The following is a 126,742-nucleotide window of genomic DNA, read 5'->3' on the forward strand; positions in this document are numbered from 1 at the left end:
GACATGAGAGATAGATTGCATATGATTCCTCTTTAGTGACAACAACTAGATCAGAGAGCATTAGACTGATTTGGATTTCCAGCTGCATGTCTCCTCTCTCCTCCCAGGCCTCAATCAGAATCTCTATATTCTTCAAACAATTTAATTCTCTCTATTTGAACATTAAACTATGTTATCTGAATAGTTATTTCTTCCTTAGAACAAAAATTTTCCTCACTTATTTTTCCATTAAGAATTGAGTTTAGCTGTTTTCTCTGGTAATGCGTTTATTCATAGTAGCCAAACCAAACGCATGATGTGGGCAAACATGACACTCATCCTCCTATTTTCTCTTAAACTTCTGTGTCTGTATAAAATTCACTTGGATCTTCATCCTTTTGTTGAAGCTGACCAGGGAGTAGTAGCTTGAGATCAACATTGGCTCCTTTAGTAGATATCTGATGCTCTTCCATCACTCATTTAAACTGAACATATCTAGCTATGAATATGAATTTTTGTGGAAACACTTGAGTAATACTTGTGTCCCGCTGTGGTCACCAATGGATGCTAGTAAGCAGTTAACATTAGTGTTTTCATTACTTCTCAATAGTAAGAATTCTATTAGATTATATTTGCAATGGGAAAAACAAGCTTGATTTTATCACCAATATTTTTTTTAATTGCAACTCAAAAATTAATTTTGATCACTCTCAACAACAATCCTTTCTTCATAGCTACATAATCACCAATAATCTTTTAAAATCTAGGAAACTTGAGGTCTACAGCCTTGTAAAGTACAAATAAAGGAAAACTCTTACAGCCATAATAAGTTAGCACCACTCCCCGTACAAAGAAAACTAGATTTGTTATGAAGGTTTTTGGGAAAAAAAATTCCAGGATAGTTACCAGCCATAACCTCTCAACCATAATAACTTTCTGTTGTAGTTTGTGGGAGATTTGGGAGTGCTGGAAATTATTTTAGCACAGGCGGTGCTAGGAAATATTAATAAAGCACATATAAAGCATTTGAATGAACAGCAGATTTATTCTGAGTGCTGTGGATAAAAGACCAAGGTCAACACGGTAAGATATATGCCATGGGCGCAACGTGCACAAGAGGGATGAACGCTCGGCTGGGGTTGAGAAGTGACTGGTCCTGCATGGGTCAAAATGCTTCCTCCTGGGTTGTGCCTAGGGTGACACCTCGCGGCACACCCCTGAATCGCACAAACAAATGAAACGCTACATCATCAAATGAACCGCCACAGGATAGTTACTCCCTTGCCAGTGACCAAATACACACACACACAATCAACCCAGATGGAATCCTACACAGGGTTAAAGGGACTCAATTAAGGATACCTAGGTTTATGAACACACATAAAACTATCTGTGGCTGTTTATGGGAATAAATTCCACACCAGGGACAACCACAGAGCTAACACACTCAAAAGCACTCAGAAAAACAGGAACTTTCAAAAAGTTGAAAGTTGGTTACCAATGAAAACTTACGACTCAAAAAGTTATAGGCTGCTTACAACTTTTTGTTGTAAGTACCTATTTTTTTCAGTTTGCTGAGGAAGGCCACTTTTTGGCCGAAATATGCAAACTCTTGTCTTTCCCTGTTTGTTGCTATCTCTTGATGCTGCTCAATGAGGGTAATATTCTCCCATTAGTTAGGTCCTTTTTGAAAGTGTGAGTGAGTGTTTTCCTGAGTGCTTGTGGGTGTGTCAGCTCTGTGGTTGTTAATTAATACAGAAAAAAGGCATCATGGCCCTTCTATAATATTTAGCCGGTAATGATAATGACAGAAGAAACATGCAATAATTCAGGCAGTTGAGTTCTAAATGCATACATGCTCATAATTTATATATGCATGCCTCATCAGATATGTGGACACAGATTAATAATGTGAACTTCACATCCCAATACTACACTTATAATCTTATTTGCAGTGAAGGAAAGTTTGATAATTGGAGTGACTGTAAATCTAGAGAAATTACATAGAAGGTGTACTTAGGTACTTAACCATTGTTATAAAGGGAAATAACTGAATGCATTACACTTCACTCATAGTTTAACCTTCAGATAAAGTAGACATGTTATTCTGGTGCTCCTGCATCTACGGGAAATTACCAAATATGCCTAATTTGACCAGCATACAAGTGTTCATTGCATCCAGTTCATTAACACCATTCATGTTTTTTGCACAAAATCTACAAATGGCAGATTGAGGAATGTGTCAGCTAAGCATGTAAGAGGTCTGTTAAAAAAGTATCACGAATTTTGAATTTTCGCGGGTTATGTGTATTTGATTTTCGTTTCTTTTGGCGTTATGTTGGTACTTGTCTCTCACTTATGCCGAAAAGTTGGGCCAATTTGAATGTTCAATTAGTTGTTCACAGCTGTTTTGCTTCGACTTGTTTTGGCTTCTCTTCGATTTTTGCGGGTTCCAAAAAACGGATCAAAGAATCTGTATCAAAATTTTGCGTGAAAAACGAAATTAAGGGCGCGGACGAATTCCAAATATTGACTGTGGCACATGGAGAAGCTACCTTGGACCGAAGCAACGTTTATCAGTGGTAAAAAATGTTCTCAGAGGGCCGAGAAGATGTGAACGACGGAGACCGTGCCGAACGCCCGAGAACGTCAGCAACAGAGTAAAACATTGATGAAGTGAAGAAAATAGTATTGGCAAATCGTCGAATCACCGTCAGAGAAGTTGCGGAGGACCTAAATACATCGGTTGGCTCGTGCCATTCGATTTTTACCAATGATTTGGGCATGACGCAGGCCGCCGCGAAATTCGTACAAAATCGCTCAATTTCGACCATAATCAGCCACGCATTAACATTGCTAATGAAGTGTTGTACTCTGTCCGCTACGGCCCATATTTGCTCCAGAGGGTCATAACTGGTGAAAAATAAAGGGTTTATGGTTATTGCGTGTGAACTAAAGCTCAGTCATCCCAATGGAAGCTGCAGCACGAGCCAAGACCAAAAAAAGCGCGTCAAGTTTGATCGAATGTGAAAGTTTTGCATACAGTTTTCTTCGATTGCAGGGTTGTGGTGTATCATCAGTTCTTGCCACAGGGTAGAGCGGCAGCTAAGGAATATATTTCCTGCAAGTTATGGGCAATTAGTGGAAGAACAAATATTGGTTTTTGCACCATGACAACGCCCCTGCTCACACATCGTTACTTTGGCGGAATATTTGGCCAAAAACAACACACTAATGATGCCGCAGCCACCGTATTCCCCAGATCTGGCCCCCGGTGACTTTTTCTTGTTCCAGAAACTGAAGCGGCCCATGAAAGGACGACGCTACGCTACGATTGACGAGAGGAAAACTGCATCGGAGGAGGAGCTGAACAAGATCACAAAAAATGATTTTTTTAAGTGCTTCAAGAATATTTTGAAAAAACGTTGGCATAAGTGGATAACATCTAATGGGGATTACTTTGAAGGAGACAGAATAGATATTCATGAATAAACAAATAATTTTTGAAAAAATACAAAAGTCTTGATAATTTTTGAACAAATCTTGTATATGCCATATTTTAGATTATTTGCAGTTCAGTGCCACACAAATTGAATTAAATGAGCAAAGTCGGTATATAGTTTACCATTTCAGAAAAAGAAGTTTGATGTTGCTCTCCTTGTTTGGGGGAGAAATGCAAAAACATGGCTGCTACTGAATCATTGAAATCTGGATTGGCAGGGATTTCTCGAGAAATTTTCATGTGCATAGAAAATATGAAGGATAGCATATGAGAGAGGTTGTAAATGATACAATAAAGATTATGGATTCAAAGAATTGATGATAGCAAGAATATTTTGTAAGAAAATGCTGCTCAAATAAGTGAGAGTCTAAGTGAAATGAGGACACAATGGGGGTCAGTAAAAGAGTGGGGGCTGCCCTTGGGATTGAAATAATGGAGAATAGGATGAGTGCAACTGCATAGGAAAGAAACTTCATAAGGGAGTGGGCCATGAGGGGTCATAGTCAAATTCATAGAAAGTAGCACTAAGGTAGAAATTGTCAGTAAGAGGGGAGTGACCATTGCTACTTGGCACTTAGGCAGGGTGACTGACACTTAGATCTAAATCATTAAACCCTGAGTCCAGGAAAAAGGACTCTTTGCAGCCACATGTAAGATGGCAAAGGAAAACTGCTACAAAATACCTCTGGATGCAACAATTTTAATAGGAATGATCCTGTAATGGCACTTAAATTTAAGGATGATCTCCAGTAAGTGTAAGCATTCATTGACCTGGTTATATTATGTGTACCAAGATTATTTTTTAAGGTGTAATGCCTTTTTGTATATTGACTGCTTTTAGTGGAATTGCTCCTAAATGCTGGGCCTGTGGACTAATACGGATTGGACTATTGTGGCATCTGTAGCCATATCAGTCCTATTTCTTGTATGAGTATCGGCTCTTTTAGTTGAGAATTTGCTTTAGAGAAAACATTTATTTCAGTGGTTGGGACTGCCAGACCCAGTATAAATAAGCATTTTGCATTTGTAAATTTTGTTTCCTGTAGTCTGTATTATCTCCAATTACATGAATTTGTGGAATGATATTTGATTTGAAAAAAAACAAGTAATATAGAAGGTTGTGGTGTGCAGAGGAAATGAAAAATCCAAAAATTAGTTTTTCGGCTACCTCTCTTAATTCCCAAAAAGAAGACATTAATATTGCTCAAATTTATATGAAAGATCAAATTCAGGAGTTGAGGCGAGGAGAAGAAGAAGCAATGTTCCAACCTACTTTGTGATTACCAAAATATATTCTCACATAAAATATATCCAGGGGAAAAGTGCAATACTTCTTTGTGTTTGAACAAGCATTTAAGAATGACAATGCAAAGTTAGTGACCTCTACAAAGTGGGCTTTGCTGTATGCAAGATATAGGTGCCACCTTATGTACTACCACTGCAAAGTATTAGTGGCTTGTTGTTGTTTTTGTTATAAGAGCTCTCTATAATATTTGTATTAAGGTCCTCAGTGTGATGTTATCGGCTTATTGTTTGTAGATAACTTGCTTACCCGAGTTCCTGAGAGCATATAATTGTAATTAAGGCAGAAGGATACGGTTGAGACTGTGGTTTCTTAAGATGTCAGATATAAATGTGGCAGGGAAAAATTGAGTTGTAGCCTTAGGCTATTTTAATTCTTCTTGCCTGTCACTAGCTGGTACCAGAAATAGATTCAGCTCAATGTTAAAATTAATTTTTGTGGTTGAAAAGCTGAAAGTGATGCTCTTTGAATCAATAATCAGACCAATGATATTTTATGCGTAACCTGGATAGTAATAAAAAATTGTAAAGTAATATTTTAGAAATAGTTAAAAAAATACTGGCAAAGGAAAAAAATACCATGGTAGAATTGGACAATGCCGCTAAATACAAATGAGGGAAGGATTGCATTCCAATGAAAAAAGCAACTTAACAATCCCTTAAATAAGCCATGGTGAAAACCTCGAATGAAAGTCATAATAATGAAAACAAATGTAGCTATGGCTACGTCATAAAACCACTGATTAGGCTGTAAAATTGCTGCTGATGATTTCATATAATGCCAGCCCTTATTCTAATTAAGAATTACATTAAATCCACTATGGATGGTAGAAGGGTATCAGTGCCGTACGGTAACATTACTCTGAAATCATTTATTCAGTGGAATGTGGTTGGAAAAAGGAAAGTATACCTGGTAGAAAACCTAAGAAGATTTCTATTATAATTTTAGCCTGTAAATAAACCATCTAACACTACAGACTTTTGCAATAAAATTTCCTACATTTCATTTACACATATGACGGATATTTGTGGTGCCAGGGATATTGTTCTCCTTTATTTCCATTATCATGCAAAAAACATATCAAAAATCCTTTTAAGAATTCAGTAGGTGCTGTAGCCTAGTCTTTGTTATTATTAGATAATATTTGTATTTATGTATGGTTTATTAAAATAACCAATATTTTATCTTTTTGATATGAATTTGTTGATCCTTAAAGCAATACCAGTGATATGCACAATTATTGTCACATTTAGATAGAAAATATTTTGGTAAGGTTAGATTTTTGGGTGGATACAGGCTACCAAATTATTCTCCTTGTCTCCCAACAACACGCAACCCAACCTCTTCCCTAAACTAAGCCCGTCTTCAACTTCAAGCACTTTCATACACCCTTCATTTCGTCTATCATATCATATCTTATTCCTTCCCCTTTCTTGCTTGCTTTACATTCTCCCCTCAATCACAATCTGTGGCATTCATTAGCCAATTAATCAGTTTTGTATCCATTTTCTCTTTTCTGTAAGGATCTCTCTCAGCAATCCCCTCTCCTCGCCCACTATGCACAACACCCCCTCTGATGCTTTTCTCCCTGTCCACTTTGCCAACCTATCCTTCTCCACGCCATTATTTCAGAAGCCTTCCATGTCTACCTATCCTCCTGCTTCAATTGCTATTCAAATCCACAGGTACACTGGGGAAACGCATGAGCAACTTCATAAACAGTGTTCTTGTCGTTGTTGGATTTGAAATTGGTAGCTAATTTAACAATAATTTAATATTAATATTCGAACAATTTTTAAAAATGTTTACTGTATTAATGTGACAATGGAAGAAGACAGCATAATTATTGAGGTAAATGATAAACTTCATTGATAAAATTATTTATTTTGGTTACAGTTTTGACATTTTATTTTTTTGTAGGGAACACCGCTTGCCAACTTCTGGAAGGATCTGGGTTTAGAAGAAGAGTTAGAGGACAGATGTGTGGAAGTGGAGGAACCCGAGACAATAAATAATTGAAGTCAATGCTACTTTTATGTACAAGATTGTTGTTTTCCAGTGGTATCTATGAAGAAAATATTGAATTCGTTTGCCATATTTTGTGGATTGCTGATTTCTTTTCCGTCAATTGTTATTTAGAAGCATTTATTTTTTCTGGGCTCTGACTTTTACTGGAATTCTGATTATTAACTATAGACCACAACGCTTTTGCTTGATTGGGAAAATTCAAAATAATTTGTTTGACATGGTGATTTTTTGCTTTCCTACGCAGCATCCTATACTTGGAATTCAGTTTATTTCTTAAAGACATCAGACTGACATCCACTTTACTAGACTTAGTTAAGTAGTTAAGCCTTTTTTTAGCTCTCAGAACCTTATTTGTTATCCATTTATATCCTTTATTTGCAGATTTATATTTTTTATGGCTAGCTCTTTCAACATAAAGAAAATATCCCAGTAGTACTTAGTAATTGATTGAGATTCTTTGGATTTATTTGTAACAAAATTTGCATTTAGTGCTGCTGCCCAGTCAACACTCTTCAATTCCCATTTAAATAAATTCATATTTTCATGTGAGCATGGATACTTAATCTTCGATTCTCTCACTTATATCTTTTAAAGTGTGTGCATTAAATTCAACAATTTGAGCATGGTGGTCTGAGATTGTAGTTTCTTTAACTAGAGATTTGAAGTTATTCTCAGTGAGATTTGTAGCTGTGTTGTCAATAACAGTTTTGAGTGAGATGACTCTCTGGTTGGGGTATAAATAGTTAGCTGAGCACTATAGCAGAGAAGTATTTCTTTTGGCTTCTGAGTAGAGCTGTTATCTTATGAGACATCATATCAGGTCCCCAGCAATGATAATTTTCTATTTTTCTTGACAACTTTCTGAAGTATTTTATCCATTTTTTTGAGGAATTAATCGACTGGTGAACTTGGAGATCTGTACAGACCAATAAAAAAATAAGTTTCATTTGTCTTGGGCCAATTGCTTAGGGTTATTTCAAATCCCTTTTCTTTGCAATTTTATTTTTAAAGTTTTTATAAGCTCTAAATACTGATTCAGAACAAGTTAGGCAAAAAATGTAACACCACCACCTTTGTTTTTTTCCCTACAGAAATGATCGACAAGAAAATAATCCCTTAGTTTTAGACTTTTCATTTTATTATCTTTTAGGCCATGCTCCGTTATGCTAAGAAAATCTGGCCTCTCTTCCTTTAATAGGATCTCATTTTCAAGCATTTTATTTGCTATGTATTGAATATTTTGATGTAGAAGCTTCACAGGGCATCTTTTTGTGCAACCAGCTATCTTTTTTGTTTTTTGATTGGGGTACTGGTTATATTGACTTGGGCTACCTCTGTTTTCCGTTTCCCTTGTATGCACAAATATATGCTACATTTTCAATTTGCTTACCTAACAGATATGTCCCTTTGCAATTGAAATGCAGGCCATTTTGAGCTAAGCAGCGATCATTTTTATGTTTGTTTATGTCACAGAATACAATCTTAAGAGTACTACAAGCCCATCTGAGATTATCATTTACTTTTTGAATATAATTAAGGTCGATATGTCGTCAGTGTAAAATACTGGTTACATAACTGATTTTGGGAAATGTTTCTTCATACACTTGATAAGCTCGTACATTTCTCCCATTACTTCATCAGGTGATCTTGAGCTACAAAGATTGTTTATTCCTACATGAAGAAAAACCATATCTGTCTGGCTGATTTTCACATTTTGAGCGATTTCTTCCACCTTTCAACTCATTTACTCTGCTTTGATTCCACAGAACACTTTCTTTTTCACTCCTTTAATATGGACATTTTTCATAAAGGATTCACCTATTAGAATAACTTTTCCAGGTGGAAAAACACTTGGGGAAGCACAGCTTGTTTCAGCGTGGATCAAAGGGGTCACAGAAGCATTTCTTTTCACATTTTCTCATTCTTTTGGAATAACTTTTCTGGGTTGAAAAACACTTAGGGAAGTAGAGCATGTTCAAGCGTGGATTAAAGGGGTAACAGAGGCACTTTTTTTCACATTTTCACCACTTTTAATGTTATTTCCCTTCGTATTTTCCCATACAAATTTGGATTTGAAAGGGACAGTTGTTGTTGATTTAACCAGCTTCTTATCAACAACCGTAGAACCATTTTCTTTGTAGAACACAAGTTCCATTTCCAATTTCTTAGTTTCCAGTTCCCAATTTTTATTTTTCTCCTGGAGCGCGACCAAATCCTTCATTAAAATGCATATAACTTTGTCCTTAGATTCAATCTCCTGCTTATGTTTGGCAAACTTTTCTTCTTCTGAGCAGGAGGTACACATCCAGTCACTGTCTTCTGAGATTTCATACCTTGCCACTTGGGCACACTTAGTGTGAATCCATGAAAAACACTTATCACATCTTATATCCCTTTTTATACCTAATTGACAGAGCTTGCACTTATTCACGGAATATTTTTTGTGTTTTTGAGCGGGCTCTACAAGATGAGTTGTCAAAGTGCCATTTTTTTTGAAGAACCTCAATTATTATTCCCAAGATTATTAAGATGGCCAGTAAAAGGAAATTGAGTCCTGGCAACTATTGGACTCAGCCCAATCAGCCATGTATCTTGCCCAGTAGTGATAATTGAAGGTTTTCTTTTTGGTCTTCTAATGTAAGTCCTGCAAAGAAAAACTGACGGCAGCAGCACAGATGACTCAAAAGAAGAAGATGTAATTAATTAAATAGGGACATGGTACGTTAGGACAATGTTGAGCTAATAAAATTAGAGAATATAAAGCGAGAGATAGTAAAATGAAATATAGATATTTTAGGTCTATGCGAAGTGAGTTGGAAGGTTAGTGGAGATTACTGGAGGAAGAGTTATGGATTAATATAGGGCGGAAAGGATGAAAGCCAATGAGTGATTGTGTAGTATATAGTGATTATCGTTGTGTGTTTGTTTATGTGCATAACGATTGTCAACTGTTTAAATAAAGAAAGTCAAGGCACCGCCATTTTGGCGGCAGTCTCTCTCCTGCCTTCAAGCACGTCGTTTCATTCCAAGACACCACAATTGGCGACGAGGGTGCCGGATTTAATGGAGAAATTTATTCCCGAGGAGGAAAGTTGGGATGCGTATGAAGAGCGGCTGGACCAATATTTTATTGTGAACGATTTAATGGGGGAGGAGACTCATGGGGAAAAAAGGAAGGCCGTATTATTGTCGTCGATGGGGAAATCGGCTTACGACGTACTTGAAGGCAGGAGAGAGACTTCCGCCAAAATGGCGGTGCCTTGACTTTCTTTATTTAAACAGTTGACAATCGTTATGCACATAAACAAACACACTACGATAATCACTATATACTACAGATTGCCATAATATTGAATGAAAAGTTAGAAAGAAGCATAGTCAGCACAAGCAAGCAATGGATAGTGTCACTAGTAAAGGTAAAAGTAAAACCTATAAACTTGACCATTGTTCTGTTATACATGCCACCAAGTAATAGTATAGAGGAAGAAGTCAAGAAGGTATATGATCTTGTCGAGGACATTATTGTCGATATTCCAGCAGGGAAACATTTGATAGTGATGGGTATTGGAATGTGACAGTAGGGAAGGAAATAGATGGTAATGAGGTGGGAGACTATGGTTTAGGTATGCAGTTAGTCTGTGGGCAGAAAGCAATTGAGTTCTGCAGGGGTTACATAAAATGAGCTCTTGATTTCAACACGAAAAATGTGTAAGCACACTAAAGTTTTAGGAAAATGTGGGAAAAAGAATTTTTATGGAAATTTTCATAGTATTTAAGAGAAAGAAATTTAGCCAGAAGGCTTTGTCAGATCAGTTATAGTTAATATCCCACAAAGTGGAAGATAGCCAAATATGATTAATAATAAACTATATGTTTATTTTGGGCACAAATAAGATGATTCTCAATATCATCATCAAGAGGATGGGGATCAGGGCAAATAATTACATATGGAATGATCAGGTTGGGTTCAGGAAGATTAGATACAAGCATGATGGCATAGCAGTTATGAGATCACTAATGGAGAAAAACATATAATACGATCAAGATGCATTTATCCATACTGTGGATTAAGATGGACTGTTTAATAGAGTATCTAAGTTTAATTAATGCATGCATTGCATAGTATAGGAGCAAAATATAAAGAAAAGAGACAAATCCAAAATCTGTACATTTCTTAGATTGCTCAAGTGCAAGTGGATGACAAAGAGTTGGAATGGGCAGTGCCAGGGAGAGAAGTTAGGCAAGGCTATCCATTATCACCTGTACTGTTCGAAGTATGTGCTGAAGAAATAATGAAGAGGGAATAATAATAATACTATATTCATTTGAAAAATGGTACAACCATATTATGCCATCAGTATAAATATTATTTAACATATAAACTTAAGTTCTTAAATGTGATGAAGATTGTCACAAAAGAATTCATCCAAAGAATAAAGTGGGTGAGACAGAAACCAGATATAAACCCTATCCTTGAAACTCTGGATAAAGTCTGATGCAGATAGTTATGCAGTCATATGTTCATGCTATGAAATGTGTTGTAAGTTGATGATAATCTACAATAAGTAATATTTAGATTTGTTTTACCTCTTGTGGAGTAGTTATGGATGTTAGATCTTAATTGGTAAGTTTGTAGATTAACTTTCACATGAATCAGAGCCTTAAAGATACATAAACTAAATACAGTCATGATAACATACCTATAAAAAAAGGTTTCTGCAAATCATGTGGTTTTCTATTAGAAAGAGAGCGAATAGCAAATATTTCTTTTGTAGAAGCAAAATTTGTTAAACATTTGGGGAATGACCCCATTACTCAATACCACAATTTGAATTACATTGAAAGGAGGCATGGTAAAGCGTTAAATGATACTCATTTGAAATGAGAAAGTTGAGGTTTTTTAAAATATAAAATGGTTTACACGGTTTATTACATGTCTGACTGATGTGAGTCTCTGATTTAAGTTTTGTATCAATATAAATTCCTAGTATTTTACCAGTTTCAACATCAGTTATTTTTGATTTAAGACTGCTCACAATATGCTGAGTTTTGTTAGTATTTAAATGCTAATGATTAACATCAAACCATTCCTTAGCCTGTATTTGAGTAGTGCTAGATAGTACCTACCTTTGCATCTGCAAATAAAACAGATGTAGGTTTCATATAACAGGGAAAATCATTAATCATGATGATGAAAAGTACTGGGCCAAGGACAAGGCCCTGTGGTACACCACATTTTACTTTAAGAGCTGATGATGGACAGCTATCAAGTTCAACCAATTCGTAGGGAACATCCAAATACATTTCACATTTCATTTTCCATTTCACACGGTTGAAAGCCTGACTAAGATCACATAGCATTACAGAGACTGATTCCTTATCTTCAAATGCATTAAGGACATAATAAACTATGGATGCTACTGGCAAAATTGTAAATTTCTCACATCAAAAGCCATACTGTAATTTTGAATAGAAATCATTTGACTCAAAAAAATACAAATTTGATCTTTCATAGTATATTCAAAAATTTTACCAAAAATGGGGACTATGGAAATGGGGCATTAGTTAGTTAAATCATCTTTATCACCTTTCTTATAGATAGGTACTCTTTTGGAATATTTTAGAGCTGTTGGAAAATTTCCTGTGTCAAAACATAAGTGGACTAATATAGCTAATGGTTCCGCAATGAACATAATCCCTGAGTAGGGAATTATACAGGCCATAAATATCATTACTGCTGGATTTAAAAAATTTTAAACAGTCAATATAATATAATATGGAGAATCAAAATTCCATTTAAAATATAAATTATTCGGTGAAGATTTGTCAGCATATTACCAACATTGGCAGTGTCAATGTTTCGAGAGAACAAATCGTCTTAAATAGATTTCAAGTAAAAAAATGTTTACAGCATCTTAGATAAAAAGTAAATTTTGTTTTCCATTGACATGAACAAATTCTTGATCAATTACTTTCCATGCTGCCTTTTGTTTATTTTTTGCATTGAATATAAACTCTTTATTAGCTTTATTTTTTGCACACCTATCTGAATTATGATAATTTCAATTATATTTCAAGTAAGCCTCTTTGTCATGCAGGCTTCCTCTGGTTTTGTAAGAGTTGTAGTAAATATGGTCATTATTTGTAAGAGCTAATAATTTCCCAGGATACTTGAGATAACTTTTATTTTCATTGGGCATAGAGTTTAATATTTTAATAGGAAAGCATTGTTCAAAAACATAAAGGATATTACCTAAAAAAGTTGAAAAAAAATTTTGGTCTCATGGTTATAGTTTTACCTCTATTGGAGAATGCCTTTGAATTATTTGAGTCCTAAAAGTGAAGTTCATAACTCGTTGGTCATAAAGGCGATTGTAAATAACACTTATACACCACTGTTCAGGACCATAATTGGAAGAGAAGAAAGCATGTACATGTAGCTGAAGGAGGGTTCCCATAATCATTAAATAAGCTAGTTAACATGACCTTATATATGCTGTAGTAAAGGGCTCAGAAAATAGCTATAGCAGTGTATACCAGTCCTGGTCATTTTGGATTTTTGAACTAATGTTCAATGTAAAAACCACAAGTAATGGTTTGAAGTCTACCAATTTTCTTGTTCTCATTATGTGGATTTGAATTACACCCTCATGGGTGGTGGTAGTGTGTTTGTTAGGTGAAGTGAGTGAGTGTTAGTTAGGATTTTCAATGGCACAAAGAGTGAACATTATTGTTTTGATGGTCTCCTGGCTCTTTTTACAACGAGTATCCCATCCACCTGTCTCCACAGTTGGCCCTTCTTTAACTATATGCATGTTTCTATCCACTTCATTATATCAAACTTAATTTTCCTGTTCTTGCTGCTTTTTAGCTTACCTAACATTCTCCCCTCTATCAAAGCAAGTGCCAAAGTTCTATTGCCTGTCAGCATGCCCTGCATCTAATTTTCCGTCCTATGTTTTCTCTCAGGAATGACATTTCCTCCTACTCTGTGCACAGCTCTTTCTGGGCACTACAATTGGCCTTCACCTCTTTGCATCCTCACATGTGAAACAGTCAATGTACATCTATCAGCCTGTTTTGATGAAAGCCTTTCTCTTTTGTTTATAAGTACACTCAAAATGAAAGTTACAAGTGTTTTTTTACGATTCTATTAATTGCCCCTGTCAGTGATTCTCCATGCATTTTTTGCTCGGACGAAGCTTTTCAGCAGCAATCCCTAAAAACAAGATCGTTTTTGAGCTAATGCATATTAGGAATTGGTGCATGGGGGTGTTTTTAGGTCAGATTCCCCACCACTAAGCCTTTGTGGGGCAATTATGATGTGACATATAGAGTCTCCATATAGACATACATATAAATGTGTCTATACATTAGAAAAGAATTTTTTTGATACTTATTACATAAACCTTATAGCAGTTAATGTCCAATAGGTTAGCGATACTTGGAATGCTATGGCTAATTTAAAAAATAAAGCTTGATCATTAAGAAACTGGACTAATTCTATAATTTTTTAACATTCTTTCAATTTTCTCTTGAGTTCTTTTTCTGCCTGTTTAATCATTTCATTCACATATATGTTTACCAGCAGATGTGATTATGAACAACTTTGCCTTACTTGTCTTCCCAAGGCATCTGGGCTGTCCTTCCCCACTCCTACCTGAGCGGTCTGAAAAATATACTGGTTATGGATTAATTTCTAATCCCTCCAATGTACTCCTATTATCCTAAATATATTCTATCTCGTTTTAATTCACTCTTTTAAATGCCATTCCAAATTCTCTAAAACAGGCAAATACATCCTCAAAAATTCTGATTTCTCAGGATGAACCTAGGAACACTTAAATCTACATTATAAAACGATATGAGCACTAGGGATAAACTGACTCCTCTACTTCTTATATTTTAATGTCAATTGCCTTTTTCTTAGTACTACGTGAGGTCTTTCTTCATCTTTCGAAATGCTCTTTTGGTTTATATCTGTGTTAATGGTGACACATAATAATAATAATAATACATTTTATTTGTCCAGCAATTAAGTAGTTAGAACTGTTATACTTGATATAAGACAAGTCAGCTAAAAGTTTTTAAAATACATTCGTGGATACAAGGTATTATCATTAAATTCAGCAATTGAGTGGGGAACATCCTAATACAGCTTCATTAGTTTCAGTGCAACTCCCTGAGCACCATAATATTCTAGCTTTGTTAGTAATGTTGAATGATTAACATGGTTGAAAGCCTGACTAAGATTACATAGCATCACAGAGACTGATTCCTTATCCTCAAATGCAATTATGTCATTATTAACTTTACCCGCTGCTGCCAAAATTGTAAATTTCTCACTTCAAAAGCCATACTATAATTTGGAATAGAAATCATTTGACTCAAAAAAATACATATTTGATATTTCATCATAGATTCAAAAATTTTACCAAAAATGGGGGCCACTGCCAAAATTGTAAATTTCTCACATCAAAAGCCATACTGTAATTTGGAATAGAAATAATTTGACTCAAAAAAATACATATTTGATCTTTCATAATAGGTTCAAAAATTTTACCAAAAAAGGGGACTATGGAAATGGGGCATTAGTTAATTAAATCCTCTTTATCACCTTTCTTACAGACAGGTGCTCTTTTGGAATATTTTAGAGCTGTTGGAAAATTTCCTGTCTCAAAACATAAGTTGACTAATGTAGCTAATGGTTCCGCAATGAACATAATCCTTGAGTAGGGAAATATGCAGGCCATAAATATCATAACTGCTGGATTTTAAAAATTTTTCGACAGTCAATATAATATACCTAATATGAAGTAACAAAATTCCATGTAAAATATAAATTATTCGGTGAAGATTTTCTCAGCATATTACCAACATTGGCAGTATCAATGTTTCAAGAGGACGAATTGTGTTCAATAGATTTCAAGTAAAAAAATATTTACAGCATCTTGGATAAAAAGTAAATTTTCTTTTCCATTGTCATGACCAAATTCTTGATCGATTACTTTCCATGCTGCCTTTTGTTTATTTTTTGCATTGAATATAAAATCCTTATCAGCTATATTTTTTGCACACCTATCCGAATTATGATAATTTCAATTATATTTCAAGTAAGCCTCTTTGTCATGCAGGCTTCCCCTAGAGCGAAGAGTTGTAGTGAATAAGGTTATTATTTGTAAGAGTTAATATTTCCCCAGGATACCTGAGATAATTTTTATTTTCAGTGGGCATAGAGTTTAATAGGAAAGCATTGTTCAAAAATATCAAGGAAATTACCTAAAAAACTTGAAAAAAAAGGTTTGCTCTACAGTGTCAGTGAAAATAACATACCATTTCAGACAAGATAGAAGCAGTTGGAAACTCTCTAAAACTTCTATGTTTATGGGCCTCATGATTATGGTTTCATCTCTATTAGAGAATGCCTTTGAATAATTTGAGTCCTAAAAGTGAAGCTCCAACCTTGTTGGTCATAAAGGAGATTGTAAATAACACTTATACACCACTGTTCAGGACCATAATTGGAACTCCATTATCTAAGCAGGCAGAAAATCAAGTAATTGCAGAATTGGTAAACCTAGGATTAGGAATGAAAGTTGGTGAGGCATTCATAAAATCAGGTAGATATGCCGATTATTAATATTTGGTTTGTATGACAGTGAAGGCATTACAAGCATTGTACCGTGAATAGGTAATTCAGTGCGATAAATATGGCATTAGAATAAATATAAAAAATCCTTATTTGAGAATTTCTCCAGAATGAAGAGGGCCATGGTAAACGTTCTAAAAGAGGGCAAAATTAGATTAGGAAAAACAGTTTACTCTAGCCAACAGCCTTTTGAATACAACCTTGATGCAATGGATAGGCTACATATTTAGTGGGAGTAATCCAAAGCAGGATGAAAGAAATATTTTGAATTATCTGATGTGAGGAAGGTGGCATGTGAAATAAAAAATGGATCTATTTCTGCTTCAGAATAGAAGTTAAAAGCATGATCCCAACCATCAAAGGTGTTTAAAAAAAGGATTGGCTGGATTGTAGTTTATCTGGAAGCTGCAGAATAGTGTGGCTGGATTCAATGGATTATTTAGTTAATATTCCGTACGATAGATGGCGGGACTGAGCCAAAGTATTTCCAGTAAGACCTTGACGAAGGTAATTCTTCTTGAGATTTAATTGCACCTTGGTGTGCTTTACAATATCCGAGTAATTGAGTTTGTCATTTTTACGAATATTCCAGCGGTGGTCTAGCATAATTTGGAGAGTCTCGCCATCTTTCATAGCATTTGGGGAACTATATAAAAAATCTGCCACGTAGCAATTGGCCATCTTGAAACGGACAGATCGAAGTGCCGTTTCGACGTGGTTACTGTTGTAGATTAGATATTATTCTATGAGACTGAAGTTGTGCAACTGGTTAAAACAATGGTAAGTGTATATTTAAATTGTTCCTTTTTCAGTTCTATTTACGATAGCCAATTTAAGGTTTTGCAAGTCAGAAATGAAGATACATGTATATACATGAGCTTTGTGAATCACGCGTCCGACCCGTTTTGAGGGAAAAGAATAAGAATTTAATAACATTAGGATTTATTATGTGGATATCATTGGTGTTAAAATATGAATCAGGGAATAGGAAAATGAGATGTGATGGATTAGCAAAGATAACTACTCCGTCCTTTTCCTAAAGTTAAAAGTTCGCCGAAGTTGCGAAGAACGGATGCTTATTGTCCTAGGAGCAATTTGTCTTTTCCAGACCAAATACATCTCTCGTGACATAGTGTACGTTCTCGGTGGTGATTTTGAGAAAAAGATGTTCTTTATTCACGGGAAACAGCTTGGCTTCGCTGCTAACGATTTAATGCGCGATAGGTAATTCATAGAAATGATGCAGGGTTCGTCGAATCCGAAATTAAAATGAAAAGTGTTTTAACTAGCGATAGTGGGGATTGCTGATACCAATTACACACACTATTTATCATAGCCACGACCTTGAATCATTCGCATTTTTAGTAATATAAATATGCTAAGCAAGGCGAATGAGATTTACACCTTGAAATTATTACTTTGTGACATAGTTATCACATTGACTCAATGCATTGCTTCCTATCCATTAAAAATACTTTATGTCTGCAGGGTGCAGCGCTTGAATCCGGGCTAATTTCAACTTCAATTTCCCGCCAAATCGTAGTTCCACTAGAGGTCGCGATTGGTGTTCTTGAAAGCTATAGGCGTCTAGCAAACAGTAATAACCTTAAAATGGCCAAGAAGTTATGTAGAGGTTCGGAGTACATTCTAAGGACCGCAATAATGGATAAAGTTCGCGCCGGATGTTATATTTCGAAATAGTTCGCTTCTTCCGGTAAGTACCCCAGATCAAATGTTTACGATTTCGTGGCTAAGTATAATGCGTCGGAGAAGTCCGGGAAAGGTTTCGCTAACCCGGCGAGGAAATATCAGCAGAGAAAACGCGTACTTGTCCGGATTTAAGCACCGCACCCTATAATTTTATTTGACTTTGCTTTCATCTTTCTCTAAAATAGCATATACAAAGGTTTGTTACCGTTGCATGCTCATCACATACATTGTGAGTGATTTTGGGATGTGCTCAGTATTGCTTGCAAAAGATAAGGAAAACACCCACCCATATCTTCAATTAAAATTATACATGAGATCAACCTTCTATATCTCCAATGATACCTATAATTTGTAAATTTGATACGCCATTGGATTAGGACTAGTGGAGCTCTTTCCTTAAATATCGAGCTGCATTCTCCCTCTATCTGTGTGATAGATGTAATTTACTTGAGCATGCAGGAGAAAGTTTGATTAGTTTTATGGCCAATTTTTATCCTGCTTGCATTCTAGGTGTTTATGCCAGAGTTAGCTTCAGCTCTATATCATTATTAATTTTAACGTTTAATAAATTCAAGGTTATATTCCGTGAACTAATAATCAGATAGATGATGTTGGTGTATACTGTATAGTAATAACATTTAGTAATACTTTTTTAGAAATATTTAATGAAAGGGGCAATGCTGAAACCTTCCTATGGTAAAGAGAAGAAAGCATGTAAATGTTGCTGAAAGAGGATTCACGTTCTCATTAAAAAGGCTAGTTAACATGACCTTATATATGCTGTAGTAAAGGGCCCAAAAGATAGCTATTGCAGTACATACAAATTCTTGTCATTTTGGATGTTTTTTCCGAAAGTTAAAAGTCGATCGAAAGTTAAAAGTTTGCCGAAGTTGCTAGGAACGAATGCTTATTGTCCTTAGAGCAATTTGTCTTTGCCCGACCAATTCCATCTCTCGTGACATAGTGTACGTTTCCGGTAGTGATTTTGAGAAAAAGATGTTCTTTATTCACGGAAACAGCCCGGCTTCGCTGCGCACGTCTCCCGCCAATTTAATTAAAGTTCATAAATGCGATACATACTTCCGAGGTGGCATGGATGGAATTAAATACTAGGTAAACCAGCTATGTCGTACAGAAAAGACCCATTCACCCCGTTTTAGGCAAGGTTCCTCATATCCTACACCTTCCCTCTGCACAGCAAACCAGCGGCAATGGCGCGCTCGGTGGGCGGGGGGGGGGGGAATGTTAGGTCACCAGCTTTGGTAACACAGAGCTTCGTGGCCCTCACATTTCAAACATCAAATATACTTCTAGTATGGGTATTTATTTTCTACTGCGAAAATATTCGAATTTGTCAATTCCAGGACACATTAACTGCTATCGTTACTCCAAAGTATTCGAACTATTTTGCGTTTGTTAAGATTGCTGGCTTCATATTAGTAACGATTTCATGCGCGATAGGTAGTTCACAGAAATGATGCAGGGTTCGTCGAATCCGAAATTAAAATGAAAAGTGTTTTAACTGGCGAAAGTGGGGATTGCTGATACCAATTACATACACTATTTATCATAGCCACGACCTTGAATCATTCGCATTTTTAGGAATATAAATATACTAAGCAAGGCGAATGAGATTTACACCTTGAAATTATTACTTTGTGACAAAGTTATCACATTGACTCAATGCATTGCTTCCTATCCATTAAAAATACTTTATGTCTGCAGGGTGCAGCGCTTGAATCCGGGCTAATTTCAACTTCAATTTCCCGCCAAATCGTAGTTCCACTAGAGGTCGCGATTGGTGTTCTTGAAAGTTATGGGCGTCTAGCAAACAGTAATAACCTTAAAATGGCCAAGAAAATAGGTAGAGGTTCGGAGTAAATTTTAAGGACCGCAATAATGGAAAGTGTTCGCGCCGGGCGTTACATTTCGAAATAGTTCGACTCTTCCGGTACCCCAGATCAAATGTTTACGATTTTGTGGCTAAGTATAATGCTTCGGAGAAGTCAGGGAAAGGTTTCGCTAACCTGGTGAGGACATCTCATCCGAGAAAACGCGTAGTTGTCTGGATCAAATCGCCGCACCCCAGAATTGTATTTCACTTTGCTTTCATCTTTCTCTAAAACAGCATATACATAATTTTTTTGTTACCGTTGCATTCTCATCACATACATTGTGAGTGATTTTGGGATGTGCTCAGTAATGCTTGCAAAAGACAAGGAAAACACCCACCCATCTCTCCAATTTAAATTACACATGAGATCAACCTTTTATATCTCCAATGATACCTTTAGATTGTAAATTTGATATGCCATTGGATTAGGACTAGTTGAGCTCTTTCCTTAAATATAGAGCTTCATTCTCCCTCTATCTTTATGAAAGATGTAATTTATATGAGTATGCAGGAGAAAGTTTGATTAGTTTTATGACCAACTTTTATCCTGCTTGCATTCAAGGTGTTTATGCCAGAGTAAGCTTCAGCTCTATATCATAATTAATTTTAATGTTTAATAAATTAAAGGTTATACTCTGTGAACCAATAATCAGATAGATAATTGTGTTGGTGTATACTGTATAGTAATAAAATGTAGTAATGCTTTTTTAGAAATATTTGATGAAAGGGGCAATGCTGAAACCTTCCAATGGTAAAGAGAAGAAAGCAAGTAAATGTAGCTGAAGGAGGGTTCGAGTTCTCATTTAATAAGCTAGTTAACATGACCTTATATATGCTGTAGTAAAGGGCCCAAAAGATAGCTATTGCAGTACATACAAATTCTTGTCATTTTGGATGTTTGAACTAATGTTGAATGTTTAAACCACAACCAATGGTTTGAATTGTACCAACCTTTCATGTTCTCATTATGTGAATTTGAATTATTCGCTCATGGGTGGTGGTAGAGTGTTAGTGAGGTTAAGTGAAATTCCCCAGGAGAAATATCTTTATTGGAACATCGGTAGCAATTGAATAAATCCTTGGTGGAAAGCTAGAGAAAATTTTGGTAAAAAAGATCTCAAAAAAGCTCCATAAACCTCTTTTTATGTATGCTGTGCAACTATCTCCATTCTATTGACCCATGTGATAAAAATTTTTTGTGACAGGGTCATTTATCCCCTTATTTTATGGGTTGTGATAACTGGCAATAAAGTTCCTCTTTGCCAATGGTGGAATACATGATACTTTCATATTTTCTATGTGAATGATTCATTGACAAAATCTTTTTCAAGAATATTTGGAGGTGCTGTGTTTTGAAAATTTAGTTTTTACTTATTTATAGGTTCTAGAAAAACAAATATGTTATGTGTGCCTTATTCATTTCCTTGGTCCACGTGGATTTTCAATGGTAAAAGAGTGAACATTACTGTTATCATAGTCGTCTGGCTCTTTTTACAACGAGTATATTATCCACCTGTCTCCATAGTTGGCCCTTCTTTTACTATATGCATGTTTTTATCCACTTCATTATATCAAACTTAATATTCGTATTCTTGCTGCTTTTTAGCTTGCCTAACATTCTCCCCTTTATCAAAGCAGTGCGAAAGTTCTATTGCCTATCAAGATGCCCTGAATCTATTTTTCCATCCTATGTTTTCAGTCACGAATGACATTTCCTCTTACTCCGTACTCTTTCTCATTTAATTGCCTTTCTGGGCGCTACACTTGGCCTTCACTTCTTTGCATCCTCACATGTGAAACAGCCAATGTACATCTATCAGCCTCTTTTGATGAAAGTGTTTATGTATATATATATTATATATATATAGAAATATAGTGCTTATGGATTAATTTCCAGTCCCTCCTATGTACTCCTATTTTCCACAATATATTCTTTGGTGTTTTAATTCACTCTTTGAAATGCCATTCCAAATTCTTTAAAACAGGCAAATACATCCTCAAATTCTCTGGTTTCTCAGGATGACCCTGGGAACACTTAAATCTACATTATAAAACGATATGAGTACTAGGGATAAACTGACTCCTCTACTTCTTATATGTTAATGTCAAATGCCTTTTTCTTAGTACTACATGAGGTCTTTCTTCATCTTTCGAAATGCTCTTTCGGTTTATATCTGTGTTAACGGTGATACATATAATAATAATGCATTTTATTTGTCAGGCAATCAAGAGGTTACAACTGTTACACTTGATATAAGACACGTCAGTGGAAAGTTATAAAATACAATCGTGAATTCAAGGCATTATCATGAAATTCAGCAATTGAATAAAACATTTTTAATTTGAAGAACCTAGGTAGATTGACTTTAAATGCAACCACACTATTATGGGCCTTAATCTCAGCTGGGAGAGTATTATAAAGTTGAAGGCTCATAAAATTAGGGCACCTGCATTTTTTGTACCTACATATAATATGTGCATCTGCTCATTACTCCTTGTAAAATATTTGTTGGTATCACAAATTTTCACATACTCGGATAGATTTCTTTTACTACTATATATCCCACAACATGAAAAATATGAATACATGGCACTGGCAATACATCCAATTTTTTAAAGAGGGGATGGCAAGGGGCATTGTGTTTTGCAAAATTCATTAGCCGAATGGCTCCTTTTTGGGCCCTGAAAATAGCTAAGGCCTTAAATGAAGAACCCCAGGAAAGGATTCTGCAGGCTTTGTGAGAATAAAATTCACCATAGTATAGTACACAGAGAACAGCCGCTGAAACTGTGGATCAAATGGACCTTATTAAAAAGCAGGCCGAGGTTAACTTACTGGTTGAAGTACTTATGTGTTCTTTCCAAGAGATATGAGAATTGATGTGGAAACCCAAAAATTTGATATTTTGTACCTGTGGGATCACCTTCCCATTGACATCATATGAAAGGACTTTGCTAGCTTTATTTTTATTTGAAAAATATAATGTGAGACTTTTCTATATTCAAATCTAGGAAATTATTATGACACTATGAGAGTAAGGTGTGACAAACCTGTTTACACTGAACTAATTCGTCAAAAGTAGGCGATACTAGAATAATGTTGTTGTGGGAACACTTTGATTAAGGACCTTACTTGGGGTTACAAAAGATGTACAATTTTTAGAAACAACCACGTGTTGTATTCTATTAATAAATGAAGAGGTGGCATAATGAAGACGATAGATTGCTTTAAAATGTTACTGGGAATTCCATCAAAACCAGAGCTTCGTTTTGTACCTATAGTCTTCACTTTATTTTTTAGTTCAGATTTTGTGAGGGGATAGAGAAACAGGGACTTTGGCTGGGTAGCAGCATTGGCTTCTAAATTAGGAGAGTTGCTCTGCTTAGCTATGGAAGGTTGAAAGTGCTCAGCAAATTTACGGGCAAGTTTGGAAAAGTCTGATATAATAATTCCTGATGAATCATGAATCTGAATTTGAGACTGACTGCTTCCTGGGTTTGTTTCTGGAGGTATTAATAATTTTTCAGATTTCTCACGATTTATTATCAGAGATAATGGTCCTATGATCATTATAACAAGGTTCAGCTGACTGTGGCATTTGAGGTAATGCTTTTTCCTTTTTACATATTCAGTCTTAAGTTCACAATTAGCTTTACCAGAAATAGCCAGATATTTAAGATGCTGAACCATGCAACATATTTCATTCGTATTTTGACGAATATGTCAGACTCATCAATTTGGTGATGAACCAAAATTATTTTACGTTCCAAGGTAAATTTTACAGACAAGAGTTTGGAACTGCCTTGGGCAACTCACTTTCTCCCTTTGTGGCGAATGTTTTTATGTCTCACTTTGAGTGTACTTTTAAAGAAAAATTCAGTTACTTCCCCGCGGTTTATTTACGATATGTTGACGACATCTTCTCTGTATTTGATACGACTAAGTGTGAACTTAATGACATTGTGAACAATCTGAATAGTCTTTTCCCTTTCATCAATTTCACTGTTGAAACCGAAAAGAATAACATCCTCCCTTTCCTAGACCTTTCCCTCAATAGATCGAACGATAAATTACTTTTTGACATATACCGGAAACCCACACACACAAACAACTACATCCATAAACATTCTTTTAACCATCCCAGCCACAAATACGCTGTCTACCATTCTCTCATACACAGAATGTTAAATGTCCCTTTGGAAACCATGGCTTACAATAAAGACTTAGAATACATTAAAAATATTGCTAAATGTAATGGTCTCCAAGAATCACTGATTGACAACATATTAAAGAAACACAAATTAAAAAAATTAATCTCCATGTCCACCACACACAAAAAAGATGCAACAAAGAAATTTATTAAATTACCCTTCTATCCTCAGTTAACCAGAGGTATCGAAAAAATTTTCAAGACTGTTGACACGAAAATTTCTTACACCAACAACAGCAAACTAAAACAGCTCCTAGGAAACACCAAAGACAAAACACCTACAACAGAGAAGTCTGGCATTTACCAAATCAACTGTGGGACTTGCCAAGCTTCTTACATAGGCCAAACACTACGCCCACTACAAACACAAGAAACCAGACAAATCCAGTATGGCACAGCATTTAATTGAAACAGGACAGCACATGACAACAGACAATTTAAATCTCCTAAAACAAACTACGAATAATTTACTTGACGCTTATGAGAGCATTTTAATTTTCAAAAACAGAGACAATCTCCTAAACAGTGACACAGGACCTATTTCATATTCCTTGCTTTACTCCCTGTTAAATTTAAAATAGCCCTTAGTCCTTTGTAAACCTACAGTCTCTTCAACGTTTGTGCATCTTATCCTTTTTCCTTTCCTTCCCTAAGTGTCAATTCTCCGTTCTTGAGGTATTCCTTCATCCTCTGTAGCGTTTTTCCTACATCCTCAACGGTTATTTTTCTGTAGGTTGCCTTTCACTTCTCCCTCCCCATCTACGTTCGCTTAACGGTTGTGCTAAGCTTCCCCTTCACTTTTCCCCCTTTTTGCAACGGTCATTTCCTTGACCGTGTAATTCTCCCTCCCCCTCACTACATAACCTATCGTTTCAAACTCCTCTACCATCAGCCTTGTCTATTGGCTCTGGTTTTTTTCACCACACTCCCTCCCCCACACATGTAACACTATATATTCTTCGGATTGCCCTTAACCTTTCTCACTTCGACTTGTGCTGCCGTGACGATTACCCTTCAGTTCCCTGAAGAGGGCTACTTTGTGGCCGAAATACTCGCATTCGTATTCACCTTTCTTATCCTCTCCTTTTTTACCTTTTACCCCTTCTTGACTTGTGGCGCTAGCCAACTAATTTCATTTGTACTTTGTTTAGAAAGGTAAACTGTTTACAGCTATTGGAGTTTTACATTCATTCAATATTACTAGCCGTAAGAGCTCATTTCTATCAATATGACCAAAAAGATGTGAGGGCATTGTCCTAATAGTTACATATATTAATAATGTATGTATATGTGTGTGTGTATATATATATATGTAAATATATATACATATAAATATATATATATGTAAATATATATACATATAAATATATATATATATATATTGTGTGTTCCTATCCCATTTCCTTATATCTGTTTCTGTATATATGAGTATTTATTCGCCGTTTGGCGGGATTTCGTGTTTGAATGTGTGTATATATATATATATATATATATATATATATATACACACACATACATACACACATAATTTGTAAACAGTATAAATGAGTCACTGGGTAGTCAGAGTCACATTTGACATATGGTTACTTAATGCAGTGGACATTACACAGAGCATGTCACAACCTGGGTATAATTGTAGATATACAGGGTTTATCTCATCTCATGCGTAATTGTAATTGGAGATATGGGTGGGTATTTTCCTTGCCTTTTTGGGATGGTGAGAGAGGGAAGTCAAACTTTAGAAATGGTGTACCAAGGTGCGTGTGGTTTGTCCTATGTGATGGGGAGAAAGTGGTGGCAACATGTAGTAGGTAGTTAGGAGAAAGATGATGAACCTGGCTTGGAATGGGAGCTTGGCCAAAGGCCACCTCTTTAATAGTTCACCAATCCTACTCAGGAAGGTGGTAGACTGATAGATGTTGCAGTCTGGCAGCCAGAGTTAACACCACCCTTCATTGTCAGCATTACCTGTAGAGGAGAGGTTCTATGTAAATCTGGGGGTGTCAAGTGGGACGAGTGACAGTAACTTTTGTATACTTCATTGTAATGACTTTATTGGATGAATGATATATCCATATGAGGGAACTATGTGTCTGGCATATTCCATTGCATCTTAATGAAGGCTTGGGATACCTACTCTATCATAAAAATAGACCAAGCATGTGACACTGAAATGGATATTCTTACCTCATAGTTGAAGAGAGGAGGGAAACGAGCTAACAAGGTGATCCCTATTAGAGTTAGTGACCCCTACAAAGTGGGCTCTGCTGTATGCAAGATAAAGGTGCCACCTTAGGTACTACCACTGCAAGGTATTAGTGGCTTGTTGTTGTTGTTATAAAAGCTATCTATAATATTTGTACTAAGGTCCTCAGTGTGATGTTATCGGCTTATTGTTGGTGGATAACTTGCTTACCCGAATTCCTGTGAGCATATAATTGTAATTAAGGCAGAAGGATACGGTTAAGACCGTGGTTTCTTAAGATAACAGATGTAAGTGTGCAGTGAAAAGATAGAGTTGTAGTGTTGCCCTACTTTATTCCTGCTTGCCTGTCACTTGCTGGTACCAGAATTAGATTCACCTGAATATTAAAATTAATTTTTTGGTTGAAGAGCTGAAAGATATGCTATATGAATCAATAATCAGACCAATAATATTTTATGTATAACCTGGAACCTGGAACACATATTAGTTCACATGGAAATAGATATAAGGAAATGGATGGAAAGTATTTGGCCAATGTGGCTTTCCCTTCTCCTGGCTATGAGTGCTAGCCTTTACTCTTGTGTCCTCGTCAGTTCCCCCTTTATATATAAATAAATATGTAGGCGGCATGTGAAATTCACACATCAGGATAGGGGTCCCAGTTACTTTCCCTGTGCCGGGTATGGTTTCCCAGTAAGATCTGGTTCCCGAAAAATCACAGTTTGGGTTTTTTTTATTTTACAATTACGTTGCAATTAGGCGATTTTCCTGGTGGCAACGGTTTCAGTTGATGGTGCCCAGACGCTTTCCTGGGAATTGAACCGGAGCCCTCCAACTCTCTACCCCTGGATAGTAGTCAGTAGGCCAACACTCTACCCCTGAACTAACTTGACACACACACACACTGGGATGCATACACGCAAATACAGTACCATACACAGATTTTTACGTATCAGAAAAAACCGCAATTTTTCTCACGTAGCGGAGGCTTTGAGAACTAGTATACGAGTTTTGAAAACAAATGAAGCTCGGATTACGACAAACGACAGCAGAATTATTCAAATCCACAAGCACACTGGGAAAGCGCATGAAAAACCGCATAAATAGTGTTCTTGTGGTTGCTAATTTAACAATAATTTAATATTAAGGTTCGAACTATTTTTAAAAATGTTTACGGTATAAATGTGACAATGGAAGAAGATAGCGTAATTATTGAGGTAAATGATAAACTTGATTGATGAAATTAATTATTTTGGTTGCAGTTTTGACATTTTATTTTTTCGTAGGGAACGCCGCTTGCCGCCTACCTCAAGGACCTTGGTTTAGAAGAAGAGATAGAGGACGGATATGTGGAAGAGGAGGAACCTGAGGTAATAAATATTTCAAGTCAATGCTACTTTTATGTACAAGTTTTTCCTCGTGAGTTCGAAGCTCATGCTTTTTTATTCTCTTTAGGTTCCTCAGCCGCTTACATCCAAAGTTTCGCGCTTTCGAAATTTGCTATCGTCTCTGTTCAAAACATGGAGGTCACCCGGTGTGGTGAGTATGTCACTTAGAAAAAATGTTTTTGAATATTGTAATAGTGCTCGTTTTTAGTTCTAATTATTCATTCAGGTTTGCCAATCATGTTTCATGTGATACGGTCCAAAGACCTAAACTTAAATTAGCTTCTGTAGAGTGTAAACATGTTTTTTCTACTTTGCATAACTCCGTGTAAAATTTTGTTCAATACTGTATTTGCTAAATAGCTGCAGTGTAAATGATGCTGTCTCTTTTAAGCATAACTCTTTGCTTTTCTATTACGGTGGAATGCATATTTGAATGGACCACTGTATTTTAATGGGCCAGCATGGTTAATAATGGGATCCCTTTTTTCACTGTTGTACAGTAAACATGTTTGAGCATAAGTGTGTATGCCCTAATTGTGCTCGTATATATGCAACTGATCTGTAACTATGCGACCAATGCAATTATATATAATATTTAGCTAACACTGCCTTGATAAAGTTATGCCCACCTTATTATTCATGATTTGTTTGTGTAATGCAATTGCCACTTGCACTGACATTACAAAATAGCAGGTTTTCTTGTGCACGCATTGCTTTTAATCCTATTTCTCTGAAACTACTGAACCCTCTTGATATTGTTTGGGCTTAATACTAGAAGTAATATATTTTCGAAGTATATTTACACAACCTGTCATTACTCATGCCACGTACATACTTCCATCTATGATACACTTATTGATAGAAACATTGAAGTTTTTGGTGACATTATATCTAATTTTTTTGCACCTTGCTTTGTGTGAAACCAGTCAAGTCCTCATTTGCATTAAAATTTTCACGCTATTTTCAAATATTTCTTGAACAGCATTTAATAACTACCTGTTTGCTCTGTATTCTATCTATGCAGAATGAAACTGACATACATTTAACGTAGTGCACGTCATAACACTCCCTATATTACACCACTATAGACCACTATATTTATCTATATTTCCTCTTTCCATCTCTTGCTTTATATTTCTTAATTCTCCAGTCCTCAGCATTGTCCTAACATTCCAAGTTGCTATTATAATTAATGCAGTCTTCTTCTTCTTCATCTTCTGTGTTGCTGCTGTCGGTTTGCTTTGCAAGGCTTTCATTAGATGACCACCGAGGAAGCCTTGCCTCTCCCGCTGCCAGGCAAGGTACACGGCCAATTGGGCTGAGTCCCATAGTTGCCAGGAATTTTTTTCTCTATATTGGCCATCATACAATCTTGGGAATCATAATTGAGGTGGTTTCCTGTTGCCTTCCTCAATGGTGTTTTAGCGTGACACCATCACTCTAAGGCCACCCCTCTGGGTTCAGATGCCTTTGCAGCTGCCTCACTGAGGAAAAGATATGTGGACTGCCATTTGTCTGGCTCCTAACAGTCATTCTAGCTAGCACAAAATTTGTTCAAAAATATAGCAAAAAACACAATTGAGTTGATTGACAAAATTTGCATATTTAATCCACCTAATTTCATCCCTAAACAGATCTCCTTTGATGTTAAGAATTAGTTCACCAGATCAGGAGAATTTCCTTACTGTCAATAATAATCTATATGGTCTGTTAAAAAAAAGGAGAGACTGTTCTAAACCCATGTTGGTGTTTGAATAGCCATCTATCTCTTGTCCACCATTCCCGAATGTAGTCGGCGATTCTTTTTTCCATTATTTTGTAAACAACTGAGGTTATGCTTACTGGTCTATAATTGTTGGCAATTGTTTCATCCCCTTTCTTGAAAATTATCAACATCACCTTCGCATTTGATGGTAACATCTTAGCTTTTTTGGACCCTGGAGAAGATGGTCCTTTCCTCTGTGATGACTGGAATTTGGTTTCTATATCATAACCATAAGCCAGGTTTTGTCTCCTGTCAAGATTGTTTAAAGGAATTATGGTTGTCATCAAGCAGTTCCTGGCTGATGTCAAGACGTTTTTGCCTCTGTTCATCCATTAGCACTTGTGGCACATTTGGACATGACTCTCTGCACGCCCAAAATTTCTGTGAAAATCGTGAAACATAGTCTAATGCCAATGTCAGCTGTATTGGCAAATCTCCCTGATGGTTAACCTACGGTTTGAATGCTCTAAACTATTCACACTGATAACATGGGCAATTTTTGTTTGCATCGATGGTTATCCACTACTTGGTTCTTAATTGGTAGAGGTTTTTCCAGACTGGTAGCTATTGCACCAATGAAAACACTGTGCCTGGCTCTTAGATCCATTGCCAAATGCCTCTTGAATCATTGCATAAGTTTGTGACACTTTTCCCAAAGTTAAAACAAAATTCAATGCACATGCTGCGCGTCTCTAACACTTTCATTCTGACCGACACAAGAATTTGTACATCAAGCATGTGCCAGCTCAGACAAGAATTGCTGTTGTGCATGGACAAGTTGAGATAGGGCCACCAGCAAGTTGGTGTTTCACTTCTCACAATGCGGCCAGAAAGTGACACCTCACTGATTGTGATCTGTGTAGCAGTTCGTGCATTGAAAGACCAGTCTCAGTTTTTTAGTACAAACCTTGTATTTTGTAAAATCAATGATTGTACCAACAGTATAGCTGCACAATATATCATAATAGAGTATCTGAAAGAAGTATGTTGTGCATGAATCATAATCAGGCTGTCATTTTAATAGCATCAAGGTATAGGTCTCCTTGTGAAAAATTTGAAGCTCTCCTGGCAAAATTGAACTGTTTACTTGACAGAATGTTTAATTCTCCCCATAATCCGTGTCATAATTCCAGGTGACTAATTGCAACATTTTGTCTGCCTCAAGTGCAAGAAGTGATTTGATATCAATAATAAATTGTTATAATTTTGCACAACAAAATGCCACATCCATCATAAATACCTTTAAAGAATTTTTAAAGGATTTTCACACTATATTTCTCTATTAATTTTACATTGTCTGTAGGAGAGATCATGTCAATAAAATTAGAGGGATTAAGTGTGGAACAGAGATTTAAGATGTCATGTTTTCCATGATCAATAAGGGAATAGAATAATATTGTCTGACCTTGGTAGGAACATATTCAGGTTAAAATTCTAGTGTGTATTCCCCCCCTGCCGCACACCCTAGCAGTGGCTTGCAGGGTACTAAAATATCAAAATGCAGATATTACAGAGGGTGGAAAAATCCTCAAAAAACAACTGAATGACTGATGAAATTAGACATCAATCAAGAGGTCTCAAAGAAATGGCTGCATAAGCCAAATATTATCATGAACCAGTCTTACTGAAGGAATACAAGGATTGCATTAAGAAATATCAAAATGTACTGGCCATGCCTAAGAATACCTAAAATAATAATAGAACCTATACATCTGTACCCATCTATAAATAAGATGGGTACAGATGTGCCTAGCAATTGCCATCTGTTACTGTCTTTGGCCATGCAGCTACTGGTATATGCTGTCTTAAAATGCTAGGGATTTTCATTTAAGTCCCTGTCTAGGTCTGCCATACACGTTCCAAATAGAGTCACCCTGGGCAGGATGTGGTTCCTCACCATACACAGATGGTCTTTAAGGATATGCTATAAGTTTACTTTGCTTTCTCCTGTGTTGGGAGGACCAGTCAGTATTCATGAAAGTTATTCCTTACTGGTGAAAGGTGATACCTCTCCCACATACTTGACCCATTCCATACTTACCATGAGTTAAATAAACCTATTTTGCTCTGTGATTTGGCATATGCTTTTGCTAATGCATGGTCATGCCTTTAAGTAATGTAGTTTAGTTTCATAGAATATGGTTATTATTCATTTCTTCTGATACTATTTTGCGCTTTAGCAGAGAATTTAATTATGCTCTGAATTACCTTACCCATTTTATCATGAAAAAGTGTTCTATATAATGCTTGTTAATGTTAGGAAAGAAATGTAGAGAGACACATTCACCAGTATGACTATAAGGATGGCATATGCAACTATAATGCTACTGTTAATGTACTTGTACTTTGGTTGTCCGAACAATTCTGACCAAACAAATTAATGAGATATTCTTATTCTTCAACATACAAGGTATGTTCCAAAAGTAGTAGGACTGAGTCGTTTAAAAGAAAATTATTGCCAGAATTCATACATTCACTCAAAAGTCGTCAAAGTAGCAACCTTGTGCATCCACACACCAATGATAACCTCCTAATCCAATTCAAATATCTATCAAAAGAATCTCTAAGGTTAGGAAACAGTAAAAGTCACTGGGGGCCAGGTTGGGTGAATACTAATGGTTAGTGGTCAACCAACTTGAAGTGCAATTCATGAATTTTAGCCAAGGGGACCACCAAAGTGTGAACAGGTGTATTGTGCTGATGGCAAGGCACTTTCTTATTCTTCTTCAAATGCGATCATTTTTTGCAATTTCTGTCTTCTGCTTTTCAAGTAATGATGCGTAATATTTTATTATTATTGTTTTGCCATTTTGAAGATAATCGATTGACACCATTCTGTGACTATCCCAAGAAACAGTTACCATCACCTTCTTGGCCGATGGAACTGTCTTTGCCTTTCTTTAAGCAGGTTCACCCTATGCAGGACACTGCTTTGACCCTTCTCTCCTCTCTGGAGTGTTGTGGTTGATCCAAGTTTCATCTGTACTCACTTCACTTAAACCACTCAAACAGGGTCTTGAGAATGTTCATTTGAATGCATATTTAGTCCAAAGTGAGCAAATGTGGCACCCAAATTGTAGATAGCTTACATATGTCCAATTCTTCAGTCATTATATTAAAAACTTTCGATACACCCATAGTCTCTGCTATCTCTCTAATCTTAATGTGACGGTCTTCCAGTGCCATTTGGTGAACATTTTGGATGCCATTGCCTCCCATACACAATGTCCAACTTGTCTCTTATATGCATTGGAGTATTGCCTTTCAAAAAAATATTTAATGACCGCTTGATACTAAAATTTTTCCATTTTCACTTGAACCCTTACAACAACTCACCCAAATGATTGTCAAACAATAACTGAGTGTCGAACATGACTGAAAATTTGGTGAATACCTTTTAACACATGCACAAATGCACCCCCAAAAACTTTTGCTGAAGAGTGTTGCCATCCTCATGTTGAGGTCAGAAAGTTTTCAGTACAAGCAGTTATGTTGACGGTGGAATTCATTTTCTTGGTGGCTCATAAATTAAAATTGCCAAATGCCTACTTGGTCATTTAATCAAACTGAAATGAAATTTAGTATTTGCCACACTTCAAGATGGTTTGTTCAGCAGTTGTAAACATTGGAAATTAATGGATGCTATATTCTTATTTTTTGTTTTCAGGTGTGTCATCAGAGTTCTTCCTAAAGCTACTATAATGTGATTAGTTAATCGTATTAGTTGATATGTATACTATTTCTCTTTTAATTATTTTCAAATATTGAATTGCCAGTAGAAATCCTTATGAGTTCTCCTTCTAGTCAAACGTCCATCCTGGTCAATATTTTGATACGCAAGTCGAGCATTAAAACACCAACCAGAATGGAGATTTATGACCTGGAGGAAGACCCAAAAGGAAAATTTACGCTTGATGTGCTGGGAAAGCACCACTTCTTAATTTACTGGATTAACTGGTTGTGTTGCAACTATCACTCTGAATCCTTATCCCTGGTTTAATCTATCACCCTTACTCCAATGGATGAATGTATGATGATATTTTATCGAGTGTGCATATGGTGGCAAATGAGTGTTTTTTTCATTCAAATGGTTGTGTTAAAAAAATGGATATTTTTAATCCCATCCATATACCTTCTGTGATTCATTTGTGTTTTTCCGTTTAAAATAGAGTTATTGACTGGCAAATAATTTGAATTATCTGTAGGTCAGAATGGGAATGCAGTGGTTTCTAAATTGTTTATTGATGCAATTATGTGTGAGGGCATGTGTAATTGAGTGTTATACCTAAAATATTCTTGTTTGAAAAATGTGAAATTGATTAACTCTGCTCTTCTAATTTAATTTTAGGTGAAAAAAATCAAGCTTGCATGTATCCAAAAAATCGTTGAGGCTGGTATCATCGAGGAAGAAGATATCTCCCAAATTTTGGAAGAAAGAGGATTGCAAGGGGAGTTAAGGCATGTTAATATATCCTGGTGAGCATTGATGAAGAGTTTTTATCACCTAATTATACGAATTGATAAGCCATGTTTTCTCATGGTCTTATTTATTATTATTCTGTGCTTCTCTTTTATTGCATGTAGTTATTTTTGCCAAATTTTAGGAACTATGTTTTGCTTGGTTTATTTTTAAATAATTTTTGTTGCCTATGAAAATATATTTTGTTCAATCATTTAAATCTTAACCATACAAGAACCATAAAAGAAACAAAATCTTATATAGCTTGTACATGTTTTGTAAGGAGAAGCCGTCACGATTATAAGGTTATAATTACAGAATGAGTAAATGTAAAAAGTGTGCTGTCAGTTGAAACTATTCCCACTTCAAACCCATTGGAATTGCAATCATCTGAAAACCAGCGTTTGGATTTTTTATGATGTTCCCAACTGTTTTCGCTATAGCTTTAAGTAATAAGGTTTTAATGGAAGGTAATAATAAACAAAACAATCCCTTCCTTCAGAAGTGTCTATTCAACATTAGCTGTCAAGATGATTGCCACTGAAATACTTGATAACCTTTTATTTCCATGGCTGCCAATGCATTGCATGAAGGAAGAAAACAACAGCATGCACAAATTTGACCTTATATTGGATGGCCTGGTGACATAGATATTTAAACACGTTGCATGAAACTATTGCTGTCTGGAATTGTAACAATGGTGTTGATGTGCTTTATCATTATTTTAATTCCTACATGATTCTGAAAGCTACCACATGGCATAAGTAAATGGTATACCAGGAGACATGTTGAAATGTTAGTGCATAGTGCTGATGAAAAATGTTAGCAAATTGCCTATTGGATTTATACTTGCTGACTTCAACTGTTTCAAATGATTCAAAAAGAATTAATATCGTTGCATGAAGGAAAAGTAAGTGAGATGGAATACAAGGAAACAGAAGCAAGCAGTCAGTGGAGTATAGGACAATAGGGGCTGGAGAAAAGATAATACGATACTCATTCAAAATGTGGTGTTGTAGTAAAAATGTTGAAAAAGCAATGAATTGATAAGGTTAGTAATGAAGAGGTTCTTGGTAGAATCAGAAAAGATCATCACATCTGGAAGTATATCATAAAACAAAGTTATTGCTCACCATATGCGTCATGATGAAGCAGTAAAACCTATACCAGAAGGTAATATGTTAGGGAAAATAGCAAGAAGAGGAGTGTAGGAGAATATTTTCTGCATTATATGCAACGGATATTATTTCCATTGCATTCCATTGAGGATACAAAATTGAAAGCACAGCATAGATGCAATTCAATCTGTGCATTGAAAACTGAAGTATGAAAATAATAAACAAAAGTTAAATATGAGCAGTTTTAACACTATTTTCAGTTTCCTTCAGTATTAAAAAACTGTTTCCAAGTATTCCCACTGTGCAACGATTAATATTAACTGAAAACATTCTGATGAACAATGGTATAAACAAGGATCATCCTACATCTGTCCCACATATTCCAACTTGTGGTGAAAGAATTTATGTTCAAGAAACTATATAATGATTTCATGATGGGACTCTCTCTTTCCTCAATCTAGGCTGAGATTTTGATGGGTAACTTTGAAAATGGCCTTTTTAACTTATCCAAAAAAAAGTTGCCATGTGACATAGCTTTGCTAAAGTTTGGTTCTGCTGATGATTACTGTGAATCAAAAACAAATTTGGATGACACTTTCCAAAGAGTGTTTGGCACACCTTTTGAAGAACAAGAATGATTTTCTGCATCAATAATTGACAATGGATAAAACATGGGTTGAACATTACACACCATGATCAAAACAATCCATGCAGTGAATAGAGGCTAGTTCTTCAGCTCCAAAAGGGGCAAAGAACGTGCCATCGGCTGGAAAGGTCATGGTGCTGGGTTTTAGGGTTGCAGAAGGAATTTAGTTGATTGTCTCTCCTGAGAAAGGTTGAACAGTGACTGGGGAGTGCTCTTCTACCCTTCTAATGAAATGACACAAAAATTCATGAAAGAAAATCTGACTTGCAGAGGAAAGGAACTGTTTTGCATCAGGACGGTGCACCCAACCACAAAAGTGTCTTGACGATGGGAAAATTGAGGGATTTGTACTATTAAGTGCTGGACCATACACCCATTTCCCCGAAGATGGTTCTCTTGGACTTGCACCTTTTCTGAAAACTCAGAAATGTCCTCACTGCCAATGTTTTTTACTCAAACCAGAAGCGATTGCGGCTGTAGACACGTACTTTGCAGCACTTGCAGAAGAACACTGCAGAGATAAGATTAGACACTGGGACATTGCTGGATGGAATGTATTAATAGTAAAGCTGATAATGTTGACAAATAAAATTTAAAGGAAAATGCAAAGTGATTTTCATCATCAGGCCTAAAACTTTTCAGATCACCCTCATATGCCTGTTTGTGGCTCAACATAAGTGAGCTTGAATTTTTCGTTAGCGATTTTGTGTGCATCAATTTATTTGCATCCCATATTGGAATTTTTAGAAGTAAAAGATCTATGTATATTCTAAGCAAATATACCCTCCATCTAATCCTATAATTTTGGTTATCTCATAGGAATATGCACAGATGGAAACTAAAACTTAATTTTGTATTTGATATTTTTATATTTAATTAATATAGGTCAGTGATGAAGAAAATTATAGGGGAGTCATTACTAGCTGTGATACCAGCAATAGCTGTTGGTGTCATTGGACAAAGCAGCTTCAAAGCTAGTATGGTTGCTGTTATACCTACAGCCGCATTACTAGTGCGTTGGATATCAGTTTTTCCCGCTCTGGGAGAATTTACCAAGTTGGCACGTTATCTAGATGCCAGGAGGCTCTTTCAACAAGATCTAAGGAGAGCGACACGCATAGTTAATGAGCAAGCGCTTATAGCGAAAGGTTATAATATGTAAGTAGAAGACATTTTATAATATTTTATAAATATTGTGTCCTATATCTGTTAAATCTTCTTTGGCAAAAATAGTGACCTCTGTTGAAAATTAAATAATCAACCTTATATTCATTGAGTGATGTATGGAAAAGTCAGAATTGGGTGTTTTTGTGGTCCTACAGGAACTGAAGCTCCTTCATTTGATCAATGGTAATCAAATACAGTGAACCCCTATTTTATGTTTGCCAGGGGATGAAATGTCTTGTATCTTTTATAAAGTAATTCCTTGTGTTTAAGACAGTCTAAATTTGTTGACAGTTATTTGACCATTCAATTTTAAAATCATTATTAATTGAAAATTACTATGCATAAAACTACTCATTATGTGAAATGCAAACTGCTCATTTACAGGATTTTTATGCTTATTCAGAAAAGAAAAATTTTTAGTTTCAATTTGTATGCAGTTTTTGAGCATTGTATTTGTGAAAAAATTTGACTTGGGATTCCAATCTAAATACATGTTTTGAGGTCTCCTGAGCTGTTTTCTGGAAGGTGTATGCTTGAATTTTTTATGGGGGCAGCAACTAAAAAACTATTAATTTGAATGGCATGACATTTTATGTTTAAATATTCTTATTAAGGATTGATAAAATGATTAGATTTTTGCCAAAATCAACACACCGATTTTTCTTGTTTTGACCATTTGCTATGTGTGACACTGACGACCCTGCAAAACCATATAAAGAGCAGGAGATTTGAAAAAACTTTGAAAATGGATGTAACTTTCTGTGAAGCTCGATTTTATTTTTCTCATTAAAATAAGGGAGAATTGAGTTTTTCGCTGGGATCATGATATGGATTAAGGATTTAATTTTCTCTCTCTCCATTTCTTATATCTTGCATGAAAAATTGATGAAACGTCATTCCTAACCTGATCTTTTTGTCAGTATTCCATGTATATAGGTACCGTAACAACATTTTTATTACTCAGGCTCATTCTCCTTATTGAGGCATAGGCCGATTCCATTCCACCTTGGAGGAAAAGAGATTTAAGAGAGAAACAGAATATTTTAGAATAAAGGGAGAGGCAATGATTTCACTGTCTAGGCCTGCATAGGCACAAGGAAAAACTCTTAATAGACCTGAGTAATTTGCTATTTTCGTCAGTTACTAAGTCCATTCCTTGTCTTATGCCATAAAAGGAAAGCTTAAGAACTGCAGGCCCTATGAGGCGAAAACATTTTCATCCTCTAAAACTTTTATCTATTATATTTTTATGTGTCATGTGTTGAAATTCCTTCAGCTGCAGTCTCTAGTTTTCCATTGGAAGAATCTTCATGATGTTTCTCTTATTTCACATCCTGTTTTTGAGCTATACCACATCTATCTGATTAGGAGGTGGCTGCCCAACATTTCTTAAATTTTAGGAATATTGTAATTCTTGTAGATTTCATGCTTTAGTGTTTTTGCATGCATGCACTACCCAGTATATTTTATTAATTGCATTTATGTGAGGAAATATAATGGTGTAATGTATGAAATACAATGGTATCCTATGCATGAGTTCTGCTGTTTATGTTGCAAAGAATAATTTGGTTTGATAAAGCTGTCATTCTTAAAATTTTCAGTCACCTCTGCAATAATTAACTGTAAACATTTGTGGTATTTTTTTGTGCTTTAGATAAATTGCAGTTCAAGTAATTGGGTCCAACTTCCCTCTCTGGTAGAAGTAATACCAGAAAAAAGCCAATCATTAAAATCCATCATTCAATTTTAATAGACGGTTATTTGTTATCATTTTACTAGGTACAGTGAATTAGGTGGAGTAATTCAAGTAATAGCACTCCAATTAAAGTTAGAAGGAACTTATTCCAATTCCAATAAAGATGATACAAATCACATTCCATTGTGCAGAGCATAGGAGTAAAGTACAAAAGAATTTTTTCTAAGGCTCAAATTTAAGGTAATGGGTAATTCTTTTATTGCAAATTATGGCAAAACATTATTTAGCCAGCAGATATGGATAACTCTTTTAAACTAGAGGCATCAGAGTCACTCCATCAGTTGGAGTTTAATGATACTAGATGGTGGCTCCTCCTGCTCTGATTTCAAAAGAGGGGGTCAGAGTCTCACCACTGCTGAGTGTGCTTATTTTGGGGTCTAGAGTTTTATTAATAACTGTAAGTGTCTTATGTATGAAAGTTATTTTATTCTACCATTAGTCTGAAAATAGCACTTTTTGGCCTTAACATCGGGCTATTAAAGATAATGGCAATGGAGACAATAACAAACACCAAATAGGAAGAAAATCCTACCCAGGTGGGAATTGAACCCGCGACCCTTGGGTTAGAGGACCAAGGATGTTACCACAATGCAACCAGGGCAGCCAGTATCATAGCAGGGCAACCAGCAAAGTATCATATACAAATGGTCCAAAAATGATAATAGCCAGTGGGAGGCTTTTAATTAGCTGACGAAATGGCATTTCTGAGGGGGGGCACTTGCCCATGTGTGTATACAATCATTTGAGGGTGGATGCAAGCGTTTTGGGGTACATGGAATGCTTTTGTAACTGGTTGTTTTTGACATAATGTGAGAGCAATGCCAGAGGAGCATATAGGAAAGAAAAATGAGAAGAAAAAGGAATGAGAGAATAATTTCAATAAATGAATATTAAAGAAATATTTATTATCTGCCATTTACACTTGATTTTGATTTCATCTCACCTTGTGTGTGTCCATCAATGTGCTCCAATGCAGGACCTCTTTATAGAATAAAACAGTACAGAATGAAGTTGGCCATTTTCAGAAAAAAATCCATGATCAAAAAGCGAGCATGGCATCTAGGATATATAGTATCTTTTAGTAAAAATAATGGAATTTGGCGGACTATTATTTAGGGTATTAAGAGTAATTTTTGCTTTCAGAAATATGCAGGCATGTGCATCTGCTTGGCGGCTCGAAAGAGAAGATTTGACTGAGTTATCAAACCTCGCTCAGAGAAGTTTGCCTGGTGTGCGCGTGGCGATATTCCAAACCACATCAAGGTAATTTTAATTGTGTTTTAATTTAGGAATTAGCAATTTTAAGGGAACTATGCTTTAATGCATTCCTGACCAGCAACAGCGTAACAGCCTGCAGGGCCTTTACCTCTGGATCTGTATTACATTCCAATTTGACTGTTATTAGAATGGTGAAGGTGAGCAAATCCATTATTTGTTATATAATATCAAAATCATTCAGAAGATAAAGTAGTAAATAATTTGCTGCTGAATAATACATTAATATTTTTGAGAGGTGCTGCTGAGGGGGAATTGAGGTTCACAATTGCATCACAATCCATGTGGTCATGGCAAGAATTTGTAACACACAACCTACCTTCCATCAAGGCTAAATATGATTATTGGCATTCATGAGACGCCACTTCTATGCTGTCTAGTTCAAGTTTTTATTGCATTACAATGAAATAAAAGTACTACTTTCAATTCACAACTTATGTTTCTGCTTTGTAGCAATGTTTCATTGGAGTTTTACATTTGTGGAAAAATAAAAACAGATACGTATGCATATCTTGGCATGCTCTGTTGATATCCTAGGTCAGTTCTAAATAAACAGGGTTAACAGGGAGCCAATGTAAGATGTTTATTTTTCAAAGGTATATTGCAACCCCACAACCCTTAGAATTCATTAGAGTTCAAAGTTATGTGTATATCTTATGCAAAAATTGTATACAATGTTAATGCATTGTACAATTTTTTTAAATTTATGTGTACAAAGTCTCACCTATACAATGTAATACAATACATACATTTGCATAGAATGTGTGCAGTAGTACAGAATTGTATGCATTATATTCAGTGGTAGGTATTGTGAAAAGGTCATAGTCAAAAAATATAATGGTTATGATCTAATCCATTTAATTAACCCCTGAAGCAAGAATATGTATTTAAACGATTGAGAGCCCCACTCGCGGTATTTAATTTTTTTTAAATCTCTCCCTGTTGCAGCATTGTTGAAATTAATTTATATCTTTTAAAATGTTTATTCTAAAATTAAAAAAATACTTAATGTTAAATTGCTTATTCTATTTAGTCTAAATTTTACTTATGTTTTCACTTTTTCATTTGCCTTTAAGTTTCAAACCTCCAGTCTAAACGTTTAGTTTTGTGTGATATAATTTGAAACCATCCCCTGAATATAGGCCTGCATTGCAGTCAGGGCACCAGTACACTGTATCCCTCTTTTTACCTCGTGTAGAGCACACCGGACATCTTCTTTGAGGCCTGGACTTCTTCTCGGTCAGCTGTATCTTTTCAACGAAGTGCCTCTCAACCAATCTTCTTTACTTGAACTTTCACTGTCACATCCAATACTCACTTCTCTTTCTCCGTCCAGGTGTTCAACTAAATTCTCTATATTATCTTCACTCAAAAAAAGCTTATCCGTCATGGAATCCATTACAGGCATTATGTACAAAGCTTTTTTACTTCTCTTTCTGAAGAAAGGAATCTAACAACTGAGGCTATGGACAATGCCGAGGCCTTTTGCCATGTTATGCTGTTGCCCTGCTGTTATGACGAAACAGACAGGAAGAATGATGTACAAATGGTTCCAGAGAAATTAGATAGGGAAATCATATCAAGCAATAAAGACGAACAGAGCCTGAGGACAAAGTGTCAATGCAAAGAACTCGCTTATCTCATAACGATGGACTTCATAGATTTATCTTCCTTATAGAGTGCCTTTTCATGTGGATGAAACAGAACAATTAGCAAGACTCATTATCTATGAGGCCTGGGAAAACCATATATATTAAAAAAATTCAATGGCGCCGCAGAAAAAAATTCAAAACCGAGGGAGTGGATCGGGGTGTTTGGCATACGTTGATCCACGGATATGGCTTACCAACTGCGACATATCATGTACTTAGAACCGCGCTGAGGGGTTAAGGGACTTTAGAAAATTTCAAAGTTTATTTTGAATGGCACGAGTTTCAAAATATGGACTACCAATATGGATAGGTTAGGAGGGCTGTTCAAAAGATTCCCTAACTTTATGAATAGGGCACCTCCAGTTGGTTATTTTTCGTAATCCAATCAAAGGTGGGGATCAATATGGTGTGGTGGCTAATGTACTGGCTTCTCACCCAGAGGGCCCGGGTTCAAATCCCGGCGGTGTTGAATATTTTTCAGACGTATCTTGATCCCTACTTGAGGTGATTTTTGGAGGGCACTTCGAGTGAGTGTGCCATCCGTCGAAGGGGACGTTAAGCTGCGGACCCCTTGGCGCCTTTCGTTAAGAGTAGGCTAATGCTGACGCTGGGTTTCTCTTCACCCTTAATCCTTTCATGTCCATCCCCAATGGCGCAAATCACCTCAGCTGTCGGTCGCCTCCCCTAAATACTACTACTCCAATCAAAGGTGCTGTGTCTGCAGAAACTTCCTGTATAACCCCCTTCAACCACTTTGTTGATTAGCTACAGCTGTTTAAGTGAAGGGGTGTTCATGCAGTGCGGCAAAAAATCAGATGAGTTGATTACCGAGCCTTATAGTGAGAATGCAATGAATCATACCTTGTATTATGTGTGGTTTACCCTGCTCAGAAAAGGGGAAGCAATCAGTGGAAGACGAGCTTTCCGTAAAACCATTATTATTGTTTGATGACCTCCACATCGAGAAAGTGAACGATTTCATTCCTGCAAATTGACGTTTGACTGTCAGGGTAATTGCAGAGGAGTGTGTCATCTCGATTGGGTTGTGCTATGAAATCCTGACTGAAAAATTGAGGATGCATCAAGTGCTACCAAATTCCTGCCTTGCCTGATGACAGCACACCGGAAACAACATTGATTTAAGTCTTGTCAGGAATTGTTTGATCAAGCTGAAGAGGATAAAACCTTCTTTTCCAGGATCATAACAGCTAATGGGTCATGGGTTTATGCATATGACTTGGAAACAAAAGTGGAATCTTCACAATGGATTATGGAATCATCCCCTGCTCGAAAAGAGCACGACAAGTTTGCTTAAATATCAAGGTGTTGTTGACTTTTTTTCGATACAAAGGGGGTTGTGCATCACAAATATATGCCTGAAGGCCAGACAGTCAATCTACCTGGGGGTTATGAGTCACCTAAGAGAGGGAATCTGGTGAAAACCGCCCAAACTTTAGAGGAGCTGGGAGTGATTTTTTCACCACAACTACAAGTGTGCTCATTTATCTCTCAGAACTTTCTAAAAATTTGACTTAGGAGCTTATGAGCATTCAGGATTAATCGTTCCAGGACTGTTTCAAAAAGTGCAAACTCTTCTGAGCAATATACTCACCAAATGGAGGAAAATGCTTGTGATATGACATAGTAGAAAGTAGGATCAATATCTATTTCAACAATACTTGAAAAATCCACAGTTTAAATACAGAAATACTGTGAATTTTGCAAAAATTAACATATTTGCTACATTTATAAATCATAGTTCTCTTTAAAGCTAATTATGATGTACAATGCAAAAGAATGAAAATTTGCGAGATCAATTCTTGCCAATTTGATTTGGAGTTGCCCATGTATTATAATGGTTAATTGTCTTTTACCAATTATATTTTGGGAGCCAAGGCAGAAATTTGTCTAAAACACTCAATAAAACTAATTTCACATTTTTTAGCATGTTACTTTGACGTTCTACTTTTTTAGTATACTTCTCTTCTATGTCCCATACTTATTATTTTTCACAAGTGTTTGGATTAGTGAAAATGAATAAATTCTGATGAATGACTACATTGTTGATCTGAGAATGTTTAAACTTAGATGCAACAATTTCAGTGTGTAAAAATCATTCACCTTGACCGGGATTCAAACCCGGATCTCTCAATGTCTGGGCAAGTGCTTAAGCCAGTTAAGCTATCAAGGCATCCTCTTAAACTCTAAGAGGACACCTGGATAGCTTAACTGGGTAAAGCACTCGACCAGACATTGAGAGATCCAGGTTCGAATCCTGGTCAAGGTGAATGATTTTTACACTCTGAAATTTTTGCATTGAAATACATATTAGCGGATGACTCCGTTAAAAGTTACTGTTACGGCATCTCCCGCAGTTTCTTTGGAAATTAAACTTAGAAGTAGATACAGTGAAATTTAGGAAAATCTTTTCGGGGAAGTTCACTTGTCAGTTTTTGTTGCTACGATAATGTGACATCTCTACAGGTGTGTAGGAGGAATAAGGTTGTGTGAGCAGGAAATTTTTAAATGAGGTGTTTTTTGTATGACGATAAAAAGTATCAAATTTTTGTTAGAAAACATCAGTGACATTTATATTAGGTCTACATTATAGTTGGAAAATATGGTTCATATTTAAAAATCCATCACTCAAGTCCTCATCTTCAAGTTTCTTTAAGGTATCACTTAAATTGTTATATCTCCATAAATACTTCCTCACTATAGGTGTCATTGTCAACTCCAGAAATGGTGAAACATTAGCTTCTATTTGGTGATGTTGAAATCAACTCATTGAGATATAACTAGAGGTAAAGTTTAAATAAAATAATGTTAAAATTTTTACATAAATACAAGGTGTGATCAAAAAAAGACCGGATTGATTTTATTTTACGCAAACTGTTCAATGGATCAAGACGAGAGACAGTGCTCCATCTAGCAACACATGTGACAACCAAGTGAGAGGTTTTGTGTTTGTTTATGTCGAGTCATTAGGCAGCAGCATTGGTACGTGTCTTAACCTGTTCGTCACTGCATGCAATGGCAGCAATGAAGGAGCTAGAGGAACAGCGTGTGTGCATGAAATTTTGTTTCAAACTTGGAAAAAGGAGACATTTGGAATGATTCAGCAAGTCTTTGTTAATGAAGCCATGAGTCAAAGCTAGTATTTTGAATGGTACAGTCGTTTGAAATCAGGCAGAACCTCAACAGATGAAGATTCGCGAATGTGGTGGCCTTTCACTTCGACAGACTCCAACCATGTCACATTGGCGAATGATTTGGTGTGGGTAAATTGCCGTTTAACTTTTAGGGAGATAGCTGAGGACGTGAGCATTAGTTAGGCTCCTGTCAGACAATTTTGACAGACATTATTGGCATGACGCACGTATCAAAATTCATTCTGCGGGTGCCGACTGATGAACAGAGACAAAAATGTGTGGATATTTCTCAGAAACTTCTGGATCGAGCCAATGCCAACCCAGAGTTAATTAAAACCATCGTAACCGGTGACAACACATGGGTTTACGGTTATGATGTTGAGATAAAGGCCCAGTCTTCTCAGTGGAAAGGTCCTCATTCTCCGTGATCAAAGAAAGCTCGCATGTTGCGGTCCAATGTGAAGGTCATGCTGGTGTGTTTCTTCGATTGGCTGGGGCTGATTCATTACAAATACATCCCTCAAGGACAAAACCATCAACAAAGATTTCTACTTAAAGGTTATGAAGAGGCTGAGGGTCACAGTGAGCCAATAGAGACCGGACAAAAGGAGAAACAATGCGTGGTGTTTTCACCACGATAACTAGGCTCATACGGCACTGATTGTGGCAGAGTTTTTTGCCAGAACTGGAACTTCCGTGATCCCACAGCCACCGTACCCTCCAGACGTGGCTCCATCAGACTTTTTTGTTTCCAAAGTTAAAATCAACCTTGAAAGGGCACCGATTCGACTCTATTGCGGGCATTAAAACTAATTGTACAGCAGACCTGAAGAGGATCCCTAAGGCGGCTTAACAGGCAGGGTTCAAGTGCTGGAAGAAATGTTGGCAAAGGTGTGTCGTCAGCCAAGGCATGTACTTTGTGGGCGACAAGTTCAATTAAGCTGTATCCGTCAAAATAAACAAGTTATAAAATTAGTTTGTCTTTTTTTTTATCACACCTTGTATGAGGTGCTCTTCACTTTTTAACTGCTTACATTCTTTTTATTTCTGGTATTCTTATGTAAAATGTATTTGCATTGATTGTCATAATATGTGAACCATATCAACTTATGCTCAACTTGAATTTTTTTACTGGTATGTTATTTAAAGATCCTTTCTGGTTATCAGAGTGGGTGGTGTAATGAGAAAGCAAAGGTTGTTGTTTTTTATTATGGGAATTTTATTTTCTCATGTCTGAATGATGAAAGCAATTATTTGGAGATGCAGTCAATAATATTGGTTAAAATTTGTCTTTCCTATGAAGATTATCAATAATTTTTTGGTTTTCATTTAAAGGCTAGCCTTGGCTCTTAGCCGTGAGTTGCAGCTACAGAGACAGCATCATCCATTGCCTTTCAATCTCGATCACCCCTCCCTGAGGTATCCTGATATTGATGAGTCTGGCGCTGAAAAGGCTGAAGTTCCATCTTTAGCAACCTTAAGGGTATGTATTTTCTTTTTCATTTAATATTTTCTATATTTATTTTGTCACTTTTTGTTATCTATTTCACTTAATGGAACAGGCTTTAAACCATTGGCTATTGTACGAGGCATGCTCATAAAGTAAGGGCCGTTTGGTCTCAGGAAAAAATATACTCATATGAAACATTTTATTGGCCGTTGCTGTGACTAGATCGGTCCGTCCGTGAGAGCTGTTTCAGTGAAACAAGTTTTTTCATTTCGGCAAAAAACATGATGGCGGATTATTAAGAGCAACGCGCTGCAGTGAAATTTTGTTTCCTGTTGGGGAAATCGGCTGCGGAAACTACTGTAATGCTCAAGACTGTTTTTTGGGGAAGCTTCCCTAAGCAAAACCAGAGTCTATGAGTGGCTTACACATTTTAAAAATGGTGAAATGTCAATTGAAGACCAGCCCCGTTCAGGCTACCCTTCAACATCAAGAACTGATGAAAACGTCGACAAAACCAATGCCCTCATTAGTGAAGACCGTCGCAGGATGAAGGAATTTCTTGCAAGGATTGTAAATGTGTGGGGACTTTTCTCCTTTAATTTCCACCATGAAGCAATGAGCAGCCAAGTTAAAACATGGCCTTGAAAGCTAATAAGATGATCGTCCACGTGAAGGATGCCCAAAAAGTGCAACCACTACGGAAATCATTGAAAATGTGCACAATATGATTTTGGAAGGTCATTGTAAGAATGTATGTGAAATTGTTAGTAGTGTAGTGATTTCAAAAAAATTGCTACATTTTGCATGAGTCAATCCACATGACATAGCTTTTAGTATCGCTCGTGATCACTCTGAATCAAAAATGCATTCAATTGACCCTTTCCAAACAGTGCTTGGCGTGCTTGATGAAAAACAAGATTGATTATCTGTATCAACAATTGACAATGGATGAAACATGGATTCAACATTATGCATCAGAATCGAAACAACATTCCATGCAGTGAATAGGCAGGTTCTTCAGCTCTTAAGAAGGCAAATATGGTGCCATTGGCCGCAAAGGTCATGATGTTGGTTTCTAGGGTTGCGCAAGGAATTTTGTTGACTGACTATCTTGAAAAAGGTTGGGGAAAACTGGGGAGTATTCTTCTAACAAAATGACAAAAAAATTCATGTAAGCAAATCTGGCTGGCATCGGAAAGAAACCATTTTCTATCAGGATGGTGCACCCAAACACAAGTGTCTTGACGATGGAAAAATTGAGGGATTTGTACAATTAAGTGCTGGACCACACCCTCATTTCCCTGAAAGTGGCTCCCTCGGACTTCCACCTCTTCTGCAAACTCAAAAGTTTCCTCACTGGCCAATGTTTTTTACTCAAACAAGAAGTGATTTTGGCTCTAGACGAGTACGTACTTTGTAGCACTTCCAGAAGAACACTACTGAGATGGAATAATGGAACTGGAGCACCACTGGGTGAAATGTATTACTTTTTAAGGTAATTATGTTGATAAATAAAACTTTTTTGAAATGACGGCAAAATTGTCGCAAGAGTTCCATATAGCACGAATGGATACTAGTTTCCGGGACGACCCTTGTGCCAAATCAAATGCCATAAATGTGGAGCAGACAGATATTGTACAGGCAAAAACATTTCCAGATTATAAGAACTTTAATTTATCATGAATGGTTGCAATAATGTTTGTGAATTAAATTTATGTGTGGAGGTGGCAAGCCAAGGCAATAGCCAAATAAATCCACTGTCTATGTAATAATTAAAGTATTTTTATTTATATATATTTTGAAAACAGCATAATTTTACTTAAAAGTAACATTGGTTGTACAAGTTTGCATTGTAAAAAGGAAGTTATGTTGCTGCACCCTGTATATTAAAAATTTTACTTTTTTATTAATTTGCAGGTTGCGATAAAAAAGTTTTTTTTTAAGGAAGGGGAACTGGTTAAACGACTGCTGGTGGACCTGTTGTCATCTGAGGATGACACACTGAGGATTTCCCTCAGAGATGAATTGCTTGAAATTCTCATTGATTGTATCCAAGAATTAAAGGTTTCCCTAGTCTTTCACAAGACCCTTTATTGCCAAACAGTTCAGTGCAATATTAGACCAGATGGAGAAAAAATTGCCGACAATACTTTTTATTCATATTGCCAGAGTGCCAGGGGGCACCTAGAAGAAGCCATGAGGACAGTAAGAGTTATGGAGCAATATTTAGAGCATAATGACCCGTTCACTGTGGCAGAACCTTGGATGTACTTGCACCATAAGATCAAGTTCCATGCCGAAGTATTTAATGTGTCCTTAGAAAAGGCATATATTCTGCTGATTCAGAGGAGCAGCAGGAATGAAAAATGCTCTGTCACTTTGCCTGCTAGTGAGGAGCACAGTAGCTTCCTTGATGTACGTGACGAAGTGCAACTTTGCAGGGACCCAATCGATGAAGTGTTTGAGGTGATTGGGGAGGGCACGAATGAAATGTCGGCAAATGATGTTGATGAGGGGTCAGCCTTAAGGAAAAATGACGAGAGCTCACGGTTAGTACTCGAGGAACTGAAGTCGGTCATCAAATTTAAAGCGCTTGAATGGGAAGAAAGGGAGAAAAAGGTGAGAGAAAAAACACGAAGTGCTACATGTACTAGGGAGGAAGACCTATGGAAAGTTTTGTCGGTAAAAAATACGGTCGAATTCCCATCATCGTCATCTTCCACAAATGATGGCGAGCAAACGCCTTCCAGCATTCCATCATGGGTGCTCCCAAGTTCCAGGGAGCCACTAAATGATTTGCCTCCTGCAGAGGGAGCTAGTGCCATTGGGCAAATGATTGGAAGCATGGCATCAGAAGCTGTGGCCATAGCCAAACTGAATCAAGCAGCAGCTCTACTGGACCTAACCGAGGACATGTTCATCTCTGATGAAGATTGAGCCCAAAAACATAATTGTACCATCAAAAAAAAAAAGCCGTTACCTAGTCAATTTAATTTTTGATGAACATAATAGTTTTGTTTTTATTTACATGTAATTGTAGACTATTGTCAAATACTGTAATCTGTGTAAGCTATGAATAATATGAAAAGTGCCTTAACAAGTTGCCACAATGCCTGATTTTTTTTTTATACCTTCAGAAGTTGCACTATTGTTTTTAATTTGGAAAGATTTTTTATTGTTTAATTTGATGTTGTATATTATTTTTAAGGAATAAAAAAAATTACAATGTCTTTCTTAATGTGTAATTCATCATCATCAGAGTAATCAATCCAAAGGTTGGAATTATAGGAGATTTGCTCTTTTGAGAGTAAAAAAGAAACTACACTTCTACACAAAAGATTTAATATTTCACGACCATGGTTTCGATGCTGAGCATCAATCATCAGGTAACATACATCAACATTTTTTTAACTTATATAGTCTGGCTCCAAGAGGGGAGTAACGGAGAGGAGATGGGGTAAGTTGAGTTTAGGGGCAGCAACCTATTAGTGGTCTAGGAGAGGGAGAGGGTATGTATTGGAAGGTTACTGGCTCAATTTTGTGAAAGTTTATATTAATTAAATGAAGAACACAATCTAACACTCCACCGATCTTAGAAATAGCGGTGGAAAAAAACCAACACATTGTGTTTTACATCTAATTAGGGGGGGGTGTTTGTCTACAATGGTTCGACCTTTATTAAGGGACAGTCGATGATCATCACTGCCTTGGTGGGGATGGGGTTGGTGCAGAAAAATATTGGAGTCATTTAAGAATTTAAGGAGGGGGGAACAGGAGAGGTATGTTTCATTGACCACCTCAAACCTGTCAGACTGAAGGGATTGGCAAAGTTCCTACTCTTCCAAAGCATTCACCCTGTGTCCTTTCATTTCAGTGTGAAGAATGTCTGCTGTGAAGTTACTGGTGTGATTTTTATCTAAGAGGTGTTTGGCAAATTGGGATTTGTTGTCTTTCTTTGTGAAGCATGAATGGTGTTCTTTGATCCTGATATCTAATGTCCTGGGGATCGAGATGGTGCGGGGGCTTACGTACTGGCTTCCCACCCTGAGGGCGCAGGGTTCAAATCCCGGTGGTATTGAATATTTTTCAGAGGTATCTCGATCCCTACTTGAGGTTCTTTGTGGACGGCACTTTGAGTGAGTACGGCGTCTGTCGGATAGGACATTAAGCTGCGGACCCCTTGGCGCCTTTCGTAAAGAGTAGGCTAATGCCGACGCCGGGTTTCTCTCCACCCTTAATCCTTTCCTGTCCATCCCCTATGGCGCAAATGACCTTATCTGTCGGTCGCCTCCCCTAAAAACTACTACTATCTAATGTCCTCCCTGTCTGTCCAATGCAGATGGCGTTGCAGTCCAGTACATCTAAAGAATTTAACAGATTCAAAAAATTGCCTAATTGCCTTTCGGATCCAGTCTAAACACGAAAGATATTGTCAACATATTGGCACTCGTGAAATATTAAAACTTTATTGTGGAAGTGAAAAGTTTCTTTTTTACCCTCAAAATGAAGGAATTCCACAAAGTTAAAACTGAAACTGTTATGTTTATCGAGATTTGTTCTTGGTACTGTATTATTATTTGGCTCTACAAGAAGTTCTTATTTAAGATTCACCCAGGGAAGACCAAATCAGGGTCTTGTAAAAACAAATTATTCATTGAAACCTTTAATTTACATTATATGATGTTAATATGTAGAAATAAAAGCATGGCAAAAGTGGCTGCCTCTGCAGGATGATTTACTTCAATATCAAAATTTTATTTCCAAATTTAAGGTGATTCATCATTAATAAAACCCAGAGGACAACCCACTCATCATTTAAGGTACCTAGTTGTATCCTTTGCAAATAGAAAAAACAATGTGAAGTTAATAATAAATTGTTATTTTTCCCATTTGATGATTTGCCAGACAGCTGTATATACAGGATTATTCCACATAATAATAATAGCATAGATGATGTACAGTGATAGAAGTACCAGGTATCAAATAATACAGAGGTCGTCAGGTGTAATTTTAAATTATATGCATTCACATGTCAGTTTTCACTAACCAGGAGAGATAACTTCATGACCATCTCACACAGAATGACAGTTTTTGCTATAAAAATCTTATATGATTACAGTGGAATCTTGCTTAACTAGTGAATTTCCTTGTAATGAGTGAAAAGAGTAGAATTCCCAGAATTATTGCCCACCTGCTACTTCACTTTGTGTTTAGCTCTTATTCTGCTAGTGATCAAACTATTTTGCATACTTATGATCAGACATATTCTGGGATTTTTTGTGTAAATTTTAATGTCCCTGAAGAAAAGGCATAAGAAGATGGTTGTATGAGAACAAAAATAACTATACCTACTCGCTCAAGAACAGGGAAGTGATAAAGGAAATGGATGATTCAGAGGGAGTGATAAGAATATCTATGCAAGTTTAAGAAGCTGGCATTAAAGGATTTCACCCAAATTTGTTTTATCACTTATCTTTTAAAGTCAAAGTGCACCATTGGAATAAGACAAAGAAAGCCTAGTGCAGTAAAAAAGCATGAAAAAGGTCGATTACCATGGATTACTATTATAAGGTAATCTACCGTTTAAGGTAGGTTTTTGGATGGACACAACTACCAAATAAATATTTTGCGATTCCTAACAAAATACAATCCAGCAACCTAGCCTACATCAGGTCCCTCTTCATCTCTGAGTACTTGCTTCCTCTCTTCATCCTGTCCAACATCCCTATCCTGTTCCTTCCCTTTCCTCTTTTGCATAATATTCTACCCTCAATTACAGTCTTCAACATCCCACTGCCAGTCTATACGCCCTTCATTCACTTTTCCTGCCTCCATAGAATTTCTCCCAACAAACCCCTCTCTTCGCCAAGTACTTCCTCATTTCTTTTCTTCTGTGTCCATTTCACCTACTCCATTCTTCTCCACACCCACATTTCAAAAGCCTCCAGTCTACATCTATCCTCCTGCTTCAATGACCACGTTTCCGCGCCGTACATAGCTACGCTCAATATTAAAGTTTTTAAGTCTTTTCCTAATATCCCTACTTAACGTCCCTCTCATCAACTACCTCCTCCTTGTGATAGCCTCTATGCCCAGCGTAATTCTTCTCCTTACGTCCCTACTACTTTGACCGTGTTGGTCCAAAACATTTCCGAGATACGTCAACTGTTCTACCTGCTCTAGTTTTTGCCCTCCTATTTTATATTTAGCTTTGCCTTTTCTTTCTAGAAAATCGCAAAACCTTCATTTTATTAATATTAATTCTCATCCCATACCTTTTGCACTGAATTTCCATTCACTCAGCAATGCTTGCAACCCCTTGGCTGACTGACAAACTAAAGCTAAAGTCCTCTAACTGATCGTACATCCTATCGACCACTTCCTCCGTATGGTTGCTCAGTGGTATGTATACCTGAACAATAACCAAGCTCGTCGGTTCTGGTTTTATCTCTACTAGTGATATTCTATCTGTTGCCTGTTCTGTGTTGAATACAATTCTTCCTACCTCTTTATTTAATGTCATGGCTATCCCTCGTTGGCTCTTGTCCCTGCCGCTGTATGCTATTCTATAACTATCACTCCAGTAATCCCCGCTATCCTTCCATCTCACCTCACATAGACCTAAAATATTTATATTTCCCCTTTCCATCTCTCGCTTAATATTCTCTAATTTTCCTGTCCTCAACATTATCTTAACATTCCACGTTCCTATTCTAACTAGTTTGGTCTTCTTCTCCTTGGTATTCTGTCCTGCTCTTGTCGGTTTTCCCCTGCAAGGGTTTCGTGGGATGGTGACCACGGAAGCCTTGCCTCCCCTACTGCCAGGCACGACACATGGCTGATTGGGCTGAGCTCCGTAGTTGCCAGGACTCATATTCTCTGAAGTGTCCGTCATTATGTCTTGGAAATGGTAATTGAGGTGGTTTCCCATTGCCTTCCTCAATAGTGTTTTTAACATGACACCATCACTCAATGGCCGCCCCACTGGGGTCAGACGCCTTTGCAGCCGCCTCAATGAGGAACAGACGCTGCGTGGACTGCCTTTCGTCTGGCTCCTAACCTTCGACCTATCTGGCATGGGTGACCCTGCCAGGAGCAATTATTATTACTCCTGCCAGCACAGCTCTAGGGGTCATCGGAATGCACAAGCCCTTCCACCACATCAAGGTTGTAGTCCAAGGCAGGGTTACCATGGATGGTATGAAAAAATTAATATCCAAGATTTAATGATATACAATGCTTATATCTCAAATTGGTAATATCAGTCATTCTATTTTTGCAAATACTTCGATGGAACTATTTTAAAACTGATTCCCAAAAAGCTCTTTGAAACCAATAATCAGGAAATTAGTAAACTCAAACACCAGTGTAATTGGCCCTTATAAAATGAACTAGTGTGGTTGCATAACATGTAGAGCAATACAAATATGGAAGAGGACAAAGAGACATGAAATTACAGTCTCTAGTATAATGGTGGTATTGGTATGGCAAATTTTACCTAATGCCAAAAGATAAGTACAGGGATGGCTGTGATGTTATCAATGATGGATCAAGGCCAATGAATCCTTTGATATCCCACTCACTCCTGATAATGTAAGTTATTTTTTTATTCTCTTGATTCTATTGCTTCCATATTAAACATCTCTTTTAGTGATGCAAAATCAGTGCTAAAAGACTAAGGTCACCACCCCTCACATTAAGGTGGAAATGGGTCGCATCACAATAAATGTCGTATGAAAGCAAAACGACCAAAAATCATAAAGGTATATCCATGACCTGGGAAATGACATATTGAAGAAAATAATAATTTATATTAATGAAGCATCTCTTTGATTTTCAATCCCCTTTTCTAATTCAGCATTTTTCCAATGTTTTTAAAAATTCCAAAACTTGTGCCTGTTTTTGAAAGCTGTGATAATGATGAGTTATAAGAGAGGGATGGATCCAGTTTTCAACCATATCCATTATTCCCTTTTTCTGGTAAGGTATCTGAAGTAATGACAAATAATAAACTTTTTGACAATATTTTTTCCCTCAATGTTTCGGCTGAGGCCAAGTAAAAGAATCATTCAAGCAATCAACCACTAATAAAATGATCATTGGTATTTGCCAATAAAGGTAGGTTTTGGATGCACACATTATACAATAGTCTGGTTATGTAATCATGTTATGTACAATGATACATTTCCTTGCACCTCCTAACGAAATCCGGCCTGACATCCCTCATTGAAAGAACCCTTCCTCACCTGCTCACACCACCCTATATCGCAGTCATCGAAATCCCATTGTCAATAAAAATGCTCTCTGTATCAGTGTAAATGATTTTGTAATGTAATTTTATATATTCTAGGCTTCCCTTTCACGTTCTCTCATCATTTGAAAATTTTTTGGTAAGTTATATATACTTTTGACCACAAATGCAGGAAAGGAAAGCATTATTTTCTAGCAGGGTTACTATTTTGGTTATTATAATTGGTAATTACACAACAATACGTTTACTTGACTCTCCTGACAAAATATTACCTGACATGTGACACTAGAGGAAGTCCCTCTTCATCTCCATGTACGCACTTCCTTCCTCCATTCCATCCAACATCCCTATCCTATTCCTGCCCTTTCCTTGCTTGCCCAACATCATCCCCTCTATCACACTCTTCCACTCCCTCAAATTATCACCAATCGAAATGCTCTGCATCCACCTTTCATGTCTCCTTTGGATTTCTCCCAATAATCCCGTATCCACTCCAACCATACCCAAGTACTTCCTCATTTGCATTCATTTCTATCCTTTATATCTTTCTCCACACCCACATTATATAGTTATAAACCATAAACACAGTAATCAACCCGAAGGTTGGTTTGGTTGGTGAAGGTAGAGTTCACCCAGTACTAAGCCTGACAGTGTGCGAAATTCGCACATCAGGGTAGGGGGGCCAGTTCCTTTCCCTGTGCCGGTTATGGTTCCCCAAAAAGATCTGGTACCCAAAAAATCACATAACTCGGGTGGAGCTGCAAGTGCCCAGATTGCCTTGCCCAGGAATTGAACCCGGGCCCCTCTGGTTAGCAGTCCTACGCTCTACCCCCTGGACTACCGCGACGCACATTATATGGTTACTTTATCCTAAATGGGCACCCATAGATAATACTCAGTCAAAATCCACACAATTTAATGAGTGAGTGTACCCATTTTAAATAATGCAAGTGATTAAAAAAACATTTTTGAAAAAATCCTTGGGGTTCTAAAATTGCTTTCATTTGCTGGTTTGCGAGTCACTGTTGCTAATCAATGAATGTGAATGATCATTAATCTTAATCCGTGATGGTTAATGAAGTGTTTAAAACTAACTATGCTCATTGATAAAATATGGTATTGCAATTGGAAGTTAATGCAACATTGTCGCAACATGAATGTTGAGATGTACCATTGTGCACCTGACTATTTTCTGATAACCTCTTCTACTAGGGTAAAGACAATTCTGGTAAATCTTAGAGCTCTTCATAGAAAATTCCTCTGTTAGTGTGTCTAATTTATTCTGATTTATATGCCTGTTGGAGGTAAACTTAATGTACATCTGGAAAAAAGAGCAGTGATATGGGAATTGGGATAGGAGAGTGGAGAATTTCCCACTCAGTATGTTGGCTTGGCTCATGGAATATATGCTCTTTGTAATGTGCACATCATAGAATAGTTTTGAAAACTTTCAGATAGGAAAATATTGTTCGATGAACTATCACAATAATGAAAAATCATTTCTTTGATATTTAAATTAATTCATTTCAATTAATTAGTGGGCCTACTTGGTACATCAAAGGAAGAACACAATTTTCAATGTTTTTATTCAATATTAATGAAAATGTACAAAATGTTATTTTACTAGTTACATTTTTATATCCCTGTACAAAATGTGCCTACATAGGTACATGCATATATGTATACTCGAAAGAAGGAATAACTTGATGCAGGCACACAAATATTCCATGACTAATGGGGGTGTTCATATATGCATGTCCCTTTAAATAACTTAACTTATGTTCTACACATAATCATGGAACTTCAATTAATTGCATTACTTTAAGTTAATGTTGATGCACCATGTAAATGGAAGATCAGATATGATCTTAAAATTTTAACCACCCATACATTGCACTTCCCCAAAATGTTATCTTATAAAAAGTGTGGAATGTTCCATTCTTCACATGCCTATCATGCATGTCTTTGTTCAAATGAAAGATGCAATGACATGCATTTAAAGGCAGAGTTGAATAAATGAAAGGAATCTTCAAATGTTAGAGTTCTGTTGTTTCCAACTTTTTGGCTATCAATGGGTTGCTCACTTTATCCAAATGTTGATAGAGATTTTGGTGAAAAGCTCCAGAGCGATTTAAATCATTTTGTTCTTTAGTTGCCAAATCTGGAACAACATTTGACCTGAAATTTATTGAAAATGATTAAACATTCAGTAAAAATAAAGTAGCCACAATACACATTCTTAAATATGCATGCTTCCTGTAAATGGATAACCATACTATGCTTATATAATGGTGCACTCATCCATATCATGCATGTACCTCAAATGGGAAGAATGAACTAATGGAATAAGATGGATATTGACAGCTTTGTTGTGAGGGCATTTTCTCCCAAAATCTGAACCCAGCTTTCTCCTTAGAATTCATATAGCCATCTGAAAGTGTGATTTCCTCCCTATGCTGAAGCTGATTGCTGTTGGTCCATGTTCATACCCCTTCTCTCCTTACTAACTTGCAGCCATTAATACAGAATTGTATGATTACTAAACCAAGTTTGAATGCTCATATTATCATCTTTGTGGTAGAATCAGAATATCCAGAGAGTATTAAATAAGTTCCAAATGCTACCATCCAAACATGCACTCACTTCAAAAACTTCACTCTTAACCAAGAACAGTAAATAACTTTGAGGTTGATTTCTTAGATGAGAGATGACCTTGCTTGGTGACCACTCATTGACCCTAAACATTGGAAATACACTCATGATATTTGGTTTAGCTCAAAATAATACAGATTGGATTTGGCAGTTGTCCTAGGGCATTCCCAGATTTGACCTATGGGTTCCTTTAGTTAGACATCCAATCCTCTACAGGCTAGACTACCATCTAATTCAATTTAACTTATTTAGTGAATATCTTATAAACCAGGGCCACCTTAAAATTTGTATAAGTCATTTATAACTTGTTTATCCGGGAATATAATTTCGGAATATTAGCACTGCATATTTGTTTGGCATTCCGGTCCCTCTTCCCATTTGGTTCATCTTCCCACCAGTGGCATTGTACCCATCATCAAGTATAGCATATAACTTTGCCAGCAAAACTGTGAATAATAATGAAGTAACTACATTATATGTAGGAATGAGAGTGTAAGAAACAAATAATTGCACAAGCATGAGGTCGTGATACTGTAGTTGCAGCATTGTTGATTGCTTGATCAAGTATACATAGGGAAAATGGACATGCCAATCCATTCATGCGAATAGTAATCTCCATTTATTCATATTATGTAAGTGATCACAAGATATTTGCAAAATATGTGGTCAAAACCAACTCGGTGTCACTGATTTTTCATTTGTACAAGAAGCTGAACTATGAAATTTGCAAGAATAGACTTATGATATTGATTACCTGGTAAAGACTGAAAAAGTGGATAAAGAATTCATGCCTTGAGTTCTAGCCAGCTGGTACAACAGCCCTAGATCTGGAAGACCTGAGTTGAGAGAGAGAGGAGGTGATCAAATGGAAAATTGAATTCCGTTCTTAAAGGATGTAGGTTTGAGTTGTACGAGAAGGAATTTAGCATAATTCTTTGTTTGGGATTTTGATTCTTGTGTGAAACAGTAATGACCCGAGGGGACGGGAATAACTTGTCACTAGTTTTATATCACTTCCTAATGGTAAGATTTTATTTCATTGCATGTGTAATAAGAAAAATGTTGCTTCATTCAGAAGAATGTTTTTTTTTATTTTTAACACAAATCAGTTTTAGTTCTCTCTCATTAACAACTACCCCATATCTAAACAATCACCAATGATATATGAGGAAAAATTCAATAACAACCAAATATAAACACAAATATTAACGCAGAGGAATGAAATATACATTTCGGTTTTAGATTTTGTTTAGACTGCATTGATTATCTCCCGTAAATAACACTTAACATTTGTCTTGCTTCTTTCGAGGTCTGTGATTATATCAAGGATGTGACTCAATATCCTTTTTGGTAGGCTCGTTCTTCTATCAATCTATCTATCTGCATATATATATATATATATATATATATATATATATATATATATATATATATATATATATATATACACATATATATATATATATATATATATACATACACATATATATATATATATACATATATATATACATATATATATATATACATATACATATATATATATATATATACACATACATATATATATATATATTTATATACACAAAACTTGGACAGCAACAAACTATATAAGAACACATAAAAAGAACACTCACATGTCATTTCTTGATAATTTTGACGGAATTTAGCTCCGTCTTCATTGGAAGAAACAAAGTAGTCACTGCTGGAATATGAAAGGAGAGGGATGCGAGAGAAAGAGAAGGGGGCCAGGGGAAGGGGCAAACGGGAGGCGGAGGAGGAGTGAGAAGAATGGTTGGGGGAGAGGAGAGGCTAGAGGGGAGTGGAGATAGGGAGGGAGTGAGAGGGAGGAGGTGGAATTGAGACATAATCGGAAAAGAAAACAATTTGCTCACAACACCTATTGCAACATCCAAGACCTAGATTTCCACTTACTAAGTCCTAATCAAGGCCCTGCAAGTCAAAACAAAGGCCACGAACACCAAAGCTCATGCAGAAGCAAAAAGTATTCACCTTTCCCATATGAATCGCTTCCACAAAGTGACAATTCAGACCATTCTCATTAGTGAACGGCATTGAGACCTGTATGCTTATAGGCCATACAGAGCCAAATGAATGCCATTTCAAGAGTTTTTAATTCTATAGGGTTATTGGATGGGGGAAGGGATGCTAAAACGGAAACATTGTAGTACTGGTGGAAGGGGGTTTTATGATGGGAAGCATGTTTAGGGATGGAGAGACCCGCCGACGGGGAGGAGGGATTGCACGAGGCACAGTGATTGTTAATCCTGAGGTTCAGGGGTGTTGAACATTGGCCTATGTAAAAGGCCATGCGGAGTTTACTGGTCAGAAGATAAACAACATTCTTGCATGTGCAGGAGGAGTGGGAGAAGGGCGGGAGAGAGTTAAAAGTTGGGATGGAGTGGGGTGGAGTGATGAAAATAGGGCAGGGTTTACATCTTCCTCGATGACATGGAGTGGGTATGACTCTGGGGGTGTGAGGGGATTTTGATAGCGGGTTGGTGGATTTGAGAATATCTGCTAGGCTGGCGGTCCGTTTGAAGGTGATTGAAGGGCATTTGGGAAGAAGGTTAGAGGAAGTGTTGTTATTTTTGAGGATGGGGTACAGGTCTTTGAGGATGAATTTGAGGGACTGAATGCCAGGGAAGTAGGTAGTACAGATTGAGAGAGGGTGGGATTCTATGGTTGAGGCAGGCTTTGGGGTTTAGGAATGTTTGAGTATTTTTTTACGGAGGAGAGAATCTCGGTATCTTAATTGGAGGAGGGAGTAGAGAAGGTTGTTGAGGTATTTGTTAAGGGATTTGGGATGGTTGCAAATACGGTGACTACAGATATATAGGGAGTAAGGGAGGGAGCGCTTGGTATGAGAGTGGTGGCAACTGCTGTTGTGCTGCTGCATATTGTTGCTTATTAGTTGGTTTAGTGTGGAAAGGTCAGGAATTTGCTATTGCTGAGGGAAACATTGAAATCAAGGAAGGTGATCAGAGAGGATGAAATGGTCCAGGTGAAGGGCAGAGATGAGGAATTATTGAGTTGGGAGATGAAGGAATTGAGGAAATCTATACTATATGGCCAGAGTAGAAAGATGTCATCAATGTATCGGAGCCACGGGAGGGGTTGCAGAGGACAATTGGAAAGGAAATTCTCTTCCAGGACACCGAGATAGAGTTTTTCGTATGAAGGGCTGAATGTACTTCCCATGGCACAGCCCTTTATTTGGAGGTAATAGTTATTGTTGAAAGAAAAGGAGTTATGGGTGAGAATGAAATAAGAGAGATCAATGAGAAATTCGGTGCTGGGGATGTGAGGGGTAGGGCATTTAAAGAGTAAGTGGCGTAGGGAAGAAAGGCCTTCTTGGTGAGGAATGGATGTGTATAAGGAGGTGACATCGATTTTAGCCATAGTAATTTGGGTGTCAGGAGGGAGGGAAGTTGAGTGGAGCAATCTGAGGAAGTGGTAGGTATCTTTTATAAAGGAGGGTAGGGAGTGAACTATAGGTTGGAGGCAGTAGTCCTTAAAAATGGACATTTTTTTCAGTTGGAGAGCTACGAGAGGAGACTATAGGGTGGCCTGGGTTGTTGGGTTTTTTTTTCATCAAAATATCAAGAAATAATGTGTGAGTGTTCTTTTTATGCGTTCTTATATTGTTTGTAGCTGCCCAAGTTTTTTATTCAACACTTCCATGTTCCTACGACGAAATCATCTGCATATATATATATATATATGTATATGTATGTGTATATATATGTATATGTGTATATATATATATATGTTTATGTATATATATGTGTGTGTATATATATATATATATATATATATATACACATATACATATATATATATATATATATATATATATATATATATATATATATATATATATATATACACATATATAAAACGCTTGGGTGCGTCACATTTCATATGTTCTCAGGAACATATGAAATGTGAGGCACCCAAGTATTCCTTCAAACTTAGACATGAGAGATAGATTGCATATGATTCCTCTTTAGTGACAACAACTAGATCAGAGAGCATTAGACTGATTTGTATTTCCAGCTGCATGTCTCCTCTCTCCTCCCAGGCCTCAATCAGAATCTCTATATTCTTCAAACAATTTAATTCTCTCCATTTGAACATTAAACTATGTTATCTGAATAGTAGCTCAATGAGGGTAATATTCTCCCATTAGTTAGGTCCTTTTTGAAAGTGTGAGTGAGTTTTTTCCTGAGTGCTTGTGAGTGTGTCAGCTCTGTGGTTGTTAATTAATACAGAAAAAAGGCATCATGGCCCTTCTATAATATTTAGCCTGTAATGATAATGACAGAAGAAACATGCAACAATTCAGGCATTTGAGTTCTAAATGCATACATGCTCATAATTTATATATGCATGCCTCATCAGATATGTGGACACAGATTAATAATGTGAACTTCACATCCCAATACTACACTTATAATCTTATTTGCAGTGAAGGAAAGTTTGATAATTGGAGTGACTGTAAATCTAGAGAAATTGCATAGAAGGTGTACCTCGAATCACCGTCAGAGAAGTTGCTGAGGACCTAAATACATCAGTTGGCTCATGCCATTCGATTTTTATCAATGATTTGGGCATGATGCGGGTCGCCGCGAAATTCGTACCAAAATCGCTAATGAAGTATTGTACTCTGTCCGCTACGACCCAAATTTGCTCCAGAGGGTCATAACTGGTGACAAATCAAGGGTTTATGGTTATTGCGTGGGAACTAAAGCTCAGTCATCCCAATGGAAGCTGCAGCACGAGCCAAGACCAAAAAAAGCACGTCAAGTTTGATCGAATGTGAAAGTTTTGCATACAGTTTTCTTCGATTGCAGGGTTGTGGTGTATCATCAGTTCTTGCCACAGGGTAGAACGGTAGCTAAGGAATATATTTCCTGCAAGTTATGGGCAATTAGTGGAAGAACAAATATTGGTTTTTGCACCATGACAACGCCCCTGCTCACACACCGTTACTTGTGCCGGAATATTTGGCCAAAAACAACACACTAATGATGCCGCAGCCACCGTATTCCCCAGATCTGGCCCCCAGTGACTTTTTCTTGTTCCAGAAACTGAAGCGGCCCATGAAAGGACGACGCTACGCTACGATTGACGAGAGGAAAACTGCATCGGAGGAGGAGCTGAACAAGATCACAAAAAATGATTTTTTTAAGTGCTTCAAGAATATTTTGAAAAAACATTGGCATAAGTGGATAACATCTAATGGGGATTACTTTGAAGGAGACAGAATAGATATTCATGAATAAACAAATAATTTTTGAAAAAATACAAAATTCCTGATAATTTTTGAACAAACCTTGTATATGCCATATTTTAGATTATTTGCAGTTCAGTGCCACACAAATTGAATTAAATGAGCAAAGTCGGTATAGAGTTTACCATTTCAGAAAAAAAAGTTTGATGTTGCTCTCCTTGTTTGGGGAGAAATGCAAAAACATGGCTGCTACTGAATCATTGAAATCTGGATTGGCAGGGATTTCTCGAGAAATTTTCATGTGCGTGGAAAATTGAAGGATAACATACGAGAGAGGTTTTAAATGATACAATAAAGATTATGGTTTCAAAGAATTGATGATAACAAGAATATTTTGTAAGAAAATGCTGCTCAAATAAGTGAGAGTCTAAGTGAAATGAGGACACAATGGGGGTCAGTAAAAGAGTGGGGGCTGCCCTTGGGATTGAAATAATGGAGAATAGGATGAGTGCAACTGCATAGGAAAGAAACTTCATAAGGGAGTGGGCCATGAGGGGTCATAGTCAAATTCATAGAAAGTAGCACTAAGGTAGAAATTGTCAGTAAGAGGGGAGTGACCATTGCTACTTGGCACTTAGGCAGGGTGACTGACACTTAGATCTAAATCATTAAACCCTGAGTCCAGGAAGAAGGACTCTTTGCAGCCACATGTAAGATGACAAAGGAAAACGGCTACAAAATACCTCTGGATGCAACAATTTTAATGGGAATGATCCTGTAATGGCACTTAAATTTAAGGATGATCTCCAGTAAGTGTAAGCATTCATTGACCTGGTTATATTATGTGTGCCAAGATTATTTTTTAAGGAGCAATTCCTTTTTGTATATTGACTGCTTTTAGTGGAATTGCTCCTTAACTGCTGGGCCTGTCGACTAATGCGAATTAGATATTGTTATTATTGTGGCATCTGTAGCCATATCAGTCCTATTTCTTGTATGAGTATTAGCTCTTTTAGTTGAGAATTTGCTCTTTTAGTTGAGAATTTGCTTTACAGAAAACATTTATTTCAGTGGTTGGGACTGCCAGACCCAGTATAAATAAGCATTTTGCATTTGTAAATTTTGTTTCCTGTAGTCTGTATTATCTCCAATTACATGAATTTGTGGAATGATATTTGATTTGAAAAAAACAAGTAATATAGAAGGTTGTGGTGTGCAGAGGAAATGGACAATCCAAAAATTAGTCTTTCGGCTACCTCTCTTAATTCCTAAAAAGAGGACATTAAAATTGCTCAAATTCATATGAAAGATCAAATTCAGGAGTTGAGGCGAGGAGAAGAAGAAGCAATGTTCCAACCTACTTTGTGATTACCAAAATATATTCTTACATAAAATATATCCAGGGGAAAAGTGATATACTTTTTTGTGTTTGAACAAGTATTTAAGAATGACAATGCAGAAATAATTTTGATGAACACATATTGAATTTGAAGAAATAAAAAATTGACAATTTTTCATACACGATGCATTCCATATTTCTTTGAAAATAAAGGGTTACTTACAAACCGTGACAGTGTGAACTTCTTTTTATCTTAAAAATAGAAAAAAATTGAAATGGTAAATTACCTCCATATAGTTAATGATTGAAAAATTTTAAAATATCAACACTGTCTCATGAATCTATCAGACTCAGGTCTGTATTCAGGAACAACTCAAAACAAAGAAGATACAGCAACCATACATCAATACTAGTGTTGCTTCTCCTACATATCTGTATTTGGAGACAACAGTCTTCTCGTGAAGGGGGAGATATCTTTGATACAATATCTTGTTGCATGTTGTCACCTATTTGAGGGATATAGAGGCTTTAATCAGGCCAATCAATATTCATGCATACTTTTTGAACTTATTATTTACAACATGCCATTACTTCATTTAAAGTTTGCAGAGGAAGGGTGAAATCGGTGCGCTGTACAGCAAAGTTAAATCTTTATCAGGAAGCAAGAAAGGGAGATCTATGCTAACAGTTAGAGATAGGGCGGGTGAGATAATAGTTGACACAGGAAAAATCCAAGAGAGATGGAAGGAATATATAGAAGAACTGTATAGTAAAGAACTTAGACCAACAAAGTTAGACATAGAAAAGGAAATTGACGTAGAGGAAGATAGCTTAGGTCCAGGCATACTCGACGATGAGATAGATAGGGCATTAAGGGAGATGAAACTAAATAAGGCCATGGGGGTGGATAACATTCCCGCGGAACTATTCAAATGTTTAGGTAAATGTGAGAGGAAGAGGCTATATGGAATCATTTGTAGTATCTATGAGGAAGGAATCTGGCTGGAAGACTTTGTGAGATCAGTTTTAGTTCCTATTCCGAAAAAGGTAAAGGCTAAATCATGTGAGGACTACAGGACGATAAGTTTGATATCCCACACTGCTAAAGTTGTTCTCAGGATCATAAACAAAAGGATAGAGAGTAGGGCAAATGATTACTTATGGGATGATCAGTTTGGGTTTAGGAAGGGGAGAGGTACGCGTGATGCCATTGCAGTAATGAGATTATTAATCGAGAGGAATATAAAATACAACCAGGAGGTATTTGCCTGTTTCGTAGATTTTAAAAAAGCATTTGATAGAGTGAATTGGGAAAAACTAATGGGTATATTGCAGAAAATAGGAATAGATTGGAGGGAAAGGAGGCTAATCCGCAACCTGTACATGTCTCAGACTGCTCAGGTGCGGGTGGGGAACGGGGAGTGCGGATGGGCAGTGTTAGGAAGAGGTGTAAGGCAGGGTTCCCCATTATCACCATTGCTGTTCAACCTGTATGCAGAGGTAATGATCAAAGAGGCATGGGAAGAACTGGAGGTAGAAATGAAAGTGGGCAGGGAATTCGTAAAATCAGTTAGGTTCGCAGATGACCAAGCTTTAGTTTGTAAGTCAGCGAAGGGGTTGCAAGCATTGCTGAGTGAATTGGAAATTCAGTGCGACAGGTATGAGATGAGAATCAATATTAATAAAACAAAGGTTATGCGATTTTCTAGAAAGAAAAAGGCCAAGCTCAACAGTAGAATAGGAGGGCAAAAACTAGAGCAGGTAGAACAGTTGACATATCTCGGAAGTGTTTTGGATCAACACGGTCAAAGTAGTAGGGACGTAAGGAGAAAAATTGCGCTAGGCAAAGAGGCTTTTACAATGAGGAGGGAGTTGATGAGAGGGACGTTGAGTAAGGATATTAAGAAAAGACTCGTAAAAACTTTGATATGGAGCGTAGCTATGTACGGCGCGGAAATGTGGTCATTGAAGCAAGAGGATAAACGTAGACTTGAGGCTTTTGAAATGTGGGTGTGGAGAAGAATGGAGGAGGTGAAGTGGACAGAGAAGAAAAAAAATGAGGAAGTACTTGTTATGGTGGGCGAAGAGAGGGGTTTGTTGGGAGAAATCCTATGGAGGCAGGACAAGTGGATGAAGGGGGTATTAACCGGTAGTGGGATGTTGAAGACTGTGATAGGGATGGTAACTGGGATGAAAGGTGGAAGAAGGTACTCAGAGATGAAGAGGGACCTGATGTAGAGTAGGATGTTGTGTTTTCATAGGAGTCACAAAATATTTATTTAGGAGCTGTGTCCATCCAAAAACCTACCTTAACTGGTAGATTACCTAATAATAATAATAATAATAATAATAATAATAATAATTACTTCATTTTTGTATTGGGGTGTTGTTTGGATAAAAAGACAACAATAATATACGTACTTTCATATTTTATCATACTAACAACAGTGGTCTTCAATGCTATATATTGGCCCATTTGGTAGCATGTTCAGGTTAAGTATTTTATTTTATAATTATTCCACAAATTAGTTTAATTCCTTCTGTTCACAATAAGAAAATACTATAACTACTAATGTTTGAAGTAAGTTTATTTTTAATATATGCACTTATTAAAACTTTTTGTGACACATAGTGTTGTGGCACATGTTACCATAGTTTTCCTCTTTAGCTTATCTATTTGTGTTTCTGAATTCTCATCTTGATGGTTTAGATTCAAAAATATTCCTCTTTTTAATTTGTTATATAAATATTGAGAAAAAAGTAGAACTGCTGCTATACACTCCTTACTCCCTTTGTCATTAAAATGTTTGTGGTGCATAAAATCTATTAAGTCTTAACTATTATTGTAATCCAATTTACAGCAAGAGTATGACTATGCATCTTCTAGAAGAAATACTTTTCAATTAATTAGAGAAATCAGTTTTTTCAGAACTATGAACTGCATGATGGGAATGATAATCTAAATATAAGCTACCATTGCGTGTACAACTTTTTAGTTCTGTCTACATTACATAACCACTGGTTAATTTCTAATTTGTTAGTACTCTATAAGGTAATTTATTCTAAGGAGGACTCTAGTGATTTACTTAGTCATATATTTATTTGAATTCCAAGCCACCTCACCTCTAAGTGTACCTCCAACTGTTTACACTCCTGTTAACAAAGCTAATTGGACTTATAATTCATTTATAAATAGTATATTGGGATACGGCAATCTCTATCTTGACAAAATAAACACTTTTGACTGTACTATGAATCAACTAAGTATTGCTATCACATAAGAAAATACTTAGCAATCACAACTTATTACCTAGAACAGTAAAGGTATTTTTGTTATGTGACAATTAATTATTGGTTTTTGTAGTAGTAATTTTAGGGGAGATGACTGACAGCCAAGGCCATTTATGACATTACGGGTGGATGGGAAAGGAGGAAGGATGGAGAGAAACCTGGCATCAGCATTAGCCTATTCTTTATGAAAGGCACCAAGGGGTCCACAGCTTAACATCCAATCCAACAGATGGTGCACTCACTTAAAGTGCTCTCCACATGCACCTCAAGTAGGGATCAGGATACCACTGAAATATGTGTTGCCTCCAGGATTCAAACCCAGGCCCTCAGGGAGGGAAGTATGCTAGCCTCCACACCATTGCAATCCCCTTGATTATTGTTGTATTCTTGTTTTTCTACTTCAAATTAGATTTAACAAGTACTATACTTACTTCATTACTTTGGTTTACCAGGAGTACAAGTACAAAATGAGGATTTAAAAATAAATATTTGGAATAATGATAAAAAGAGCTTTATTCAAAGTATGCTCCATTGCTAGTTAGAAATTTTACCCATCTTTCAGGCTATTTGCAGATACTACGCCAGTAAAAATCTTTCCCTTTTACCACATGCCATTCATGGAGTCATTTTTTCACATCTTTGTACAAACCAAAGTGCTTCTCAGCAAATGAATGACCCATCAATGCAAACAACTGGTAATCGGAAGCAGCCAAGTCAGGTGAGTAAGTCACATGGGGTAGAACTTCCCAGCTGAGTGCTTCCAACATGTCACAAACCGGTTTTGCCGTATGTTATTGAGCATTGTCATGAAGAAAAATCACCTTGTGTTGCCCATTTTGGTATTCTTGTCTTTTTTCAAGCAGCAAATGGTTCAACTTGAACAATCATTGTTGGTGGTATTCAGTATTAACTGTTTTATCAGGTTTTAATGGCTCATAATAGACCACACACCTCTAGTCCCACTCAACACAAAGCATCATCTTTCTACCACAGCAATATGGTCTTACAGTTGATATGTATGGTGCATCTGGGTCTACCCATGATTTTGCCCTTGGGATTCTCAAAATAAATCCACTTTTCATCCCCAGCCACGATACAATGCAAAAACAACTTCCTTTTGTATCGTGTGAAAGACAATTTCCCATGTGTTTTTGCACCTCTCCATCTCCCTGTTGCTTAACGCATGTGGTACCCATCTGCCGGTCTTCTAAATCTTTTCCATATCTTTTAGGTGATTAGAAACAGCTTGTTGACAATTGCTCAATCACTCTGTGAGTTGTTTTTGTGTTTGTGAATCATCTTTGTCCAGAAATGCTTGCAAGTCCACATCTTTGTACCTTTTTGGTGGTTTTCCATGTTTCTTGTCTGCAGCATCAAAGTTGCTACTTTTGAAACACCAAAACCATCGTTCACACTTATCTTGCAATGGAGCATGTTCACCATATGCTTCTCAAAGTAATCGGTAGTAAGCAGTTTTCCTCAAATGAAAACAAAAAATTAATGCTGTGCGCAAATACACTTTGTTTGGTATACATTTTGACACATTGAACGCAGAAATACAACACTATGCAAACACTTTTTCAATTTATCACTCATATGCCTCTGGCACTTGCTAATGGCAAAACAAAATGGCGTAAGTGTCAAATCTTGATACCACCGACTGCATTGTTGCTTTATTTGTTTTCTGAAATCTGCATTTCGTACTTGTACACCTGGTATATGTTATTTTTCATTGCATAACTTTTAGATTGTTTTTCATTATAACTATAAGTAACTGATGTTATATTTTATATTAAATTATTATCACTATGCCCAACAAAACCCATAGAAAATAGGATTAATCCCAATTGATGGTTTGATGGGTAAAAGGTAGAGCTATCTTATTAAGCCCTATGTGTCAAGTGAAATATACAAATTAGCAGGATAGGGGGACTAGTTCCTTTCCTATGCTACCAATGGTTTCCTGAATTTCCGTTTCCCAAAAAAAATCACTCAGCTTGGGAAATAAATAGAAGTGACAGTTTCAAGTGCATATTTGCAACAAAGTTTTAGGGTATATATAGTACCTATTTAGGAAGTATTTCATTTTTTATATTATTATTAAACGATTAATTTGACATTGCCCTTTTGTCATTGAGGTTTTCGCACCACTAATTGTAAAAGAAAGACCATGGCTGTTCCTATATAATTATATACATTTCTTAAAAAAATACTTTTCTCAGATAACTTTGTTTTTAGAAAGTCAACACTTTTAAACAAAAGATTTCGAGGCTGAATCTGGTAAAGAGTATCTTAAGACAACCAGGTCAATCTAATTTCACATTTTTAGTACTTACAGGGTCCGTACAATAAGTATCGTGACTGGTTTGCTGTAGCCTCAACGGAGTGGTGGATGGGGGTCCGACCGGTCGCCTTGGTAGAGGGGTCCCCCACCACTCAGGCGCTTAGTTCAGTTGCCTCCGGGCATGTGTTGAGACAGGAGGTAGATTTTTGTTACGTGTGATTGTTTGTGGTGTCGTCATGCCAGAATGGAGCATACCGTTGAGCAACACTACGCTATGAAGTTTTGCTTTAAACTCGGAAAATCCATGTTGGAGACCCTTGAACTCATTAAACAGGCTCATGGGGATGATGCCTTAAGCCACACAAGAGTTTTTGAGTGGAACAAAATGTTAAAGGAAGGCCAGGAGCTCAGTGAAGACAAGCACCAAGTCGGATGCCCGAGGACCGCTCGAACTGATGCTCAGGTGGCCAAAGTGAAAAAAGTTTTGGACTCTGACAGGCGTTTAACCATCCCCCTTATCAGTGAGGAGACTGGCCTTTCAGTCGGAACCGTCCACACCATTGTAACAGAGGATCTTGCAATGAGGAAAGTGTGCGCGAAGCTGGTGCCGAAAGTCTTGAGCCAGGAACAAAAACTGTCGCGGGTGGAAATTTGGCAAGAAATTTTGGACTACGTCCAGGAAAATGAAGATTTTCTTGACCACATTATTACCTCAAAGGATAGCTTGGAAGGAGCTCAAAGGATATCGGTTCGACTCCATCGAGGCAGTTCAAGGGACGATGACAAAGGCTCTCAACAGTATTCCGGAAACCGACTTTCAGCAGGCTTTTGACGAGTGGCAGATGCACTGAACTACAGGTGTATCGATGCAAGAATAATGTATTTTGAAGATTATTAAGTAATTGTAATGATAACTGCAATAAATTTTGAGTTTTGGAACCAGTTCCGAAACTTATTGTACGGACCCTGTATATAACTTTTGCCTCAAGTTTGCAACTTAAAGAGTATATTTGAATAGTAACTGTAAAGAGGGTGTATTTATGTTAGTGACTGCAGGGATACTGTGTGATCTTTTGATGTTTAATATATAATTTACAAAAATGTGGGTTGAAATAGTCCAGGGGTAGAGCTTTGGACTACTGACTGGAGGGCCCAGGTTTGATACCTGGGCAATCCTCTCTGGGCACCTGCAGCTCCATCCAAGCTACGTGATTTTTTGGTACTATATCTTCCTGGGAAACCATAGCCTGCACAGAGATAGGAACTGGCCCCCCTACCCTGATTTGTGAATTTTACACACCATCAGGCTTAGTACTGAGTGAACTCTACCATCACCTATCAAATTGACCTTTGGGCTGATTACTGTGTTTATGGTAAATAATAAAGTAAAAAGGGATGGTGTTATTAAACTTAATATATAGGTAATACTTGAAGTCGCAAAGATTATTTATTCCACCATAAGCATTATGATAAATTATACTGTAATTTATGATAATCACCCTGTGCATGTTCCCCCATAGATACACAGCTGGCCAAAACACGGCTTGATATCATGTGAAAAAGATACTGAATCTTCATTGACTACAGCATTTTCATCTAGAGAGTCTCTTGCTGAAGTATGGCTGAAATAAAGTAATTTAATTTGTAAATGTCATGAATAATATTTAAAAATATTTTATGGCCTCATCAAAATTATAAATATATGCACCTGAGGGAGTCATCTTCTTTGTACCACTCATTCTCATATGCTTGCATCCAAATCGGATTTGAGCCTTCAACACTATGCTTGTTGGTGTTTGGAACTCTACCCACTCCTCTGTTTATGTCTGAATCATTAGATCCTATGCAAAATAGTAAACATAATGTAAAGGATAATAGTTTTAATTTTGAAAACATTTCACTTTATTGTTGTCAAGAAAAGAGAAACTAACCAAATGCTGTTGCAGTGGCAGCTTTTAATTGGCGCTGATACCGGGATCTCTGAGCAAGGCATAGTGATGTTGTCAGTACCAGCAAAAGTGTAAGAAGTAGGGTGCTGCCTGCTAGCCATGCCACCATCATACCCTCTTGCTCATCCTTAAATGCTCTCAATTCTGCTGGCTGTGTGTCTAAGACATTAAAATCCTATAACCACAGAAGTAAAAAGATGTTGATTACCACCTTTGACATGAAAATATGGAATCATTAATACAAAATAATTATTTTTTGCCTCCATAACACCATGCCAAAGCTATCCAATGATTGAGCATTGAAAATTAGTTAAAAAGGTGACTTTTGAATTCTTTTAAATGTTGAATTTGAATTTTTGTATTCACATTTACAGCATGAAAACCTATCTCAATGGCTGCTTGTCCTCAAAATAAGTTTTTTTATAGATCTCCTCAGAACCTTCAACAACTCTTAGGGTGGATTGGATATATTTACTTTTGTAAAATTTCTCATTGCTCATTACATGTCTTCCCTGAAAATATTGAAATGAGCAGAATTTGACAAAATGGAACAATTTCTCGCATTTATACCATGTGCAGTGCAGCCATATGAGACATTTCGACTCATTTTATCTCAGTGAGTAAACTAAGTAATTTGCTTGGATAATGAAGATTATATTTTTTGCGTTGCTAAACTTAATTGATTTTCCTTTTCTTTAAAAAACTTAAAGATTTTATATCAGTATTGTTGGAATGAGCTCTTAATAATATTTTCAAATGCCTACAACTCTGAATGGCACACCTCTTGTGATGGATGGATGCATTTATTGATTGGCTGGATTAGAAATATTGTAATTCAGGACTCCATGCCATTAATTTAATGTATATTTGACAAAACTAATATTCATTATGATGAGGTATGGAGCACAACTTATGTTCGCACATATACTAGAGAAAATAATAAGTTCCATACACAGAACAAAGTATAGTCACAGATTATAAAACAAAATGTGAGTAATCATAAAGCTCCTTTTATGCCCTTTAAGAATGTGCAAGCTTGGCAGTCTTTAAGTTCAATTACCATATTTTCCCATCGATAATGTGCACCTTAAGTTTAACGCGCACCCAGAACTTTGTAATTATCATGAATTTGTATGACAACCCCCCACCCAGGGGGCTTAATAGTTATCTTGAACGTGTATAGATGCTGCGCATCTGTATATGTCTATATGTATATATATATATATATATATATATATATATATATATATATATATATACTCATTTATATAGAAAAAGATATAAGGAAAAGGGATAGGAACACACACAAAGGACGAACACAGGAGAGGTGGGGAAGGTGGAATCCAGCAGATCACGAATGTAAAAATATTTCCTAGACCGGGATTTGAACTCCGGATCTTTCCACTTGCCGGGCAGAGGCTCTTAAACACTTGAGCTATCCAGGAAACTTAATTTACATTGAGATCTGTAATGCTTTATGCAACCAAGTGCCCCGATTCTTTGGCCAAGAGATGGCAATAGGGAGCTGTTTCACTCACCAAAGGTGAAATAGACAAGACCCACAGAGGAAAGGATAGTAGTAAAGGAATCATACAACATCATAAAGGATAAGAACAGTGTGTTTCGTGGCACGCATAGCCAGGAGAAGAGACGAGCCACATTGGCCTAATACACATTCAAACACGAAATCCCGCCAAACGACAAACAAATACTCATTTATATAGAAACAGATATAAGGGAAAGGGATAGGAACACACACAAAGGACGAACATAGGAGAGGTGAGGAAGGGGGAATCCAGCAGATCACGAATGTAAAAATATTCAGTCCAGGAAATATATATATATATATATGCATAAGCACTTAAAAATTATATATATATATATTATATATATATATATATGTATGTATATATATATATGTATATATATATATATATGCATAAGCACTTAAAAATTATATATATATATTATTTATATATATATATATATATATATATATATATATATATATATATATATGTGTATATACATATATGCATAAGCACTTAAAAATTATATATATATATATATATATATATATATATATATATATATATATATATATATATATGTATATGTATATATATATGTATATATATAATGGGCTGACACAATATAACACAAATAGAAAAGAATAGACACATTTAAAAGAACACTCACACGGTAAATTGTTCGAGCTTTCGGCCCTCTCAGAGGCCTTCTTCAAGAGAGACTGAAAATATGCTATTGCAGAGGAGAGGGGAAAGAGCTATGGGCGTGGAGGGGAGGTGTGGAGGGAATGCTGAGAGGGAAATTAAATATGGCGGTTTAGGGTGGGAATTTTAAAGGAACGGAAGGATAGTATGTAGGCGGATTCACGAGTTCTCACCTCTATGTTGGTGGCTGAATCAGGTAGGGATTCTAGGATGCTTAGAGCAAAACACTGGTCGAATGAAAGGTTGTGGGAATTGGCGTGTGAAGGGATAGGAAGAGAAGAGAGTGAGGCAGAATTGCAGGAGTACCGGTGATTATTCATTCGGATGGATAAGGGGGTAATGCATTCACCTATGTAAAAGGAAGTGCAATGCTTGCATGATAAAAGATAAATAATATTTTTTGAGAGGCAATTAGCGTGGGAACGAGGTGAGGGGGCTATGAGGGGATGTAGGGAAAGGGGAGTAGGCATAATAAGAGGACAGGTTTTACATCGGGGGCGGTTGCAAGTTGGGGAAATATTGGGAAACTTGTCACGGGGGGGCGCCAAAGGGTTGGTGGATCTCAGAAGGTTTTTGAGATTAGCGGGTCGTCTGTATGCGATAGATGGATAGATAGGATGGATATATATATATATATATATATATATATATATATATATATATATATATATGCATAAGCACTTAAAAATTATATATATATATATATATATATATATATATATATATATATATATATATATATATATATATATATATATATATATATATGCATAAGCACTTAAAAATTATATATATATATATATATATATATATATATATATATATATATATATATATATATATATATATATGTATGTATATATATATATATGTGTATGTATATATATATATGTGTAAAAATACTTCTATATCCATATACTAATAGATGGTCACAACCAAAGAATACATGAAACCAAATTGCCTGCGGCTATATCTACCGTAAGTATTCAGAAGATTAGAGCCAGGCCATTGAAATTCATTCCAAACAACAGAAGGAGCAACAAATAAGCAATATTTACACGCCAACACAATATGTCGCCTTATTCCTTTTCCGTTATGATTCGTGAGTTGACTCGGGACAAAGGTTTGTCTGCCCTTTTATTTGCCATATAAATTAACTTTCAGCAAATCAAATATAAAAGAAATAAAAGAATGAATGAAATAGAATATTCATGTTTTGTTTACTTTACTTTGCTTTGTTAGTATCAGCCATCAGTTGTTCTAGACACCCTCCAAGTTCTATGAAAGTGCCGCCTGCATGGTGATTGTTTCAAACCTGAATTTAGTTAAGCATTTAAAATTTAGAATTTTATCAAGAAAATTACTCATGGAGAAGAAAATTGTGTACAGCCATGTTCAAGCTAGAAGTCATCAATTTTGCAAGAGAAAAAGGAAATGACGTGGCTGCCAGGATTTATCTATTAATAAGTTTTTTAAATCAAAGTTAAGTTCTAGTTGGGAAAAGTATATTATGTCTGGTATGAAAGACTGCACAGAATCAGGAAGGATTAAAACAGTGTTATATGAAGAAATAAGCCCGCGGATCCTGGAAAGTTGGTAGGGTGTCAGAGGAACTCGTATGAAAAAAGGATTTGAAAAGGCTTTAGGCAATATTTCAATGCCAGTGCTAGAAGATGAGGAAGAGAATTTTTTCTTCATCCCCATTTTAAGCTAAAGCAATCCAACATTAAGATTATGTAATGTTAATCCTGGAAGATCAAAATTTCAAGAAAATTTGAGGAGACAAACCTATGGAAAACAAGCATCTTGGTTTCTTTCTTTGTGTACCATATTGGTAAAAGATATTAGCAAGTATTTGCTATTAACTTAAAAGTGGTTTGTTTACATTAAAATTTTAAAATTCCTACCTTCATTAAAATAAAATGAAAATACATATGTAAAGGAAATGAAAATACTAAAAAATGTCAAATGCTTAAAAAGAGCTCAGACAATAAAAATTTAGCAATTAGTACATACACAATTACAATGCACTGATATATTGATATATGAGTAATTAAAATCTGCCTTACCTTAAATAACTCATCTAACTGCTCAATATTATGATCAACAAGTCGGAGCACATCATCAACTTCCATTATTGAATTATTCCTGTGCTCAACAAAATGAAGGTACAGATCAGTTTTTGTTTTATCCACAGAGCCATCTTGGTTTTCATGAACTTTGTATTCATCTGCATTGACAATTGTTCCAGTGACATTTCCTAGAATCCTGGAAAATAATGCAATGTCACTATCATATGTAGGAATTATAGCTCATTATGAAAAAATAAAATATCAATCTATAAAGTGAACTTACTCCCGAAAAATGTCTATTTTTTCTCGAACTTCTGGAGGGTGTTGTCTCAAAACAAATTTTAATCGTTGATCTTCTCGGAGCAAATAAATTAAAACTTTCGCTGTGTCAGAAAGACCATCTGTGTCATTAGCTAAAACCTGTATCATTAAAAATATTAACAAGCAATTAAAGATGATATTCACTGTACAATTTAGCTGATAACCTCTCTCTGCCTCTATTTATATCAGAAAAGTAACAGCCATAAAGAAGTACTGTTGACAAATTTTTGAGGAACTCTTTGTTATGACAATCCATTCTAGTTACTATAGAGATACAATTCATTGACAATAATTGAAAAATGGAGTTGTAGATGAGTTCCTTATCTCAAAGGGAAGTCTAGAAAACCACATCAAAAAATTTCTTAGCTAATGGGACAGAATTGTATTTTCTAAGAAGTCCCTATTTTTCCAATGTCAAATGAACAGTTGGCATATGTTTGCCTATATTTATTCCTAATTTGCATTAGTGTTTTCAAAAACTTCAGATGTAAAATGTTATAAACTCCTCTATCAAAATTCTTCAAATAAGTAATGATTTAGAAGAATAATATTCTTTGACAAAGAAGCTAGTTTCAGTTACCAACTCAGGTTAAAGTCAACGTCAGGTTCACCTTTTTTAAGCTTCACTTTGATCTTACCCATTATGAATTATTAGATTAAAGTTATTAATTACTACAAAGACATTTGAACTTAGGTTGCATTCAATAATCCTCATGTGGTATATATTAAAATTTGGCAAGGAATTGGACAAACTGAATGCTTATGCAGCACCACTTGGTAAATTGATATAGATAATAGTCATATTGATTGATATAGATAAAAAATCATAAGTTCTATTAAGAAGTTTGATAATTTTTAATGAACTTTAAATGCACTTAAATGGCTGAGGTCATATCTCGGTATTTACTCAGTACCATACAATCCATAAATTAAAAACACAGCACCCACATTTTAGGCAAAACTTGGACTCACAGGTTTTGGAGGCTGCAGCATGTTACTCATCAGCCTCAATGATCATATTGATAGCATTGAGCTCTTACGGCTAGTAGTATTGAATAAATGAAAAACTCCTATAGCTGTAAACAGTTAACCTTAACAAAGTACAAATGAGATTAGTTGGCTAATGCCACAAGTCAAGGATGGGGTAAAAGGTAAAAAGGAAAGGGATAAGAAAGGTGAATACGAATACGCGTATTTCGGCCACAAAGTAGCCTTCTTCAGCGTGCTGAAGGTGGATCGTCACGACAGCACAAGTTGAAGTGAGGACTTGATAATTTTGGAGCGGAGGATAAGGGAAATAAATCTTGCCACCTGCCACTCATAAATTACTGCATATGTTAGCTGGGAAAACCACAATGCTGTGACTGGGTTATTATTTTTCAATGGCAATACATGAATTTGAACCTAGTACTGGCTTGTCACTAGCTGACTCCTCTACCCATTAAGTAAAACTGTATCAAGTGACCTATTTATTAGATGAATTTCTCTGATTATGGAGCTGATTAATTGCATTCTTACCATAAATTCAAAATATCCTTTCATGCCTTTTTGTGGATCAAAATTAAGAAATATGCCTCCAGTGTATTTATCTACAATGAAAGGATCACTCCAAATATTTTCTAAGCCTTCAGCAAGCCTTTGCTGAATTCCACCGAATATGTAATAGCTGATGATAGCATTTTCCCCAAAGTCATTGTCATGAGCCTGTAAAGAAATTTTGAAAACATCAGTAAGTATATTAACATTTTTAAGTTCACAAGTTTTTGGAATGTTTTACCTAATTATGATAATTTATGATATTTATTCATCTGTGGAAACAAGTTTTCAATTTCAGTAGTACCTACCCCTGTTTCAAACCACCAACTGGGATGTTAGCATGCTGTTATCAGACCTCTCAGCTCAACACAAGTTGTTGAGGGAGGTTGCTGGGAGGTGTGGCCCCAAGGGGTTCACTGAGCATGTCATTTGTACATGTACTTTATAATTAAATGTGAATGCTGGCTCCCAATTTACAAATATATAGCTCTAGTAGACACACTATCAGGATATGTATACACACACTAATAGGATATGCATACGCAAACACACACATATGTATATATATGGATAATCCAAAAATCTTTAAATTAAAACTGATTCACTCTGATATCTATCCCCAATACTGATGAAAAAAGACACTTGGCATTTCCATATGATGTAATTTTATAATGAACTAGGTTTCGACACAGCATTAAATCTTCAGGTATTTTCAGGTAAAATGAGAAACAAATGCCTTTATAAATGAGATCGCCAGCTATTATGCAATTTTCATTGTACAGAGAATTTATTAGTTTACTCTGTATCTTAAAAATACCAATATGCAGCAGTTTCACAAAGCTTTTACAATGGATATTGTGCCAATACTGTCTACTCTTTCTGGAAACTGAAATGCATGCCATACATTTTACCAGAGAGTGCTTATGATATTTAATCAGCAGGATATAACTACTTAAATAGGGCTGCTCTTGAAAGTTACCTTCACAATCATAAATTCATTTCCAAAATCAGCATTTGTTGAAACTCCTCCAGTGAAAACTTTCTTCAGAAAATTAGGTGCATTATCATTGACATCAGTCACCATTATAATAACACGAAGGAAAGTATCATCCTCTGGATTGAAGAAGCTAACATTTTCAGGAATAGTGTGGCAATCTTCTGTTGCTTTAATGACCAAAATATGCACTTCTTTATCTTCCCTATCCAGCTCTTTCTCCACCTGAAATATAAGCAATATTTTAGGGCAATAGAATAATTAAAAGTTTATTATATGCAAAAAGGCATACAACACTGTAAAATAGAATTATTAGAAGTTAGGGAAATGAAATCAAACAAGGCTGTTAAGACTGACTTAAATCCCCTCATAACTACTTAAGGGTTTTGTAAGACATGGAAGGAAGAGTTTTATGAGTTATTTCATACCATGTACAAGTATGTTGGAGGAATTTGGCCAGAAGATTTCAACAGATGAGTGTTCATTCCCATGCAAAAAAGGAATAGACAACCAAATGTAGGACAACGATTTCACACACTGATAAGGTTACTTAGAATCATCAATAAGAGGACCAAAAGGTGGGCAAATGATTACTTGGAGAATGATCAGCTTGGGTTGAGGAAGGTGAATGGTATGTACCAAGGCATAATAGTAACTAGGTGACTGATAGAAAGGACATAGAATACAATCAGTATGTGTTTGTTTGTTTTATAGATGCTGAGAAGGTGATTGATAGAATAAATTAGGCAGACTTAATGAATGCATTATAGAAAAGTGGTAGAATGGAACTTATCTGCCACATGTAAATATCTCAGACTGCTCAGATGCGAGTGGTGGGAGTTTGGGCTGGGCAATGTTAGAAATTGGAGTAAGACAGGGGATGGGGTTGTCCCCTATCAGTCATACTTTTCAATGTATACATAGATGAAATGATGAAAGAGGCATAGAAAGAACTCGAGAGAGGAATGAATATTGGGGGGCAACTCATTTTCAGTTAGATTAAAGAATGATCAAGCTTTAGTTTGTCACTCAGCCAAGGGTTGCAAGCATTCCTGATCTTATTGAGATGGTAGTATGGGATGAGGATCGATGTAAACAAAACAAAGTCCACGAATTATTGAAGGAAGACGAAAGCCAAGTTAAATTCTAAAATAGGAGGACAAAAAGAAGAGCTGGTGCAACAATTTGCCTGTCTTGGCAGTGTTTTGAACCAAGATGGTCAAAATTATAGGGATGTAAGAAGAAAAGTTGTACCTGGAAAAGAAGCTTTCTCAAGGGGAAGTAATTGATGACAGTAATGTTGAGAAAAGATGTTAAGAAAAGACTTGTAACAACTTTCATGTGGAGCCTGGTTTTTTCAGTGTGGATACATGTTCATTGAATCAAGATGATATGCGCGGATTGGAAGCTCTTGAAGTGTGTGTTTGGAGAAGAATAGAGAAGTTTAAGTGGACAGATTATAAAACCGCAAAGAAGAACTAGGCATGGTGGTTGAGGAGAGAGAATTGTTGAGAGAAATCTAAGAGAGGCAGGAAAGATGGATTCAAAGCGTTTTGATTGGGAATGGAATTTTAAAGGCTGCAATAGAGGGGAGAACATTAGGCTGGAAAGGTAAGGATGGAAATTGATATACATACTATATAGAATGATGACCTAGAAATGTGCTGACAACATCAGATTTTAAAAAGGAGCTATGGGTACAATATTAAGGTATGTTTTTGATATTTAATCTGGTGCATTACAACATCAACTTTAAAATGAGGACTTTTGGTGGAGAGACTCAGGAGATGGCAACATTGAATAAATGCTGTATGTGCCTCTCTGCACTCACCTATATTTATATTTTGTGTTTTAATATTGTCAAGTGACTACACTAATTGCATATCTTTGGTTGCACACTGATTTTCTTTGAGGGAAACCTGCAGATTGGTGATTTTTTTTAGTGCAATCCATCCTTTCAGAGTATGGATGTTTATTTACAGTAGTGACAACTTCGCGCATTATTACAACCGATTTCATGAATTCACTTTGTTTAGGATTTTTTTGGTTTATAAATATCATAAATAATGTGATCAAACATCCATATTCAACTATTTAGTCCACCGGCACACCAATAACTTTGCAGCACAAGTTAGTATCCACATTCCCCAGAAAATGATATGTGCTACAACAAAATCACATCCCACTTATTCTAAATATAAGGGAGCTCTATTTCTGGGGGTGATTGGACTTTATGTAAAGGCATCCACTCAAGGACACTGCTAAAGGATCCCCTCTCCTGAAGGGGTCAGGGACAGTCCTTTGCCAAGGGCTGGGAAAATATGTGATAGACTGAGAAATCAACCAGGTTTCCCACCCTTGGCTTACATGTTGATAAGAGCATTCTCTTCTTAACTCAGAATGCCATAAATTGATGCATTCCAGCCCACACACTTGGAATCATTCCTACTAAATATTCTTAAGCTTACTTATAATTAGATCAATGTTTAAGCCACAATATATAACACAGGGGATCAATTGTACACATGTGTTCATACAACAGCAACATTGATATTAGTGCCAGACTCAGGTAGAATCTATAATTTGAAACAGGAAAGTAATGCTATGCAACCAGCTGTTAAATACTTTTATCTTAACAGAAACTCATATAATATGTCCTTCAGGTCCAAAATATTAATTTTTCACCCCTTGATTTTTAAGGATTCATTCACTCACTCATCTATTTCATTCAGTATTCTTAGGACATGCCGTTAAAAATATATATCTACTCACCATTATGTAGTGGCTTATAGGATCTAAGGCAAAGGTGCCATCATCATTGCCTCCTACAATGAAATAACATACTATGCTCTTTGGTTCATCTAAATCATCAACATCATCTTGGTCGATGGTTTCAATAATTTTTCGCCTCTCCATTCCTGGAAGCACATGCTCTGTACAAAGAGAATGTTTGAAATATTTGAATTAGATCAACTAATTAGGTACCCTTTGAAACTGTCGATTGCCATAACGAATGGTTGTACATTATGAAATGGGTGTAATCTATGGAAAAATCACAAACCTGTGAAATTGACTGTAAACTCATCAACAAAGAACTGGGGTTCATAGTCGTTGATGTTTTTCACATAAACTGTGAGGTCTAGGTCAGAAGAAAGGGGAGTTGGGATTCCAAGGTCGTAGGCTTCCACTCTTACCTAAATTTAAATGTTATAATTGGATATTTGTGAATTAATATTTCAAAAATTCAACTGTCACAGCATTTATTGGCACACATTTATCAAGTTCTGTGCTTGATGACACAATACTCATATTTTGTTCTTCCTGAAGTATTCAATACACATCAAAACACATATTATTGATAGAGAAATTTATGAGGTAGGTATTAAAATCACACTTTTAGAACAATATAAATATTCAAAGTAAATGTCATGAGTGGAGTGAGTAGGGGAATTAAGTCATCTGAATCTGGATTTAGCACATCACTGGTAAATAAACAAACATATTAATTATTGGAGACTTACCTCATATGTCTTCTGCCTTTCTCTATCAAGTGGATGTTTCAGAGTTATAATTCCAGTAATGTCATCAATTCTAAAGGTCTTCCAGTGCCCCATGGGATCCTGTTTGAGTCTGTATCTAACTTCTCCATTAAATCCAATATCCTTATCAATAGCTTGGACTTGGATAACATTAGTTCCAACAGTGGCATTCTAAATTTGTTGGGAGAAGAACAGTAGAAGAAGAAAATATAAGTAATGTATGAATTGAGTTAAAATACTATTCTCACTCAATCCTTTTTCAATATTTAAATAGTATGTTATAATTATATATTAGTCATCAATAGTAATCTATCACTTAAACAAAGTTTTTGGCTGGTCCCTGACATCTATTAAGTACTCTGTTTCCATTAGCTCCCAGTTGTGTGTCCTGCAGCATTTCTGTATCTATTTCAGCATACTTTGTACTGGAGTTCATGCCATGTAGAATCCCAACTCTCCTCCTTTCTTAACCCACTCACCTTACATTCTCACTTCATCATGGCCTTTAGCTCCTAATGTACACACTAACTCCCAGGATCTCCTTCACTCACTTATTCAGTCTTTAAATTTTGCCTAGCATCCCTATCAACCCTCTTCCCTTGCCGTTTTTTAAATTGTGTCATTAGTCTTCCCCTCAGTCCAAATTAGTCTCTCATTTCGTCTCCACACTCACATCTCAAGAGCCTCTAGTCTTCATTCATCCTCTTGCTGGAAAGACCAGATATTGGATGTATCAATTGTTATACTCCAAATTGAAGTCTTTAATAATCATATGACCACTTATGTTTCTAGCTTAAGCTATTCTCATGCCATCCATGGCATTTCCCTAACATATACCAATATTTAAAAGTGACAGTGATAACAGACAACCATTTCTCCTGTTCCCGCCTATAACAGCCCCCTTAAATGCCGCCTCTATCACCCTATCTATGCCATTTGATTCATGAATAGATTTTGAAATCATACTCTACCCCTCCAGTATACTTCTATATACCATATCACTTGCATCAAATTTTCCCTCTCTATTCCATCAAGTCTTTCTCAAAATACATGAAATGTAGATAGGTATTTGGATTATTTTCTATGCTCCTTTCCACTAATTTTCTCATTCACACAATGGCCTGATATATTCTCAACCCCACAATATTCTCTCTTCCCTTTCTAAACCCAAGCTCATCTTTGCCTAGGTGCATTGTAGTTGGGATTTCAATGTAATCATCTGGTGATGATTTTCATAAAAATCTTTATTGTATTTGACATTAAACTTATAATCCTATAGCCCCCCATACACTGTTACTTTCCTCTTCTTTAGGATGAGGATCAAAATTGATCTAGTGAAGTTGACAAAATTCCTTCCTCATAAATACTGAGTATGAGTCCAAAAAATCTTTTACATTTTTTCTAAACTCATTTGTTATTCTATGAGGATATTATCCATTTCATCTACCTGGTTCACCTTTATTTACAATAATCCTTTCTCTATTTGATAATTTGATCGCAATTTATTCTCATCTAAATCACATTCTTTTTATCATCCAGTTCTTCTACATATTCTTTCTGCCTTCCCTGAATCTCCTCCAGCTCTATTAATAACTTTGTCTTATGTTGTGTAGTTTTCCCTACCCTGTCATGACATTCTCTTACCCTATTGGATGGTAACTCCACTCTTTCCTGCCTCTCAAATGTCTTCATATCCTTACACTGATTTTTCCACCATCTTTCCTTGACTCTATTGGTTGACCAGGCTTATTAGTTAGCTTTTAAGATATTTTTCTCTCAAGGCTGACATTCTTCCATTTCCTTCTCTTTTGCATTCTAAACTCCTATGATCCATGACTTCTTAATTAATGTTCTTTAGTTTTTACCATTCTTATTGTTTCCTTTGCTATTGTTTCTATCTTAATTTGAAGGTCTACCCACCTTTCCTCCAGAATTTCCATCCCCAGGCTTTCATCAAGTTTGTATTTACACTACTATTTTGTTACTCCATGTGGAAATTCAGCATTCCTCTTTCAGATACACTTCTGAATTTTAAATTATATTTTATAGCAACTAAATTATGGTATGGATATGCATAGGTTTTGGTAAAATATTTACTTCATTACACTTTCCAAATGGTTTTTATTAATTTCCAAATATTTGTGTTTCAAAGAAGGTTTGAAGAGAAATTACCTCAGGTACCCGGACTGTGAAGTTTTGTACTGGACTGATGAATTGTGGAGGATTGTCATTGAAATCAGTAACACAAATAGGCACTTCCCTGATAACAAAGTTTGGAGGTATACCCAAATCTTCTGCCTTAATTGTCAAAGAGTAATTTCCATATGAGCCCCGTAGTGAAGTAGCAGCAGTAACTCTGGCTTGCAGATGGTCAATATTTTCTATTCTAAATAATCCTACAAGAGAAGACAGGTTAAAGTTAGAGTTGTTTCCTAAAGGAGAGGAAATAAACAGTTTCTACAGATATGTGTGGACTCACCATTGGAATTTCCATCTACTATTGAGAAAACTATCTGTCCATTTGGAGTATTTGGGTCATCTCCATCTTTTCCACGTACGACTGTAATATCATCTTGAAGATTATGAAATTCCGTTACTGTTGCACATCCATCTGGGATTTCCAGCACTGGGGCTTCATCATTTACATCTACAATGTTTATTCTGGAGTAGGGAGACATTTCTGAGCATCAGAAAGTTTTTTATTTTGACAATTTCATGCACAAATTTCACATGCATATTGATGGCAATAATTACCCTATCTGCTTAAAAGCATTTCGACTTTCCCCACTTGTGTATCCAAATTGGTAGTTATCCCATGCTTCAATGATAAGTGCATACACATTCTGCTCTTCTCTATTCAAAGTTTCTGCTACACTCAACTCTCCTGTTTCTGGATCAATTTGAAATTTGCCCTACGAAAGATTTATATGAGTGATGAATATATTGGTGAGTAAGGTATTATAAAAATGTGGAATTTTAAAATGCTTGGATGATCCTGAATAGTTTTGTCCACTTAATGCCATATTGATGTGATTAGTTTTATATTACACTTAAGTCTGTACAAATGGTTCAGAGTCCTGAAGTATTGCAGAAAACCTTGAATTGCTGCCTAAAATTCATGCATATTTATGTCTGTGTTTCTTCTGGGTTATTCATCGAAGGGACTGAGTTTGATTCCACACACAACCTACATGATTTTTCAGGTATGAACTGTTCCTGGGAAACCACAGGTGATTCATGGAAAGGAACTGGAACCCCACACCCTGATCAGTTAATTTCACATTTCAATGTGCTTAGGTGAGTAATACCATGGGAAATTTATCCTTACCCATCAAATCAACCCTCAGGATGATATTTTGGTTATCAATCATGCCAGTAATGGTGTTGCTAAAAACATTATTGATGAAGGCAATAGGAAAACACATCAATTCTTTATCCCATGACTTTATAATGGGCACAAAAATGAATATGAATCTTGGCAACTAGAGAACCTGGCTCATTGGGATATGGGCTGGGAACAAGATGTTGAAAACCTCAAATGGGTACATACACATATTGATAGACATAGGGAAATGACAAGGACAACATGAATTACTGATGAGATGATTAATAAGATAGCTAATAGAAGGAAATGGATTAATATAAACACAGAATTAGACAGAAGGAAGTACAATTACATAGATAAGTGATTAACTGAGGTGGACAACTATTGGGAAAAAGTAAGCATGGTGAAGGACACAGTGTGAAGGCATAGAGAGTTAGAAAAGGGGTGAAATGGGTGCAATGGACAGAAAGGGAAAGCTCTATCAGGAAGTAAGAGGGGTAAGGCCATTCACATTATTAAAGATATGACAAGATAATTATCAATTGAACTAGGAAATATTCAAGAGAAACAGAAAGAGTACATTGATGATCTCTTTATCAATGATTTAAGGCTAGCAGATTTAGACAAGGAAAGAGAAAATTATGTAGTTGAGGATGGCTTGTGACCAGGTATACTTGATAGTGAGATAGAAAGAGTGGGATTGATATCAAATAAGACCCAAGGGGATATATAATGATCATTTGGAGTTACTTAAGGATTTAGGAAAATGTGGAAGGAAGAATTTAATGGGTGTTTGGCAGAAGGAGGGACATTTACTAGGTGAGAATTTGATAAGAAAGTTTCATTATATTGGTGTTTGTTTGCATTCCAAAAAAAGAAAGGCTGCCAAATGTGGGAAATAAAGAAAAAATAATTTTGATTTCACGCACAAAAAATTGGTATTTACAATCATCAGTGAAAGGATGGCAAGGACAAGTACTGGGGATGATCAATTTGGGTTCAGGAAGGGGAAAGGTAGGCACTAAGGCATAATAGTAATTAGATGGCTAATAGAAAAGGACATAGAATACAATTAGGATGTGTTTGTTTGTTTTGTAGATGTTGAGAAGGTGTATAATAGAATTAATTGGGTAGACTTAATGAATGCATTACAGAATAGGGGTAGAGCAAAACTTATCTGCAACCTGTACATGTCTCAGATTGCTCAGTTGCGAGTGGTGGGGGGTTCGGGCTGGGCAACGTTGGAAAGCGGAGTAATACAGGGGAAAGGGTTGTCCCCTATCAGTCATACTTTTCAACGTATTCATGGATGAAATGATGAAAGAGGCATAGGAAGAAAACTCAAGATAGGAATGACTACAGGGGGGCAACTTAAAATCAGTTAGATTGAAGGATGGTCAAGCTTTAGTTTGTCAGTCAGCCTAGGGGGATTGTAAGCATTGCTGAGCTTTTTGGGATGTCAGTGTGATATGCATGGGATGTTAATCAATTTAAACAAAACAAAGGTTATAATGGGAGGTGGAAAGTATGCTTGAAATGTCAGGTAGCATCTTAGTAGAGAAAACTAAGAAACATGATGAAGCTCAGTCTCTGTCCAACCAAATGTACCTTAAAAATGGTAGACTACCAAATAATTATAATAATGCTTTTAGTTCAATAAAAAAATAATCTTCTCTTGGAACTGGTAACAATATTCAGTAGGTATATTGAGCAGTAAACAAAATTTCAATAGGTTGATCCCAATAGTTTAGCCAAATTTAATAAAACTCAATGACTGATCAATAACCTTGCCTCTCAGTTGGATAGCATAAACAAGGCCATTTAGATGGCAGAGAAACATGCATGATTTGTAATTATTTAAGCAAAATCTTGAAAAACATGGCTGCAGTTCTTAAAAACCAAGACTCTCATGTTATTTTTGTGAAGGTAATACAACCCAATCCTTCAAGGTGGTTCAGTCATTATACTGGCTTCTGCACCAATCAGATGACAGAAAATATATTTAGTTATGGCTATCTAATTTGGGAGAGCTTATTACCTGTGAGGATCTTCTATCTAATAAGTAAGTCACTTTGCCATAATCACCAATGTCAACATCTCTTGCTTCTATCACAGAAATTATAGTGCCTGAAAATATGAAGTTCAAATTTATATATTTTAATCATTAATAGTATCAGTATTTCATTAGTCTCACTTTTAATGTATAATAATTTAAATTTCACAAATCGTATAGCTCTTACCTACAGGAGCATCTTCTCGTACTGTCACATTACTAACATCTCCAAAAAAATATGGATTATTATCATTTTCATCCAAAACTTGAACATATATTTCAACTAGACTTGATCGTGGTGGTATACCTGAATCCGTGGCTCTGACACTGAAATTAAGCCATGACTGTATTTCTCTGTCAATTTTATTGGCAACCACTATTTCTCCTGTCTCCCAATGAAGGTGGACCATGTCAGTTATTGAACGATGACCTGTAAATTTTATAAAGTGTTTTATTGATATTCTCAAAGTTGATGACATACTTCAATCATAAATAAGGAGATTGGTCATTCGAGGGGTGACCTGGACCTTCCACTTAAGTCTGATGACCTGAATAAGTTTTTCATAGAATCAATTGCTGACCTTGTGTCAAATTTTGATTCAACTCCAAGCACTGCCTTGCCTCTTCTTAATAATTCACCAGCAACATTATCTCCCTTCAAATGGAAATGGATTACGGAAGAGGAAATCCGTCAAATTATCAAAACCTTGAAATACTCTAGATGTACCGATGTCTATGGGCTATCGGTCAACTTAATTAAAGATCTTGTGGGTTTCATAGAAGTATCCCTGGCGCTAATTCTAAATTCTTGCTTTCAATCGGGCATCTTTCCTGATGCTTTGAAAATATCAAAAACGATACCTATTCATAAAAAAGGAGACAAAACGTTATCGTCCAACTATAGGCCTATTTCTTTAATACCAGTATTTGGAAAAATTTTTGAAAAGGCTATTAAGGTTCAGGTTTATGAGCACTTTCAAGTTAACAATTTATTCTCTCCTTCGCAATTTGGCTTTCGTAAAGGCTACTCCACTACTTCAGCTGTCGAGTCCGCAATTAATCAAATTCTAAATGCTTTTCTAAGTAAATCCTCCATTGTTATAACTGCATGTGACCTTTCTAAAGCATTTGACTGTGTTGCTCATCCAATTCTTCTGGAAAAACTTCATTATTATGGTTTCCATGATCTTGAATTACAATTTTTTGAGTCCTATCTCACTGATCGATCCCAATATGTTTGCACTAATAACAATCTTTCCTCACCCCTGAAATTAGTCTATGGAGTTCCTCAAGGTTCAGTCCTTGGCCCTCTTTTATTCCTTATTTTAATTAATGACCTACCGTCAAATGTCTCCTGCAAGTCCATACTCTATGCTGATGATACCACTTTTGTTCACGAGACTAAAAATGTTAATTCTAGTACTACAACTAATTTGTGTTTATCAGAAGCATCAAACTGGTTTTCTGCAAACAGTCTGGTTCTAAATAATGATAAAACTCAGTCCCTGGTCTTCTCACTAAGTACCATATCTAATCCCCCGAGTACCATTAAATTACTTGGTTTCGAACTCGACCAAAAATTGACTTGGGAGCCTCACATACTGGGCACACTTGGAAAATTGTCAAAGGCTGTGTATATGTTACGTAAACTCAAATATATTATTCCAAAAGAGTTCCTTATTCAGGTATACTATGCTCTATTTCATTGCCACATTGACTATGGTATTGTACTTTGGGGCCACTCACCTTCCACAAATATGTTATTTAAGATGCAAAAAAAGGCAGTCAGAATTATTTCCTTTTCACCCCCAAGAGAACATTGTAAACCTCTGTTCTGTAATTCAGGCATTATGACTCTGCATAGTCTGTATATCTATAAATGCCTATGTAATATTAAGGAAAACCTTAGCTCTTTCGAGAAAAGGTCTAACTTCCATTCTCATAATACAAGGAACAGTGATACACTAGACATTCCCTATTGCAGATTAGCCAAGAACAGCAATTCTTTCAATATTCTAAAAATTCGTTTGTTTAATAGATTGCCCTCTGAGGCCAAAGTTGTGAGTGTGCCCAAGTTTAAGAAAGTTATCCGGAACTGGCTGACTAAAAAAGCATTCTACTCAGTAAATGAGTTTTTTGATTCAAAAATTGTGTGGTCCATGATAGACATACAATCATTTGTCTCACCAAATGTATTTTGAGAATTTTGATATTTACCCGTTGTATCTAAATATGTGTTTATGTAACCATAATCTCTAAACTATGTATCTCTTTGACGAAGACTATTGCAAAACTATTTTGTTTAATGTCCAATAAAATTATTATTATTATTATTATATCTTGTTGACTTCTTTGGACTTCAATATTTTAAATACTAAATAACCATTTGGTCTTTTAAAACACTTGATGGTGTTTCATACATGTATGCGCACATTATTTGAAATGATTTATTTCAAATTCAAAGAGTAGTTTTTTGAAAAATTATCTTAAAAACGTCATAAGACAAATACATGTTGAAAGTAGTATTGGTAGCATAAAGGTGCCCACTCTAAAATATTTATTGTAATATGCAAAGTTTGTCTTACCTTCTAGGGAGTAAGTGATTGTTCGGTTTCTGTCTGCATCATCAGCCAATACATTAGCTATTGGCAATCCATTTTTACTATTTTCAGTGATTGAACGGCGATAAAAAGGTTTCCTGAACTTTGGGTTGTTGTCATTTTCATCATCAATAATGATTGTGACAGTAGCTTAAAAAAATATAATTTAAAATTATGAAATTGTTATCTCTGCAATTTTTAAGTTCACAATATTTCAAGTGCTTTGGGTTATGTATGATCTCAACAGGTATCTCACTCACTGGAAGCTGTTTGGGGCCCAGATGTGGTGGCAGTGTCTTCCACACCAATGACCAGTTTAATTACTTCCACTTTTTCTCTGTCCAATAGATGTGCAACCTTTAAAAACCCATCAATTGGAGTCAACTCAAAAAGGCTTGTTGTGTTATATTCTCCCATTCCACCAAAAGGAGATAGTACAACACCATCTTCCCCACGAACTTCTGATGCCTTCCAATCAATCCAATACCTCAAAATTGGGTCATCATCTGGATCAGTGGCTCTGGCAGTCCATATGTGTCTCCCAATAGGGGCATTTTCCATTATACGTACTGAGCCAGACCCTTCAAATGAAGGAGCTTTGTTATTTACATCAATGATACCAATTTCCACCGGGACAGTTGCTGTGTGCTGCTGTACTCCAGATCCACCATCTAGAGCTATAACCTTCAAAGAGTACATCATGGTTCTTGGAGATGTACGATCAGGATCAAGGTTAGCACCAGGTGCCACACTCACTACTCCACTGTTTGGATCAATCACAAACTTATCTTCAGCTCCAGATTCTATTCTATAAACCACAAAGTTATTGGGTGCTGATCCATCATTGTCCCATGCTTTTACCTGTAATTATAATAAAATATTATTCATAGTATTTTTTAGGCATTTGTCAACTATTTATTCTGAAAAATTGATGATTATGAAAAGTTCATGAGATTGTGAATTGTGAAGGTTTATGATTTGAATTTTATAATTTCTCATTTATATATAATTTAAATCTAGTAAAATATTTTATTTATCAACATGGACAACCTGTAGTATAGATGTTCCTCCACTCATATCTTCATGAATGGCCCGTCGATAATGGGGTTTTTCAAAAACTGGGCTGTGATCATTGACATCAAGAAGATAAATATTTAGAGGAACATCTGTGTGCAGGGGTGTATTTCCCTGATCCTGTGCTCTTATGACTAGATTTATTTCATGAATATCTGATTTCCCTCTTATTGACTCAAAATCAAGAGGCTTTGTTGGCGAAATCACACCAGTTTCTGGATTTACTGTAAAATTATTATCTGGATCTCCTGCCACAATGCTGTAGAAGATATCACTGTTTTTGGTCCCTGTAACAGTAAAATTTACCAATGCTTATTATATTTTTACAAATATATCTATTCGGTTGCATTCTAATTGTTATTTCTGTCAATAAGGCCTTTAAGGAGCTCAACCCTTACCCTTTCCCGAGATCTTCTTTGGATGCATAATAACTGTATTGGAGTTAATGCAGCCATACTCTACAAATGATTAGGAATACATTGAAACACTAATATTAATTTCCACGTACCATTGAGATCTGCATCATGAGCTTCAACAACAAGAGGTACATCAAAGTTATCTTGGTTTTCTATCAGTCTTGCTTCATATTTGTTTTGAGTGAATTTTGGTGGATTATCATTCACATCTTCTATATGGATGGTCAGTTGCACAGTGTTTCTATTATAGAATTAAAAGGTGCATAGCTATTAACACGGTTGTTGAAATTCATAATTATCTTAAGTGATAAGGCTTTTAAGGAGCTCATTGCTTTCTTTTTCCGGTGTGGAAAGTTTAACTGATTTATTTTCTTCATTATGTTGAAAAATATGATTTTATTGGACAGTAATTAATTTATTCATGGGAATGACAAAAGCAGCTGCTGCAAGCATTAACATTCATGTGGTAAAAGCCATGTGTGCTGTGTGCATGTGTGCTGTCACAACCTTTTTATTTCCATAAAAAAATTGTTGCAAGTGAAGTTGTTATTCTTTGAATAATATCTACTATGAATTGGAGAAATCCTCTTGTTTGCAAACAAAATGTGCGCTAATAAGCTTTCATGTAGATATTTCATTAGAATTTGCAGGAAGCATATAACTTTTGAAGAGAAAACTTATTGGGACACCTTGTAGCTTTTGGTTTTGAAAGGAAGTGAATGTCTTAGTTTGAGCTGTACATAAAGATGTATCACAATACAGGGTATACTCTGTACTGTGATACAAAGTTTATCCTGTATCATAGTGGTGCCTATGACAGATTGATATGAGTGGCAAGGACATGATGTCATCATATTTTATAAAAAACTGCAATTTATGCTTAAAAATGTTTCTAAATGTTAATAATTGACTATTCATATCTCAAGAAACATGTAGAGACGTTTTAATTGGACTCTCTAATAATTAGATGTACTAGGCTTGTGTTTCATATAATAATAAGGGTCAATGCAACTATTTCAGAGCGTAAAAATCATTCGCCTTGACTGGGACCGTTAAAAGTTACTGTTGCGGCATCTCCCGCAGTTTCTTTGGAATTTAATAATAAGGGTGCTCATTATTACATGAAATCGAAAGAGGCTGATATTTTTTGGATATTTGCAAATGGGGGAATAGTAAACTAGCCGAAAATGGTCTAAATTTAAGGATGTCCTCTTAACTAATAGTTCCATTTAATTAGGGTAATGGGTTGATTATCTTACACAACACACTCACCTGTTACCTTGTCCAAGATGGTCTCTAGCTTCAATTGTCAAATAATGCTTTGACACTAATTCACGATCAAATATTGGACCATTCACTCCAGTTGTTATCACACCAGTCAGTTCATCCAATCTCAGCCTTGAAAAGTACAAATATTATTTAATGCATGCAATGAAATGGAATATTGTTGGGAAAAGGGACATATGGGATTTCTGGCAAATACTAGATGGCTGGTTTAATCATTAAAGAGCTGAGTAGATCAGAAAGAATAGAGAACATTTGCACAAATTAATGAGTGTCAGCAAACATAAGACAATGTTCACCTGTTTTTACTGGTCTATTTTAACTTCTATGAAAAGGTAGGAGCACATAGTGATTACACAAGAAACAAAGGAGTCCATCCTATGCTTATTTTGTAATTTCTTTAGCAATGCAACACCTTTACATTCAACATGAGGAAAGGGTTCTCATTTTGTAGGAGAAGAAAATAATTTTTTGACAAGCTTATTGTTTTTTAATATCACCTCACACTTTGCAGATTCATTTCCTGTGAGTTGGATGAAGGAACTTCCTATCATCTAGCTTTGCAAATGTTCATATTATCATGAAATCAAGTTATTCAGCAATGACTCAAGAATGACTACTTCGTTTTGCTTTGTTATGTTACAAATAGTGATTGACCAATTTGGCTTTTCAGTTCCCAGTTCCATTTGTTCCTGAGACTACAACTGAAAGCTGAATCAAAGTGAAATGAAACCTAGGATCAGTGTATACGACTCTGATTATTTTTAGTAGTAATTTCATTCCATTCTCTCATTTTGTCATTATGGAACAAGAGTTGGTAATATGGATCGAGTACTTCAAAATTTGAAAATTGATCTGAATTCCAGGGTGCTTTCCAATACTGGCCCATTAGGGTGCATCACTGAGTCAGCCAGTAATTCTGTCAATCCAGTGCAAGAGTCCAACTGAATTAGTCAGGGTTAGTCTTAGTGCTAGCTTCAGTTCAGCCATGCAACATGTGATAATCTTAATTGCCTCTTCACTGGTAATAGGTTTAGTCTGCATGCTGCATGCTATGCTGCCTTGGAGCATCCCCAACTTCACCCAAGCAGAGTGCTTTTTCTGGTACAAGGTCTTCTGGAGAAGACACAAGTAGCACAAGGAAAGGAACTGCCCTCCCTACCCAGAATGTTTGATGTTCACGCAGTATATTGCATTTTACAAAGTGGTATCTATCCTCACCTAACACTACTCATTTCCTCACTTTAACTTCAACCTCCTCCATGCTTCTTCTCTTTCACGAATTTTCTTCCTTCTCCCTCTATCCATCATTTGAAAATGCTCCTCTTTACCACCGAGGAACAACTACAGTTAAAAGTGGCAGGAGTCTACAGCAACTCATTTAAATGTAGCAAATCAAATACATAAGTATTATGGAAACATGCAGAACCACAGGGAAATGATTGAAGGAGAATAAGATGTTCAAATGGCTCTGCCAGCTAGAAAAATTAGTAATGGCTGAAAATTGAAATTCACCATCGCATTTTTCTACAATTAAAAATAATTTTAGCAAAATCTGGAATGGAGTTTCATGTGTCTTTTTTTGTTAGTAGCAAGCTCCAGTGATAGTGAGAGTAAATTGTACCTCTTTTCAGAGAAACTGTGAAAGATGCCACAGCAGTAATATTAATGGAGTCATCAGCTTATTTACATTACAATGCAACAATTTCAAAGTGTAAAAATTTTTCACCTTGATCAGGACTTCAGAAAAAATACAGGATGTATTAGGATGCCTCAGTAGCTTAAGTGGCTAAAGCACTGGGCCAGACCCTGATCAAGGCGAATGTATTTTACAATTCAAAATTGTTCCATTGTTTCTCTCAATAAAAGCCAAAAGGAGGTCTTTTATTTTAAATATAGTGTGCCTGAGGAATAAATTAGTCAAGTTATTTGTGTTGCCAGACTATGGTCTTAGGATGAATGGGTTAGCCTGCACAAGCAAGAGAATTGGGCATTAATATTTCTTAAGTGTGAAAAGGAGTTTGATTTAGTGTATGGAATGCTCCACAAGTACCTTGAGTCAGAATGTACAATATTGCAGCATACAACTATGAGTCAGTGAGCAAGATTTCAAATCTGAATTTTAAATATCACTTCACAAGATCATTGTGAGTGAAGGTAGAATTTCTCCTTTGAGATGCAAGTAAGGCAATAAAGGACTATGCTAAAGCTCAAGGTGCACAGTTACCCTAAAGTCAATCAATGAGACATACTAAGTCTGCCACTATCATGTTGTCTGTGCTCTGCAAGACTGTCAACAATGAATTTCTGGGTGATTCTGCTGAATTTAAAAGTGCATAAATTACATGGAAAATTCTAGATTGGTTGTGTAATATACTAAGACTTGATGAATAAAGCAATGATCCATAAAGAGCTTTTGCATTGATATAAGAGTCTGGACACATCCATGAAAGGATATCTCATGAAAATGCACAATTTACAGAAATATGGCAGCAAAATGAGACTTGGAAGTGACTAGCATTATTCTTGGAAAATTACATGAAGAAGACCAAGTTTATGTCCAATTATGGGAGATAGATTCCAGCAGATTGCCTAAGGCACTACTAAAATCAAGGCTTATTTGGACAGAGAAAAATTACAATTATCAGGAGATGACAAGCACCAGTCATTGAGATCTATGAAGAAATTTTAAAGTATGCCTAGAATAAATATTATGGGTGAGAGAGGGAAGCTAAAAAATGATAAAAGATTGGGCAAAAGCAGGTTGAGAAACAATAACATTAGCAATTCCAGATCAAAAACTGGCTATAATAATCAAAGGTTTTGGAGATATGCATGGTGGAGATGGGGATAGATACTGAGAAACTGAGAAGAAGAAAGGATGAGGGCAAAATAGAAGCGAAGAAAGCATCTATGTCCATTTTAACCAGAGAGTTTGTGTCATCTTGTGCCAGGAGAGATGTATCAAACAGTCAAGGAATATGATATGATCCCCAGATTGGGGCGAATCTGAAAACATGACCCTCAAAAGAACTTGTTTACTTATTATGAACCAGTGAGGGAAAGGTAGGTTAAGGCATGGTGTAAAGTGGAGCTACTCTGAGAAATGAAGGTTAGAAAGAATTGTATTGCATATATCAAACCAAACTTTGGGTTAATTACTGTGGTTTGGTTGTATCAGATGAATGCGGAGATAAGGGTATGGAGCTGATGGGAGTTCTCTATATGTCTCCACTCAAGGCAAACTAATTTATTAAGGCCAAATAAAAGATGAGGGTTGTAAGATTGAGGTATACCAAGGTATTTCTAGAATTTTATTGGTAATGAAGGTGATGTTCATGGCACTAAGTGTTTCACACCTACTATGCCTCAACAGTATGTGACATCATTGTTGGTAAATATCAGAACAGAGAAACAAAAGGATAGGGTGTCCCAGTTCTTCTACCAAACTATCCAAATGGAAGAATTGGGCGAGGAAGATGTTAAGGCTGCTGAAAAAAAGGCTTTAGAAGTGTTGGTAAATTTAGTGCTATCTTGGGTCAAAATGCCAATTTCAAATTCATCCGTTTTCCTCTGTCTCACTTTTACTGTGGCCAATAGTCTTGCACACTACTTTTGTAGGTGCTCTCGGGCAGATGGGGAATGGCTAGCAATAAAGAAAATGTGTTCTCAGGACATGTTTGTGGGAATGATCTTGGATGAGAACCTCTGAAGAACAAACTTCTGACTAGTCCCAAAATGTCATAATGATTTCATGTCCTTTTAAGAGAGATTTTGATAAATGCAAAATATGGTGATGTGGCCAATTTCAGACAAAATCTAGAGCGAATTCTTTAATTTTATACCAGGCATTAATCACCTTTGGATCATGAACCTTTCCCCTCCCCCCCTGGATATGGAAATCAATTTGTGTACATCTAAACCTTAGAAATGTAAACGGTAGATTGTTCGTAAGAGAGATGTTATTTGTCTAATATATGGTGCCTGTTGACCAGTAAACAGAATTGAGATATAGCTGAATTGGTTCAAGCACCCAATTGGAAATTAAGGGATCCGGATTTCAAGACCCAGTCTAGGTAAATGATTTTTAGATTAAATTTTTGGATTCACATTTTTCTTATAAACATCTATTTAATTACTATCGTGAATATTTTTAAGGCAATGGTTGCACTGGATTTGACAATTAATTTTCATTGTAAGCCTATAACATTATAAAATGGCAATAGACATAAATAAAGCCATTACATTGACTAAAATAGCAGCATTGATACTTAGTATTCCTGCAATATGGTTGCAACACTATTTTAGTCCCTTCACTCATATATATATCAGTAAATTAAATTAAATTGTCTTACATATTTGCCACACTTCCTTCCAGATTGGTATACCGTATACCATGAGTTCCATATACTCCTGAGTCCTTGTCCATTGCTTGCACCCATGCTACTGTGGTTCCAATACCACAATTTTCTGCCACAGTTACCTAAAGTTAAAGTTGTAGTTATCATTTAGATGCATGACAGTACATTATGAGTGAAATTTTTACAGACTAGAGCGGTACGTGCAAATTATAATACATTTAATATCCAATTAAGGCATAACACATGCCAGATTATTTGGGTAGCAGTTTTCATCATATCCGAATGACTTAGTCTGAATTTGTTTTAAGTCAAACCATTAGATTTGAAGCATTTAATTCATTTATTTGATAATGGCAGTGATTTTTTTCACAATGGTATGAAAGAGATCTTTAGTGGGATTAAAACTTTTCCCAAAACTGAGGCTTTAGGAATGGGTGGGATGGGAAATTAGGAGAAATATGGCATTATAACATATTATTCAAAATTTAAATTGACTTTTAGTATCTATTTGAAAGACTACAAGATAACCAAAGTCACATTCTGCAAAAGCTGATGAAATAATAGAAATAACACTTTGCATACCTCATAAAGATCTTCTAAGAATTCTGGGATGTTATCATTCATATCACGGATGTATACAGTCACAGGAACAACACTTCTTTTGGGGTGGTTTGGCACAGTTTCTTTGGCAACAAGGGTGAAGTTCATGACTGGAAAACAGCATTTTGTATCTCTAAGAGAAAGGCTATATCAAGGGCCCTTAACCATGGGAAAAAGGCGAATATCTTCATGAAAGAGTTTCTCAGAAATGGCTTTAAAACCAATTTACATGCTTTGGTCAAAACATCAATGAATGAAACATTGTAACTGAAGAGCATGCTGATTTCAATGTTGATTTACATAAAACAGTTAACATAAGCAGTTAACAATGCTTACTTAAATTCAAGAATACAAACCTGTCACTCTTTCATAATCCAGCTTTTTTGGCTCTCGTACTCTTATCAAGAAAGCTGCTTCATTAACACCACGCTGTGGTGTTACTTCAAATACTCCACCATCACCATCAATATACATTAGGAAAGTGCCATTACTTCCCTGGAATTAAAATTTTTCCATATTTTTTTGTTCCACAGCATGTAATAAGATAACTATGTGTTCTAAAAATCTCATTAAAATGATAATTATAAATTCAAATAGTGGTGTGATTGGTCGTTAGAACATGTAAAAAATATGTTTTGGTTGGACATACATTCTTGTACATAGATGTGTTCCCTTCATTATAGGCCAAGAGTATCTTTTGGCCAACCACAAATTATTCACTGGGTTTTCACAAAGAAAAACATCTTTCAAACCACTCCGTAAGCCAATTAAATAAAATTACACTTACTCATTTTTCAAATTATTAATGCCAATAATGACTCTTCCCTAAATTATTGAGTATATTGATTTATTGTCAGTCTACTTATGTCTGTATGTTTAATATTACAGTGTTATTAATTAGGCTTTACCTTTTTGTCAAGGCTTTCCCATTAAAAGGGTTACTACACTTAAAAAAGTTGATTTTAAACAATTACTTAGGAGAATATGTGGAAAAGGGTGTGTAACTTAACAAAAAATTAAAAATTACTTGAAAACATTAAAATATTGTGTAACATATAATACATGTCGGAGGTATCCCAGCTCAATTTTTACCCGACCAATCAACATTAATTATTAATTTAATCATCACAACATGAGTGAAAATTGCCTTAAACCCAAATTGGCCTCTAATAAAAAAATAAATAATTCACTGTGGGAAAACTAGGGCTGATCAAGAATATAGTGTATCTTTCATTATGTTTTTATGCAAAGACAAAGCATAATTAAGGGTATAAGATTAGTCTCCATTATGCACATTTCATGCCTATTTCTGGGCTCAATACATTTTTAAAAATAATGAAAGAGAAAGAGTGAGGTCTAGTATCTTTTTTATCTAAGAACAATAATAATGAGCTTCAAGGTCTTACCTGATCATGATCAAAGGCCTGAGGTATGGAACCACCTAAGAAAGTAACTGGAGTGTTTGATTGTGCATTTTCATTAACTTCAGCTATATAAAATTTACTTCGAAAAGTTGGCACTTCATCATTGACATCTAATATTATCACAGTTACTTCTGTTTTGGCTGTTGGGGCTGGAGAAATTCTTTTGGATACCTCTTGTGCCTTGACATTAAAATTGGAAAAAAGTTGATCATAGATTCATAAAATATAATAATATAAAGTAATTTTACATTTTCCAAACATCAAGTCATGATTTCCTAAAAAAGTGATTGTAAATGTATGTATTGAGGCTATTCAAAGAGATCAAGTTGTAGAGTTGAATAAAATTTTTCGAGAGACCAATTTATAATTACAAATATTAAACCAATGCAAAAAATTTAAAACAAGAGTATGTTAAATAGTAACTCAAAATTCCAAAATATCATTATGGCATTTCTCAACAGAGCAAAATAATGTGTAATGTGGAGACCTTATCACTTTGATTTTAAAACCAAATAAAATGAAAACAGTGCATGTGCTAGAGTCTAATATAGAATGAAGAGCTGAACCTAAGAAGTGATTCAAAGAGAAGATGCTTATTCTGGCTTGATAGCATGAAACATGTATACAGGCTATTTGTAAGTGTTGAGGTAGTATTTTAACCTAAATAAAAATACTTCATGTGTTTGTATTTATACATGGATTAGTTTCTGTTCGCAAACATGAAAAAATGGCTCGGTGGCCAAAGATTTTCCAACCATGAAGAAGTGATGTCGGCAGTTAATGGCTATTTTGAGGAGCAAGACAGTTCTTATAATAAAAAAGGGTACAGAACTTATTGAACATCTCTCGGAAAAGTGTAGAGAGCTAAAATGAGATTACGTTGAAGCATAAATACATTTTTTCCAAAATTTTAGTGTTTTCTTTGCTGGGTCAGGGACTTCTGGGATATATATATATAAGCTGCTAAAGTTGTTCTCAGGATCAAAAACAAAAGGATAGAGAGTAGGGCAAATGATGACTTAGGGGATGATCAGTTTGGGTTTAGGAAGGGGAGAGGTACGCGTGATGCCATTGCAATAATGAGATTATTAATCGAGAGGAATATAAAATACAACCAGGAGGTATTTGCCTGTTTCATAGATTTTAAAAAAACATTTGATAGAGTGAATTGGGAAAAACTAATGGGTATATTGCAGAAAATGAGGATAGATTGGAGGGAAAGGAGGCTAATCCGCAACCTGTACATGTCTCAGACTGCTCAGGTGCAGGTGGGGAACGGGGAGTCCGGATGGGCAGTGTTAGGAAGAGGTGTAAGGCAGGGTTCCCCATTATCACCATTGCTGTTCAACCTGTATGCAGAGGAAATGATTAAAGAGGCATGAGAAGAGCTGGAGGTAGAAATGAAAGTGGGCGGGGAATTCATAAAATCAGTTAGGTTTGCTGATGACCAAGCTTTAGTTTGTCAGGCAGTCAAGGGGTTACAAGCATTGCTGAGTGAATTGGAAATTCAGTGCGACAGGTATGAGATGAGAATCAATATTAATAAAGCAAAGGTTATGCGATTTACTAGAAAGAAAAAGGCTAAGCTAAACATTAAAATAGGAGGGCAAAAACTAGAGCAGGTAGAACAGTTGACGTATCTTGGAAGTGTTTTGGATCAACACGGTCAAAGTAGTAGGGACGTAAGGAGAAGAATTGCACTAGGCAAAGAGGCTTTTACAAGGAGGAGGGAGTTGATGAGAGGGACGTTGAGTAAGGATGTTAAGAAAAGACTCATAAAAACTTTTATATGGAGCGTAGCTATGTACGGCGTGGAAACATGGTCATTGAAGCAGGAGGATAGACGTAGACTGTGGGCTTTTGAAATGTGGGTATGGAGGAAAATGGAGAAGGTGAAATGGACACAGAAGAAAACAAATGAGGAAGTACTTGGTATGGTGGGCAAAGAGAGGGGTTTGTTGGGAGAAATCCCATGGAGGCAGGAAAAGTGGATGAATGGGGTATATACCGGCAGTGGGATGTTGAAGACTGTAATTGAGGGGAGAATGTTAGGCAAACGAGGAAAGGGAAAGAACAGGATAGGGATGTTGGACGGGATGAAGGGAGGAAGAAAGTACTCAGAGATGACGAGGGACCTGATGTAGAGTAGGATGTTGTGTTTTGCTAAGGATCACAAATTATTTAATTAGTAATTATGTCCATCCAAAAACGTACCTTAGCAGGTAGATTACCTAATAATAATAATATATATATGAATGACGATGAGGAATGCCCTGGACATCCATCAACAACAGTGTGATGTAAGTGTGCAAAAAGTGAGTCACATGCTCAATTTTGATTGGCCCCCCAGTATCAGAATGTTAGGAGAGTGCAAATTCAGAAAACCAAATGCGTTGCATTCTTACAGAAGATTTAGCTATGAGAAATATGTGCCAAGATGGTTCCCAAGGTGCTGTCAGAAGACCGCTTGTGTGACAATTTTGCCTTGAACCGCTTGGATCACAGTGAAAGTGACCCAATTCTTTTAGAATAGGTGGTTACTGGTGACAAGATATGAGCCTCGAGTATGACCCAAGTACAGCCCCTTTGAGTACCATTTTGGACTACTAAATTATGTCAAAGAGGCTGTAATGAGGTGACTGAGTGAGAATCCCTTCGATACCTTCCAGGAAGCATACGAGAAGCATGGAAGATGCGCTGACATCAGTGTGTTGATACACAAGATTGCTGTTTTGGAGAGTTTTAGTAATTTGTATTTAATCTACAATGAAGTTTTCCCCTGATTTATTCCACTTTTGGGACAGTCCGTATGTATGACAGAATATTTTATCTTATGATATGACCTATGATAAAACTCAGCAAAAAGATCCTCTCCAATGACTAAGTAAGATATGCCAATAAAAATAATAAGTCTGCATGAATATATTAAGCCATATTTGAATGCTGGAACTTTGAAATTCCATTGAAATTCTTTAGATAATGTTTCTGCAAAAGTTTTCTTCAAAAATAGTAGTATGTATACTATGATAAACAGTATGTAATTTTATTACCATTGAACATATCCTTTGGTAGATAGAAAATTTTATGTTGCTGTAAAAATGAATTAAAAATTAATGTGATAAATACAAACTTTATATAATATATTTACAGAGATTTTCAAGATGTTGCAGACAATATGAGCAAGTCATCTAAACCTGTGTGAAATTATTGCAATCAAGGCTTACACTAAAACACATCATAAAATGGAATCAAAATTATTAGCAGAAGATAAAATTGCCTTTAGCTTACCATGATTTCTAGCACATATGCTCCATTGCTATTGAAAGGACTTTCTCTATCCAGTTTTTTCAAAGTATATATGATTCCTGAATTCACATTTATACCAAAAAGATCCTGAGGTCCTTTAGTAATAGAATATTTAATTTTATTGTTTATTCCTCGATCACCATCAACAGCTTTAACTAAAAAAGACAGAAAATTTTATGCTCTATCGTTACAACTTGGGAAGTTTAATCATTTTTGGTCACATGATGTTATCACTGTTAACACATGGAGAAAATAATTTCTTTCTTGCCTTGTAACACTGGAGATCCAATTGGTACATCTTCTCTTACTCTAGTGACTGGGTTAACAAGATTAAATTCAGGGGGTTGGTCCTCAACATCCTCCACTTTAATCAGTATAGCTGCTGTCCCACTATTCACCTTAAAATATTTAGTTCGAACATTCAATATGAAACAAGCCTCTTAACATTTGTTGACTATTTTTCCTACCCATTAAAAATTTAAGATCTTAGTTGAATAACTAGATAAAATGCTTTAGATCTCGTCTTGATACCCCATCAAGGAATTCAGATTAATTAGATTTTCCAATGCTTTGATTAAACCTCAAAATGTATTCGTTAAGAGGAGGTATATGGATATTAATGCTTTTTGAACTTTTAAGCTTATTATGTGAAATAAATATGAGATATCTGTATCGGATAGCAATGAAAATAATTAATAAATAATTAGCTTATCATTTGTTGAAGATTGGTACTTACCCTATTGTCATTGGACCTGTCAACTGCCAATACCCGTATTTGATAAAGAAACTTCTTCTCGTAGTCCAGAGATCCTTTTAATATTACTACACCTTTCCCATCGATTGTATTTATTGCAAAAATATCATCATCACTATCTAATTCTTGAATATAATACACTACCTGAAATAAATACAAACAGAGTAAAGTGAAATGAAAGATAAATAATAAATGATAAGAAGGGGCAAGGGAGAGATAGCTACAGGGAATGTAGCAGTTAATGTTTCAAAAAACTGATAGAATGGATATCTTGACATCACTCAGTATGATGGATGCTATTTAACATGAAATAGTAATCAGAATTATTTAGACTTAAAAATATGTGCATAAGTAGATAACCCCACTCTCAAATTGTCATTTATTATTTTAGTGTCTTTCAAACTACTTCATTAAAAATAAGTGGATATATCATTCACTAAAGACATTACCTGGCCATATAGTCCTTCATCTCTGTCAACAGCTTCAACAGTTGCCACACTAAAACCTGGTCTTGCATTTTCAGGAATGTTTATTGTGGATTGAAATGGACGAAATGCAGGTTCATTGTCATTAATGTCATCAACCAGGAGAAGAAGTCCTTGTGTTACAAAGTTGCCTTCTCCAAGGTTTCCATCAGTTAGAGTAAGAACAAATGAATACTCGTCTTTCAGCTACATATGATAAATAAAAAATTGGAAATACTTATTTGAGAAATAATATTTATACTATGGGAAAAAGTGGTATTCTTTCTAGTCATGCTATGAGAATAGAATCAAAGTTTGAAAAAAAGGTATCAAGAATAGATGGCATCATGAAACAACGGTGTGTTTAGTACATGTACTATAACTTGTACATGAGTTTTTACAAATTAACATGAATACTTTGCTATACACTTAGTTCATTCATTTGTGGCCCTTTGTTCTATATTTTTCAGTGTCCTTCATTTAGGAAGATTCCAGGGGAAAGTCAATCAATGTATCATTAGTTGCAATAAATTTCTTACAGAATGAGAGGGAAAGATTAGATGAGACAACTTTATGCTGTAAACCATGAGTCACCGAAGGAACTATGGCTGAATATTACCCATACTGCAAGATTAATTTTATTCAAAAATAAATTGTAAACTCAAAACGTAACTCTGATCACTATTTTCCTACATAACTTGTGTCAAAATGGGACTGGGCTCAAAATTATTTCAAATAAATGGCCTATATTTATTTCATCTACAATAAAAAAATCATGTACGTACTACCTACATTGTTTCAAAATGCAATAGTTATATCTCATGACCGACTGAGAAATGCCTGGAACAAGCTGCCTTATTGAAGGTGAGGAATAGGAGGGAGGAAATTGGTGGATGAAGTAGATGGAGAGTCTCTAACAGAAACTAATAAGTTTTGAATATATTTTATGATACCTGGAGTGAATGCTCCTTCAGACTTACGACAAGTAAAGGATCCTTAGTTTTTCTGTAGAGAATTTAGACCAGCCAAGAAACATTGGATGAACTGTTTTGGAGATGGTTGGGAGGGAGGGGGAGAAAACATGATCTTTTAAAGGGATAGAGGATGTGGAGCTAATGGCTGTTGAAGAAATTGTCACAAGAAGAGAATCCTATAGCCAATAAAAATAATTAAGAAGAACTCCAATACCGGTATTTCGGTCACCTGGTGACCGAAATACCGGTATTGGAGTTCTTCTTAATTATTTTTATTGGCTATAGGATTCTCTTCTTGTGACAATTTTTTTAAAGGGATTGCAAAAAATATTGAACAATACACCTATTCCCTTCTTCATTAACATGAGAATCTGAGAGTATTTATGGTATTTATCCCCAGTACACATATAGAGAAAAACAAACTAACCCAGGGCCAAAGTCTGCTTTTCTTCTTCCATTTTTAATGCCTAGATTTTCTTAAATCCAATAATATGGAATAATAATGAGTCTGATAATGTTGAAACTCTAGCCAATATTTTCAATGCATACTTCTGGTCAAAGAATGCACAGTCCGATACTAATGAAAAACACTGAATGTAAATATTAATTCGTGTATAATAAAAGAATAGAATTGTTTAGGCCATATAAAATTGCCAAAATCATGTTTTGATATTACCTCTCTGTCAAGTTCTTTCCTTAGATAAACATTTGCTTCATTCTTTCCGAAGTTGTCAATTCGTAGCATTTCCTGTGCTTCGTGTCCTCTCACTCCAAATATGAGAGGGTCACCATCTGGATCCATTCCCCTGAGGCGATATATGAGGCTATCTGGAGAAATAGGATTGAGAAACACATAAGAAGAATATGGATATTATGTTAAAACACATATTTCTATAGGTTGAGTGAGGAATTTCAAATTTAAAGCGCTATTCTGCCCAAAGCTAGGTGTACTTTTTAGATTGCCTATGACATTTATTCATCAATTTAGTACCAGAGTTTGGTAGGGACAGAAAATAAGTAGTGATCTAATTTAATATCACTAGTTATCATTCTAGCCCTATTTAACAATGATTATATTTAATAACTCCCACTATTGATTATTTAATTTTATTTCAATTTTTGATTTGCTCTGCAAGTCTTTCATATTTTTAAAATTGACATTATTATACTTGAGTAGTGGATAATGGTTGGTCGGGCATGAAATAATACCATTTAAACCTTAATTGGCATACGTGATTTGAAAGAAAAGCAGATAAAAATTCAAGTTGGAAGTAAACTTGATATCTGCCTAGGGTATGATTTAGGTGGAATGACATATTCTCTACACTGACATAATCATGTGCTTGGAAGGGAGGTTACAGTCAAAATAGGTAAATAATCCAAGAAATAGTGGAGGGGAAAGAATGAGTGTTATGACTTTGAAAATGATAGGTCGGGTATGGGGGCAAAGAAGGGGTTAATGACTCAAAGATTTGGTCAAATTAACCCAAGGTCCTACTTGATCAGATTATATGGCTTGCCCTAGACCCACAAGATCGGCACACCACTCAGGCCGATTTTGAGTGCCATCAGTTCCCCACCTATAACTAAGTGAAGCACCTCACCAGCATTCTGGTGCCACATGTAGGCTGCTGCTACATGGGAAGGAGACACTGAACGAATTCCAGCGACATATAAACGGCCAACACTAGAACATCTCCTTCACAGTGAAATTGAAAATCGAGGGCAAACTCCCTTGCCTTGACATTCTGATTCAAAGAAAGAATGATGGTACACTGGGACATGGGGTGCATCGTAAGCCGATGCATAGGGGTCTATACCTGAATGGAAAGAGACACCACTATCCAGCCCAGTGGCGAGAAGTACTGAACACACTACTTCAACGAGCCAGGGCCATCGCCGACAAGAACAGTTTGCCGGAGGAGATAAGCCACCTCAAGACAACCTACCTCCAAAACGGCTATAGCGGATGCGACATCTCTTTGTCTCTTAAACGGTCCTTCAACCCGCGAGTACGCTTGACGCAGGAGGATAAGGAAAAGGAGAAACCAATAGCCAGGGCCTCCTTGCCATATGCCACCTCGATTTCCGGAAAAGTATCCAGGATATTGGAGAGGTTTAAAATCGAGGCCGTCCACAAACCACCGGGAAAAATTAGAAATCTGCTCATCAGAGCCAAGGACCCAATCGGCCTTAAGACCCAAGGCATTTACCAAGTCCCTTGTGCCTGCGGAGACGTCTACATTGGAGAGACGGGCCGGACCATTGAGACCAGGTTAGAGGAACTACCAGCGATACCTATGGCTGGTGCAGTTGGAGAAATCAGCCATCACTGAACACAGCGTTGGGATGGATCAATCCGTTAACTTCGATGGAACAAGGTTACTTGGCCCGCTCCGGTGGTTACTGGGACCGTATCATTAAAGAGGTAATTGAAATACGAATGGCGAGTCTTAATTTCAATAGAGATTCCGGCTATTCCCTCAGCAACGAGAGGAAACTGGTGCTGAAGAAGATTGGAGAAGGATAAACAAAACGGCACCATGGCGACCAATTGGGAGGCTGATTTTCGTGAACTCACTGAATATCGAAGTGTTATGACTATATATTTACCAGAATAATCCATCACTTTGATATTCTCTGAGTTAAACTTTTCCTCCCTATAAATTCAGGCTTAGCCCCATGTGACTTTTTCCTGTTCCCCAGTCTAAAGGTTTTCACTGGAAAAACTATATGCCCATACATCTTAATTGTGATAAGCTAATGTATAATATTTTACTTGCTATGGTGACAATTCACGAAGCAACAAAATTTTTTCGGCATTAAGGATGCCTTGAAGAACTACGGACATTTCGATCGTAGCACACTCTGGTTAGTTTACACCATAAGTGCAAACAAAACTTCAACAATTTTACAGCTGGCTCCGCAAATTCATCATTATGAATGACAATTACTGTAATTTATTCATCGAAATTCATAATAATGGTAGCATGCGTAATCTCACGTTTATTAGCAATAAGAACGAAATTCATGGACAAAATTCAGTTTTACAAAAAACTCTTGTTGAAAACAGAGTTAAAAACACTAGCGATTGGATATAATTATCGGTAAAATTATCGTTTCAAATTCTGGGTCAGCTATTTTCTCACGCGCGCCTGGCGTCGTATTCCTGGACCACCCTACGATCATTATCTTGTTCAGGTGGCATAATCATGCGGTCGAAAATTGTGCATGTATGCATATAAGCTAAAAATCATGAAAATGTCATTGTAAAGCTGACTGACATCATCTGCAAACTCAATATATAGCAAATCATCCTCATGTTGTTTCTTGTAGCCGAGCACGCCTCCGTTAAAAAACCTATGGCGAAGAATTATTCGCAAAGAGAAGAAAAATCCTGCTGCTTTCCCATTGGAGAGCATATCTTGGTTCTGCTTTAGTTTGCCCATTAGAACCAATATTTATCTCCTTATCAGTCGCCACCTAGATTTTTTATAAGTCGCTCCCTGTCTGCACTCTTGCTTCCAAGAATTAAGAATTCATCCCATCACTGCCGCGAGAGAATTCCTCTGCCTGCGCCTGTCGATGGATTTAATTTGAGTGAGCGTTTCTGAATGATTGAGGATTTCATTTATTTCCCCATTGCTCGGGAAAAGCGCACCAAAACCTGCACCACTCGCTGCCAAACTCCTACGTGCTGTTGCGCCTGCCTCTAAGTCAATTACGCTCTCATCTCACGGAACCGCCCTCTCATCTTCATTCTAGTCCGTCGATACTAACTAACTCGCAATGTAACTAAAAACCAGTTTCCATCTCCGATTCCCTAACCAGTTGGATGCCAACTTTTTCTTCCTGATCGAGAAAGTGACCAACGGCATCTCCTGAAGATGTTTTCGCACGGCGACCTACTCCCTGAACGCAACTGAGCGTCGTGACGCATTGAAAACTTATTGCTCACCCTTTTGATGGATACATTTATCAGCCGGAGAAACATTAGGGTATTGGTTCCGTAATAAGTTATCTTGATTTCCCGTTCGACGAATAAACGTTATCTACTGAAGGGATACTATTCATTACATAGGGTTTCAATAAGATTCGTAGTAGTAGTATTTAGGGGAGGTGACCGACAGCTGAGGTCATTTGCGCCATAGGGGATGGACAGGAAAGAAGGGTGGAGAGAAACCTACTAGTTGACCCGGCCCGGGGCAGCTGATAGATAATAAGATATTCCTTAAATAAGTGTAATAGATCGGCAAAGTGTTAATCAGGAAGCTCTAAAAGTAAAGATAGCTCATCCATCTCCTCGTTCTGAATTCTTCACCAACCCATGGGAAAATATAACGTACGGGTTAGACCAGTTCAGCTACGGTTTCTCTTCTTTCTCGCCTGTATTCCTACATGGCATTATCATCCATTTAGTCACAATGCCATAGCAAATGTCCACCCAAGCATAAAATATGTCACTTGCAAATTGATTACATTGAGTGACATGCCTTCCTGTTAATGAGCCCAACAGCCTTAGCATAATCATCTAATCATCAACAAAGGAATAGCAGGCTTTAGGCCCACTGGTGAAGAATATAATCGGCTTTCATTGCCTGCGACCACTCATTTTCCCGCGCCGCCATGCGATCCACTCGAGGTCATCCTCTACACCATAAATATCACAGTTATCAACCCAAAGGTCGGTTTGACAAGTAACGGTAGAGATCAACTATAAGTTGTATTACTAAGCCCAAACATGTGTGAAATTCACATATTAGGGTAGGGGGCCAGATAGTTTCCCTGAGCCACCTTTGTTTCCCAGGGAGATCTAGAACCCGAAAAATCTTAAAGCTTGGGTGAAACTGATACTCTACACCATAAACTCTAGGTTTTCGTACATATTCTCAATATACGTTAGTATCCATAGCTTTCCACCACCTTAGAGACCAATATTTATTTTTCATTTAGGTAATATACTGGTTGAGGTAGGTTTTAGATGGACACAACTACCAAAGAACTATCTTCTCTCTCCAAACAAAACACGACCCAACAAACTACTCTACCAGTACAAGTCTCCCTCCATCTCCGTATACTTCCTTCCTCCCTTCGTTCCGCCCAACATCCCTATCTTATTCCTGCCCCATCCTCGCTTTCCTAAAATTCACAGTCTCTATCACAGTCTTCAACATCCGACACCCGATCAATATGCTTTTCATCCATCTATCCTCTCTCCTTATGGTTTCTCTTAACAATCCTCTCTTCTACCCCACCGTACCCAGCATATCCGCACTTTTTTCATTTCTACATCTACATAATACCCCGCAAGCCGCCTCAAGGGCGTGCGGCGGGGGTTTTTAGGTAACCCACCCATAAAAAGGAACAAAACCACTTGCCAAATCAACGCATACATGCAAAACTATAACCACAGTGGCGTATTCATTCATGCAAAAATCCTTTCATTCAACATGCATGCAGAGACATACTATCATCTAACAAATAATGGCACCATAGGATGCAGCATGAAATTAATCCAATAACGGGAAAGCTAGAATTTGAAAAACAGGAAGGCGCAATTCCACTACCATATGGACATGCAAAAACAACGGTCTCTTCCCCAAGGACACAGGTAGGGATTGTGACCCAACGCTGCAGGTAGCGGGAGGGTCCCCTCACGGAGAGAGACGAGGGATGGAAGGGGAAAGTAAAAAACAAACAAAGCAGGGTAAGAAATACTGTTAAGAGCACTTCATTATCTAATGGCATTCTAATGTGGTCATGCGGAAAGAAAGGGTTTTGACAGCAAAACACACAAGGTTAGTGAAAGTCCATGCAATTGAGTAGAACTAATTATTCTCTAGACGCTGAGGGTGGCAAGTGGAATTTCTGCTATCTATAGCTCTGTAGTTGCTATCCCATATTGTCCGTGGGATGAAAGAGTCCTTGAGTCTGCTAGTTTTGGCATCTATTTCCCGAATTTTATGTACATGATCCAAGCAATTAACGTATTCTCTAGATTTCAAAAAAGCCTTGGATAAGGTCCCACACAATAAACTGCTTCACAAAATTAAATACTATGGAATCAATGAGAATATTATTAAATGGATTAGAAATTTCTTGCCAAATCGCAAACAAATAATATTCATCGATGGGTTGTGCTCAACGGATAGAGATGCAACTTTGGGCGTCCCCCAGGGAAGTGTAATAGGGCCCCTTCTGTTCTTAATATACATTAATGACTTAAGTACACACGTTAGCAGAAATCTCAGGTTATTTGGAGCGGCCTTCCAAATACCGACTTTCGAGGTATACCGCACCAGTGTGTGCGAGGTCTGTTAAAACAATATCACGAATTTTGAACTTTCGCGGGTTAGTATATTTGATTTTCGATTTTTTTTGCGTTATGTTGGTACTTGTCTCTCACTTATGCCGAAAAGTTGGGCCAATTTGAATGTACAATTAATTGTTCACAGCTGTTTTGCTTCAACGTGTTTAGGCTTGTCTTCGATTTTTGCAGGTTCCAAAAAATGGATCAAAGAATCTGTATCAAATTACGCGTGAAAAACAAAATTAAGGGTGCGGACGCATTCCGAATATTGACTGTGGCACATGGAGAAGCTACCTTGGACCGAAGCAACGTTTACCAGTGGTAAAAAATGTTCACAGAGGGCCGAGAAGATGTGAACGACGGAGACCGTGCCGGACGCCCGAGAACGTCAACAACAGAGGAAAACATCGATGAAGTGAAGGAAATAGTATTGGCAAATCGTCGAATCACCGTCAGAGAAGTTGCTGAGGACCTAAATATATCGATTGATTGGCTCGTGCCATTCGATTTTTACCAATGATTTGGGCATGACGCGGGTCGCCGCGAAATTTGTACCAAAATCGCTCAATTTCGACCAAAATCAGCCACGCATTAACATTGCTAATGAAGTGTTGTACTCTGTCCGCGACGACCCAAATTTGCTCCAGAGGGTCATAACTGGTGACGAATCATGGGGTTATGGTTATGGCGTGGAAACTCCCAAACTCCCAATCATCCCAGTGGAAGCTGCAGCACGAGCCAAGACCGAAAAAGCGCGTCAAGTTTGATCGAATGTGAAAGTTTTGTGTACAGTTTTCTTCGATTGCAGGGTTGTGGTGTATCATCAGTTCTTGCCACAGGGTAGAACGGTAGATAAGGAATATTACCTGCAAGTTATGCGCAATTTACGCGAAGCAATCCGCCACAAACGCCCGGATTTGTGGAAGAACAAATATTGGTTTTTGCACCATGACAACGCCCCTGCTTACACATCGTTGTTTGTGCGCGAATGTTTGGTCAAAAACAACACACTAATGATGCCGCAGCCACCGCATTCCCCAGATCTGGCCCCCAGTGACTTTTTCTTGTTCCCGAAACTGAAGAGGCCCATGAAAGGACGACGCTACGCTACGATTGACGAGAGAAAGACTGCATCGAAGGAGGAGCTGAACAATATCACAAAAACTGATTTTTTGAAGTGCTTCGAGGATCGGAAAAAACGTTGGCACAAGTGTATAATATCTAATGGGGATTACTTTGATGGGGATAAAATATATATTCATGAATAAATAAATGATTTTTGAAAAAACGCGAAAGTCGAGATACTTTTTGAACCGATCTCGTAAGTCATTAAAGCAAACATTGGGCTCCCCCCACTGCTTTGCTCGCTACACGCAAACGTAAGTTACTTTCTGGACAGCTCACTCGATTCCACCTTCACCACCATTCCCGTGTTTGTCTTGTACATGCGTTTCTCTCCCTTTTCTTATATTTTTATTAATTTGAATGAACATATATGTGTATGTTGTAAATGGGTCTTACGGATGTGATAATAACTTAAACGGAGAAGAGAGATAACGTGAGCGAACAAAAACACAGAGAAACGCATACAAATGAAACTCGCACCTATTCCGAATTTCCGGTGTCCTAACCATCTTCCTCTGGAGAAAGAAGGCACTGAAGGCGTTTCAAGGTTAGAGGGCGAGGACACTGGAATATGCGACAGTGAAGCACACCTCTAAATATTAGGATTAATAACCACCGTGCCTCATGCAAGAATTTTTGTGTGCGCACTTCCGCAGCAGGATGCCCACTGGGTATAGAGACGTTTAGACACCGAGGTGGTGGCTCTTATCATACCCACCGCCACGCTAGACAGTTACGAACCTGGGCGTTATTTTCTCCCGAGACCAAAATATCATGAATTAAAAGGGCCAATTGTGTCTCCCAAGATCTACCCCTTCGGAAACCATTGTTTAAGGAAAATCTGAGATTCGAGATATTTCATGATTGAACTTACAATTATTTGCTCTAATATATTGAATGAGATGGAGGTGAAGAATAGGGTTCGATAATTACTAGTATCTTTTCTGTCACCTTATTTAAATATAGGCGTGGTATTGGCCACTATTCAGTCTTTGGGTACCACGCGATCATTAACAAATTTATTAAATATTATTTCCAAATAAGGAGCTTTTTCTGAGGCCATTGTTTTGAATACGTGAGCAGGGATTACATCAGGGCATGGCAATTAGTTTGGACTAATTTCTTGAAGTTTGCGTTCGATTCCAAGAGAATGCATTACAATTTTAGACATGGGGTCATGGAAGCGATTGGATAGAGACACGAATTGTTTCTGTGAACGATCATAGAAAAGGTAATGAAATAGTGGTTTAATGCACTAGCTTTTTATATACTTGTGTTAGGTTTTTCACCATCTACATCTACATCTACATAATACCCCGCAAGCCGCCGCAAGGGCGTGTGGCGGGGGTGTTAGGTCACCAACCGTAAAAAAGAAAAATACCACATGCAAAAAAAAAAAAAAACAACACGGAAAATTACACCCACAGCAGCGCACACACTCATGCAAAAATCCCTTCATCCAATACTCATGCAAACAGGCACCATTGCTATAGCACCAAAATTCCTTTGGGTTATCGCCCAAATATTCACTAAATCTGTAATTTTTAAATTTTGTTAACGCCTGGCATGCCTTCCTTGCTAACGCTTTTGCTGTTTTAGAGTTTCGTATTATATAATTTCGTTAATAGCTGGACTTGTCCATGCGTGATGTCATCATTTTGGAATACCATGTTCTTTGATGTTTTAATTCTTTGTGCAATTCTATCTTGAAACATATAGGTTCCTTCCTGTTACTTTTCAAAGCGCTACGCAAGTATTTTTGTTTTTCAGACCGCGTGATGTTGAGCACTCCATAAACTCTCACTGTCTCTGTTGCTTTCCCTAAATAAACCGTAAGACTGCTGTAGCTCACGCCTCAATCCGTCGTAGCCGGCCCCTTCAAACAAGTAAATCTTTCATTTGGGTTTCTAATTTTTCTCAGTGATCATATTCAATTTAACTTGCATTATTGAGCCCTTTTGTTGCTATATTAAGGACGTCTTCGGATAAATGTTTTGGTACATAAGTAAAAATATCTTTATAAAGTCCTAGAGGCTGTGTCCATCAAAAACATGCCTTAAATAGTAGAATACCAATAAGAGTTGTCCTTATTTTATCATGTGAAGGTACTTCTTTCTTGTACTACCGTTATAGCTTAAGCTTAAGTTAATACTCTTGATCGGCTGTAACAGGAAAAAGTGAATGCCAGAAAATAATATAAATTTGACTTCTGTTTCACAACTCAACTTTGTTAAAACACGAATCCAAAAAAAAAGACGCAATAGTCTGAATGACACTAGGGGTAAACTCTCACTTGGAAGTGTAATAGGGCCTCTTCTGTTCTTAATATACATTAATGACTTAAGCACACACGTTGGTAGCAATCTGAGGTTATTTGCTGACGACACGGTGGTATACAGGGAAATAAGGAGCCAGCTAGATCGCGAGCTACTCTCTAGAGACTTAGACAATATCTCGGAATGGTGCAATAAATGGGGATTAACACTTAATATAGATAAATGCGCAGTTATGAAATTTTGGCACAAAGGAAGCGAGGAACAGGATATAAACTACAAAATAGAGGGTTCAGTATTGACTACGGCAAATCAAGTTAAATATTTGGGGGTTGTTCTAACACCACGCCTTCCATGGGGAGCACATATCAGGACAATATGCGGATCAGCTTTAAAGAAACTTGGCTTCATAAAACGGGTGGTGGGGAAATGTAATGAAAAAGTTAAAGAGAGGTGTTATTTTGCTCTAGTTGGACCTCATTTGGAATATGCCGCAAGTATTTGGGATCCTTGGGAGAAAATTTGGCAAAAAGAATTAGATAAAGTCCAGAGAAAATCCGCTAGATTCGTTAAAAATTGTTATGATAAGAACACAAGTGTGACAGATCTCTTAGGGGATTTAGGCTGGGAACCACTTGAAGTGCGGAGAGAACAAGCGAGGCTTAGACTTTCAGAAAGGTTCAGAACAAACGAGTTTAACTATGACACTGAAGGAATTCTAATGGCCCCACACTACTTAGGTAGATCAGACCACAAAGATAAACTAAGGGAGATAGATTCCAGGACAGATAGGAACAAATACTCATTCTTTCCCCGAACAATCAGAAATCATAATAGTAAGAAACCGAAGTCAGTTTGGAAATATTGAAAACATTGAATTTACAAGTTGGAGCTGAATTAAACACTGTAAAGCTGTTAGGTATACTATCAGGTGCATAGGTATGTAAGATGTAGTTTGAGCGTTTGCATGTGTGGGGTGTAAGTGTTCTTGCATGAATGTATGCCATTTTTTTGGTGGATGTATGAATTTGTTGTTCTAGCATGCGGTTTTTTTTTCTTTTCTAAATCACGGGTGGTGTCCTAACACCCCCCGCCACACGCCCTTGCGGCGGCTTGCGGGGTATTAAGTAGAAGTAGAAGTAGAACAGTGTGAATATGCTACATTTTATTACACTGCAAACAAGAGAGGAAGAAACCGTGTTAATTCAATTGTAAATAAAAATATTAAGGCTAGGTGACCTACGACAGTGACATAGTAATAGGTATAAAGATAAGAGTCTGCAACCAAACACCGTCTAGTCATTCAGGTGTACATACTAACACGCGACTATAGTGAGTGATAGGGAAGTAGAGGAAGTGTATGAGAGAGTAGAGAAAATGAGGAGAAACGAAGGACAAGGATGCTGCAATATTATAGTGGGTGACTGTAACGCGAATACCAGGGGAGAGGTGTTGAAAGGAGGGCAGTATGGACGTGGCGAGAGGAATGAGAGAGGTGACAGAATGGCAGAGTTCTGTAGATAAAATAAGTTAATAACCACAAATACTACGTTTTCAAATCTAAAGAGGAGAAGGCAGTGGGAAATAGATTTATAGATGACTGAATAGTGAACTAAGAAGCGAGACAGATAAAGGTTGGGAAAAATGGCTAAAAAAAGAATGTGCACAAAGAGAAGAGCTGGAGCGTAGAGGAAGGCATATTTAGTGACTTAGTGATTTAATACAAAGTGATTAATATAACTTGGAATGGCCATGGAACATCGGGAGCACAGCCAGCAGGTATGAAGATAGGGAACAAACAAGGAAGGAAATATAGTAAGGGAGGAGAAAGAAGTACTGGAAATATGGCGGGAGTACACGGGAGATCTTCACAAGACTAGTGAAAAATCTGGACAGCTAAATGTGGAGGAGTACGAGGTGGACAAAGGCTGCGGGTGCGCCCAAACCCCTCCGTTAGGTGCCTAAATCGCTCAAATTTAGGGAGAAAGCCATCTTAAAGGGTATTCAAACTCGTTAGGCAGCAAGAGGTCGCGAATTTTGGTGACTTCTTTCCATCACTCATGATGTTCTCTAAAGCCTACTGATACTCTCTCCTTACCAATTTAGTTAATGCTTCTACATTTCACTTCGTAATCCCCCTCCCTTGCCTTATATTTTTGGATCCGCCGCCACTGCCCTATCTTTTAAAATTGGATGCTACACTCCTTTAGTACTAAATTGTGATCAGAGGCCGCATCTGCTGCCGGTAAGCTTTGTGAATTGATCACGTTGTTCCTAAATCTGTGGCTAACCGTAATATAATCTAGCTGATACCTTTCTGAGTCACCATGCATTATCCATTTATACCTACGCCTTTCATGATGTTTAAAAAAGGTGTTGGTGACGACTAACCCCTGTCTCCTGCAGAACTCAACTGCTTTCTCCCCACGCTCATTCCTAGTACCTAAGCCGTAATCCCCCACCACATCATCATCTCTTCTTTCGCCTATCGTCGCATTCTAATCCCCCAGCACTCTCAGTTGTTTCCCTGAAGAAACGCTCGCGGTGATGCCCTCTAACTGATCGTATACACTATCGACTTCTTCCACCTTATGATTGATTACCTGGTGGCATGTATACCTGAACAATGACCACGTTCGTCGGTTCTGCTTTCATCTTTACTGATATTATTCCATCCGTTACTCACTCTATGCGCTTCTTACTGCCCATTTCCGTTATCCTCCCATCTCACCTCGCATAGACCTAAAATATCTATATTTCCTCTTTCCATTTTTCGCTTTATATTCTCTTATTTTCCTTTCCTCAGCAATGTCCTAACGTTCCAAGTTCCTATACTAACTGATTCGGTCTTCTTCTTTTGCGTTTTCTGTGCAGCTGCCCCCGGTTCCGCTTTGCCAGGGTTTCGTGAGATGACGACCGCGGAAGCATAGCCTCTCCCGCAGCCGGGCACGATCTACGGCCTAATGGGACGAGTCCCGTAGTTGCCAGGATTCATTTTCTCGGTATTGCCTTTTGTAAAAATCATGGAGTTAATAATTGATGTGTTTTCCCGTGCGTTCCTCAATAATGTTTATAACTTGACACCATCACACTCAATGGCCGCTCTTTGGGGTCAGAGGCCTTTGCAACCGCCTCATCGAGGAGCAAATACTACGTTGACTACCTTTCGTCTAGCTACTAACCTTCAATCTATCTGACATGGGTGACCCTAATAGGAACAGTTACTATTACCCCCGCCAGTACTGCCTAAGAGGTCCGCTAAGAAAATCCGCTAGATTCGTTAAAAATTGTTATGATAAAAACACAAGTGTGACAGGTCTCCTAGGGGATTTAGGCTGGGAACCACTTGAATTGCGGAGAGAACAAGCGAGGCTTAGACTTTTAGAAAGGTTCAGAACAAACGAGTTTAAATATGACACTGAAGGAATTATAATGGCCCCACACTACTTAGGTAGATCAGACCACAAAGATAAACTAAGGGAGATAGATTCCAAGACAGATAGGTACAAATACTCATTCTTTCCCCGAACAATCAGTAATCATAATAGCAAGAAACCGAAGTCACTTTAGAAATATTAAAAACGTTGAATTTACAAGTCGGAACAAAATTAAACACTATAGAGATGTTAGGTATACTTTCAGGTGCATGTGTATGTTAGTTGGTAGTTTGAGTGTTTGCATGTGTGTGGGGTGTAAGTGTTCATGCATGAATGTATGCCATGTTTTTTTTTATATATGATTTTGTCGTTATTGCATGCGGTTTTTTTTTTCTTTTTCTTTTCTAAATTATGGGTGGTGTCCTAGCACCCCCCGCCACACGCCCTTGCGGCGGCTTGCGGGGTATTAAGTAGATGTAGATGTAGATGTAGATGTAGAAGAGGTGATCGGATCTCAAAAGCCCTTCCACCACGTCAAGTTTTCAATCCATGGGAGGTAAAAGTATTCAAACCAAAAAAATTAAATGCGCCGAAAATAACTTATCGTATGATAAAAAGTAGATTGATACAAAGCGATACTTAAAACATATAACAACTACAGGCATGAAGGTACGCCTAAATATAAATAACCTGCATACAACACAAAATATATCTTAGAACAATTAATGACAAGGTTGTATGACCGTTAAACTACTCTCCAATAAAATACTTTATAATAACATAAAAGCTCTATAATTACAGGTATGAAATGCTAAAAGATTTACTAAATTGGGACTATGTATATAAAGTAAATATAGTCTCAAAAATGGCCTAAATAGCTAAATTAAAGGATAAAATTGGTGAAATTAAGCAAAAAACAAACGAATGAATTCTAAAGTGAACTCAGGAGGATTTTATGGAGGAGTCAGGAGGAATTCCTGGAGGATGGTCAACATGACGGACGATGTGGAAGAGGGTGATGACTATGATGACATGAAGACGAGGGCACAGGAAAGGAGCACATGGCGGAGAAGATGCCTCCATGACCTGGCAACCACGGTAGATATCCTATGAATGAATGAAGTAAGAGGGTAGTCAGAAGGGCTAATGTTCAATTGGGCGATAATCAACCTGGGCTCAGGAATACCATCGTAGTAATGAGATCACTTATAGAGAAGAACATAGAGTTGAATCAGGGTGTATTTGTTTTTTGTATATTTCAAGATGGTTTAAGGTGAATCGGGTAGAATTTATGTATGTATTATAGAAAAGAAGGATAGGCGACTCAATCTACAAAAAGTTGAAGGATAGGTGACTCAATGCACAACTTGTACATGTTTCAGATTGCCCAGGTGCGAGAGGCGGATGGAGAGTCGGAATGGACAGTGTTAGGAAGTGGGGCAAGACCAGTGTGCATTATCACCCTTGCAGTTGTGAGCTTTTGAAGTAGCTAAGTTACACACAGGAACGACCCATGTTGGGAGGAACTGTCACTGAGTTGGGCGGCTCTTCTGGAAGATGAGTGTTTTAATGCCAATAGCGAGTGACGTTGCAAAACTAGCCTCCGGGTTGATTATTGTCTGGCCAAAATTTTCGACTGATTGCTGGACAAGGGGATACTCAAACCATGCAGATGCTATATCCGCACACACCCTATGATTCAGAAACGCTCTACCTAAGGAACACAAATGTGACTTACTTGCTGGCGTTTCGTTGCCCTCCTTGAGCTTGAGGATTATCTCCCCGGGTCCCTCAGTGAGGAAGCGCGGCGGTCTGTTAGTGGCGCCCGATGGGGGGATGATCACCGGCGGCGACTGCGAGAGGCACACCTGGAAACAGCAGACGAGCGCCAGCACGCAAAGGCACGAGCGCGACGCGGGCGTTCCATCAGTCCGTGCAGTCGCAACCCACCCGCACCTCCACCTGCTCGTCTCCACCTCTTCATCTCCTCGAGGTGCACGCCTCCTGGGCACGACTGCAATGGTGGTGCACCCCCCTCCGATACGGCAGTCCATATCAAAGGCCTCCACGCGACCCCGAGCACTCTCCCTTGTTCGCCACTTAACCGAGTCGGTGAGTCCTAGAGAGCCGCCCCCGAGGGCTGCCCATTGCCCTCCCGCTCAGGGAGCATGTGGTCGGCGGCACGCGAGGGTTCACGGCTGCGTAGTTGGCAGCCTTCCATTTGCCGTCCGTCTTAAGGAGCCGAGCCCGTTCCAAAAACCCTCGTGGACGGTCTCTTGGAGTTTTTGCTATCCTTCGACGGCGCAGGCAAGTTGCGGAACTGTGAATGAAACGAAATATCGGTTCCATTATTAAGCTCCTCAATTATTTTTGAATTCACTCACTTTTTTATTGGGCGGCAGTTTAAGATAGATCTCGTACTTATGTGACAGTTTTCCGATGTGATGTGGCTTCTACAACCAAGAAAATTCTTCGTTTATGCGTGATTGATCCAGACCACGCTCACAAAACTAAGAGTTCGAATCCCGGTCAGAGCGAATGATATTTACAATTTGAAGGGTCTGCATTTTAATGCATGCGCGCAAGGCTACGATAAATTGTATGAACGGTATTTCATCAGAATATCTTGTTCTTTTAAAGACCCTAAAATTTCACACACAAAAAGGACACCTCAGCAGCTAAACTGGCTAAAAAACTTGGGTGGTCATCGAGGGATCAGGGTTCGTATCTCGGTCAGGGTGAATGATTTCTGCATCGCTTTTCTGCACAAAGAAATTCCTGAATTTTAATACATATTAGTGGATGACTCCATTAAAAGCTACTTTCGCGCATCTCCCGCAGTTCTTTGAATTCTGGCTGTTAGTTTCTTATGCTCAATTCAATATGACGTTTAGTATTTTTCTGGTTTTGATCTGAAGCTGGGAACACAATTCGAGTGTATTTTTATCTTCCCTTCCGGGGAACTGCGATGCTGCAAAAAGGTGGGAGGTACAGTAAGAGTACCCGCTTTCGAGGAAACCCATACGGTTCCCCATCTCCCCCTTTCTCCTCTCCGCCCCCACCTGCTCCTCCACAGTTTAGAACGGCATTGTAGCCCGTCATAAACTGATGTTGTCGTCGTGGGCTAGCGCGCCCTCTGCAATGGTCTAATATAGTAGCTTATGCCGTCAATTTATTTTAAAAACACATGCTAAATGTATGTTAATTAGCTGTGACTCAGTAATGCGAACACCTGAATCCCCGAATGACATTTTGAATTCTGGCCATATTTTACTAGAAAAAATACCATTCATGGCTCGCAAACAAAACTGAAATTATTATTTATAAATAGAGACTTTAAACAAATCCGAATTGATAATTATCGGAAAATGAATAATCACTCTCCGCCTTATTCCGTTAATTCACACCCCTTCACGCTCGCATATACATGGTGTGCTTTGCTTATTAGATATTACACTCCAGGATTTTACCTCGAGTGCACTTTTATTTCGTAGAGGATCTCATGATGATATCCATAGATTCCTAGAAATGGAGAAGCAAAAGCCGTTCTTAACCTGTGACGTATGGTAGGCGGAGGCAAGGAGTTGATTTTAATCCGTTATACGATCAACGTAAAAAGAGCATACGACGCATAGATCGACACGTGCAGTTCGGCCGATGTGAGTCCATGTTTTCTCCGTTTCTGGGACTTGTTCTCGACTTCAATGTTCCCGTCAGTCCGTGATTCAGGTCTTGATTGACTACTCAAACTACATTACACAGAAGACGTTGACCATTTTATTGCAAATAGTTCTGGGATTGCTTCTGCTTGTCTTACAGTTTCCTCAAGAAAATCCGACAGCCGTTAAGTTTACCGTAAGGCTTTCGATTTGCAGTAAAACTCCAGAGCTTCCATCCCTTCAAGAGTGCATTATATCTCTAGAAAACCGCTAGTGTAAATATATACTTTCGTAAAAAATGCTCTCTATGATGTAAATAATATCTCCTTGGAGACCCAGAACGCTTTGTCTTCCTTATTATAAATTTCAGTATTTAGGCTCTCGTACCTTCACTCGCGTATTGCCCCCTGATTCAGGAATTCGTAGAATAACTTATTGGGAAAATTATCATGTTGATATGAAATTTAAAATTTATACCGCATGCACGGGACACATATCTAAATATGAAACGTTCTATCCTCTGTTAGATTCTTGTTAAGTAATTAGGGATGATATAAATGTGGATTGAAACGGACCCTAACTGAATTAGAGACAATATGGTAATAGATATTAATTGAGATTAAATTCACGAGTACTGTAATTACATGCGCAAAATACTTGGAGAGTGAATCCAGAAATTTCAAAGCGTTTTCACCGTAATTGGCACGGACATTCCTACCCGATTTTACGCCACTGTGCCATAAAGAATCTAATGAACACACAATATACTACGGTTATATGTACTGACAGTTGACACAACCATTTCATAATACTTTATATTACTGATAGATCCTACTATGTTGAGATAATTCCTGAGAGTACCACTGGATTCGACTACTGACAAGTGGTAGCATTTTGGAATGATCTTCGTCAGGTATTTTATCTCCTCAAGAAAGACTGGAGAAATTCAATGCGACCATAATTCGATACATTGAGAATCGCAAAACCAACAACCCCTTGCCAACCACGCGGAGAGATAATCGCTTAAGACGCCAGTTGGATATTTCACCGGAATTTGGAGGAAAATCAGGATACCAGTTTAAATATGCGATATGCTCCTACTCTTTTATTAATCCGTTTTTTTGCATATCCAAAAGGTCTTAAAGCCACTGTGGTTAGAGGTAGAAGACTATGCATATCTATTTATCGTTGAAGTTCATACCTGTAATTCGAAATTAGTCAGTTATTTGAGCGGGGGGAGTGCCCATTGCCCGAAGGGCCATTTCTGATAAAATAATTGAGGGGGCTGGGTGAGCCGACGAACGTTCCACACCCCCCTTCCGCTCCGCTCCTCTTCCATGCGTCACTTGCACTTTCTTTGCGAATGCAAATAGAAGGCGGCGTCGGTTTGTGACCCCGGATGTAGCGTTGTACGCTCTTTCGCTTCCGGTGTCATCTTCTCTCCGTCCACCCTCCGATTCTCTGTTCGCCAACTGGCGTGGTCGCAGTCTGCGGCCACGTCAGTTGCGGTGCGGTGGGCGTCCCCTTGGCGCGCGGCGGCAGGTGGGCCGGAGGGATGCCTCGCCCCTCGGTCCCCTTCCGCCAAACCCCCGACTCCACCCCCCTCATGCCCATCCTCTCGCGCGCTCTCCGATTATTTCTTTCGGAGGGGGGGATCGGGCACACTTTGCGGATCCAATGAAGAGCGGTACGCTCGCTCGTGGTGTGAATTATTCTCTCCACCGCGCCATCGCACTCCGCGGGCATTCTCCTAGAAGTCGCTCGAGGGCCGCTGAGGCGTGAGCGCCGGAGGGTATCTCACACTGGGAGGAATGCTGGGCCAAAGTCGAGGAGAATGACGAGAGAAATTTCAACCAGAAGATTGGTTCGTCAGTTTGGTACACATACTCGCAATTTCAGTGCTTTTTGCGAAAAGAAAGTGCATGGCATAGTTTTAAACCCCAAATGACCATTTTAATTGATCATTTATTCGATGTATTTTCTGTGGCGGAAGAGAATACGAAAAACTGTAATACCTCAATAGTGATAGAAGGAAAATTAATTCTCAAATGAGAATCTCCAGAGAGCATAAGCCTTGATGCCACGGGTTCTTCTGATAATTCCCTGCTCACTTCAACTGATGAGCTTGGATTACAATTTGCGTGTCTATTATCTGTACCTCTCTTCTTCTTCTTCGCTTCGTCTCTTTAGACTGTTCCTATTCTACCTTGGAATTCCTCTAATTTAAACTCTTTCTCTAAAAGTCTTTCTTTCTCTTACACCTACTTCTTTTATGTTGACTCTCTCTTATCTTTTTCACTTCTTGAGTCGGACTTGTTTTTTGTCTACTTTTCAAAAAAATATTTAAATATCTTTTTTTGTTTCAGTAATATATTCTAGAGTTTGATTTCTGCACCTTTATTCATTACCACTGTAGCACCCATGGCAGCACTGAAGACTTCTACGTCTTTCCAGATTAACAAAATGGCATGTTTCAGAAGGGGAAATTTTCTTTACATACATTAGTCGTATCTCAGTAGGCTCGTATCTATCGCTCATTCCAATACGATTGAAAAGTCCCATGAAAGCGTGCGAGAGAAAAGTATGGGTTGAAGGTATTAATAATAACTAGCATAGAGTTCCAGATAAGCAAGAGTTGTGTTTGAGGAAAGGCATTTTCTTTACGTACATATTGAAACTATCGAGTGATGCGATATTGACCTTAAAAACTCCCCAACACTTCGATTTATTTTTTTTATTTATGGAATTGAGCTGTTTCTGCATTAATGAAACCTTTTTTTTGACTTAGTTATACTTTTTCGCAGTTAAACCCATGACAGCAATGTGAACAGAATATACAATTCCAAATAAACAAGATGTCATGCTTCAGTACCGGAAATTTATCTACAGAATTTTCATAGAGAATATTCCTTGGCTATTCGTGCTGGAAGGTGTTCCTATTTGAAAAGGATCATTTTAATTTGAATCTATTCCCCATTGATCGGCACCACTTTTGTGAAGACGAAGCAAGTCTCTCAGGCGGGGGCGTTTCATCTTACTTCCGTACCAGCTCTTCATCATTAAACGGAATGAAAGGAAAAAATGGCAATTGCTGAACGATCATTAATGGCGCGATGCTTTTAGGAACCAAATGCTCAATACTCCGAGAGTACTTTCTCTCCATCCTGTAAGCATTGCATCGCGCCAAAGTCACCACTTTTTGAGAACGTTTTAGCAACGGAAGAGTTGTTTGAGATATCTTGGATATATAAGTACGCATATATACATATGTATATGTATATGTATATGTATATGTATATGTATATGTATATGTATATGTATATGTATATGTATATGTATATGTATATGTATATGTATATGTATATGTATATGTATTTGTATATGTATATGTATATGTATATGTATATGTATATGTATATGTATATGTATATGTATATGTATATGTATATGTATATGTATATATATATATATATATATATATATATATATATATATATATATATATATATACATATATAGATATATTTAAGATTTTTTTACGTTCTGAAAAGTTCATTACAGAGTTTTCACATTATTGTTAATGAGTTCCATTCGTAGCAAAGCTGGCTTATTTTGTGTGAAATAATCTTAGTGACCTCATTATGATTATAAATCTAACTATACCAGAAATATCAGGGTGAATATTTGGCTTTTATTTATGATAACCAGTATAACAGTTATAATAGGATACAAGCATTATTCATAATGATTATTCAACGGTCGTGGTTTCAGTTCGAAGAAGAAAGTGCCAGGGAGCCAATGTTTTTGAAAAAATGACTGAAATTAGGAAGATGCGTAAGTCAATCGTCATTCATTTATGCGTTAACCCATTATTGCTTGATGTTCATAGATATGCATGTGTGTAAATATTTTATTATGCGTAAATATAATTTTATATTTATGTATAAGCGCATATTTGTACCTATAGTGCTGGTGAACCAACGATTCCTACCACGGGGCCCTAGCGGCGGCTTGAGGGGTTTAACGTAGATATAGGTATCTTTACCCATGCATCAGCGCTCGATAAAATCTCTTCCGAATCATTTAATTAGCGAAACTTTATCTCAAAGAATTTTGATACTCGATCGTCTCTTATTTCTGTAATCAAGTCGCAAAGGACCCATTGTGAGACCAAATGTAAAGTAAGAAACAGTCGTTTCATTATCAAGGGTGATGGACGGGACCCAAGACTTTTATCTAAAGGATAATCTGTTGCGCACAAGCAGATATCACTAGAATGGTAATTATCTTCGATTTTGTTGGTCGAAAAATTTTGTGAAAGAGTTCGTTGAGGAGCTGTAGAGCCAAGAATGGGGAAATATCCTTTCTCCATTCCCACAAAACAGAATCGTACGATTAAATGACGTTCCCTGAACCTTTTTCTAAGGTTGTGCCATGACTAGTACTAACGAAAGCGGAGACAGGAGTCCACTGAAGGTTTACTCAATCGGGCTAAATTGGGACCTTAAATTATTGCTATCAGTCTGAAAAATCATTTCTTCAAATATTCCCTTTTAAATGATTACGTATATCGAGCCTTTTTCGCCCGACCTCTCGAATAGCTTCTGCAATGAGTCGGGATCCTTAGCCTCGAGCTGATTGAGAATATTATTTTGAAGTGCTAAGTCTCTGCCCTATGGAAGCTCATGTTTCCTTCTCCATATTCCCTCTCTGCGTGACCTGATGATGTTAAATCTCTCTCATAGGGAATCCATGTTTGTTCCAAACGCCCTGGGCGGAGTCGTCATGTCTGGATTGATTATATAAAACTGCAAGGGCGAAGAATGGTGGCGTATCTCGGAAGGGTGCCGTGGAGTAAGGGACTCCAAATGTTTTCGATTACGCTGTCAGAAAAAATCAGACAAAATAAGTGGCACGCGAGCCAATGGAAATGAGTAGGCACGCAAGAGTGAGTTGCAGTCACGTCCTCTTTTGTCAGCATTCTACGATTGCCATTCCTCTCCGCCGACGCAGTTTTATCCACCCTTCATTTCGGAGCAGAGCAAGTGAAGGGCATGATAACTTCCTTTTTTATTATTTACAGAACGAATAAATATTAACAACGAACTTCTCTTCCTGTACGTCAAAGGCTCTCAACGGCCTCAGTTTTTATAAGCTGTTAGTTTTAGTGGCCGTAGTGGACTTCGCCGAAGGTGAAAGGCTTCGGCCGAAGTAAATCGCCCTGTATTTTGCCCTGCCTATTTTAACGTACGTGAATTTTTTTAATCAAAACATTATTTCGGTATCTTTGAAATTCCATGTGCTTCGCAAACAGAGCCCAGTTCAGAGGAGGGA

The 126,742-nt window shown here is 36.9% G+C and overlaps 2 protein-coding genes across 2 annotated transcripts; one reads left to right on the forward strand and one right to left on the reverse strand.

Annotated features, from left to right (window-relative positions):
* Nucleotides 1-27,544: 27,544 nt before the first annotated feature.
* On the forward strand, nucleotides 27,545-49,449 carry LOC139695602 (vezatin-like). Its single transcript, XM_071594402.1, has 8 exons — nucleotides 27,545-27,699; nucleotides 27,769-27,852; nucleotides 27,938-28,021; nucleotides 33,984-34,111; nucleotides 36,744-37,016; nucleotides 39,925-40,044; nucleotides 46,196-46,343; nucleotides 48,228-49,449. Exons 1-8 carry the CDS (start codon nucleotides 27,673-27,675, stop codon nucleotides 49,245-49,247), a joined length of 1,884 nt encoding a protein of 627 aa, XP_071450503.1. The 5' UTR covers nucleotides 27,545-27,672; the 3' UTR covers nucleotides 49,248-49,449.
* Nucleotides 49,450-56,256: 6,807 nt separating this feature from the next.
* Nucleotides 56,257-119,803, reverse strand: Cad88C (cadherin 88C). Its single transcript, XM_071594395.1, has 31 exons — nucleotides 119,488-119,803; nucleotides 105,341-105,492; nucleotides 103,676-103,897; nucleotides 103,209-103,370; nucleotides 102,741-102,870; nucleotides 102,455-102,627; nucleotides 99,149-99,346; nucleotides 98,099-98,237; nucleotides 97,725-97,852; nucleotides 97,137-97,264; nucleotides 92,770-92,895; nucleotides 91,590-91,738; nucleotides 91,058-91,368; nucleotides 90,268-90,868; nucleotides 89,993-90,157; nucleotides 87,595-87,837; nucleotides 87,393-87,481; nucleotides 84,784-84,941; nucleotides 84,509-84,690; nucleotides 84,202-84,425; nucleotides 82,012-82,200; nucleotides 81,552-81,684; nucleotides 81,263-81,423; nucleotides 78,476-78,715; nucleotides 77,479-77,664; nucleotides 75,923-76,059; nucleotides 75,637-75,835; nucleotides 71,316-71,508; nucleotides 71,093-71,225; nucleotides 70,884-71,006; nucleotides 56,257-56,739 (listed from the first exon to the last, which is right to left on the reverse strand). The coding sequence occupies exons 1-31, from the start codon at nucleotides 119,801-119,803 to the stop codon at nucleotides 56,598-56,600; spliced, it is 5,832 nt and encodes a 1,943-aa protein (XP_071450496.1). The 3' UTR covers nucleotides 56,257-56,597.
* Nucleotides 119,804-126,742: the final 6,939 nt, after the last annotated feature.

This window comes from Hetaerina americana, unplaced genomic scaffold (genome assembly GCF_022747635.1).
Source record: "Hetaerina americana unplaced genomic scaffold, ioHetAmer1.1.p SCAF_60, whole genome shotgun sequence".
NCBI classification, from domain to species: domain Eukaryota; kingdom Metazoa; phylum Arthropoda; class Insecta; order Odonata; family Calopterygidae; genus Hetaerina; species Hetaerina americana.

Excerpts from the sequence above, each read along its gene's own strand:
- LOC139695602 (XM_071594402.1), top strand. The coding sequence starts at position 27,673 with ATGGAAGAAGATAGCGTAATTATTGAG. Across the intron at positions 34,112-36,743 it reads AGGCATGTTAATATATCCTG|GTCAGTGATGAAGAAAATTA; the intron begins GTGAGCATTGAT and ends TAATTAATATAG. Across the intron at positions 37,017-39,924 it reads ATAGCGAAAGGTTATAATAT|AAATATGCAGGCATGTGCAT; the intron begins GTAAGTAGAAGA and ends TTTTGCTTTCAG.
- Cad88C (XM_071594395.1), bottom strand. The coding sequence starts at position 119,803 with ATGGACTGCCGTATCGGAGGGGGGTGCACCACCATTGCAGTCGTGCCC. Across the intron at positions 97,265-97,724 it reads TCTTAGAAGATCTTTATGAG|GTAACTGTGGCAGAAAATTG; the intron begins GTATGCAAAGTG and ends CTTTAACTTTAG. Across the intron at positions 91,739-92,769 it reads CATCTTGGACAAGGTAACAG|AAACACTGTGCAACTGACCA; the intron begins GTGAGTGTGTTG and ends ATTCTATAATAG.